The 144179-nt window shown below is 38.9% G+C and overlaps 1 protein-coding gene and 2 long non-coding RNA genes across 20 annotated transcripts; 1 reads left to right on the forward strand and 2 right to left on the reverse strand.

Annotated features, from left to right (window-relative positions):
* Positions 1–17373: 17373 nt before the first annotated feature.
* LOC118897355 lies at positions 17374–22313 on the forward strand. The gene is made up of 2 exons (XR_005020407.1): positions 17374–18315; positions 18632–22313. It is a non-coding gene; the product is annotated as an uncharacterized LOC118897355 (long non-coding RNA).
* Positions 22314–27647: 5334 nt separating this feature from the next.
* On the reverse strand, positions 27648–93342 carry SPTLC1 (serine palmitoyltransferase long chain base subunit 1). Of its 18 annotated transcripts, none has more exons than XM_036856027.1 (15): positions 93207–93322; positions 90054–90161; positions 86983–87077; positions 79716–79809; positions 79059–79131; positions 70453–70585; positions 62334–62463; positions 58696–58785; positions 52961–53068; positions 50715–50810; positions 50261–50357; positions 49105–49159; positions 44836–44953; positions 41479–41552; positions 27648–28138 (listed from the first exon to the last, which is right to left on the reverse strand). In XM_036856027.1, the coding sequence occupies exons 1-15, from the start codon at positions 93261–93263 to the stop codon at positions 28093–28095; spliced, it is 1374 nt and encodes a 457-aa protein (XP_036711922.1). In that variant the 5' UTR covers positions 93264–93322; the 3' UTR covers positions 27648–28092. The 18 variants fall into 18 exon arrangements, 15 of the variants coding, with proteins under 15 accessions (XP_036711922.1, XP_036711924.1, XP_036711923.1 ...); XM_036856029.1 differs by lacking the exon at positions 27648–28138 and adding an exon at positions 31514–32942; XM_036856028.1 differs by lacking the exon at positions 27648–28138 and adding an exon at positions 33156–35575.
* Positions 93343–114089: 20747 nt separating this feature from the next.
* LOC118897145 lies at positions 114090–115447 on the reverse strand. Its single transcript, XR_005020353.1, has 2 exons — positions 114792–115447; positions 114090–114431 (listed from the first exon to the last, which is right to left on the reverse strand). It is a non-coding gene; the product is annotated as an uncharacterized LOC118897145 (long non-coding RNA).
* Positions 115448–144179: the final 28732 nt, after the last annotated feature.

A 144179-nucleotide genomic window follows, 5' to 3' on the forward strand; every position in this document is an offset into this window, starting at 1 on the left:
GAAGATTAAACTTGTATCTTTATTGTCTTTGCTCCATTCAGAAATATGACTCACTCTTGGAGCATGAAAGCATATTATGGGAAGCACCCAGAAACATTTTTCTTTAATTCCAGAGTGACAAATCAGAAAAAAAAAGAAACAAATTTCAAAAAAAATTAAAATTTTTTATTTGGAAATTGAAGTTAAATACAAAACAGTTGCCATAAGAAAGTCTTATAAGAAAAATATAAATGTATTTAAAGTAATAAATGCTCACTGTAAAAAACTTGTATTATCAAAAAAAAAGGGTAAAAAGTAGAAAATAAAGATCACTTCAAACACTGCTATCATGGAAAGCTAACAACTCTTTCTTTCCAGCATGTGACTTTTAAGAGTCTTTGAAATCCTCTCTTTTAATTCGATGGATACAAAGGAAGACAAAATCAGAGAAAAGAACACAGAGTCATCTGAGGTAAATATGCAAGAAGTTAAATTTGAGTTGGAGGGAAATAACTCACTGAAATTTTTTTAAATTAACTAATTAATTAATTTTATTTTTGGCTGCGTTGGGTCTTCGTTGTTGCACACAGGCTTTCTCTAGTTGTGGCGAGCGGTGGCTACTCTTTGTTGCAGTGCGCGGGCTTCTCATTGCGGTGGCCTCTCTTGTTGCAGAGCACGGGCTCTAGGTGCATGGGCTTCAGTAGTTGCAGCACACAGGCTCAGTAGTTGTGGCACACGGGCCTAGCTGCTCTGTGGCATGTGGTATCTTCCCCGACCAGGGATCCAACCTGTGTCCCTTGCATTGGCAGGCAGATTCTTAACCACTGCGCCACCAGGGAAGTCTCTCACTGAAATACTTTTAAAAATAGCTTTATTAGGATATAATTTGCACACCATACAATTCAGCCATTTATAGTGTACAACTCAGTGATTTTTAGTTTATTCAGAGTTATAAATGTATTATCATCACAATATAATTTTAAACATTTGTCTCCCCTAAAAGAAAGATTTCCCAGCCCCATTTTCCTTGAAACCTCCCAGCCTTAGGCAGTTGTTAATCTACTTTCTATCTCCATGGAATTGTCTATTCTAGAACTTTAAATAAATGGAATACAATATATGGTCTTTATGACTAGCTTCTTTTGCTCAGCAAAATATTTTCAAGGTCCATATATGAGCATATATCAGTACTTCACTTCTTTTTATTGTTGAATAAATTTCCATTCAATGAATACACCACATTTTGTTTACCCATTCATCAGTTGACAGACTTTTGGGTACTTGCTAAAATTTTCAAATTAATTTCTAGGCTACCTTTCAAATATTTTGATCAGCAAGCCATATTCTCAATTACTTTTTAAAAATCCTTAAGTCATTTTGAATACCACAGAAGTAATATGGACTCATGAAAAATTAAAACACTTGAGAACTGTTGACGAGAAAAATGGTAACTCCCTCTCTGTTCCCCAATTCGCCTTTCTTTCCCAGAAGTAAACCTTTTATTTCTAGTGTTTTTGTCTAAAATATTTTCCTCTATGTTTGCAAACATATACAGTCAATCCTCATTATTCATGGATTCTGTATTTACAAATTTATCTACTCACTAAATTTTATTTGTAACCTCAAAATCAATACTCGTGGTACTTTCAAGGTCATTTTTGCACATTCAAGGAACTGCAAAAATGTGAGTTGCCTGAATCCATGTTCTCAGCTGAGGTCAACAACGTGACATTCTGTCATCTTGTTTCAGCTCACGCTGTACAGAAGTGTCCTTTTCGTGGTCTACTCAGCATATTTTTCTCATTTTTGTGCATTTGGTGGTGATTTCAGCGTGGTGTTGAAGTGCTACCTGGTGTCCTAAGCATAGGAAGGCTGTGATGTGTCTTATGGAGAAATCATGTGTCAGATAAGCTTCCTCTACCCATGAGATACAGTGCTGCTGGCTGTGAGTTCAATGTTCATGAATCAACAATATGTATTATGTAAATAAGGTGTCCTTAAGTAGAAACACACATAAAACAAGGTTATGTATATATTAAGCAGTTGGTGAAAATATTGTGACCAGCAGCTCACAGAAACCTAACTTTGTATTTCCCTTAGGAGCAAATGGTTCAGTATTGGATAATTCACTGTAGGAAGTCACTTTATAGAACACGACTGTCACGAATAATGAGAATTGACTGTATATGTAAATGCACATGTAATTTTCAAAATTGCACCATATAGTACATTGTTTTCCAACTTGATTCTCTAAACTAATGCATGATAGAAACATTTTCTTATCAGTACATTAGATCAAATGAAATCCTTTAAATGAATGGCAGGCAATCTGTGGTCAAATCCGACCCGTTGCTTCTTTGTATAAATGAGGTTTTATTGAAGCACTGCCTTGCTCATTCATTTTAGTATTGCCTAGGGCTGCTTTTGCATTCCAGTGGCAGAACTGAGCAGTTGAAGAAGAGACCATAAAGCACCCAAAACCTACAACATTTACTATCTGTCCCTTTACAGAAAAAACTTAACCAAACTCTGCTTCAAACTATTGCAGAAGATTCTGTGGTATGGATATTCAACAATTCAGTCGTTCCTTTATTAGAGGGCTTATAGGTCATTTTTTTAATTTTAGGTAATACTCCATGGATCATTGTCAACATTTATTTGTATGAACAAGTGCAAATATTTCCTAAAGTTTCTTAGAAGGGGAATTGCTTGTTAAAAGTGTATATGTGTTTGAATGTTTGAGAGATATTAGTAAATCCCCTTCCAGACGGCTTATACATTTATACTTCTACAAGAGTATATTTCCCTTTGCCCCTACCAAAACTCAAGTTTATAAAAACAAGTGTTTACCAAAATGATGGATGGACTTCCCTGGTGGTGCAGTGGTTAAGAATCTTCCTGTCAATGCAGGGGAAACGGGTTCAATCCCTGGTCCAGGAAGATCCCACATGCTGCGGAGCAACTAAGCCAGTGCGCCACAATTACTGAGCCTGTGCTCTAGAGCCCTTGAGCCACAAATACTGAGCCCACACGCCACAACTACTGAAGCCCGCACACAACAATGAAGACCCAACGCAGCCAAAAATAAAAAAGAAAAGAAAAGAAATTGTTTTTCCTTGTTGTTTTATTATGCTTTTCCCTAATGTTTAATAAGAAAGAATCTGTTATTTTTCTATATTCATAATTTCACCACTACCACTTGGACAAATATATATATATATATATATTTTATAATTTTGAGAATAAATATGTTTATGTTACTCTCCTACCTTTCAAGACAAACTCTCTGGTGTTTTTGTTGACTTAGTCTTTTAACTGCTTCTTTCTCCTGTATTTTGCTGAAATAATTGGGAATTGTGATTCCAGATTACCTTATTTTAGAAAAACAATGTTTGCTTCTAATTTTTAAGGAATGCTTATGCAAAAGCTGAGTTCCACTTTATAGCCATATCATTGACAACTATCAGATATATCTCTACGTTTCTTTGCTCACCATTCTTCTTTAGGTGTCATCCTTTTTCCTGAAGGTCTTTTCTATTTTATTGGAGTATATCCTTAAATCATTTTTTTGGAAGGGATACAAGAGTGTGTAGTGTATTGTTATTTGGCAATCCAGTACCCATTTTCCTTCTTTCTTTCCAAGAAAACCCTTTTGAGGTATTTACCCCTCTCCCACTTCAACCACATGACTGAGTTTGTGGATTAATTTAAGATAATCAGCACATGTTATGTTGTGCAGGGCACACACGGCTTGAGTCAGTTTCATCAGATTGAAGGGAAGGAAGTAGAGTTTCCACTCCTTCTCTCCTGATGCATGTAAATTAGGAAACTTGACACCCTAATGGGAGCGAGTCTTAGAATGAAGCGGATGCTAGAAATGGTAGAATGGGGAGATGGACAGACAGGAACAGGGTCTCTAGAGCCATCATTAATCCCTGAAGCAACCCCATGTGACCGCTGCCTTACCTCAGGGCTCCTGCTGCCTGCAATCAAAAGCTTACCTTTCCAAGTCCAACATAGTCCTTGTCTCTGCTCAGATTTCATCGATATTTTGGCTGTGTACAGGAATCTAAGTTCAAAATAATTTCCCCTAAGAGGGAAAGCACTGCTTCCTTATCTTCCAGTGTTAAAAAAAGCATTAGATAGAGACCTCAGTCTAATTCTTGTTGTTCATGAAATAAACTGTTTATCTTCTTTGAAAGTTTTAGGATTTCCTCCTTATCCTTGATGTTAGGAGTTCCTCCAAATTGTACCTAGGTGTGTGTCTTGTAAATTTTTCTGTTTGGTACTTGGTGGATTCTTTAAATCTCAAAACTTGTTCATCTCTAAGAAATATTCTTACATTAATTATTTCTTTTATTGTCCCTTATCTGCCTATTGACTTTATTCTCTTCTTCAAAGAATCTAACCAATTTGTTTGACTTACATATACATATTTTGATGTCTCAAGTTTTCTCTCACCTCTAATTTCCTTGATTTTACCTTATAGACCACAAATAATTCCATCTTTATCTACTTTGTATCAATAATTTGAAATTTCAGATGAAATCCCAAGTTATAATAATCATACATTTACACAATTTTATATATATAATATATAAAATTTTAAAGTTCTAACAACTTTTGCCCTAGTTGCTCCTTTTTCCTAGCAGCTCATTCTTGTTTTGTGCTTTTTTTAAATAAATTTATTTATTTTATTTTATTTATTTTTGGCTGCACCGGGTCTTCATTGCTGCGTGTGGGCTTTCTCTAGTTGCGGTGAGCGGGGGCTACTCTTCATTGTGGTGAGCGGGCTTCTCGTTGCGGTGGCTTCTCTTGTTGCAGAGCATGGGCTCTAGGTGCACGGACTTCAGTAGTTGCAGCATGTGGGCTCAGTAGTTGTCGCTCATGGGCTCTGGAGCACAGGTTCAGCAGTTGTGGCGCACAGGCTTAGTTGCTCTGAGGCATGTGGGATCCTCCCAGACCAGGGATCAAGCCTATGTCCCCTGCATTGGTGGGAGGATTCTTAACCACTGCGTCACCAAGGAAGTCCCCCATTCTTGTTTTATTGATGCAGTATATGCACTTGAATCTAAGGATCATGATTGCAATTCACATTGGGCAGGGTTTTCTCAGGTATAAAAAAAAAAAGTCATGTATGTTGTCCAGGTATTAAGGCTTTTAATACGAAGATTTAGGGGTTCACATAACTATTTAAAGGTGGGGGGATAAAGCTAAGTGAAGCAGCCATTAAAAATTTTAGCTTGGCTCCTCAGAAGCTGGTGATTCTCAGGAGATTCCCAGGATGCTGCTGCAATTCTCATAAACCTTCGGAAGCTCCCACCAAATTTCACTCCGCAAAAGTGAGATGGGTAGTTCTGTAGGGCAATCCAGGGAGATGCTCTGAGTTCAACATCTGTTCACATGTTCTATTATAACTGCCACCTCTAAATAATGGTCTCTCGTCTTCTGTCCTCCTAATCTCTTGCACGTGTCTTTCATGGGCAGACACTGTCTCAGAACCAACCAAGGAAAGAGATTCTGGGAATGTGGTTCCTGGCTCTATTGCAATGTGGAGACCATAGATGGAAGTGTTGTTGATGCCTTGTTTACTTACAATAGACTGTCAAGCACATACTGCTCTCTTTATTGTCTCTGTTTTCTTCCAAGTCTGTTGAGTTTGCTCATCTTGGTCCTTCTCTCATGGATGTTCCACGTATTTTAATGACAGAAGGCATCCAAGTGAGCCTTCTTGTGTGTTTCCTTAAGGACTTCCCATCAGTCCCCTTTCCTGAAGGTGTGCTGGGGAGAAGGTAGGCATGGCAGGGAGCTGCATAACTGTCAATGGATGCTCTTATTCAGGGGGTGGTGTAAGTTCATATATTTCTTACCCTTGGGGTGAGATATCTTTATTTTTCCTTCCAATTTCCTGTTAGTCCAAAATGACCTCATTCTCTCCCATGCTTCTCTAAGAGAAAAATACCCATGCTGTCAGATCTCTGCATTGTTTAGACCCTTGAGAAATGAACTAGGAACTTTAGTTTTGGGACAAACATCTCTGTTGCCACCTAATTTTTTACGATTAGGCAAAATGTTTGATTCCCTGATAAGCCCTTTTGCTGTTTTTCAACAAGCTGATGGATTTGTCATTTAAAAGTAAGTTTTCTCCCATTTCATGGGCTTTCTAAGGGAAGAAATACTATGCTTAGGACCCCATCTTGCACTGGGGACCCTGAAGTACCTTTACCAACACATGGTTTCTTTAAGTCCTTCCTGTGCTTGGCACACCGAGCTAAGGGGAAAATGTGAGTGTGGGGAAGGGTCAACTGGTTTAACAATGAACTTATTATTAGAGTTTCCTCAGGAAAAAAATAAGAAAAGGCTCTTGTTTATATTTTTATTGTCATATCTAGAGAACATCTGGAAAACATCGTTGTCACTAACTCACTCCATTTGTATTGTTTCCCCAAGAAGTAAAAACTAAGAGGAAATCCCAAATAACAATGTTTTCTTTACCAGGGCCAAACATCTCTCTGTATTATAGACATGTTTGATTATAGCTACTGATACAGCTCTCAACATTTGGTAAGCCAGGATTATAGTGAGTATACACTGTAACAGATTGTTGAATATAATAATTGCTACTGTTGTTAATAAGAAGTGTTCAGCGAGTACCTCTTATGTATACAGCATGATGCTTCAGAATGCAGCATTTAAATGTGGCTCCTGCCTGCAAAGAACATATGTCTCGGTTGGAGGGATAGTATTAATGGTCCTGGTGTAGTTTGAGTCATGAATTGTGTGGTTCTGACAATGAAGGATCAATAGGGACTCAGAACATTAGGGTACTAAGGATACTAAAGTATTTAGGCTGGTCCTTGAAGACTAATTGGCTTGAAATATGGAATTGTGGTATGTGGGTTGTAGTCATTATCTATTGCTATTTAATATATTATTCCAAAACGTATCAGTTTAAAACAATATACGTTTATTATCTCATAGTTTCTGTGGGTAGGGAATCCCTGTGCAGCTTAGCTAAGTGATCTGGCTCAGGTATCCCCTGAGGCTACCCTCAAAGTGTTAGCCAGGGCTGGTGTCTCATCTGAAACTCAAATGGGGAAGGAATCAATTCCGGGCTCTCATTGTTCTTGACAGGCTTCAGGTCCTTGAGGGCTGTTTAACTGAGGGGCTCATTCCTAGCTGGGAGTTGGTGGAGGCTGTGCTCAGTTCTTTGCCACATCAACTTCTCCAACATGACAGTTTGCTTCATCAAAGTCAGCAAGAGAGAGAATCTGCTGGCCAGATGGAAGTTTCTCTTGTATGCAACCTAATTAGGGGAGTGACCTTCCTTCACCTGTGCTGTATTTTACTGATCAGAAGCAAGTGCCAGATCCTTTCCACACACAGGGGCCATGTTCACTGTGCTTACGACTATGGACTACAGGAGAAAAATGATCTTTGTATAGAGCCCAGCACACACAGAGGCATGGAGGTGACCGCAAGATGCATCAGACAAAGCACAGTGACAGTGTGCAGCTCTGGACAAGGAGTGGAGTCACAAGACCGATGGCTGAGAAGCTTGCCTGGGAGTAGAAGGTGGCACACGGATCTGTGTGACGAGAAGAAACTGTGAAAAATATCCACATGTCTCTCCTATTGTGTTCTGGCTAAAAACATTTTAACTCAAATCTCACCAAACTTTTAGACATAACTCCAGTTATAGGAAATACAGGGACAGAGCAACAATAAAATTACACCAACAGGGACTTCCCTGGTGGTGCAGTGGTTGAGAATCTGCCTGTCAATGCAGGGAACACAGGTTTGAGCCCTGGTCTGGGAAGATCCCACATGCTGCAGGGCAAATAAGCCCATGTGCCACAACTACTGAGCCTGTGCTCTAGAGCCCACGAGCCACAACTACTGAGCCAACGTGCTGCAACTACTGAAGCCGGTGCACCTAGAGCCCGTGCTCTGCAACAAGAGAAGCCACCGCAATGAGAAGCCCATGCACCACAACGAAGAGTAGTCTCTGCTCGCCACAACTAGAGAAAGCCTGCGCGCAGCAGTGAAGACCCAATGCAGCCAAAAAAAAAAAAAAAAGTAAAAAAATAAAATAAAACAACACCAACAGGAAACAATCTGAAAAAATCCTTAAAGTGAGCCGCTTTTCATGACAACTGGCCTGGTCTCTCCAACAAGCCAATATCATGCACATATAAGGGGTTGGGAGGGCTAGTTTAGATAAAAACAGAATGCAATGCTTGGATTGTGGTTCTAAAAACCAACTAGAGCAGAGGTCCCCAACCCCCGGGCCGCAGACAGGTAGTGGTCCACAGCAGGAACCAGTTAGGAACCAGGCTGCACAGCAGGAGGTGAGCGGTTGGCAAGTGAGAGAAGCTTCATCTGCTTCTCCCCATCACTCGCGTTACCGCCTGAACCCCACCCACTGTCCGTGGAAAAATTGTCTTCCACGGAACCTGTCCCTGGGGCCTAAAAGGTTGGGGACGGCTGAACTATAGGACATGTTTGGGGTGGACAACTGGGGAAATTTGAATATGGACTGAGCATTAGATTACATCTGGAAATGATTCCTTATGAAGTATTCAGGGGTAAAGTGTCATGAAAGTTACAACCTATTTTATAATTGTTCAGAAAAAATACATACATAGCCTTATATTGGGGAGTCATAGCAGAAAAAACAAAATATTATAAGACTTGGGAACATGACAACACTCTCAAATAGGCTTTGCTATAAATTCCAAAAAGCCTCTTCCTTGATGCTTTGTCTTAGTCAAACTATGTCTTTCCCCTCAAACTAGCACAGTGCTCTGCTCGGAGCAATTGCTCCACTATTTTTTGTTGAATTGAAAATATTCAAAGACATTAGGCCACCTTTGGGCTAAATATGGCTTCAAAAAAAGAAGGGCTTCTTTTTCTTATAGAACAGGAAGTCTGGGGATAATAGTTGCCGATGTAGGTTCAGCTGCTCTGTGATGTACCCCAAGATCCCGGATCTTTCTGTCTCCCTACTCCTCCATCCTTGGTGTGATGGATTTCAGATTCACATTTGCTGCCCCCTGTTTGGAGGTGGCTGCGGTGACCTTCAGTGCAAGAAGAAGGGGAAGCCTCCCATGGGACCTTCACTGACATATCTTTGGCCATAACTGCTCCCATGGCACACTCAACTGCAAGGGAGTCTGGGAAACAAGTATTAAGCCATTCTTTTTAAATTTTTTATTGAAGTATAGTTGAATTACAGTGTTGTGTTAACTACTGCTGTACAGCAAAGTGACTCAGTTTTATAGATATATACATTCTTTTTCATATTCTTTACTGTTATGGTTTATCACAGGATATTGAATATACTTCCCTATGTTATATAGTAGGACCTTGTTGTTTATCCAAGTATTAAGCCATTCTAAACTCTCTTAGGGGCAAGCAAAGGAGTTGACTTTATGAATTGGGTTCTGGAGGAGCTAACAAACAAGTTTGCCCTCCAACTGTTTCCTACCCTATCGAAATGTATCTTCTAAGTAGATTTCTTTAGTAGGTATCCATACAGAAATTAAAGGAAAACAAAAATGGAAAAAAACCTAACTTGGAAAAATTACTGCATTTAGTATGGATGGAGCATTAATCCATTCCATAAACATTTCACAAGACCCTGACTACGTACCAAGCACTGGGCTGAAATCCCTGGAGACAAGGATGACTGAGGGATGTCCCATATCCTTAGGAAGTTTACAGTACAACTGTGGAAACAGGCCTATAAATAGATAGTTACAATATAATGTGGGAAAGGTCCTGTAAAAGAAACACTAAACAGACAGTGACAAACTAACACGGGGACTCAGAAACGTTTCAGAGAAAATATGGCACAAATGAAGGCCTGGTGGTGAGGATAGCTTGGCACCCCGAGGAGCTGTGAGCAGCTTTATGGACCAGTCTTGTGAAGGCTTGTGTGTGTTCTTCTAAGAACTTTCATTTCTTAGCTTTGCAGAAGATGTGCAAGACGTGGAGTCAAGAGTCTCCTTCTGGTTCTGCTGCTGACTAGCTGTGGGAGATCAAGTTTGAAATTTAACTCAGGGAGCCCCTTTATTTAGCACTGCAATCTTAGAACGGTTCCCATCCTGTAAGAACACTCGTGCTTTGTGTGCTGGTTCTTAACTGCGGAGCTGCCAATGGTGGTTGCAATTGCAGCCATCTGCTAGCACTTGGTAAATTTTTTTTGCAGAACAAGCCAGACATAACTCACTATGGCAAATTTGTACCTGGAAATCACGGAGATGTGATGGCAGACAAGCGCTGTGGTCTTGGAGGAGTCTCGCCAAACTGTGAAGTGAAACCTGCAGAATTTCCTGTGACAGCACTGACTTCCCAATGCCTAGCAGCACCAAAACCAACATCACCAGGAGGAAAACACTTTAAATCAGGAGATACTGAAATGACTTTGTATCTGCCAAATTCGGAGAGAGAGATTGCACGCTGCCATGGGTGCTCTAATTTCATTTAATTTTTTTTTGTAATAGAAAGCCTTCACCTCTCCTTTTTTGGTCACTTAAGCTTTTCTTGCTGGTGGTTTAAAAATGTCTTTTATTCCATGACATTATAGGAAAGGCTCTTTTGGAGCCATAGTTTAGTTATAAATGACTCTTGCACAACTGTTTTTTATTTCCATTTTGTTTCACTGACTGAGAATGTAAATTGAACTTTAGTGCTATTGTGCTTTGTTCTGCCTCTCTTTGTGGAAATGTGTTCTGAATTAAAGCCCACGAATAAACCAGAGCCGTCCCAAATATTGCCCTTCAGCTTTTGACTAGCCTGAGAGCCAAGAAAAGATAGAGAATGTGGTTTTATGAGCCCCAGATGGCGTAGTGGGTGTCATGATGTCTTTATGCGGAGAGGTCATGGGTTCAGTCTCCATCTGGAGCCGTCTCAGAGCCACTTTGTATCCAGAGGAGTCAAGATGGGATCTTGGGAAGGGCACGCAGTGCCCCCTCTACCTCCCCATGAGACCTTGATCAGGGTCCATCATCTGTGCCTTTGATGTAGAACAAAACGCTATCCTGAATGACTTCCCCACAATCACTGTCTCCACTGACTTTATCTTTGCTAGGACCCCATGTTAGCTTCTTCCCTGTTCATCACTGGGAAACTCACGGCATCCTCTCACTCACTCACTCCTGAAGCAAGTACAAAGGCTTAGAGAAATATTTTTCTGGTCATCCCTATGCTGTGGTCCTTGGAGAAAGAATAATTAAAAGAAAGTTTCTGAGATCATTTTCTGCTTCTCTCCAGAGCAGGCATAAATCCAGACATAGTGATGGCATTTCATTTTGCTTTTGAATAATACTGGTACAGTAAAGTCATAATTGATTTGTGGCCATGTTATTAATTCATGTACCTCTTTTTTCATTTTCAATTTAAAAATTTAAAAATTGTGGAAAGTACACATAACATAAAATTTACTATCTTAACCATTTTTTAAGTATATGGTTCTGTGGCATTAAGTACATTCACATTGTTATGTTACTACCATCCCTCCACAGAACTCTTTTTATCTTGCAAAACTGCAACTCTGTCCCCATCAAACACTAACTCTGCATTCATCCCTCTCCCCCAGCCCCTGGCAACCTTAATTCATGTAGTTTTGCTAGACTTTTAGATATAAGCTGTAGGGAAATCATCCTCCCTTTTTCTCCCCCCAGCATTCTGAGCTTAGCCCAGGAGCAAGGAATCTCTTCTCCTTCACTCCAGTCAGCACAAGGGAAGAGGGGAATTTCTCTGATGGGTGTTTGGGGGAAGCCGAGGGTTTCTGGATCATCCATGACTTTTGGAGGTAACAGACTCTCCAGATCTGGTCATTGGGCTCTTCTGCCTTCTCAGGGGCTGTGGTGGCTCAGATCTGCCTGTGACTGGATGGGGCTGGGGGAGGATATTAAGAGAAAAAAGCCCTTAGAAAGTAAAGGAAAAACTCTTTTCTCCAATCCACTTTAACTGGTATCCTGGTCACTGACTGTCTTACTTGTCAATTAGTTCAGAATTCAGGAGAAGAGAAGAGGGGTATTATTTGCTGCCCCCCAGCAATCTCAACACAAGCTTGAGAACATCATGCATGCCTTCCATTTTAAATTATGAACACATTTTAGTCAATTTGTTGGCATATCTTTGAAGATTCCTTAATTCGACTTTCTGCTCAAGTCATACGCCAGTCTTGGTGATCAAGAGCCAGTTCTCTTATTACTAATAACTGGCACCTTTCCATTTTTCATGAGACTAAATAAATCTTGCCCTTGATTCTCCTGGGACTGTTCCAGTTGCCCATGAGAGATTCAGCCAGATCACTGATCACAAATCCATGCCAGCCACGGAAAGCAACCACCCGTGGGACTCGTGATTTGGTGCTCAAGTGGGAGGAAACCATTCTCTCTGTTGCCATTGTTTCTTTTCTTTATATTTTTTATTTTGACATAATTTTAGTCTTGCAGAGAAGTTGTATAATAGGGCTGCGAGTTCCTGCATACCATCACCCAGGTTCCTGTAACATCTTCCAAACCATGGTGATCAAATCCAGGAAATTAGCGTTGAAAGGTTGCTACTACACAAATTACAGACCTTATTCAAGTCTCACCAGTTTTCCCACTACGTCCCTTCTTTGTTCCAGGATCCCACCTTGCATCTAGTTATCATGGCTCCTTAGTCTCCACGGTTCTGGGACAGTTCCTCAGTCATCTTTGTCCTTCATGGCCTTAACATAGTCTTGAAGAGCACTGGTCAGTTATTTCTATAGAATGCCTCTTGATTTGGGTCTGATGCTTTTTCATGATTAGGTTGAGGTTACACATTTTCAGCAGGAAAACCACCCAAGCGGTGTTGCACCTTTCTTAGTGCAAGGTGCCCTCTCCGTGTTCCTCATGTGGGTCTGTCTGATCCTTGGTGAGGTCACCCTCAGTCCCCTGGGGAAGGTTGTCTGTTGGGGTCCCCACTATGCAGTGTCATTATTGGAGGGGGGGGATATTTTGAGACAATGCAACTATCCTATTTCTTCTCAAACGTTTCCTCACTAATTTTCACACCCATCGGCGGATCTTGCCTACAACGATTATTATGTCTGTATCCACCTAATGTTGATTTTCTATTATTTCCCTCGTTCCTTATACCATTGTTCACTGGGATTCACCTGTAAGAAAGAGCTGTTGCTACTTCCCCATTTATTTACTTATTCAAGTTTTTATTTGCACCAGTATGGACTTGCAGATATTTATTTATTCAAAGGGTTAGACTCCATTATGTACGTGACTGCTCCATTCGTCATCCCTTGGGTCCAAAATCCGGTGCCTCCCTCCTGGTGTGTGTAACTGATGCAAAACAGTTCTAAAGTCAGAGGTAGCCTTTGTTTTACGCTAGTTACCATTTCAACGGGTGCTCCATGCCAAAGGCACTGGATTTTTTCTAATATCTTAATATAATATCCTGCTAATTAATCTTGACCTAACGATTAAATTTTTAGTCATAAAAAGTTTGTTATTCGTGAGAGGTTTTGCCTGGTTTTTGAGGCAAAATCAAAATAAGTGCTTGACAAAAAAAATCAAAAAATCAAATAAGTGCTTGACAAAGTGTAGGGCTCATTAAATGCTAATCATTAATTATGGTTATTGCTCCAATCACTCAGGAACAGTATCATTATAAATAGGACAATTCATAAAGATGCCAGCAGAAATTCATTCAGAAAAACATTTCTCATTTATACAATGGGGTGAATACCTACTCCACGGAATTAATATATATTTAAAATATATATATATATATATATATATATATATAACTATTATTATTATTATTTTGATTTTATGTGTTATGTGGACCATCTTCAAGCATTTCTTCTTTAAATGTTACTCCCCTACCCCCTAAACTAACTCTATCACTAATCAAGTTACTCATTGCAAGTATTAATAATAATTGGTTTGTTACCTTTGTGGGGAAGGATCAAGGGTGATTTTTGCCCTTGATGCTTTCCTGAACAATTTAAAGTTTTTATACAATGAACATATATTTATTTCTATCATAATAAAATGTTATTTAAAAGATTTTATAGTGTAACCCTTAAACCCTGCTCAAAATGAACTAGAAATCTCCCTTTGTTGAAGAGACAGGATGTCTTTTCCGTTTTGTTCCTCATATTGAAATGCACAGTTGTTTCCCCCTTGGGCACCCACACTTGTTTGTTTATACATCAGAACGGTGTTAGGGAGATTATTATGTTAGCTTGTAAAATACACACAATTGGATTCATCGTTCTCCTTTTGAAAATAGTACCACCAGGAAAATGTGATCTGTTCAAATTTCCCCAATACAGTAAAGAATTTTAATTTACTTATGTTTCGGCTTTGAGAAATAGGATTGCTTAAACAAACTCCCTCCAGACCTTGGAGTGCTGTGGGCCAAGTATTGGATTAAATTCAACAAGCCCGAGTTTCCTTACCTAAGTGTAACCGTATAGGCGAATTAGCATTTGTTCACCAAGCTCTGCTAAAACCTTGAATGGATTTTAACCTAGATGGGTTTAATTCAGAAAACTCTTTCTATAGCAATAAACCTCGAAAGCATTGAAGAAAGCATTTGGAATATAGCTGCCCAGCCTGAATTCCAGTTGAGATGGAATGAACTAAGTGGCTGTAAACAGTGCCCCTGATGGTTCAGGGAAAGGGGGGGGGGGCAGCGGAGGCCTTGACACTGGGAAGGTCCCCCCAGGGGCCCAAATCCCAGGGCCTCACAACTTCTGGTCATTGAGCAGAGCTCATCCAAGTCCCCAGAGCATTTGTTTGCATAGAATATCCATTCTGGTTAAAAATCTCCAGGCTGTTTACCTGCTTAATGAAAGTGAATGACCCTGTCCTGGGAGAAGGCTGGTGGGATGGGGCAGGTGGGGAGGGGAGTGATGGAGACACCCCTCACTGAAAAATCAGAATATGCCACCGCAAAAATGCCACTTTGGCATATTGATTATTTTGAGCTGCAAACACTTGAGAAACAGCAGGTGCAGAAAGGGCTCTGGCCTCCTCCTTCTCACCTAAAAGCAGGTCATCAATTTCCAGTGATAAAGTGCTCTCTCCATACTAAGCAGAGAACATTCTTATCACAGAGTCAATACCGAGATGGATCCCCACCAACAAACCTTACTAAAACAACCCTTATCTTCCGTTAGTTTCCCCCATATATTTATCTTCCCTCAATTTACTGCCCCTAGAAACATAAACCCCCTTTCCTTTGTCCTGTTTCCACAATCTTTCACTCATTTTTTCATTTCATTTCTGTGAGGCTCCCTCATTTGTATATGACATAAACTTTTTCTCACCTTAATCTGTTTTTTTTTTTTTTTGTCAGTTTAATTTGCAGGATCCCAGGAACAGAACATAAGAGTGTGAAAAAATGGATTTTTTTCCCCTCTCATTACACCACCACTTGACTCTCCTTTATCCACATGAGTAAATCTTGCTCAAGGAGCCCCTGCAGCTCAGGGAAACTGGAGCTCTTTTCATTGTAAGAGTAAAAAGAAGAAAGTTCTGTCTCTTAGGTTTTTGGGGGGAGCTTAAGATTTAGACTGGTAGCTTGTTTAGTAAATTAACCTTGTTTGGGATGATAAGCCCCTCTGAGAATCTGATGGAAGCTACAGACTCTCTTCCCAGAAGAGCACAGTTGTGTATAATGAGGGTGGGTGGTCCCTCCTTACAGCATCCAAAGGCATTTCTTGCAAACTTATGGGAAATGATCAGGGAACACTGCCTGGGGCTCTGTGGGCTTGGGAGGAGGACTGTAGCTGACACTTCAGGTCTGGGTCCATGGCTCCTCGCACCCTGGTGTAGGTCCCAACCAGTAGTTCTTTAGAAACTTGAGATGTCTTTGCAATAGCTAAGGAGTGGTTATCAGTCCTTTTCAAATGATCTCCTGTTTAAACAACATTCTTTTTTTTTTTTTTTAACTGAATTGTTGCGAGCACTCCTCCCAGTTGATGAAAGAGCAGAAATTGTATCAATAGCTTTATCTTGCTTACCCACTCCAAGATGTCTTGGGCAAGTGTCCTAGTCTCTTTGTTTCTCAGTTTTCTCATACTAAAATTGGGGTAATAATAGTATCTATCGAATAGCGTGGTTGTGAGGATTAGACAGGCTAATATGTGTAAAACTCTCAAAACTGCCCCTGGTACCTGGTAAGTGTTGTCTAAATAGCATTGATTTGATGATCAATGGACTCAATGATTTCTAAGGTTCTTTCTTGCTCTAAAAATCACAAAAGCTACTTCCATATATTAATCTACTACCCTGTTGACATACTTTATTTCACTTAATGCCCCAAACAATCCTGTGAGTTGGGTTATATCACCTGGTTAGAAAAGAGGAGGCTGAAGTTGAGTAATTTGCCTAAGATCACAAAGGAGTTGGTTCAGTCTCAAAGATGACACAACCAATCTAAAAGGGAAAAGAATCTGAAAGGGAATATATATATATATACATATATATATGTGTGTATGTATATATGACATATATATATAACTGAATCATTGTGCTATATACCTGAAACTAACACAATATTGTAAATCAACTATACTTCAATTAAAAAAAGGAAGAAATAACTCAATCTAGAAATGCCTACATACTGGATGATTCTGACTATACCACATTCTGTAAAAGGCAAAACAATGGAGACATTAAAAACATTAGTGGTTGTCATTGAAGGGGGAGAGAGCAAGGGATGAAGAGGCAGAGCTTAGAAGATTTTTAGGGCAGTGAAACTATTCTGTATAATACTATCATGATGAACATATATCATAATACATTTATCCAAACCCATAAAATGTACAATTATCAAGAGTGTACTCTCTCTCTCTCTCTCTCTCTCTCTCTATATATATAATGGAATACTACTCAGCCATAAAAAAGGACAAAAAATGCCATTTGCAGCAACATGTATGCAACTAGAGATTATCATATTAAGTGAAGTAAGTCAGAAACAGAAAGACAAATACTATATGATATTACTTATATGTGGAATCTAAAATGTGGCACAAATGAACCTATCTATGAAACAGAAACAGACTGACAGACATAGAGAACAGACTTGTGGTTGCTAAGAGGGAGGGGGCGTGGGGGAGGGATGGATTGGGAGTTTGGGGTTAGTAGATGCAAACTATTATATATAGAATGGATAAACAACAAGGTCCTACTGTATAGCACAGGGAACTATATTTAATAGCCTGGGAAGAGAATATAAAAAAGAATGTATATATGGGTATAACTGAGTCACTTTCCTGTACAGCAGAAATTAACACAATGTTGTAAATCAACTATACTTCGATAAAAAAGATAAATGAAATAAATGAAAAAAAGAATGTACCTTAAGGTAAACTATGGATTTGGGGGTGATTATAATGTGTCAATGTCGGTTCATCCTCAGTAACAAATGTACCATTATGGTGAGTGATGTTGATAAGGGGAAAGGCTATGCATGTGAGGAGGTAGAGGATATATGGGAAATCTCTGTACCTTCTCAATTATGTTATGAACCTAAAACTGCTTTAAAAAATAAAGTCTTTTAAAAAAAAAGATGACACAGCCAGAATGCAAGCCCTAATCTCCCCAAATTACAGACTGAGAAGTTATTTTCAACATAGAGAATAAGGGATTAGTACCAGAAGACAAAAGGAAATTTACACATCAGTAAGGAAAGAGCAAGGAATTCAAAGTGTATAAAATGAGTGGACAGTTCCTAGAAGAAGAAATCTACATGGCCAATAAATCTGGGATAAATGCTCAGTCTCACTGGCTATCAGCAAATGTAAATTAAAATGACAATGAGAAACCATGGGGTACCCACTGGAAGTGCTGGTGAGGACAGAGGGAAATGCGCACTCTCTGCTAATCTCTTACTCTTTTAACTTCTCATATTGCTGCTGAAAAGTTCCATGCTACTATTATTTCTGATTCTTTGTATGTGTATTAATTAAGCTGCCTTGGGTAGCAAGGAGCTGTAGGGGAGGCAAAACTTTTCCTCTACCCTCTTAGTTTCTGTAGCTGCATTTGCAAATGAAACTGGCAAAAGACAGATTAACAGGAGAAAACGCACACAAATTTTATTTGATGTTCATTTTAATTTTTATGTGTACATGGAGACCTCTACAGAAAAAAAGTAAAGGCCCCAAGGAGTGGTTAGACCTGGGGACTTCTATGTCATTTTAACAAAGTGATAAATTGTGGAGATGCAATTAGATAAAGGAGAGGGGTTTAGGCTTCTAGAGGCAGTAAATTCTGGGGAGGTAAATATACGGGAGAAAGTAGTGAAAGATAAGGATTATTTAGTAAGGTTTTTTTGTTTTTTGTTTTTAATTTTTATTTATTTTATTTATTTATGGCTGTCTTGGGTCTTCGTTTCTGTGCCAGGGCTTTCTCTAGTTACGGCGAGCGGGGGCCACTCTTCATCGCGGTGCGCGGGCCTCTCACTATCGCGGCCTCTCTTGTTGCGGAGCACAGGCTCCAGACGCGCAGGCTCAGTAATTGTGGCTCACGGGCCCAGTTGCTCCGCGGCATGTGGGATCTTCCCAGACCAGGGTTCGAACCCTTGTCCCCTGCATTGGCAGGCAGATTCTCAACCACTGCGCCACCAGGGAAGCCCTAGTAAGGTTTTTTAATGCAGACTTATCACCTCCATCTCCAGCGATAAAGGTGGTTCTTCCCTTCCTGGTAGGGGAGAGGGGTACAGCTTCACGAAGGGAAACTTATGCCCTGTTTTTAGGCAGATAGGGGGAGGCTAGAGAGCCTTTCCTATATCTGCTGCTTCTCAACTGCTTTCAGCTCAAAATAATCCTTATGCCAAAGTGGCATATTTTGGGGTGCATGGTTCTGATTCTTCCCAGAACATAACATCTGTCTAAAAGTAGCATGAGTACACTGATTGCTCCCTTAAGGAGAGGTCTAGAAAGAAGCAATCCCAAGGTTGGATTGGCACCTTCCCATGCTCTTCAAGGCTCCAGGTTCATTCCAGCTCTGCTCCTCCCTCCTCAGTGTGTCAGCAATGGTGCTCCTCATTGGGATAAGACGGCTGCACCAGCTCCACACATCACAGCCCGAGTAACAAGGAGAGTAGCAGTAAGAGTAAACAGTCCCAGTAGATGTCTCCCTGCATTTCCTTGGTTAGGGCTGTGCCACAACACACCCTGTCCAGTAACTGGCCAAGGGGCCCTGGCTGACCATGCCTGGCCTGGATATGATTATTCCCCCAGGAGGGTCCATACTGCAGGCTTCTGATCTGGGGACATCCACAGTGTCTGTCACAATAGAAGATCTGTATTTTTTTCTCTATGGAAGTTTAGAATTATCGATTCTCCCTGGTGTTTTGGGCGGAAGTAGATAACTCTAAGCCCCATATTCTTTAATTCAGCTTCGGCTAGAATATTTGGCTGAAGCGGAAGCATTTAATTTAAAAAACCCAAGTGAATGTGAATCCGCTAACATTTAACATTTTATTTTCCTGTTCGTTCTTTCTATACCTTTGGTAATTCGATATTGTTCCTCCTAGAATGATTCTCTAATTTTCTTATATTTTCCATTTTTTCCATCCTTCTTACCTTGATATTCCCTTAATTTTATCTTCCATGCCACCTACTGAACTTAAAAAAAAATTAATTTAGGCTGTTTTTTTTGGGTCTCTGATAATTCTTCTCAATTCACAAATGCAGAATTTTCTCTTCTATTTCTGATGATATCCAACCACGGGAATGTGTGTGTAAATAATTCTTTACCTGATTATGTTTGATTTGTCCATTTGTATTGGTCCCGCCTACGACGGTGACCCTCATCCATCTGCCCGTGTTGAAGAGTCAGGTGCTGAGAAGCCGACTGAGGGAGTTTGGGGCTAGTGGCCTCCTAGGAGTGAGCCAGTTCTTTCACTCCACATGTCAGTGCTTGGAGGTTTTTTTCTCCAAAGAAGGACCCTCAGAGGGGGTGGCCCTGGGCAGCTGAGAGCCTGCCTGCCAGAATTCTAGAACGTACTGGACAGACACGCCATCCAGTTACTCCTTGAAGGAAGGGCTTGTTGCCCCTAGCTGTCAGCTCCTTCAGGGTCTGTCTCAGTTGTAGCGAGCTCCTTTCCTTGGGAGCGCAACTCGCCCAATGACTGATTGGGGTGAAGGCCTGCTGTCGTTGCCTGGAGTTGAACTTGAGCATCAGGCCAGGCCTGCTCACCGTGCAGAGAACAGGGAGAGGCCGCACACCAGGCAGGGCGCTTCCAGGTCCTCCGAAGTCCTAGGTTTAACCCTCTGCTGAAAGTGACCACTGTCCCCTTGGAGACTCGCTAAATGCTGAGTCCTCTTTTGCAAAACCTGTAATAGCAGTCGTAGCAGACGCTGTGGATGCCACATCCCCTCAGAGCTCATGTCTGCCCATCTGTGACACCTACAGCCAGCGCCTGTGGCTGCAGGAGCTTGTGCAGAGTGGGCAAGAATGTGCTGAGCAGCCCTCAGTCAGAGGGGCAGGAGTAGGGCCACTAACCAGCCTTCTGACTCTCCAAGCAGTCAACTGAGAGGTTCCCAGCAGGACTGAGCCCCTGATGTCCACAGCGTGACCGTCTCACTGATATCCGTCCCTGGAGAGATGTCAGTGCCTCCCGCTCCCCTGCAGGTGCTTCCCGGGATCACCTCCCAGATACACTGCTGTCACTTTAATCTTCATTTCAGGGTCTGCTTCTGAGTGAGCCCAAGCTCAGCCACAGCCAGTCAGTAGACATTCAATCAGCACCAGGCTGGATGCCCTGCATGACCCGCTTAGTCAGAGCTGAGTTTGAGGCTGGCTGTGGGCGCCCATTCTGATTGGCCGTCAGTTGTGTGCTTCCATTCTGATTGGCCATCGCTGGAATCAGGGCTCTGCCCTAAGTGGGTCGGGTATCTGATTACCTCTGCCTTGTGGAATTGCCCCACACCTCTGGGAAGCAGCTTGTCCCACCTCATTTCATCGAAAGGGAAACTGAGGCTCAAAACGTTGCCTGAGGTCATAGAGCTAAGAAACTGGGAGACCCTTATTGAAATTCTATCTTCCTGAAAAACTCCAGAGTCCTCTGTTCTTAACGTGGAAGAGTCTGCCCTGCCTGTCCAGAAACAGATGAAAAGGGATTTGGAAACAATAGCCCAGGAATATCAATAATGTTCCCAAGACTCTAAACAGCTATTCTCTAACAAATAAATGCGTTTCTCTCATTTTGTGATTTATAAGTTATTTTTGGATACACACACACACACACAAAAACCCACAAAAAAACCCCAAACACCATCATTTGAAGGGAAAAAAAATCCCAAATTTAAAAGTAAGTGAGTGGGACACAAAGAATGTTACAGTTCAGTGGATCAAAGGAAAGTCACGTTGGTTAGAAATTAAGGGAGATCCGAGGGCCCTTTTGGAAATTATTGTTTTCCCAGGATTTTATCTTCCAGGGCTATTTTTAGCCCATTTTGGACTGCTGTGTGATAGAGAGAAAAGTAAAGCAAATGGAGTGAATAGGAGTCAAGAACAGGTCTTGGTGACATCCTGGCTGTAGGATGAGAGGCAAGTTAGTTTCCCTGTCTCTTTTCTCATCTGTAAGTGGGTTTTGGGTGGGTTTAAATGAGTTCAGTTTCTTGGAGAGCTTTGAGATATAATATGACAGATGCTAATAGTCTACACCCTTGGGTGCTTTTAAGCTAAGTCTTGGGGAGAAGAATAAGTGGGATCCAATTGTGTCACCCTGACGTGTGGGTACAAATGAAGATCCGCATTCCATATCTTCTTGGTGCACAATCTCTTCCCAAAATATTTGTTATAAAGCCCTTTCAAATTTGAAAGCTCATCAAAATAACCCATTCATCTTTGAAACATAAACACACTTGGAATTTGGTTTCTATGAAATTATTTAAGAAATGTCTGTGTGACTATTTCTGAAACAACATAAAAGAGGAAATACAGTTGGTAAACTCTTTAGATGTTAAAGTGTATTTTTTTCTTTCTTTTTTAACCAGACTCTGATTCTGAAGAATCAACTTTCAAATATAAACATTCCTGAAATCAGAAAACTGTACATATTAGCTGCCGAAAACTGGGTTTAAACCCAATTTTACACCCTCTTGTTTGACTGCAGTCAGGGTGGAGTGAAGGAGACAGTTGGGTTTTGAATTCCTGAACACTGGAGATGGAAAGGGAATGAAGCCCGTGGGACAAAGTGTGCAGGTAACCACAAAGCTGCCCACGGACCTCCCGGAGCACAACTGCGTGTTCTTAATGGTAGATTACCTTAGGGTAATTTTCCATTCGTTTAATAAATATTTGCTGAAGAACCTATTTAGTGTCACTTATGCTTCTGAAGGAAGAAGTTAAATATTAATAAAATGCTCCAGGTTTAATTTATCTTTGGCATGAAAGCCATCATTACTAATGAAAGATAATAGGTGACATTCTAAAAGCTTATAAAAACAGGGTACTGAAACAACAAAGTTGAGAATTAATATAAAAGTTTATTTCTAAGTATTCAGAACTCATCTAATCTGTCATATCATCTCGGGGAACAAGGGCTGTCTGCAGTAGCAGTTTTGCAGAGGGGTGGATGCCAGCACCCCACAACCTAATTTAAAATAATCGAGTCCAGATGCCGTTGCCAAAAAAGAGGTTTGCACCATTCACCACTGTGACCTAGATCATATTTCAAAAGTGTCAAATCAAAGCTGTCCCACCAAAGCCTGATTTCTTAATGAATTCCTTATGTATTTCATCTATTGAATACAAAAAGTGGGGTATCCATTGGGGAGTAAAATTCAGATTTACAAAAACAAAACCTGCGAGTGTGATCCTTTGTGAAACACACCCCTCACAGCTGATCCCCTCACTGTAGAATTATTTACTGCTTCATTAAGATGTTTTTATTTAAAAAGCCACATCTGAGAGGCAGCATAATATTCACAGAGAAAAGGAAATATGAGCTGAAGGCAATCTCATTGAAATCTCAACATTAACATCTTTAAAAAATGCTGACATTCTGTCATGTTAATCTGGTGTTACTAAGAGTAAAATTTCAAAAACTTTATCATTTCTGTATCTTAAATACTGGCCTTTTTCTTGAAGAAAGTTTCTAGCTAAGGGGGTGTTTTCGAGTCCTGACTTATTATGCTAAGTATGTCTGAATACTTAAGAGCAAGTTTTCTTCTTTTTGGAAAAGAGAAAAGAATAATGATCCTCGAGGTGATTATATATATACAGAGAGATGGATGGATGGATGGACGGACGGATGGATGGATAGACAGACATAAGGACATAGTAGTGTCATCCGCTTTTGAACAATAGCAATCTCCTACCTTCAGGCCACCAGTTCATTGTGGTCTTTTCTCAGAAAGATGAAGCCTAAAAGCCCTGAGAAGTACTTGTCCAAGAATTCAGGAAAACGGGGCTCTGTCTTACACATGCCTCCAGGACACTGAAATTAAAGTATGAAAACTCCATTTTTTTCATTCATTCAACCAATAATGATGACAGAGTGCCCACTCTGTACCCAAGCCCAGAAATGGCTCTTGCAGCCATGCAATTTAAATGGTTCATTCCTCTTTCCATATGCAAAATCTTTAATAGCATTTCCAGTTCCAGAACAAGAAAGTGTAGGCTCATTTATCCCTCCTCCACCCACCCCACTCCCCAAAAAAAGCAACTAAATAGCCTGGAAATAATCCAACAGACAAGAATAAAGGATTCTGAAAGCTGGAAAGAAGAGGTGGACTAGTTAGAGACCTCAGGACTTCAGGACTGATGATGTGGTGAGTTCTTTTATCTCCTATATGCCTCATATGGGTGCCAGAGAGGCCTGAAACCTGGAATCACCAATGTGCATAGACAAGCAAACAAACAAACAAACAGACAGACAAGAAAGGCATTGGCCAAAGAACCCAGAAAGGAGAAACCCAACAGAGCCAAAATGGTGGGGGGTGGGGTGGAATGCTAACTCCCACTTCACAAGGGGGCACATCAGAGGGTTCCACTTGCCTTCAAAGTCACACTGGGCTGACCCAACCCCTTCTCGACCCCTTCTTCTGGGCACTGGTGGGTAGACTGGTCCACCGCGGGGCAGCATCAGCACAGCCTGGCATGGCTCCACTCTCCACCCAATGGCATGAGAAGATCCAGGCCCTGTGGCTTCAGTCCCTCCACCTCCCTTGGCTGAACGTGGCCTTGCACTCTAGGTGACCCAGGAAAGCAACTTCCACCCCTTCAGGCAACACCTGCAGGGACTGAGCAAGAGCCCCAGAAATGCCAAAGAATGAAGCAGACCAGAATAGAATGTCAAGGGCTCTGAAAACTAAACTGTCACTGGAACTACAGCTCACAAAAATAGGCCAGAACCTAGACATTAAACTTAAACAGGGTGAGTGTCTAATAAAATAGATTTAAATAGCATTTAAAAGTCTCCTAATAACCAAACTGTGTAGGATACAATAAAAGTTCACTCATCTCCTAATATAATAACCAAAATGTGTAGGATACAATAAAATTTCACTCATTATACCAATAACCAGGAAAACCACACTTTTAATGAGGAAAAAAAAATCCAATACTAAAATTTAAAAAATGCCAGTACTGAAATGACTATGATGCTGAATTTATTTGATAAGGATTGAAAAATCCTTGTATTTAATAAGAATGCTTCAACAAGCAATTATAAATTCTCTTGAAACAAATGAAAAAATAGAAAATCTCAGCAAAAAATAGAAATTATCAATACAAAAGACAGCCATATGGAAATTATAGAACTGAAAAATATAACAAATATTAAAAAAAAACCTCACGTGGTAGACTCAATAGTAGAGTAAAGATGACAGTGGATAAAATCCATGAACCTGAAGATAGATCAACTGAGTCTATACAATATGAAAAAAACAAAAATATAGACTGAAAAAAAATGAACAGAACCTCAGGGATCTATGAAACAGATATGTAACTAAATATTTAAAATATATAACATTTTATCATCAGGGTCCCAGAAGGGAATGAGAAAGAGAGTGTGGCTGAAAAAATACTCAAATAGTTCTTTCATTATATCAAAGAAATAATGTTTAATTACTTCATAAATTTGGCAAGAGACATAAAACTTCAGAGTCAAGAAGCTAAGTGAAACCCAAATAGGATAAACCCAAACAAGTCCAAACAAAGACACATCATCATTAAACTTCTGAAAAACTAAAGACAAAAAACAAAAATCTAAAACAATCAGAGAGGAATGATGCATTAACTATACAGGAAGACCAAATTAATGACACCGTATTTCTCATCTGAAACCATCAAGCCAGAACTTAGCAGCACAACACCTTTCAAGTGATAAAAGAACTGTCAACCTTGAATTCTATATCTGGCAAAATTATCCTTCAGAAATGAATGGAAAATAAGACTTCTCAGATGAAAGAAAATTAGGAGAATCTGTTGCTATCTGATCTACATCTAAAGATTGGTTAAAGGAAGCTCTCCAAACATAAAAAAAAAATGTTATGGATTGAATTGTGTCCCCCAAAATTAATGTGTTGAAACCCCAATCCTCAATGAGACTGTATTTGGAGATAAGATATTTAAAGATATAATTAAGGTTAAGTGAGGTCATAAGGGTGGGGTGCTAATTCGATAGGGCTAATGTCTTTACCGGAAGAAGAGACACAGGGGCACATGAACATAGAAAAGTCTATGTGAGGACATAGCATAAAGATAGCCATCTATGAGTCAAGGAGAGAGGCTTCAGAAGAAACTAAACCTGACAACACCTTGATCTTGAACTTCCAGGCTCCAGAACTGTGAGAAATAAATTTCTGTGGTTTAAGCCGCCCCACTCTGTGGTATTTGTTATGGCAGTCTGAGCAGACTAATACAGAAAATGACAGCAGACAAATGATGGGACCTTCAGAGAGGGAAAGAACCCTGGAATGAAGAAATATAGAGGTGAACCCAACAGACTATTCTACACCTCTGAGTTTCTTTCATTATACTTTAAGTTTGAAGCTAAAATCATAGTACCATTTGATATGGTGCTCAATGTATATAGTGGAAAACACTTAAGACAATTATATTTAACAAGTGGGTAGGGTAAAGGGATCTAAATGGAAATAGGGTTTTTATACCTCACTCAAAAGGGTAAAAACCCTGACACCATAGGTGGTGATAAATTACATAGGTAATTTACCTAAAGCAACAACCAATAAAGTTATACAAAGTGGTATATGAAAAAATATTACAAATAAAGAAGAATCTAATGTTAAAAAACGTTCAAGTAACTCACAAGAAAGCAAGAAAAAAATAGAGGAGTGAGAAACAAAGGGACAAATAGAAAACAAATACCAAATGGCAGAACTTAAGCTCTAACACATCAATGATTAATTTAAATAAACCAATTAAAAGAGATCAATTATTCTTCAGTAAAGTTGGAAAAAAATTAAAAATAGATAGATAGAGTGAATAATACACATTTATCAATTATATACAGACTAAGAAAATGACTTCACAGATAGCATAGATAAGTAGGAAGTAAAAGGATAGAAAAAGATGTATCATGTAAATAGGAATTAGAAAATAGTAAGAGTGACCATAATAATATCAAATAAAGTAAACTTCAGAGCAAGGAAAATTATTAGGAACAAAAATGGGCATTGCATAATGATAAAGGATTAATCAACCCACCAGGATGTAGCAATCCTGAGTATGTGTGCAGCACCTAGCAGTGTTTCAAAATACATGAAGCAAAAACTGATAGAGATGAAAAGAGAAATAGACAAATTCACAGTTGTAGTTGGGTATTTCAGTACCCAACTTGCAGTATTTGGTAGCACTACCAGAGATAAAATCATGAAGAATACAGATGAGTGAACAATACTATCAGCCTAGTAGATCTAACTGACATTTATAGAACACTCCACCCAACAATAGCAGAATAGTCATTCTATTTAAGTGTTCATGGAACATTCACCATGATGACTATGTCCTAGGTCATATAACAAACCTTAATGAATTTAAAAGAATTGAAATCATAGAGAGTATGTTTTCTGTCCATAACAAAATCAAATCAAGAAGTCAGTAGCTGAACAGGGGAGATCAGCTCAATGCTTTGTGACGACCTAGAGGGGTGGGATAGGGAGGGTGGGAGGGAGGCTCAAGAGGGAGGGGATATGGGGATATATGTATACATATAGCCAATTCACTTTGTTGTACAGCAGAAACTAACACAACACTGTAAAGCAATTATACTCCACTAAAGATATTAAAAAAAAAAAAAAGTCAGTAGATGAAAGACAACAGAAAACTTTCCAAATTCTTGCAAATTAAACAATACACTTCTAAATAATCCATGGGTCAAAGAGGAAGTCTCAAAAGAAATTTAAAAATAAAAATAAAAAAATTGCATAAATGAAATAAAAAATACAACATATCAAAGTTGGTGGGATTCATCTAAAGCTGGGATGAGAGGGGAGATTTATAGCACTAAATCCTTACATTAGAAAAGAGAAAATATATCAGTAGTCTAAATTCCTAACTCAAAAGACTGGAAATAGAAAAGTAAGGGGAAAACAACAACAAAAAGCAAACAGAAGGAACAAAACAAACAGCAACAACAAAAAAGCAGAAGTCAATGAAAATAAAAACAAGAGAGAAAATTAATGAAAACAAAAACTCATTTGTCAAAAAAAAAATCAATAAAATCGGCAAACCTCTTGACAAAAAGAGAGATGACACAAATCACCAATGTCACAAAGGATCCTGCAGCCATTAAAATAGTAAGAAACAAATACTACAAGAAACTCAATGCTCATAAATTTGATAACGTAGAAGAAATGGACCAATTCCTTAAAAACCACAAACTACCAAAATTCAGCAATATAAAATAGATACATGAATAGTTCTATAATCATTAAAGAAATAGAATTTGTAATAAAAGCTCCTGAAAAAGAAACCCCCAGGTTTCAGATGTTTTCAAATAGGCAATTTCTCCAAACATTTAAAGAATTAATACCAATTTTTACAAATTGCTCCTCTTCCAGTAAAGAGAAGAGGAGAGAACACTTCCCAAATTATTTTATGGTTAATTACAAGATAAACGTGCCCACTACCACTGCCACCATTTAATCTTGTTCTGGAGATCGTGGACAATGCTACAATGAAAGAAAAAGAAATAAGAGGTATAATGAACATCTAACTAGAAAAAAACAAAAGAATCAGCAAATGATTCAGTAAGTTTTCAAAATCAACTTATAAAAATCAGTGCTGGAGTCATGCTGGTCATCATGTGGTTCAGAGTGTGCTTGGAACTTTGAATTATAATGCCAAGACAGTTTCTGAATATGTTTCTGCTCTCAACTGCTCATAACTTCTTAATTATCTACTGAACGCATAAAGGAATAAGCCAGAGATAAATTAAAGGGAAGCCCAGAGCCTCAAGCTTCTCCAACATCCATCAAGGAAGCTCAAGAATGTCAACTGAATACAAAATTTCATCTTTCTTCCCTTCAAATGTCCAGCTGCAGTCTTAACCAGTGGTGTCTAATACAAATATGATGTGTATATCATATATATAATGAATTGTTTTCAGTACCTACAAGAAATGAAAATGGAAAAAAGTGTCCTTTCTAAGGACCATTTCTGCCTTCCTGAGGAAAAGACAGAGGCAGAAAGGATGATGACTGAGTGTCTGAGAAATTGTTCTTGGGACTCAGTGACCTTCGCTGATGTGGCTGTGGACTTCCTAACCCAGGAAGAGTGGACTTTACTGGACTGTTTTCAGAGATGTAATGCTGGAGAACTACAAGAAACTGACCACAGCAGGGTATCAGTCATTGAAACCCACTCTGATCTCTTGGTTAGAACAAGAAGAAGATTTGAGGACAGTGGAGAGAAGAGGAGTCCGCCAAGACCCAGCAATTCAGCAGGACAATCCTGGGGGAAAAACATCTGTTGGAATTGAAGCAGTAACATCGAATTGAAAAATGCAGCGAGGAACTTGGAAAGACAAGCTCATCTCTCCCATTGAGACAACAAGCAGACTTGGTTCCTACTTCAAAGAAACTGAAATAAATCCCACAACCTCAGCATTCCTCTCCTGTGAGACAACCAAGTGTATGTGCAGACTTCACGTGGGCCCTCTGGGTCACCCCTGAGAGACTCAGGAACAAAGGGAACCAAGACAAACAGGCTAACTTTCCTTGGAAGAAGGGAATAATCAAGTCACAAGTCCAACAGTTTTGGTGATGGAGACGTGGCTTCCTGGAAGAGGCAGAACTGTAGTGGCCAGTCTGGGTGGAAAGACAGAAAAGCATCTGGAATCCAGTTATGAAAACTCTTCCCCTAGACATCTGCCCGTGTTTGGGGCAAGAAGAGGGAACAAGGATCCCTGCTGTCCTACTTCTTAATGATGCTCATCAGTAAGTATATCAGTAGTTATATCAGTTTGCTTTCCCTTAATTGCTCAATCTTATACTACCTTACTTTTTTTTTTTAATTATTAGCACCTTTAATTATTATTTATTTATTTATTTATTTATTTATTTATGGCTGTGTTGGGTCTTCGTTTCTGTGCGAGGGCTTCCTCCAGCTGCGGCAAGCGGGGGCCACTCCTCATCGCGGTGCGCGGGCCTCTCACCGTCGTGACCTCCCTTACTGCGGAGCACAGGCTCCAGACGCGCAGGCTCAGCAGTTGTGGCTCACGGGCCCAGTTGCCCCGTGGCATGTGGGATCTTCCCAGACCAGGGCTCGAACCCGTGCCCCCTGCATTAGCAGGCAGATTCTCAACCACTGCGCCACCAGGGAAGCCCTACCTTACTTTTTTAATGTCACTTTACACACAGTGGACATTATGTGGAGTTTTAATATACCTAAGTTTTTGCTATCCAATCTTAAAATTCTTTCCTTTTACTTGGAGCATTTACTCTATAATAAATTACTAATAAATTTGAAAAAAAAGTCAATGCTTTCCTACACCAGCAAAACTGGCCAGTAAATACTATAAAAGTAAAATACAAATTACAATAACTAAAAGTATAAAATATCTAGAAATTATCCAAGAATCCAAAAATCCCTCTATGGGAAAACTTAGCTCTAATAAAGGAGATTGAAGATCTGAATAAATATTTACAAAGATATCCCATTCTCTTAGATTGGACAATTTAATATTATAAGATGTTGATTCTTCCTAAATTAATCTATGAGTGAAATGCAATATCAGACAATTCCACTTGGATATTTTTTGAGGAACTCAACTAAATTTATTTTAAAACGTATATGAAGGAATAAAAATCTATGAATAGTGAAGTCAATTTTAGAGAAAACAAAGGGTGAGTGTGCCCTGCCAAATATTAAGAAATGTTGAAAGATGATAATTTAATAAAGACAGTGAAATTGGCACGAGAACAGATGAACAGACCAAGGGAACATAATAACTTAAAGACTGATCCTTGTTTGTATGAGACTTAATGTAAGATAAACTATAAGAATAAATTAATGGAGAAACAACAGTTTGCTTAGTGAATGATTTGGGAAAACAATCTCACCATGTGAAGAAGAATAAAAATGAAATTTGACCCTTACCTAATCCTGATACAGGGATAGACTTTAGCTGGATTAAAGACCTAAATGTGAAAATAAAGATCTGAAATCAGTGGAGAGCTAAGAGTGTTGAAAAGTCCTTAAACTAAACTTCAAAAGCAAAAACTGTAAGGAAAAAAAGTTGATAGCTTTCGTTACATCAAAATGCACGCTTCTGCTCAATGAGACAGCTAAGATATAGAGGACAGATAGTAATGCAATTGCATGAAACTATAAGGGGTTATTACCTGGCATAAACCAGGAACTCCTAGAAGAATGAACAGATGAAAGGTAGTAATTCAAATAGAGAAATGGGGAAAAGATATGTACAAAATATTTTCGAAATAGGAGATCCTAATTAAGGCTGATAAATGAGGAAATAGAGACATAACATTATTTAGATAAATGTTTGGTTCTCCAGAAGAAATAAAGAGAAAAAGGTTTAAGTGGTTGCCTCGTGAGAGTGTGGCTGAAGATGGGAACATTTGGGGTAGAAATCCTTCAATATAATTTGATTTTTAAATTTAAAAGAAAAAGAACTAATGTCAAATAGCCTCATTCATATCTTTCAAAAAATTAAAGGAAATATCTCACCTCACTTAGAGTCATCTAGTCAGTAGTAATTGCACTGAAAATGTTGCATAAGAATAAAAATTTTAAGATATAATTTCAAAAATGATGGCAACATACTATTCACAAAATGGAAGGATTCAAATAGGTACGCATAAGTGACAAATAAAAAACAGATCTAATAAATCTTATACAGGAATTAAATATATCATATTTTATAAGACTTTTTAGCAGATTACAAGAACACAAAAATACATTGAACAGAAAAAATTATATTGAAAATGAAATAGATATGAAATACAAATGTGAGAGTACATAAAAATATAAACCAAGAAATCATTTTTTTGGGGGGGGGGATAGGTAATAAAACAACAGTAATTTATTCTCTCACAGTTCTGAAGGCCAGAGTCCAAAATCAAGATGTTGGCAGGTCTGCACTCCCTCCAGAGGCTCTGGGGTAAGATGACCAGCTTGTGACGGCTGTTGGTAATCCTTGGCTTTCCTTGGCTTGTAGCTACATCTCTCTGATCTCTACCTCTGTCTTCACGTCTTCTCATCTCCCCTGTGTCTCTCTTCTGAAGATACTTATCATTGGACTTAGGTACCCCCCGCCAATTCTCAGTACTCCAGAATGATCTCTTCATTTCAAGAACCTTAAATTAGTTACATCTGCAAAGACCCTTTTTCTAAATAAGGTAGCATTCACAGATTCCTGGAATTAGGATGCAGAAGTCTTTTTTTTTTTTAACTAATGAATTTTTAAAATTGAAATTTAGTTGATTTACAATACTGTATTTGTTTCAGGTATACAGCACAGTGATTCGTAAACCAAATAAATCTTTTATGTTTAAAGTACGCTATAGTTTCCAAAGCATTTTCGTTTTGAATATGAATTAACATTAACATTAGCTGAACATCACTCCAAACACCTTACTTTGGAGGTAAGTATCAATATATACCTCTTAGATGGATATCTAAGATTCTTAGGATCCTCAGATACATGTAACCAACAGAGAGAGAAGGCACATTGAAAATGTGATTTTGCATAAGAAGCAGTGTGATTTGGTGGATGGGCACATAGTCGCTGGAGCCCAACTACCTGGGTTCTATGTAGATTCTACCTCTTATTGGTTGTGTGATGATGGGCAAGTCACTCCACCTCTCTGTGCCTCAATTTCCTCTACCATAAAATGTGGATGTCAATAATCCCCAACTCACAGGGTTTCCTTGAGGATGAAAACGTGCTTAGAACACCATCTGGTACATTGTAAGCTTTCAGTTAAGGACCATCGTTTTCCTCGGTCTGATTTCCAACAGACAGAAGGCCAAGGAGGAGCAGAGACAGGTAAGGATAAGGAGAGAAGGAGTCATTGCTGGGTCTGGGCTCTGTACACTCTTCTGCAATTCTGTCAGATGTTTTAAGCAGAAGTTCATCCATCATTTTTGGAGGTGTTTTACTCCCCCAGGTCCCAGGCAGCTCCCTAAGACTTCCAGGGATCCTGAGAACAGGATGTCTTTTGTCTCTTCTAGAGCCTTCTGTGGGTGGTTGGGGGATGGGTAGCAAACAGTCCAAGGAGAACATTTGCTTTCTTGTCTAGCTTTTACCTGTCTTTCCACCTCGTCCCCTTTTCATTTCATTAGACAGGGAGTTTCACCTTAGCTCATTCTCTTTGTGCTCTGACACTGCATGGCACACATTTGGTTCGAGAATCACTGAGAGGTAGGCAGGACTTGTAAGACTGTGACCATATTACTGATGAGAAAGCCAACTGTCATAAAGTAAAGCTATTTGCTCAGGGTTGTACAAGGCTGTAAGGAAGAGCCAACGCCGTGAGTCTATAACAAGAGCTCATTGCTCTTGTCCTAGAATCTATTCACTCAATGTTTACCGGGTCAATGAGGGTCAGGTTGCACTGATGCAGCTGGCAGAGGGGACAAAGATTAATAAATATAGATCTTCTTTTTAAAAAAAATTTTGTTCTTTGGCTGCACTGTGGAGCATGTGGGATCTTAGTTCCCCGACCAGGGACTGAACCTGTGCCCCCTGCATTGGGAGCGTGGAGTCTTAACCACTGGACCGCCAGGGAAGTCCCTCCCTGTGGATCTTCTAGCATGTTCAGAAGAGGTTTCCATCAGCACAGCTGGTTGGAGCATTTGATCTCATCAGGTAGTTTGTGCCTGAGAGAATTAAGGTCTCCATCAACATGTTTGAAGGCTGTATGGTGCAGATACAACCGTGCTGATTTTAAAATATGATAAGTTGATTCTAACGTTCTTCCAGAAGAGAAAAAGTGTGAGAATGTCAAAGAATATTTCGAACAAGAGAAAGATAGGAGACTTGTCCTACCAGATACAAAAACATATTAGAAATCAACAATAGTTGGAAAGTTCTGACATTAGTCAAGGCAAGACAAACGGCTCACCAAGTGGCTATGGATCCATACGAAGAAGTATTTGAAGGAGAAAGGATGGCCTTTTTATAATTGTGAGGTGGGGACACTTTTTTAGCAAGGCAAAATTTCCAGGCCATAATGGAAGAGACTGGCGGACTTGATAGCATTAAAATTTGAAATAGTTGTAGAGAGAAAGATAACAAAGTCAAGAAAAGAAATTAAAAAAACTTGTCATATAGATATCTGATAAAACTATTTGTTGGTACCTATCCAAAGAAAGACTTTGCAAACTCTTGGACTCAAGATTTCAATTCTAAAATCCACATCGTAGAAATTCCCACAGAGGCACATATAGTTACATGTTCCAGGATGTTCATTTCAGCATTGTTTGTTGTAGGAAAAAAATAAGAAACTTAAATGTCTACGAAAAGAAAATTAGTCAAATAAATTGTAACCCATCCAAACTACAGAATACTCTTCATAAAGTAAAAGGAATGAAGGCCTGGTATAGAAAAATTCCTAGGTTAAGTCAGAACAAGGAACAAGAACAAGGCTGTTGTTCTGCATTTTAAAAAATCTATTTGAATATAGGTATATATGTAAATAGAAACCGGTCCTGGAGGATCTCCAATGAACTGTGAATAAGAGTTACCCCTGGGAAGGGGAGTGGAATGGGTGGAAATAGGATTTTCAAGTTTTATTCTTCATGCCTCCTTATTGTTCGGATGTTTAATTTGAACATGTAATCACTGTGTAATTTTAAAAATGTAAACAACGAGGAAGCAAGGCTCCTCATCCCCAGGGACGAAGAATAAGGACTTTGCACATCCATCTAAGCTGGGGAGTCAGACGAGCCGGGAGGCCACCCAGCCACTAAGGGACAGAAAACAGATGTGGAGGAACCGTGGGCCACGTGCACTCACCAATCCCCTGGTGCTCAGCTCCAAGCAGAGACTGTGGGTCGATTGCACAGGGCAAATGAGGGTTTTCTCTTCACTTGAACAAAAGAAATCAAGAATGTGGAAGAGGCAGATGTGACAGCCATAAAATGATGTATCACCCACAGATCTGAAGCCGTGGAAATGGCAACTCAGCCCTGTTCTAACTCAACTCAGCTCAGCAGCAGCAGCAGTGTTAAGATGCGCAGATAGAGAGACATCTCTGCTATCCCGGTAGGGGACTCAGGCCTGCCTGCATGGAGGCAGCCTGTTGGGAGGCCTGGCCTCCAGACCTCTACTAGTTCTGAGCTTGTGAGCTGAGAAAGGGCCAAGCTGCAAATACAAGTCTTTCTTACCTGCAATGAGCTGGGAAACCCGACAACACACCACACTTTAACTGCCTCTTTCACTTTCACTGGCATCAGAGCCTAAACACGCTGGGAATTTGAACAGAGGTCTCTCTCTTCAGCTCCAGCCCCCAGGGTGGGTGGGACACTCAGTTTCTCAGCTATCAGCCCCCGTGTGGGAGATGGAGGGGTGGGCTTGGAATTAACTGCCAGGAGATCTGGATTGTCAACAGAACATGCAGGAAGCTGGTTCTAAGCCGTGCATGTGAATTAAGGGGACAGAAATACTCCTTCAGTCTTCAGTATTTGGGGTGGCTTCCATAAAGCAGTTGCAGGAAAAATCACGGACCTGGATGTCATGTAAGTCCTAAGCCCTCCTGGAGTGATTTCCTACTGGATCATGTAAGAGGTAAGAGATCTGCACTCCTGTATCGAGTTCTTTTTGCCAATTTGTCTCATTCACATTATTATCATTAATAATAATAATAACACATATTTTGTACTTACTACACATCAGGTGCAATTTAAAGTATTTGCATGTATCGTCTCACCTAATTCTCACAACGGCTCTGTGGGCTGGGGCACGATTACTCTCATTTCACAGATGGAGAAACTGAGGCACAGTCAGTTTAAGCCACTCTCCAGGTTCACACGGATGGCAGGTGGTGATGCTGGTTCTCCTCTAGATGACCTGACTCCAGGGCTTCCTCTGCACTGTGCATGGAACCCGTGGCAGCCTCCTCAGATGTCACGGGGTCTGTGGACTAAATGAGGGTGAGAGGACAAAGGGGCCCATGGTGACGAGCAGCATGGAGGGTGCCTCCAAGGAAGTTCTTGGAAGCCATTAAGCAGGGGAGGGATGGCGTGGGGCTCAGGGGACAGTCACTCTGAGGGTAAGTACCAACAATCGGGGGAATGGAACCCAAGATTTGCAGTTTTCTGGCTTGTGCGTTGTCATCAAAATAGGACATTGGTTGGTGTGAGGCCGAACAAAGGGGCCTCCACATCCCCTGTGGGAAAGGTGTGTATGGGTAGTTCTTTCTCAGTGACAGAGGTCTGTCTGGAGACAAGGAGAATTTTCCAACTTGGCCTGGGAAACACTAAGACAGCAGGAGGATTTAAGATAATTCAAATATAGTCCTTCAGCCCAACTCTATTTCACAGAAAGAACTTGTTCAGTGAGGAGTAGGGTCTTGTCCAAGGACTCATGGCTATTGAGTAAATGAGCTACGACCAGACCCTGTTCTGTTTTCGAATTTGCCTTGGGCTGCCTCCTGTTCTGTTCTGGCATACTGTCCTCTGTGCTGACGCCTGCCACCCCCTCCAAGTCATAGACTTCCAAATGTTCATCATGGACAACACAGATAAGAAAGTATTTGATGTAATGACTGGAAGAAAGTCAGTTCATTAGTAGTTATGTTCATTATCAGAGATTCGTACTTGATTCAACGGTTTCTAGTATATTCAGAGAGTTGTGCACTCATCACCACAATCCGGTTTTAGAACACCTCCTGGAAAGGTCCCCGGTGCTGACAGTCTTCATCAGTCAATCTCATTCTCACCCCCAGCCGCAGGCAACCACTAACTTATCTTCTTTTTAGATTGGCTTTCTCTGGACATTGAATATACATGGAATCACATAATTTCGTGGTTGTTTTCATCTGGTTTCTTCACTTACCAAAATGTGTTTTTTTTTTTGAGACTTATTTATCCATTTCTTTTTTATTGCTGAATTGTATTCCATTGTATGAATATACCACTTTTTGTTTACTCATTCATCAGTTGGCAGACATTTGACTATCATGAATAATCCTGCTATGAACAGGGCTTCCCTGGTTGCACAGTGGTTAAGAATCTGCCTGCCAATGCAGGGGACACGGGTTCGAGCCCTGGTCGGGGAAGATCCCACATGCCGCGGAGCAACTAAGACCATGCGCCACAACTGCTGAACCTGTGCTCTAGAGCCCGCGAGCCACAACTACTGAGCCCACGTGTTACAACTACTGAAGCCCGTGCGCCTAGAGCCCGTGCTCCACAAGAGAAGCCACTGCAATGAGAAGCCTGTGCACTGCAACGAAGAGTAGCCCTCGCTCGCCGCAACTGGAGAAAGCCCGCGCGCAGCAACAAAGGCCCAATGCAGCCAAAAATAAATAAATAAAGTAAATTAAAAAAAAAATCCTGCTATGAATACTTGTGTACAATTTTTTGCACAAACGTTTGTTATTATTTCTCTTGGAAGTGGATTTGCTGGCCCACATGACAAATTTGTATTAACTTAAGAAACTGCCAAACTTTTCCAAAGTAGTTGTACCATTTTACCTTTCCACCACCAATGTAGTTTCCAATTTTTTCCGTATCTTGCCAATATTTGGTGTTATCTTTTTGATTATAGTCATTCTAGTGTGTAATAGTATCTCTTTGTAGTTTTAACTTGCCATTTCTCTGATGACTAATGAGGTCAAATACGTTTTCATGAGTTTAGATATTTGAATGTCTCTCTTGATGCAATGTCAAGTCTTTCACCATTTTAAAATTATGCTTTTGGATTTCTTATTTTGGGGTTGTGTTCTTTATACTTATGGATACACATCTTTTATTATATATGATTGGCAAATATTTTCTCACAGTCTGTGACTTGTCTTCATTTCTTTCAAGCTGTCTTTTGAAGAACAAATTAAACAATGAGTTAATGAAGCTTAATTTACCAATTTTTCCTTTTATGGCTTACGCTTTTGGTATTGTTATCTATGTTTGCCTAACCAAAGATTTAAAATATCTCCTCCTGTGCTTTCTCTTAGAAGTTTTGTAGTTTTAAGCTTTATATTTAGGCCTGTGGTCCACATGTCCTAACCTGACTCAAAGCCCCACTTTTCCTGAGCTACAGCCTCCTGTGGACAACAGAAAGGGAACCATTGTGGGTGGCTTCTTTCTCCCCTGGGGACAACTGTTGAGTGGAAACCAGCTCAAAAGGTTTCCATGCTGCTCACCCAGCCACTGCCTTTCTAAACAGGGGTCCATTGATAGAGCACTTCAGAACCCTCTCTCTCACACTGTCTCTAAAACAGCAATTTGTAACCTGCTTGAGGTTTGAGATGACTGTTGTTTCTCAACATTTTGCTTGCTTCATACAAATTTACTGCTTCCAGTAGATATTTTCTGTGGTGTATATTACCAGATTGTGGTCACTCTACAGCTTTAATATAAAGACTCTAGTTTTGGTTCGTGTTGATGTGTTTCAAGGATTGAAGTTAAATAATGTGTGAGCATTAAATAATGTTAATAAAGTTAAATAATGTCCACCATCTTTTCCAGGAACGTCCAATCATTTTTTAAACGTAGCAATAAACAACTAGATTATTGCAATTTTGACTTATAGAGTATTATAAAAGTAGCTGAAAAGTTACAATCCTAATCTGTTTATAAAAATAATAGGTCTGGTATTTTTGTAGTCATAAGTGGCCAAGGGTTAAATCAGTAGGAACCAAGGAAATTTCAGATACTGTACATTGAAGAAAGGCACTAAGAAATTAAATTAATATTTTCCAAAAACCCCCAAGACACAAACACACACACACACACAGAATACTACCCTAGGTCTGCAGAATTTAAAATCAAGAGACTATTCTGTTGAATAGATTACATATGCAAAAGACTGATTATCAGGAATGTAGGTTTATTTCATTAAAAAACAAAACAGATTCATCCCCCAAAGAGTACTGTATCCTTTAAAGCAGCAGCAATCACAAGGCACATATGTACAAAATACCTCAAGCAAAATAGAAACTAAACATTAAAAAAATGTTATTTAAAAAGATGTTGAAGACCATTTGTTAATATGAACATATATTATAAAATGACATTTTTAATATAATTTTATTCCTTTCCCTTTAATAAGAGATGGAGTAATAGTGTAATATTTATGTACTACCTTGTGGCACATATCACAAACATTTATACCACCCAACTTGGTTTGCTAAAGAAAAAACAGATAGCTAAAGCACAGCTTAAAAATTTTAATTTTAGTGCTTTCACATCTTTTTTAGATATTTGGAATTCATAAGCTGAAAAGAAATAAAGGTCTCATTTTCTTTAGCTTAGAAAAAAAGCTTGTAGTTATACGTCCCTATACAAAAAAGAATACATTCTAGATATTCTAAAATATCAAGGACATGATTTCTATTTTGGGATCATCACAATAATCCTCTTCTGAAAAGATTAGAAGTCAACACATAACGAATGTAAAGGTCAATTATACTAAAATAAAATAGTATTTGATTTAAATTATTGCTCACTTAGGAAGTATAGTGACTATTCTCTGGTTAGGGATGCTAAGATTCACTGTTAGAAATGGTGCAACATCAGTATTTAGCATATATAAAAATTCTAGGATTCAAATATATTATAATGAAAAATTTATAATAATCACACATAAAGTATTCCTTTATATAGTAGCCAATATATACATTGAGCTCCACATGACAAAGACTGAAAAAGATGTGTTTGAATTAGATCTTCAATACATTTTGTATCATATATGCTGAAGTGCCTCTAAGCTTCAATGTTGCAGACAATTTTCTATGAGATATTAAGGAGTGCTCACAATCTTTATCATTAGAAGGGAAAGAAGATACACTGAAGCTCCATTTTTAAACAATGACAACAAAAAAAAGAATATAAAATACTAGTATTAATAAAACGTTTAAATAGCACAATTTAAATATCAGTTATATGCTGTCATTAGTTTTTCTCTTAAGAAAATCAGTTCTTGGGCTTTTGGATTTGTTTTCTTTCAAGTACCCAGCATCCTTCTCGTGGTCATACACTGAGTCGATACCCACACCATCTAGTGACGCCCCGTCTGGTACCCGCAGGCCCCCTGTGGCTCACTGTGCAGTGACTCAGGCCTGTCTGCGTGTTGCGTGGTGAGAGGCCACCAGGCCCCAGACTAAAGCAGCACGGTCTGGGCCACCTTGCTGATCGTGGTCGCAGCTTTCTCCAGTTCCTCTTCTGTTTGTTCCACTGTGACCACAACCCTAATGCTGAGAAATAATAAGGGACACAAAAGATAGTCAAATGAGAGTCTATACCAAGGGTCAGCCTGCCACCTGTTTTCGTGAATGAAGCTCTTCTACTGGAACATGGCCTACTGTCCCTAGCCACTTTCTCACTGCCCCGGCAGGGCTGCGTAGTTGTGGCAGGGACCTGTGTCCTGCAAGCTGAAAGCATTTTACTACCTGCTATTGACAGGAGTTTGCCGTTCCCTGCCTGCACTAGTAGCGATCTAGTCCAGGTAACCTTGCAGTAGGGCTCTGCCCAGGCCGGCAGGGAACTCTGTCCTTTAAATCTACCGCTGCAAGCAGTATCAGGCCCAAAGCAGGAAGTCAACGTTTCCCATATTAATGAGCGTGTGGTTGTTCACAAGTGTAATTCAGTAAGTCATACAGAAGTCCTACAATACTTTGATGCGGGGCAGAAATTTTCAAGTTTTCAGGAAACTGAAGACAAGAAATATCAGCCTGACAGGGCACTTCTACCCGGGTCCCTCTCACTCCCCTCTGCAAACATCTGCATCAGCCACTGGACACATACACACTGAGTTGGGCTGGGCCCAGAGTCCTGAGGGCACGAGGGTGGCCCCCGTCCTCATGAAACACAGGATCACAACTTTGGATGGTGTAATTGGAACGGAGAGAGCAGGATCTTTAGGGTGCTTTCGAGCTGCTGCCAGAACAGCCTTCCAGAACCCAGCCCAGGGCCCCACGCCTGCACAGCGCTGACTCTGTGTGCTCTCGTGGGTCTCTCCCAGACTCCTCCAGGCTCCCTCTCCATGGTGCCTCTCAATCAAACCCGTGCTCTGGGCTCCCCAGATGCACCTGTAGGTCTCCACACCACTGCAGACCCTGCTGGAAGGCCCGATGCCCACCCCAGCTTGTTTGATATGCTTGATTCTGCAGGCTCGGCTTAAGCGTCTCCTGCTCTAGGAAGCCTCAGTCCCTCCCAGGCCAGAACTAACCATGCCCTCCTCCTCTGTGACCTCCCTGACCTGTTTCATGACCCTGAAACCCTCAAGCTCTGGGTGTCTACCTTCTTGGACTACACTGTTTAAGTGCTTAGGGGACAGAATCAGGTGTTGAATGAACGCCAATTTTAAATCATGAGTCGAGGTGCCTTCCCACTGAGGGCCGCTTGAACCTCTGTAGAGGTTTTCCCCACTGTCACTTTGCTTTTCCTTGGGTGTTTAATACGTGTTTGTCAGATGAAGTAACACACAGCACTTGGGCCAGAGGTGGGATGAGCAGCACCCCCCAGACTGTGCCACCCCCCCACCCCCCCCGTAAGGACTATCCTGGTGGTGGAAACAGCTGGCCCAGCACATGCTACCGCAGTACAGTGGCAGTTCGTCGCCAGTGCGAACCTGGGCTGTCCCAGTTCGTTCTTGGGATCGCAGATGTTTCATTAAGTTAATTACAGAGTCCTGAGGGGATTTTCAATTAATATGGGAAAACATCTAGTTTAAGAACAGAAACAGGTGATGTTCTATCTTTTAACTATACACATTCTTCCTTATCCTGTGACAGTCTTTCAAAAAATTTCAAAACATAATACATTTCATACAAAGTTTAAAGTAGAAAACAATGACTCAGGTCATAATTTTAGGTATACCAACCTCGGAGGAGGGAGATACTTCTCTTCTTTCTCCAGGTAGCGCGCCAGAGTTAACGCGATGCCTCTGTCCATGCACTGTATGAGGAAAAGGAATACATTTGCAGCCTGGACTGCAGACACTGGTCATTAAAACAGGAAGGTGCACTGAAATGCTCCTCTCAAGAGTAGTTTTAATTCACCTTTCCAACTATAACTGCTAGAAGACAAAACAAAACACCACAGAATCATCTTATCATCTTGAGAGCACTGCTCTACAGAACTTCCTGCAATGATGGAGGTGTCCGTCCTGTGCTGTCCACGACGGCAGCCAGGGGCCCACGTGGCTCTCGGGCACTTGGAGATATGGCTAGTGCAACTGTAACACTGAACTTTGAATCTGACTTAATTTAAACAGCCATAGGTAACTAGTGGTTACCACTTTAGGCAAAGCAGAGTTAGGACAAGGGGAAACAGGACCAGCAAAGCCCCGGAGGCTAACCAAGAGCTGGACTTAATAACGCCAGCAGAATCATTTCAGAGAGGAATTGCTCACACGTCAAATATCAACAACACCTCTGATTCCCATGTGCTACACTTGGACACAGTGCTACCAAGCACAGAAGAGTCTGGTGTCACATTCTGCACAGCTTTCCAATACATCAGCTACCTGCCAACATTTTTTAAAAAATTAAATAATCACTATCAAAATAAAGCATAAAGTCAGACGAGGGTAATGGTTTATAAGGGTTTCTTCCTTGGGGTGATGAAATGTTTTGAAATCAGATAGTGATGGCTGCACAACCCTGTGAGGATACTAAAAACCACTCAACTGTATACTTTAAAGAGTGAATTTTATGGAACGTGAATCGTATTTTTAAACAAACAAACAAACGAACAACCAGCTAGAGCAAGGGGTGCTGTAAAGGAAAGAACAATCACTGCCAGCGTGTGGCAGTGCAGGTATTTGCCTGAAGAGGGGCCATTCTGTAAGCTGTGAGGCAAGGTTTTCCTCTGCTAGGAAAAGATGGAAAACAACGGCAGGCAATGTCTTTTGCTGATTCTACATTCTGGAAGTGTACTTGGAAAAGTTAACTCCTTCTGCAAACATCTGGACTGGCTCCGTTTCTAGTCCTGTCTAGTTAAGAAACAGTATAAACCATAGCTCAGTTTGTAAAAACTGTTTTATCAAGCAAGTCAACAAAAATTTGGCAGAACTGCTCAGTTCTGCAAAGCTTAAACAAGAACTACGGTGTCATGATCCTTTTTTCTCTTTCAAATATTGAAAAGAAAAAGCAAAGAGGAACAGGACAAAAGACTTATTAAGATGGACGCTGCGATGATGCAAACAAACTCTAAGAGTTTTCCTCCTCCTTCCTACAAATGCAGTTTCCAGATAGTATTCTGTTCCCTTCCCCAGAGCCTGTTCTCTCCTCATTCAACTCTCAAGGTGATTTCCTGAAGACAGCCAATACCCAGTGGGAGCCCACAGATGTAACTTTGGGATCTGTGAATTGTCCAGACTCACTTTTTCTTTTTGTTATGAGGATAACCTATGTAAGAGAAGTATCGAGTCACTTGATTCACATGCCCTTTCTGAGTCTCCCTCTGGAACAGAGTAGCAGTAAGACCTTAGCTGTTGCTACCCAGTGAGAAAAGAACTGAGGTGGATCTGACTGGAACTGACACCCTGGCACCTAGAGAAGGGCCACGTCCCGTGACACAAAGTGTGTAGAGAAGCACCCTGAGGGGGTTCGAGGGGAGGCTCTGGGATAATAACGGCGTCACCACAGACTCCAACACAGGACATGCAGCTTCACAAGGCTGCTCTGGCGGCGGTCAGCATCAGTCACACCACCCGGCAACTCAGTTAGAAAACAAACTCAGCTGTCACATGAAGGTAATGTCATAATTTGACTCTTACTAGGCTTGTCTGTTCTGCTTATATTTAATTTATAAATTTGTTTTGGTATTACATTTGTACAGGAGCTCTAATTAAAAGGATGTTGTACTTCCTTTTATAGCTTATACATTTAAGTAATATGACAATAAAAACACCGCGGCAGTAAAAAAGGTCTGTGGGGTGCTTTTCCCCTTTAAAGAGTTTTTTTTCAAGTCTGCAGAGCTGCACCTGAGGAGACATCTGTGACATTTCCTCACTCAGCAAGGCGAGAGCCACTCCAGCCAGTTCATTCACAATCTGACACGTTTCCTTAATTAGGAATCTCATATTCTGGGTTTGGTTTTATTTTGTTTTTTTAGGACAACTGATTCTGGAAGGCCACAAGTTGCAAGAAGCTCTCCACGAATCAATGATCCACAAGTTGCAAGAAGCTCTCCATGAATCAATGACTGCAGGTACTGTGGTTCACACATCGTCGGGTACAGGTCAGCTGAAGCCAGCGGTGAAGCCAGAGGCTGGCTTAGCACCACAGTCTCCATACTGAGCAGCCACGTGACTGCCTGCTGTGCCACAGCCGGGCAGGGGCACACGGCAGACTTGACCAGCACCACTACCCTGACGCCTGGCAGCACGGACTCGGGGAAGGAGCCTCTGAAAGGAACCATCAGGACAAGCAGGACAGGGAAGCAGGGTGAAGCCTGTCTTCATTCTCAAATACGTACGCCATGTATTTCAGATTCAAGTACAAGGCAGCACCACCCTCGGTGCTCAGTGCTGCAGGGCCACTTGACCGTTCTTCAGAAGGAGGAAAGTGAGGAGAGAGGACTTGGGTGAACGCAGCTCTACTGAACAGTAAAGGCCAAGGGATCTTCCCTAGTGATGCATTTCTTAGTTAATAACTAAGGTACACTTAGTAGTAAGACTTTCAGAAGTCAGACATTTAAATCAAGCTCCCAAGTTAGGCATGGTAAAGAAGTGGCTCGTCTTCCTTCCTTTTTGCTTACAGGATTATTTCGACCTGTTTCTGAGCTATGCTGGGTGTTCAGCCCCAGACAGTCAGCTGTCCGGTGTTGTGCGCCATCACCATACAGAATGCCATCCCCACCTACATGTGCGAAAGCCTGGCTTTGTAAATAGTAAGCAACTGGGTTTTCTGGAAGACTAATTATTCAGAGTGGAAGCAAAGCGTATTTTAATACAATGTGGCAAAGAACACAACTTCAACGTGAGCTGAAAATTGACCCAATGGAATAACCTGTAGCCTGTCAGTAGAGACGTGCTACAGACTCCACTGGGCAGGGACAGACGTCGGGAAGGCTGGGCATCAGAACAATTCCATGTCACCAGAGGGGTAACCACAACTTCTGTTGTACCCAATCTCTTAGGGCAAAGAGAGCATTCTTAAAAATGACCTTAAAAATTGCTTGGGTTCAGGGTAGAAGGGCACGAAGAGATTCACCCGAATAACTGGATACTCACTTGAGTTACTATTTCCTGAAGTAGTTTAACGTCTCTTTCTCGACACCCAGTGCTCTCTTCCAGCTGGAGGTGAAATGCTGGAGAAATGGACTCACCCACCACTTTTAATCCAGAAATGCTGAGGAAGGGAAACACACACACAAGCATAAATCCTCTTCCGAGCTCAGATTTCTCACATATAAATAATTTTACAAAGTCTGCATTAATGAATGTGACAGAAACTTGGGACTTCCATGGGAAACATCATGTGGTGGGATTCCAGATCTGACAAAGGGAGGTAAAAACGCACGCTCTGGGCAGTGCTTCCTAGTCTAGGACACCCTGCAGCACGGCTGGGAAGAGGATTCCCGGTCCCGCAGGACCCTCCGGCTCACATTTCACAGAGAACACGTGCGTCATCCCCAGCCTCCCACCAGACGGTCTACATGCCTCACCCACCTTGGCTGGGGCCACCCCCTCCTCAAGGGGCCCCTTGCAGGCCCACTCAGCCCTGGGCCTCTGCCCTGTCGCTTCCTCTCCTCACCTGCTCTCTCCTGTTCTTGCACGGCTAGCGCCAGACACGCCCGGTCCCAGGTCCAGGGTCACTCCTCTGAGGGCCTCCCTCATCACCCACTTTAGGGAAGTGTCTGCACCATCATTTTCTATTATTTCTGTTTCCTCCATGGATAACATATTATAATTGATAATGCTGCTTCCTTATTTGCTAAATCTTTAGTTTGTATCTTGTCTTTTATAAACTACAGGGATGATTTCTGACACTAAAATTTTATATTTTGGTCACCAACAATATATTTAGGTTGTAAAGCTGTCTTCTTGTGTACATGTTTAATTTTAAATTTTTCTTGAATTACGATTATTTTCTTCTCTCTTAGGATTAACAGCACAGAAATCTGCTGTTTCTCAGGAAGGAAGAGGGATTTCTTTAGGGGTGAAAGCCTGTATTTTCAAATGATTATTGCAGTGTTATGAGAACTGTAGGCCATATAATTTAGCCAGGTATGGTTTGATTTCTGACCTATCTCCTAGGACAAAAATAGTGATACATGTCTATTTGAAATTGGGCTAAACATTTTAAATGGCTTTCATTTAGTCTGCTTTACCTGGAAAGATCTGCTTTTCCCTTAGAATGAAATGAGCACAAAAAGCACTTGTTAGCATATTCGATTCTTCAAATATGTTTAGGACTCAACAAGCTTTTACTGAATGACTACCTGTGCCGAGTATCACATGAAGTGAGGAAGCTAAGCTCACCTGCCTTTCGAACCATCCTTGAACATCATTAATTTGTGTCTACTTTCTTTAAATGTAATGCATCACACTAGGATCTCTCAATAAATCAGGCTGCAGATTTGAATCATGGAATCTCAGACTCTAGGGCTTCTGGAATATGGGGAAACCTTATAGATCAGTTGTTTTACTACTGTAGAAACTAAGAAATATGCTTTCAAAACCCATTTCCTAGGTGAATTCTGAATGTGTTAAACTTGTACACAAAGAAGTATTAATTGTTTTAGGTCATGTACTCTCAGGGAGAACTTAAAAAATTACTTTTCAAATTGCATTTCATATGAATTAAATGGCCTGGATTTTCCTTGATACAAACAAGGCACCTACAAGCCCAATTGAGCTTATTATTCGATCAAATGAGCTCATCTCACATGTTAGGTGGAGCAAGTTGGTGAGAGAAGGAATGAAACAAAATGCTCTCTTTCTGGCTGCCTGGATGCTGAATGTCGCATTAAAGTTTAACTAAAACCAAACAGACAGAGAATTATAACTTGAGTTCAGAAAGTTAGAAGCTGTGTTTCAGAGCCTGTTATACTTAAAAAAACGTTTCTGGAGAGCACATTATTTACCATATTACTTTACCCATTTTACCAAATGGAAATACTAAACACTGGTCTAGGTCCTAGGGATAGAACAATCAACAATTCAGACGTGGTCTCCATCATGTGCTTAGTGTGGGGAAAGCGCTGGACATGAATAATTATCTGTTAGAATTTAGGGGCTCTTCAAGATTCCAGCAAGGACCCAAAGTAGCATAGGCCGCTGACTTCCTCTCCCAAATGCAACCTCAGAGATGAGAGAAGCAAATCACTGATTAGAGGAGACTAAAAAAAATTACTTAGAACTGAACACTGAAAATACTTACTGCCTTTGAAATGTTTATCTTTAAGCTATTTATTGGAAAATAATAACACCAATAACCTAAATGTAAAAAGCTAAAAAAGAGTAAAAAAACACAATTCAATGAAACAAGAAAGCAGAAAAATAAGGGAAAAAAATCAATCAAAGAAAACAAAATATGAGTAAGAAACAAAATCAAACTTAAAAAAACGTGCTGGGCAAAATCCTGGAAAGATTATCATAAGAATGAAAACGACAGAAACAGAAAATAAAAAGGGGAAATAATACAGACACAAGAGAGAGAATCACAGACTACACCCAGCCCAAAGGCCCCAAGTCTAGAGAGTCTTACAGAGGAGTCCTGCTCAACTTTGAAGAAACAAATAATCAAGCCTGGTCTTATACAGTGGCTCCATAATGCAGGGAAGTGGAAAAACTGCTCAATACTTTATTGAGGCTACGACAACATTGATTCCTAGGTTATATTAGGTTGCTGTAACAAAAGATTATAGGCCCATTTAAATTATAAATATGGATATAAAAATTCAAAATCCTAACTAACAGTGCAGAAAAATATACTGTAATCAAGGAGGGGTTTACTCAGGAATGCAAGGATGTTTTAACATCAGAAAATACAGTCATCCCTCGGTAGTCACAGGAACACTGGGTAAAGTGCAGGAGTAGAGGTGGGTTTCAGTAGTTTCAAGTGTACATGAGAGGTGAGGATGTGGAGAGGGCATAAACAACTCTGGAAAAAGACTGGCTACAAAGAGAAGCAGAGCAATGGGCTAGTTGCTAGAGGGGAGTATGGGGTCACGGGAAAGAAGAATTTAAGACAAGATAGGGCAGAGTGTACTTGAATGCTAATCAAATGACTCAGGAAAGGGGAGAGACTGAAGAGAAAGGAGAGGAGACAACCAAAGGCACTCGGTCCTTAAGAAAGGAGAGCTGTGATGGATGGAGGAACGTTTCTTTGGCTATAACACGAGGGAAGACTGGTTCGGATACCCGCAGGTGTACAGGTTTGTGAGGGAAAATGAGGGAGTTCCCAAGTGACAGCATGAGGCAAGGCTGTCAGCTAAAAGTGGGTGGAGTGAGACAGAGGGTTAGGGATTTTGGAGAGAAGAAAAAGTGTGAGAGAGCTGGGAAAAGTAGAGGATTGGACTTAAAAAATAAACACATTAACACTCATAGAATAAAGGGCATCTGAGGTAGGTGTTCATGAATTGACAGTGACTCCAATGTGCTAGGCTGAGCTGGTTTATTAATATTTCATAAGCCAATGTAACTGGAAACAATAATATCTCTCTACCACAAATCATGCAAGAACTTTTGTTAGGATCATAAGTCAGACCCAGACTTCAATTATTTCTCCCCCTACTTTATCTGGAACATCTGTGACCTGCTTATTTATTAACTGTCCTTTTTAGAAAAGTTTCTAGTTTCCATATCTGGCAATAGGGATAGGACTTCCACGACTGAGAAGGCAGGTTTCAACTTGGAAAGGCAAAAAGAAACCACAGGCAAGGTGAGATCATTTTCTGTAAGATAAGAAATCTGCCTGAAGATGTCACTAGCCTCAATGTTTTTCTCAATTCTAGAGGAATCTTAAAGAACTACTCTTGTGTAGTTAAAACAAAAGTAAACAGAACACTCATAAGGTTCACTTTGATTTCACTTGTTTCTTTTTCTTGAAGTAACTTAAAAAAATGAGTAATTTTCTAAAAAGCAGCATGGACAGTATGAACCCACTGTCATCTAATTACATCCTTTTACCCGTACAGATGTGTGGGAATTCTCCAGTGTTTATGCTGGTTATTTCTGGTGGCAGCATGTTGTTATTTCTTTTCATCTTTGTTATCTTCTGTACTACTGTAATATTTTACCAATGAGCTTGTATCATTTTTAGAAAAACAAAGTTATGATTTTTTAAAACAATGACAAAATGGATGCTCTGGTTTCACACACAGAGACAAATTTGAATGAACTGTGTTTTTGGTTTCTTAGTTGCAATTTAGACAAACTGACTCAAGCCGATTAAATGCACTGAAAACCAAAGAGGTGACACTCAAAATTTTTCACAAGTTGTTTAAATGTTGTGCAGATTAACTTTTGAGTTGGTTGAAAATATATAAAACTCACCCTTGTAAAGCTTTATGAATTCGTTTGCACTTTTCCTTCAACACTGCAAAAATACCTGAAGGAGACAAATACATTTGATAGTACATTTGGAAGATTGGATATACTAATCTAAAAATGTTTTTCAAGATCCAGTTCATCAATTTAAAACGCAGCAAATCCTTCTGCCCACTAATAACACATAAATAGACAGCCAGTAACTCCTCTGAAGGTCCCCAACTTTCATCTGTGGCATATACTAGCTGGCACCTGCTCACCCAACTTTCAGCAAAATCTGGGATAAAGTTTTCCACAACAAAACAATGGCTCTGTTCTTATTAAGATACTATAAATTATCTGGCCAAGAACAAAAGGGTACAAATATATTAAATATTTCTGGACCCTAAACAATTTGGGAAAAAAACAGACACTGCAGTAATGTTTATGATCTCTTCTTGATATTTTCACTTTCTTTTAAGGAAAATCCACAAACTGAAATATCTGAGGAGACAGGAGTGGCAGGGTATCTGACAAGTATATGAATGTGCACACAGAAACACTCACTTTTACTGATTCTCTGAATTAAAACCAATGCTGAATCTTTAGAAATTTATAAAATTTAAAATTACAAATACCAGGCCTGCTTTTCCATTTTCCTTTTAGTCTTTGGTGAGGAGGCGCTATCACAGCCCAGAACCACATTTTAAATTGAGTCGACTGCCCATTAAGCAAGTTTTAATAGTTGGTAAACCTGTATGGCCTCAGCACCAACTCATGAATCAAAGGCTGATGGGGAAAACTAGACAACAGTTATAAAAGTATAAGTACCAAAAATTAGCATACTTCAGCTAATTTCTCAAAAAACCCCGATAAACTAAATGATGACTGGCCCAGAGCTAATCCCTCCTTTTTCTGGCATCTCTGCCCACCAAGGGAGCGAGCTTTGCTTTGGCTCTGGCTTCATCTCCAGAAACATGAGAGAAGCTCTAACCCGGAAACCCTGAGGCAGGGACAACTTCTTCACCATCATTTTTCCCATAAATTGCCAGATAATGTAATTCAGAGCCAGAACTTTGTCTGGGAAATCATTTCCTCCAGCTAATTTCTCCAAAAAGGCAAACCAGCAGCATGGCTAACATGACTTGAAATATCTTTGATTTCCTGGGTTTAAAGGTTATACCTGGATTTTCTTCCATGATGTTGAGGGCCTCAATTGCAGCAGCAGCTAAGAGGGGAGGTAATGAAGCTGAAAAGCAGTATCCCTGGCCGGAAAGTCGCTGAGAAGAAACAAACAAGTTATAAAACATAAACACTTTTTTTGTCTCTGTTTTTCTTTGGCTAAAAAATCTAAAGGCACCAAATCTCTGCACTCCCTACCAAATAGCACGTACAAATGGTGAGGTGGTAAGACCCAGGCATGTACAGAAGTTATGTAACAAAACCAAAACTTTTTTAGAAAAGGAGATAATTTCTAAATGTAAATATTTTGAATGATTCTTTAACAAATCTACTTCTAAATAAAAATTGTGTGAAAAACTAAGTTAGAATGAAATTTTGTAATAGCGGTTACATTTTTAGTTGACCAGTGGAGCAACGGTTTTCAGTTTTTGCTTTTGTTTTTAAAAAGAACCCACCTGATGGTCAATTACGAAAGACCTGCCACAGCAGAAACCCCCAATAGAAGCAAGTGAATTCTCCATGTTGGCACTGATAAGATCAATATCATCAATCTGTCAGAAAAGAGGGACAGTGGGAGTTATTTCTCAATTTAAAGAAAAGGAGGGGGAAAAAAAAAGGCCAATGTCAATCCTAGAGACAAAATTTCAGCACTAATGTCAACATCTGGATTCAAACTACCTCCTTGAAAATAAAGGGTCATACAAAATCAATTGTTAAAAGGACGGATGTTTCATAGCCCACCTCTGAAGATGTCTCACTTTATACGTTTTTGCCATTCCATCATTCATCAACAATTTATTCACAGTAGAAGAGCTAGATAAAAGATGAAATCTAAAGTTGTTTGATACTAAACATATTCAGAGGTACAAGATAAGATCATTTCCTTGCTAAAACAGTGGTCTCAGCTGTCCTTCTCCATAGAAGGTACTTGAGATAAATAAAAAGAAATCTATCAGGGTTTTGAGCACTTTGGAACAAGTACTACATTCCATTTACCTTTTCCACCTTTTCAAAAATGAAATCAATTTATCCAAACATGATGGCAATGGGCCATCATGGGCTCTGACCAAAGTGGACCAACTGGGCAGTGGATGAACCTAATGTGCCCACTGGGCTCCTGAGTACCCACGACCTTCTCAACGGCTCAGCACTCCTTTGGTCCTCACCGTCTGCTCCAGCCCCCAGCACCAAGTTCCATCCTGCATACAGTAGCCATTCTGTAATTACTCAATGATGGCCATAATAATGACTGGTCAGATCACATCTGGTGTTTTTCCAAGTGTTCCACAGATCCAACAAGGAAACCTGCGCACTCTTCTTCTTTTTTTCTAACCTTTCATTATGAAAAATTTCAAACATATACAAAAGTATAAAGAATCCCCATCACCAGATTCAATAATTATCAACTTACGGACAATCCTGTGCCACGTATAAGCCCCCTACTGCCCTCTTCATTTCTTTGGAGCAAATCTCAGACTTTACATGTTTTCATCTATAAATATTTCAGTGTGCATTTCTAAAAGATATGCCCTCTTTCAAAAACATTACCACACTTAAAAAATGAAAAATTTCTTAATATCAAACACTGAGTGTTCAAGTATCTCTGTCTCACAAAGCTTGTTTTTCACAGTATTTGTTTGAATTAGGGTCCAAATAAGGTCCATACATTCTGCACTCTTACTCAAGCCATTATAAATACTACCTCTGAGACAACTGCTGGAAGCAGTGAGAAAACTAGAACAGTGAAATTAGATAGTGCTTTTTCCTTCTTTAAAATTTTCATGCCTTAAAAATTGCTCTGGTGTAAATTTTACTTGAATTAATTTCCATTTATCTTAAATTCTTCAGTGCATTTCATTGCCAAATGTCAGTTTGTCTTTGAAGAGTATGCTTCAGTCAACTTGGTGTGATAGTCATTCTGCTCTACATTTTTCTCTAGGTCTGTATGGGTAGAGGGATGCAAATAATCTAAGGCGAGTTTATGTTTTATAGTTCAACATTTTAACACAAGCTGCAAAACTTTTATGCACAAGATTTGGAGAAAAGCTTCCTTCACATCAACCACACAGCGGTGGGTAAGGGCAGGTTACACAGTGGTCGGTGAGGACAGGTTCTGCAGATGGGCCCACACTGTTCCTCTCCGAGGCTCTAGGAGCAAAACCCACTAAGAGTAGGGCTAGTTGAGGCTCATTTCCTTTCAGCAAGAGAAAACATAAAAAACTCACTCCAGTTGTCTGGGACCTTGAGCGGCTTTGTGAATCCATGCTGGTGGTATTTCTAATATATATATATAAATCACCCCCATACACACAAATAACAATACAGAATTTTAAATATTAGAAAGAACATCTTTTCACTGCTATGATACTTTCTAAAGGACAACTTAGAGAATTCTTACTGATTTTAAAGAAAAAATGGAAGGCAAATTTAACTGTTTCTAGAGAAGAAACACTGAAAGCTGGGATCAAATGTTACCGTGTAAACAGAACACAAATTCTATGATTAGCCACTGAGTTCCAAGGGAAGATGGGGACCCTGGTCTGGCTGACCCAATCCTCTGTGGGCTCAGTGAAGTGACAGACACCAAAGCTGCATCCTGCACATCGATGAGGAACACTGTCTTGTGCCCATGAAACCTGCCCAGCAGGATAGAACTGCATGGTTACTATATGAAGGAATGTTCCAAAAAAGCAGAGCTTACATCGATTCCAAAATGTTCAGTGACTCCTCGGCCATGCTCCCCCAGGACTCCAAACGAAAGGCTTTCCTCCAGAAAGATCCTTGCTTTATATCTGTATTTTAACTTAACCTAAGTGGTAAATAAACACAACTTTAAAATACTGAAAATTCATAAAATTCATATTTGTGAATCTGCCTACTTGCTAAAATTTATTTGTAACCTCCAAATCAATACTTAGGGCATATTTGCAGGGTGGTGAAAAACTTTGAGTCACCTGAAATGCACCTTCCCAGCTGAGTTAACAGGCTACTGCTTCAGTTTATACTGCAAACAAGTGTCCTTTTCACATTCTGTTTACTGCCACATTTTTCGCATTTTGTGCTTTTCGTTGTGATTTTGTTGTTTAAAATGGCCCCCAAGCACAGTGCTGAAGTTCGGCCTAGAGTGCCTAAGTGCAAGAAGGCTGTGATGTGCCTTATGGAAAAAATGTGTGTGTTACATAAACTTCATTCAGGCCTGAGTTATAGTACTGTTGGCTGTGAGTTCAATATGGATAAATCAACGATATATATTAAATAAGATGTCTTTAAACAGAAACACATATAAAACAAGGTTATGTATTGAGTAACTGATGAAAATGTTGTGACTAGAGGGTTGCAGAAAACTAACTCTGCATTTGCCCTAGGAGCAAAAGTTCAGTATTTGGTAATTCAGTATTTGCAGCAGGTTTATAGAACATAAATATATATATATATATATACACACACACACACACATACACACACACATATACACACACACTTTATAGAACATAACTACCATGAATAATGAAAATTAACTGTACTTTAGATGCTCTAAAATGATTCAATTTAACTCAGTAATATAGACAGCACAATGCCAATTTTTAAAGAAGGAACTGTTAAGACACTATGAGTATAGACATGTAATCTATCTGTTAAATACTGGTCTGATTATACATAAAAACTCCTAGGGAAATGTTGTAAATATTCTTCCCTCAGAGGCACTATTCCAATTTAGATTCATTTTTTTAATCCAGAAAAAGTTTTCATTAATATGTTTTTTAATCTTTTTTTTCCCCTTTGTTTTCCGGCTTATAAGAAAGTCCTTTCCCATCTAAGGTTTAGATGCATATTTATCTATATGTTCTTCTAATTATTTCATAAATTTTTTGGTTTATACATTGGGAGGCTGAACATATGTACAGATTTTTTCCCCCTAGTGTTTAATTGATTTACCCCTTTATGATATGTATGTGATAAGTTTCACAGTTGAATTAAAATACAGTGATTATCAACCACTAAATTTTTATATATATAACATGAGAAGTTGGGCTCTTAAATCTTTCCATGACTCATGTAATCTTCTCTTGTGCCAGAATCATAATTTTTTTTTAAAGTTTTATTTATTTATTTATTTATTTATTTATTTATTTATTTATTTATTTATTTATTTATAGCTGTGTTGGGTCTTCGTTTCTGTGCGAGGGCTTTCTCTAGTTGTGGCAAGTGGGGGCCACTCTTCATCGCAGTGCGTGGGTCTCTCATCATTGCGGCCTCTCTTGTTGCAGAGCACAGGCTCCAGACGCGCAGGCTCAGTAATTGTGGCTCACAGACCTAGTTGCTCCGCGGCATGTGGGATCCTCCCAGACCAGGGCTCGAACCCGTGTCCCCTGCATTGGCAGGCAGATTCCCAACCACTGTGCCACCAGGGAAGCCCCAGAATCATAATTTTAATTACTAAATGTTTAATTACTATGATTTTTTCCACTGAAACTATAGAAATAATGCACAGAAATATATAAGATGGGTTGATGTCTCATATCATGCGTCTGATAATTTATTTTTTAACCATCAAGATTTTACAGGCTAGGGCTTCCCTGGTGGCGCAGTGGTTGAGAATCTGCCTGCCAATGCAGGGGACACGGGTTTGAGCCCTGGTTTGGGAAGATCCCAAATGCCGCGGAGCAACTGGGCCTGTGAGCCACAACTACTGAGCCTGCGCGTCTGGAGCCTGTGCTCCGCAGCAAGAGAGGCCTCAACAGTGAGAGGCCCGCGCACCGCGATGAAGAGTGGTCCCCGCTCGCCGCAACTAGAGAAAGCCCTGGCACAGAAATGAAGACCCAACACAGCCAAAAATAAATAAATAAATAAATAAATAAAGAAGCTTTCATTAAAAAAAAAAAAAAAAAAGATTTTACAGGCTAATCTTGTGAATCAACATCAAATTGGGAGAGGGGTCCTCACTGGGCTTTACCTGAATTCTCATTAACAATGAACAAACTAATTTGGGGAGAATTACATCTTTTCAATACTAATTCTTTCCCATCCATTAATAAGAGGTATTATATGAGTGAGATAGTTTCTAAAAACCATGTTTTAGAAAATATTTAATAATATTATCACAGTACTGGAACACAAACAGACAAGTAAAACAAAACAGGAATCCTTTTGTCAAACCCTAATTTGTATACTGTAATTTTACATACTCAGTACTTTAGGTACTTGATCTGTTCCTACACTTTACATTTTGTTTCACTGGCTGTATATTTGCCCATCAGTACTGATTTATTATTGTACCCCTGTAACATACAGTTCTAACATCTTGTGGCCGACTATCTCTCCTACATTATTCTATCAGTCTTTGACACTCACAAAAGGAAGGAGAGGAAAACAAATCTCTTTTATTGACATTTAGGATGTATCTAGATTTCCTCAAGAAATAGTGAAAAACTTAAAAAATAAGATATGAAACCTTTATTTTGAATCCCTATTCAATTGATGGACTCATAGATTCAGATTTTAATGGTCAAATGCAATGGTGGTTTATTACAGGAAAATCAGTGTAATACACCATACTAATAGAATGAAGGATAACCACATGATTAACTCAACTGATGCAGAAAAACATCTGACAAACCCCAAACCTCTCATGAGAGAAGCATTCAAGAAGCATTCCTAAGAAATAGGAGGGAACTTCCTCAACTTGATAAAGGGCATTTACGGAAAACCCGCAGCTAAAATCATACTCAATGGTGATGGCCTGAAAGCTTTCCCTTCAAAGAGCAGGAAGGACACTCACTCTTGTCACTTCTAGTCAACACTGTACTGGAAGTTCTAGCCAGAGCAAACAGGCAAGAAAAAAAAAGAAAAGCATCCATCCTTGGAAAGGAAGAAGCAAAACTAGCTCTATTCACAGATGACATGATCTTATATACAGAATAAGATCCACAAAAATACTGTTTCAGCTAATAAGCAAGTTCAGCAAAAGTTGAATGATGCAAGATCAATACACAAAAGTCATCTGTATTTCTATAATTAGTAGTGAACAATCCAAAAAGGAAATTAAGAAAACAATTCCATCTATAATAGCATCAAAAAGAATAAAATACTTAGGAATAAATTTAACCAAAGAGGTACCAGACTTTACAGTAAAAGCCACAAACAATACTGAAAGAAATTGAAGAAAACTGAAATAAATGGAAATACATTCCATGTTCATCAATGAGAAGACTCAGTATCATGAAGATGGCAATACTTCCCAGAGCAATCTAAATATTCACTACAATCCCTATAAAAAATCTCAATGCCATTTTTTACAGAAATGGAAAAGCTGATCCTAACATTCAAATGGAATTTCAAGGGACGCCAAATAACCAAAACAATCTTGAAAAAGAACAAAAATGGAGAACTCACGTCTTGATTTCAAAGTTTACCACAAAGTTACATGAATTAAGTAATTAAGTATGGTACTGGCATAAGGCTAGACATATAGACAAATGGAATAGAACTGAGAGTCCAGAAATAAACCCATATACCTACAGTCAACTGATTTCAACAAGGGTGCCAAGACCATTCAATGGGAAAACAATAGTTTCTTCAACAAATGGTACAGGGACAAATGGATAACCACATGCAAAAGAATGAAGTTGAATCCCTCTCTCACAGAATATACAAAAATTAAGTCAAAATGGATCAAGGACCTAAAATAAGAGCTAAAACTATAAAAATCTCAGAAGAAAACATAGGGGTGTATCTTCATACCCTGGATTTGGCAATGTATTTCTTAGATATGACACTAAAAGCACAAGCAACAACAAAAAACTAGATAAATTGGACTTTGCCAAAATTAAAAACTTTTGTGCATCAAAGGACACTATCAAAGAAATGAAAAGACAACCTATAGAATGAGAGAAAATATTTGCAAATCACATACCTGATAAGGGTCTAGTACCCAGAATACATAAAGAACTTTACAAAAAGACAACCCAGTTTAAAAATGGGCAAAGGACTTCTAGAGGCATTTCTCCAAAGATATACAAATGGCCAACACAAGAAAAGTGGCTCAACATCATTAGTCATTCAAGAAATGCAAATCAGAAATGCAAATATACTTCACACCTACTAGAATGGCAAAAATTAAAAAAAAAAAAAAGTATACATTGATAAGGATGTGGAGAAACTGAAACCCTCCTCCATTGCTGGTGGGAATGTAAAATGGTACAAGCCACTGTGGAAAACAGTATGGCAGTTCCTCAATAAGTTAAAAATAGAATTACCACATGATCCAGCAATTACATTGCTAGGCACATACATGAAAGAGTTGAAAACAGGGATTCAAACAAATACTTGTACATGAATGTTCATAGCAGCACTATTCACAAATGCCAAAAGGTGAAGCAATCCAAATATCTGTTAACAAAAAAACCAAAATGTGATACACCCACACAATGGAATATTACTTAGCTTTAAAAAGGAATGAAGCGAAGAGTAGCCCCTGCTTGCCAAAACTAGAGAAAGCCCGCGCACAGCAACGAAGACCCAACGCAGCCAAAAATAAATAAATTTTAAAAAAAAGAAGAAAAAAGGAATGAAGTACAGATAAATGATGCCACAAATTGGATAAACAATGAAAACATTATAAGTGAGTGAAGCCATAGTCATATATTATATGATTCCATTTATCAGAAATATCCAGAATAGGTAAATCCATATAGACAGAAAGCAGACTGGTGGGGGCTAGGGGCAAGGAAAAATGCGGAGTGATTGCTTAATGGGTACTGGGTCTTATTTGGGAGTGACAAAAAGGTTTTACAACTAGCTAGTTGATGAGTGCACAACACTGTGCACGTACTAAATGCCACTGAACTCTACACTCTAAAATGGCTAGTTTTATGTTATGTGAATTTCACCTAAAAAAAAAAAATCTCAATAGTCATGGTTTCTAAAGACAGTGTATTGTATCCCCTTTTAAAAAGCTGACTTTTACAAAATACATATTGTATGATTTCATTTATATGAAATTCTACAAAAAGCAAAACTACAGGAACAGAAAGCAGATCAACGGTGGCTTGCGGCCAGGAATGGGGTACTGATTACAAAGGGGCATGAGGGACTTCTGGAGTGACAGAAATGTTCTATATCTTGACTGTGGTGATGGTGATAGGGGAGTATACATCTGTCAAAACTTATCAAACTGTACTCTTAAAGTGAGTATATTTTATTATGTGTCAATTATACCTCAATAAAGTTGGTTTTATAAAACTCAGTCTTGATTACTCTTTAAAGGTCAGGGTTGGCATTTAATGTTAATCTACTTCCCTAGTATGATCAGAATGTGCTTATGATACATATTAAGCAAAGCAATGCAGACATTATACATTAAAAATGGTCATAAACAAAAGGCCTAACTGCCAAATAGCCTGAATACTAAAATAATAAATAAACATGGTTGCTCACCAATTCTGGAAGAGGGCAAATAGTTCCAGTATTCATATATAACCCCTCGACTACAATGAAACGTCGAGTTACACGAGCCTTGCGAGGATTCTTTAAAAGAAAAAAAAATAGATGTTTTAAATGTCAGTAACTCCAAATACAAAATCTGTTATGTGCTCTCTAGCACTTTCACCCTACAAGATTTATTCACCAAGATAAATCAACAAATAGATAGACTAAATTAATTTCAAGCTCAAGGTTTGAGATCCTGTTATTTTGAGATGAAAAACAGTGCTTTCTTCTCTCAGACATGTTTTCAGGTCACACAGTCAACTAGGAGGCCTCACACACAAACACAAACTGTTTAGACACTGAGAATACTAAAACACAAACAAAACCCTCCAAGCCCAGAATGACTGGGAAGGGACCCAAGGGAACTTTCTGGGGGAGATGGGGACGTTTTATGTCATGATGGGGGCCATGATACCTGGGCTACACGGGTATAACCACTGGTCAAAACTGTATAACTGGGACTAATGTATTTCAATGTAAATTATACCTAAAATAAAAAGAACTCTAATGATGATGATGATAATCATCATCATCACAGAGACTGAGTGGGGAGTTAGGTGAAGGTTCAGATGATACAAGAGTGGCAGAATATTGAAAACAAAGCCGGGAGAAGGGTACAGGGGGCTTCACTATACTAGTTTCCTTTGAATGTGCCAGAAGTTTTCCTAATAAAAAGTTAAAAAACAGACAAACCCTGACCTCCCTTACTTACCAAAAACCAGATGAAACCCTTCTCCTTCCTTCCTCCTCACTACTGGTTCAAGTAAAACTGGACTATGACCTCACCCAGTCATGTTCGGAGGTGGTGCAGTGGAGGGACTCTTTCAAGTAACACACACCTTCCCACACCCCACTGACGTCAAATCACTAATAAACCACTCCCACTGCTGAATTTGTAGATGTTTCAGGTATGCTGCACTGAAAAAATTCCACAGAGTTTGCCACCACCTTTCTACTCAAAGGTTTCTTGCCTCTAAGCTTCTAATGAACAACTAGAAACTCAAATATCAGAGCTATTATTTAAGGGGTATTTTAGAACCCACAGCTGTATGTAATACTGAAAAAAGTGTCGGCTGAAGCATGCAAAAGTTTACATCATTCTTGGTCATCTTCACTCTGTCACTAACTCAAACCTGAAGGCTGTGGGTCTGCTGGGAGGTCACAGCTGAGGACATGGGGGCATCCCGCCTCTCCCTGCCTTTAAAAAACAAAGTATCTTTCTTATGATCTTAAAATACTCAATGAAGGAATATTTTATTTTTGGAATATTCTTGGGAAATGGAAAAGTACAAAAAAGAATTTAACAAATGAGCTTGTTACACCACACACTGGTAACTTTTTCTTGTAAATACGTATCTTTGTAAATTACCTTGTTCAAATCAGGATTTTACTGCAATCGTTCTAGGACCTGAGTTTTTAAAATATTATGTTGTGAACATTCTCACATTATTTAATATTATTTAAACCATGATTTTAATGGAGATTTAATATTCCACCTTGTAGATACACCGTAAATTATTTAACTATTCCCACAGTGCTGGATTTAGGTTGTTTCCTTCATTTTGTTTTTTTACATCACGTGAATACCCTTCGATCTCTGACACCATTTCTGATTCTCTTCTAAAGATAGCACTCCAGAGGGTATAGATATTTAAGAATCCCAGAATATACCTGCCCATTTACCCTCTAGAAAGGCTGTGCCAACTGAAGCTCTCCTCAGAGTTTCTGGAAGGCCCTTTGTACATCAGTGTGGCACTGATTATTACCATAAAAAGTTTTCCCTAATTGGACAGGCAAAAACTCTTACCCTAATTTCTGTAACTGTTAGTGAGGTCAGACTATTTTCTATTTGCTCAGTTATCTGCATTTCTTCTATGAACTGCTGTTTTTACCTATTATCTTTTTTTTTTTTAAGAAGGATTAATATGGGATAAGAGAACTCTATAAGAAAAGGAATGAAAAAACATATGAACTCCATTAGTTGGGAAACTGACAAAAAGAGTTTGATCCAAACTCAGATTATTTAACTTACTTTCATAGGAAATATAAGCATCTAAGTACAAAATATTTAAAAATTTAACATTTATTATTTTTGTGAAAACAAAATTAAAAAAGAATTATTTCCAAAAACCAAAATGTAAAGTAATTTAGAAAGCCTACTCTTGGCAGGAATATGTGGTATAAATTAATTAGTAAAAAGGTAAAAACTATAAAATGGAAATAAATTTTAAGATAACTTTATTTCTTGTTATTCATTAAAAAAAATGTTCCACAGATTATAAATCTTATACAACACACACACAGAACTTGAATATGTTGTCTTCCAAATTTGTACAATGCTAACTTGGCGAAATAACTCTACAGCAGACTGGTTCATTGGTCACACTTTCTAAGGCAGTGTTTTTCAATACGGTAGCATTCTATTACTGAATCAGAAAAGGGACATCTTTTTACAATCTGTAGAAAGAATTCATTGGTGGAACGGTCTCAATTTTAAGATTTTCCCTATAGATTCTTCTAAATTGTATACTTATAAAACACTGTCTGTAGCACACCTAGCATAAAATAGCAGAAGTCTATGCGTATTCATCACAAGAATGTGTATAATCATGAAGTGCTGCTCTTAGGCTATCACCTAAACAAAGATGACAGAATCCAAAAGGAATAATTCAAATATCTGGAAAAATGGAAATTAACACAAAATTAAGGATGTGATGAGCATTTTTATCGGTTACTCTAATAACGGACCAGTTACACTGGGAAAGTCCACTTGAAAGTGGTGTTTGAGACAAAGGATGTGGTGACCAGGTTCCCAGTACAATTCACACACAGTGGTTACTGCTGCAGAACCACAGACCACAGAACTACCTTCTCTGTTCATGTTGTCAGGGGCAAATAAATTCTAATTCTAACAGTGATGCTTTGAACACGCTTCCTCCGTTCCACTCTCTATCAGAACAACAAGGAGCAAGTTCCACCTGCCTAATTCCCTCCCTGTCCCAAGGGACTACACAGGTGCTTGAGAAGAAGTGTAAATAGGTTGCAACGTAGAAGGAAACCATGCTTGAGGCAGCTGCTTCCCACAGGGAGCAGCTGCTCAGAGATCTGGGATGAGGTTGGGGTAGGGAGAAAGAGTCTTCACTTTGTTCATAAATTCATTAATTAAGATCTGCCGCCATGGTTTCTTCTGGTGAATTGATACATGATTTATTTTGATATGAATAAGCCTATTTTGAATTCACTAGATACATCTTGTCAATGCCCTAATGAGTTCTGTTGTTACTTCTGTAGAGTTGAGTGTACATCCCTCCACCCCCAAAATGCATGCTGTTTTTCTTTCTCTCTTTTAGAAAGCTGCCTAGATAACCTTCCCCCAAATTTGCCATATATAATTATGGCAATGATGAGGCAATTACTATCAGGCTTGACTCTCTAATCTGAGGTACATTTAATAAGCAGAAACACCCTTATTTAATGTCCACATGTGATCCACAGGCAAGTTTTCATGAGAAATTACCATTTCATTTATAATATAGCTGGTTAGAAAGTACAAAAGAACTGTGTAATTTTCTTCAAAAGAATCATACCTTTTGATCTTCAATCTCTTGTTCTTTCAATAGTCGCTGCAGGTCATCCATATCATTATGGTTAAATAGCTTAATGTCACTACGTGATGCCTGTAATCCCTTCTGAATAGCAAAGCAGGCAGCTTTATCTCTGCAAGGAAGAAAGACCCACCAAATTGGGGTTTAAAGGGTCTTGTCAACATTCTCAGAAAAGAAATGCTTGCTTTTGTAAGTTGACCAACATCCACCTGTTAAACTGAACATGGCAAATAAATAAAACATGTTTGAACATTAATATATTATTGTTTGCACTTCACTCTGCAAGCCTTTCCACATAACTACCATACTGATTCTGTTCCACGAAGCAAACTCTTGCCATATTTTGACCTCTGAGAAATCAGCATGCATCTTACTATACAGATGGCATATTAGTTTATTCAAAGTACTTTTCTCTTTCTGAAAAATAAATGAAATATTCGTGCATCTCACCATCAGTGGCATCTCTGATTTGACTGGCCACCACTCTGCCATTACTTTGCCATCAAAAGGAACACTGGATTACTGACTCTACATAACCCAGGGGAGAACTCTGAGTCATGCAGATTAATCTTCAGTAAGATCTCCTAAATTGAGTTAATGGGGGGCAGGATATATTTCTTAAATTAAGTGTATTATTTAAAAGTACATGCAACACTTCTACTTCTGAGAAAATAGACATATTTTCCCTATTTTTCTCACTGGGTACAACCAAAAATCCTGGACATCATGTATAAGACAAACATAAGATGATGCTGAAAAATGGAGAGAAAAGGCAGACCAGCGAGGGATCTGAGAAATGACATGCAACAAGTTCCTGGATTTTCCTAACTTGGAACTGATGCAGCTGGCAAACTGGAAATGCCAACAGGCGAGACATAAAAGCTCTGACAAAAGTCTGCTCTCTGTAGCCAAAGGGACAGGAAAGGGGGCAGCCCAGCAAAGGTCTCTACTGCAGCCAAACCACAGAAAAACCTGGGCCTGTCCCCTCCACACTAGCAAAGGCTGAGAGGGGGGACCCAGACTCTAGCCTTCACGAGGCCATAACAAGGCTCCCCAATATCCCTGTGGGAGCTGTCAGAGAAGGGAGCCAGAACTTGTATCTCTGTTGGGTAGTAACAAGTGGCTCCCACTGTGGTGTTAGTGAAGACCATGTGGAGAGACCTAACTTCCAATCTCCTGCAGGGAGAGACACTCTCCCCTGCCTATGCTTAGGCTGTGTTAGGGGAGGCTCAGACAAGAGTAGGACTCTCACCAACAACCAGAAGAAATGAAAATAACCCCACCTCAGTGTCAGTGGAGGCCCCGTGGGGACCCTGGACTTGTACTTCCACCTGACAGTAATGAGGCAGCAGTGCCCTGTTGGAAGACTGTCAGAGAAAGCCAATTAAAACAGAAAGTTTAAATAAAGCATAAACTATAACAGCATAATATGAAACTGTTCATGTTTCACTTGCCATACCAATAACCAGAAAATATCAAACATTGAAAAAAAAAAGAAAAAAAACAATCAACAAATGCCAGTACTAAGATGACAGAGCTGTCAGGATGATCTGATAATGACTTTAAAACAGTCATGATAAAAATGTTTCATGAGTAATTATGAACATGCTTGAAACAAATGAAAAAACAGGAAGCTGCAGCAGAGAAAAGGAAAATACAAAGAAGAATCCTGTGGGGATATTAGAACTAAAAAGCAAAATAGTCAAAAGAAAAAGCATAGTGGATGAATTCAGCAGCAGAATGGAGAGAGGAAAGAATCAGTGAGCTGAAAGATGTAACAGTAGAAATCAAGTCAATGTAAATCGCAGAGAGAAAGTAGACTAGAAAGAAAAGAACAGTCTCAGGGACCTGTGAGACTACAATAAAATATGCAACATTCAAGTCTGTAGAGTTCTAAAGAACGGAATGAGGGTGGGACTAAAAAGGTACTTAAAGAAATAATGGCTGAAAACCTATAGATTAAAGAAGAGGCTTAAAACTATATATTAAAGAAGCTAAGCAAAATTCTTGCAGGTAAACCCAAACAAATAAATGCCAATACAATTATAGTCAAACTTCTGAAAACTAATGACAAAGAAAAAAATCTTGAAATCAGCACAAGAAAAATGACACCTTACATGTAAGAGAAAAGCAATTTGAGTGACAGTAGATTTCTCATCAGAAACCATGAACACCAGAAAAAAGTGTCCCAATGTATTTCAAATGCTGAAAAAAAAAGACCTGGCAACCAAGAATCCAAAACTAGCAAAAATATCCTTTAGGAATGAGGGGGAGAAGACATTCTCAGTTGAAAAAAAACTAAGAGACTCTGTCCCAAGCTGACTTCCCCTAAAGGAATGGCTAGAGAAAGCTCTCCACATAGAAAAAATAAATAAATAAAAGAATCTTAGATTATCAGGAAGGAAGAAAGAACACTGTAAAAAGTATGAACAAACACACTAGGCTTTTCTTCCCCTCTTGAGTTTTCTAAGTCATTGTGGATGGTTAAAGTAAAAATTATAACACTATCTGATGTGGTTCTCAAAGTGTTTACAGGAAATACTTAAAACAACTGTATTATAAATAAGGAGAGTAAGGGGATGTAAAGGAAGATAAAGGATTCTATAACTGAACTGGTAAAATAACATCAGTAGAATGTGATAACTTATGCGTACATATAACATCATACTTACAGCAATGACTAAAAAACTATACAAAGGGAAACACTCGAACACAAATAAATAAAATAAATAAGATAAATAAAAATGGAACTCCAAAACTCATTCAATTAACCCTGAGAAAGACAGGAAAAAGAAAAAAGAAAACAAAAAGCAGAGAGAACAAATAAGAAACAAAAAATAAAAATTGGGAGATTAAGATCCCATATATCAATAATTACATTAAATGTAAATGGCTAAAATATACAATTTAAAGACAGAGTGGCAGAGTGGATTAAACATGCTGCCTATAAGAAATTCACTTCAAATGTAATGAGATGGGTAGTAAGGGAATGTGTGTGTGTGTGTATACATGTAGTTATATATATATATAGTTATATGCTATATATATGTATGTATGTTATATACAATAATATAGGTAGTAAGGGTATACATATATATTACATACAATAAACACATGCAAACATTCAAAAGGGAAAGCAGAGTGCCTATGTTAATATCTGATAAAGTAGACTTTGGAACAAAGAAAATTACCAGAGACAGAGAAGGATGTTATATAATGATAAAAAGACTCAATTAACCAGGAAAACTTATCCTAAATATGCACCAAATAACAGAGCTACAAAAGACACAAAAACTGATAAAAGTGAAAGAAGAAACTGACAAATTACAACAACTGACAGAACTACCAAACAGAAAATCAGCAAGGATATAGAAGAACTGAATAACACCATCAACTAGGAAGATCTAATTGTCATTTATAGAACACTCCATTCAGCAGAATACTTTTTTTTTCTATGTAATGATAATGACAAAAAAAAAATTTCTCTCAAAAGGTAAATAAAGTTTCATATGTAAATTGCTTTTTGTCTCACTAAAACTTTTATATAAGTATACCTTAGGAAGTTGACATGCAAAACTAGCGCTCTCTCTTACTGGATTAAAGGATAGAAGTGGCAAATGAACATTTTGTATGTTTTTTCTGGTTTTTAATTTGCGTATCAGTGACTTTTAAAAAATAATGATCAGTGTAACATTTGATCATTGAATATTATTATATGAAAGACAGAAATGTATAAATAAGGAAATTAATCACATGTGTCCTATCATGGAGTGATACCTTCTCACTGGTGTCCTCACGTGGTCTTTTCTCTGTATTTGCCAGAATATTCTTTTTTAAGTGACTATGGAACATATTCCAAGATAGACCACATCATAAGCCATAAAACAAACTGTAACAAATTAAAATTTTCCAAACGCTTGGAAACTAAACAACACACTTCTACATAACTCATAGGTCAAAGAGAAAGTCTAAAGAGAAATAAAACACAAAAATGAACTAAACGAAAATGAAAATAAATGCATCAAAATTCGTGGAACACAACTATAGCAGTGATGACAGGGAAATTCATAGCACTAATACATTAGAAATGAGGAAAAGTCTCAAATCAGTAATTGAAGTTCTCACCTCAAGAACCTAGAAAGAGCAAACTAAACTGCAAATGAGCAGAAGGCAGGAAATAATACCAGAAATCAGTAGAAATGAAAACAAAAATACAACGTAGAAAAATCTATGAAACAAGGAGCTGATTCTTTGAAAAGATCAATAAAATTGACAAATCTCTAGCAAAAATGACAAAAAAGAGAGTAGACAGAAATTACCAGTTAGGAAGGAAACAGGGATCTGCAGACATTAGAAGGATAGTAAGGGAATATCACAAACAATGCTACACATACAAATTTGACGATTTAGAAGAAATGGACCAACTCCTTGAAAAACACAAACTACTTCAACTCACTCAATATTTGAATAGTCTTACAAGTACTAAGGAAATTAAATTCATAGTAAAAATACTTCCAAAAAAAAAAAATCTCGAGGTCCAGCTGTTTTTACTGGAGAACTCTACCAAACATTTAAAGAATTAACAACAGCTTTATACAGTTTCTCCAGAAAATAAAAGAGGGAACACTTTCAAATTGACTTTATGAAGTATTACCCTGATGCCAAGACCAAAGCCTAAAAACAGTCAGTATGGTAGCATCAGGGAAATATAGACTAAAACTACAATGAGATATCTGTACACACCTATGAGAATGGCTAAAAAAAAAAAAAAAAGCGACAACACCAAATGCTCCTGAGGATGTTGGAGAAACTAGATCACTTATACACTGTTCATGGAAATGTAAAATAATACAGCCACTCTGGGAAAGTTTGGCAATTTCTTTAAAAACTTAACGCACAATACTTTATGACCAGCAACTGCATTCCTTGGCATATACCTCAAAGAAATGAAATCTTATGTTCACAGAAAAAGCTATACATGAATATTTACAGCACCTTTATTTGTAATAGCCCCAAACTAGAAACAACTCTGATATCCTTAATAGGTGAATGGTTCAACAAACTGTGGTGTAACCATACCATGGAATATGACTCAGCAATCAAAAGGCACAAACTCTTGATTCACATAACAACCCTGGAGAATCTCCAAATAATTAATGCTGAATGAGAAAAGCCAATCCTCAAATGTTTTACCTACTGTATGACTACATTTGTACAACAATCTTTATTTTTTTTTAAATTTATTTATTTATTTATTTATTTTTGGCTGTGTTGGGTCTTTGTTGCTGCGCACAGGCTTTCTCTAGTTGCGGCGAGCGGGGGCTACTCTTTGTTGCGGTGCGCGGGCTTCTCATTGTGGTGGCTTCTCTTGTTGCAGAGCACGGGCTCTAGGCATGCGGGCTTCAGTAGTTGTGGCTCGCGGGCTCAGTAGTTGTAGCTCGCGGGCTCTAGAGCGCAGGCTCAGTAGTTGTGGCACACGGGCTTAGTTGCTCCGTGGTATGTGGGATCTTCCGGGACCAGGGCTCGAACCCGTGTCCCCTGCATTGGCAGGTGGATTCATAACCACTGCGCCAACAGGGAAGTCCCTGTACAACAATCTTGAAATCATGAGATTATAGAAATGGAGAACAGATTAGTGGTTGCCAGGGGCTAAAGAGTGGGTAGGGTAGAAGGGATATGGGTGTGGCAACAAGAGGGATTATCTTGACTCTATCAATGTCAACATCCCGCTTTTCAAACTGTATTACAGTTTTGCAAGAGGTGACATTGGGGAAGACTGGGTAAAGGGCACATAAAATCTCTGTATTATTTCTTACAAGTGTATGTGAATCCACAATTATCTCAATATAAAACATTTCATTAGAAAAGGGTACACAAAGTAATATAAAGACAGAGTGACAAAGAAAGACTTACATATATAAACAACCATTGTTCTGAGACCTACTGGCAAAGCATTATCACTGTTTACTACAAAAGAAAGAAAATAAAACATCGAACATATTGTCTATGCCTAATGAAATTATCAAAAACAATTTATCAAATAATTTACTAAACACCATTTTTACCTCTAGTGTTCCTACTTTCAAATGAATTTCAGGTGGAATATTTAAAATTATGTATAAGGGAATAATTAAGTTGTCTAGTGACTCATTAGAAACTGAAATTCTAAGACACCAGGCATAAGATTTGAAAGTGAGTTTAGACTAGGTTTCCTAGCAGTGAAAACCAAAAGGACAATATAGTATTTATTATCTGACAAAGGAAGCATACAAGTTCAACTGTAACTGTAAACTTCTTCTGGACTTTAAACTCAAAAAGGAATTTATGGTGGGGGCTTGTATAAAGCGATATTGGCTGACACTGTATTGTAGTTGTCTGCAACTATGCTTTATTAAAAACCTAGAATCATTGTTTAAATCACTGGCTCTCAAATTTGTGATGAGTCTTTATTATTATTGATTTTTTAAACTATGTGCAAGAAATTAATAGAAACATTCATTTTCATGGTCACATTGGGAAACAATGCTACTCAGGCCCAGGCCATGTGCTGGAGTGCTCCCAGGTAACTGTCACAGGGCTGTGGGGAAGAATGGTACACAAGCATGCTGAAAACCCCCAGGAAGAGCCAGCCCTGCAGTGTGTGCTTGAGCTTGTTGCACTACAGGTGCTCTCACTCACTAGTGAGAAGCAGCAGGATGGTACAGGGACTGAGGTAAGCAGGGCTCTGAAGTCCAGTCACTTGGACCCCTCTTTTGAGCTCCAGCCTCCATTCATTCTCTTACTGAAGGTATTTACTGAGCACCACTAAATGGCACATGCTATCCTAGGCAACGGGCTGGTATGAACTGTTGACAGTGGTATAAGGTATAAAAGAGTACAGTGAGCATGAGGCAAGCTGAGCCAAGAGCAGACGGTGTGGGCGCACATGAGCACACACGCACACACCTGCATATGTAAGTTAAGGGAGGCTTGAGAAACAGTGATTTTGACAGGCACGTAAATGCCTGCATGGTCATGGATTCACAAGGATACCAAACTCCTCTGGCTGTAAAATTTTCTCCACATGCAGCAAGGGGTCTTGACCTGGTCTGAGAGCTTGGGGAAGGCTTTCCTGCAGAGGTGGTATATGTGCAGGATGAGAGGAATTAAGTAGGAGATGAGAGGAGGAACAACGTTCTAGGCGTAGGGACTTAGGGTCTTAGCACGTGCAAAGGCCTTGAGGGGAAACTAGCATATAAGGCTGGTAAGGCTACACAGCATGACCACCTAAGGGGAAATGGTAGAAAATGGGCCTAAAACAGTAGTCTAGAATGTACAAGATCATAATAAGAACTTGGATATTTATTTTAGGAACAATGGAAGCTCTTAAATGGAGTGTCTGGCTATGGTGTCAAAAAGGAAAAGAGGAAACAAAAGTCACTCTGAGACCTAAATTAAGAGAGTCATTTAATAGTCCACTCAAAAGATAACAGAGGCTCGGGCTAGTGGCAGGTGCTCCTGACGGGTATAACCAGCTGCCTGGGCTATGCCAGCCCTCACTCTACTCCTCTCTGCTCTTCCCCTCCACAGTAAAAAGCAACACCATACATCTAGTGCACATGTATGCAAGTGTGTAGATTTGTTCCTGGAAAGTTAAGGAAGTCTGCAACTCATGACTTCTATATTAACAAGCCATGAAGCAAGATCAGCAGAGACCAAGAGTTGCAGCAAGGGTGCTGAGAAGTGGAGTGACTTTATCAGGTAGTATGAGTGGCTATGTGGGCTACGACCATGGACTCACAAGGACACCACACTGTCACAGAGCTGCACAGGGAAAACAGAGGGCTGGTCCCCTCCTACATAAGTTTGGCCTTCTCAACATCAATAAATAAAATCATAATGGCAGATAACAAAGTACCGACACCTTAAGGCATCCTTCCAGTGGAGGTCTCACTAATTCTGCAGAACTACTTGGCTGGGTGACTATATATTTCTTTAAAAATGAAAAAAAAAAAAATCAATATTATTTTAGGCAGATGACCTCTAACAAAGGAATTCTCTAGGAGGGCCAATATTATTTCCAAAGGAATTCTGATAAGAAGTGTCAGTAAAGATTACTTACACAAACACAATGTCCCCTCTCTTAGAGTAAGCAGGAATAGCACTGGCTATGGTGGCAAATCCATATGAGTATATAATGGCTTCTTCTGTCTTCATAAATTTTGCCAGGCGGTCTTCCAAATCCAAGTGCACATCTAGTTCAAGAGTAAAAAGTTAAATGGTTAAACTGTCTCATAATTCTTTTTCTTTGACTAAAGAATAAATAAAATAACATAAGCAGTTTAGTTATTAATACTGTCACCTTGTGGTCAAAATGTAATTGTTCTTAAGTTACAAGTCATACAATATCTACTAAGATAATTCTGGGCCAAAACTGTTTCTATACTCTGTGAGCTGAATCAGCTACTCATTTGTCTATAAATATGTGACTGGGACAGCTCTGACTCTAGGTTTTGCTTTTATATCACTCTAGCAATAAGAATTCAAGGTCCAGTGACCTTGCCTGCTTTAACTTCCCTCAACCAACAATGCCAAGACTTTACCAATGTACGACATTAACTTATTAACGCCGTTTTGCATTTTAGTAGAAGTGACCAAACCAGGCATTAAGACAACTGTCAACCAGCTTTTAAAAGGAAAAGAAAGAAAAAAGAAAAGTAGTTAAGTTAAAAAGAACCCCACATACTCTGCATCAAGAGACAGGAACTTTTTCAGTTGTGGTGGTCACTCCTCTAACAGTTTGTGTCAGCACTTAGTTGTGGCACCTGCCATCACTCTGCAGTACTGAGTTTCTGTCTAAATTTCTTTTGAAGTGTACTGGTGAATTCAAACGTATAGTACAAAGAGAAATATGGTCCTTTTATGGAAGCAGCTTAAGAAGAATGTTGATGTAATTATAGGGATAAACTGTAATTACTAAACTGGTATTTTTTTTTCTCTCTTACATCATCGTTCCATATAGCCTTTCACCTTCCCAGGCTAAGCCATGAGGCTTCACACCCTGGGATGGAGGGACCAGCGATGTCTAAAATAAATAGTGTACCAGCTGGCTGTGAACTGGAAAACTTCCAAGTGTCTTAAAATGAGGCAGAGAAAATTTTTTCAAACTTTCTTTAGCTCTTTTAACTACAGCAGGACCCAAGTCTGGAGAACAAGATCAGAGTTTTACCACATGCTCTGTGCAAAGAGAACTCATAAGTTGATGCAGGAAGGATGCAGCCAGGCCCCTCCAGCCTTGGAGCTTCATGGGAGAAACGAGGAACTCTGAGGAGTAAAGGCAGACTTTCAGAGCCGTGGCATGTCCACTGAGGGGAACTCAGAAGTGTAGGCAGTGGCAGGGGGACCCAGACGTTCCCCAGTGAGGGGCGGTGGAGAGGGCTGATGGCCTGGCAGAGCCCTCCGGCTCAGATGTCGAGGACCTGTGGCTGGGAGCCTTGCTCCAGGAGACCCCTTCAGCATCAGCCTTCCCTCCAAGTATGCCCCTCCCTACCAGAGACATTCCTGGTGAGAAGGGGGAGAGGGAAAAGACCTGCAGGACTGAGATATACAAAAGAAACAACTTAACCCAGCTGGATACAAGGCTGGACACTGAGTGGACTAAATATTTCCAACAGAGACCTGGTTAGCTGTTAAGTGTGAGATTTCCACCAACTTCCAGGGAGGAACAAGTGAGTAAGGTCAGCTCAGCAACAGGAATAAAAAACTTTTTAGAACATTTGAATAAAGTGTCTAAAATCTGTAAACCCACTCACTGATTTATCAGAGGCAAGTTAATCTTACTGTGATGCTTTTTAACTAGTAAAAGACAAAATTAAGAATTATAAAAGATACAACTTCACAAAGGACTAAATTTTAATAAGTAGTTAAATGAGGGCTGTCCAACAATCTCATTCAATTGTTAATCAAACATTTAGTAAGTATCACATAAAAATACTCTGATAAGCACTGGATCAAAGAGAAATATAGGGTTTCTGCCACTTGACAAAGTGAGACAGCTAAGAGAAGCATCTGGCAGCTGTCAATGGAGAACTCGGAGCCCAGAGGGCAGATACAAGGCTAAGCTGTGCCTTCACTCCCCTGGTCTGAAGCACTTGGGTCCCTTCTACACTCAGAACTACAACACATTCACAGTGACTTCTGACTAAAGGCACAGAGGTCCCTCGATTGTGAACCAAAGGCTGCTTGGGTGGGCGCCAGCTATTGAGTGAGAGATGAGACGACACAGAGGGTCCGAACTAAATCTCAATTTGATGGCAAGAGAGGTATAGTGAGGAATTAGAAAATTTAGCAGCAATATCCAAATAATAAAATAAATTGAAGACCACTTCATTTGTAGACTTCTTAAAGGATGATATAGAATTGTGAAAATGAACTATTTATCCCATTCCAATTTATCCCATCAAGTAATGATAAACAACTAGCCATGCTTCTTCCCATTTATAAGTTAAAATGTATACCAACATAGTTTATTACATAAAAAACACATGAAATACCATTTGATTTCCATTACCAATCAGGTAGTCATTTTTATAGAAGTGACACTTTCATTAGAGCAACACTAAATAAATATGAGATTTCACAGTAACGTGTAGAAGAATGCATCCCGGTTGATCAAAATGGCACCAAAAGAGTGCTTAGCTCTTCAAGCATCAAATCTGTGACATCAACACCACCAAGTCTGAAGATTTGATCCTGCTCCTGACTGCCCGCCCTTCCACGAGATATGCTGCCAGGGAAGTGTTGCAGGCAAAGTCTGGCAAGAACGAGGAAAGCAGCAAAGCACCAGAGAACCAGCTACGTCCATGCAGCTGAGCACGGGCGTGTCTCAGGCATGTCTTCCTTTCCTCTCTGTTAGTGCTCTCTGAGCACCCTGCCCACAGATAGGTCCCCACCACTCTGCTGCCTCTCACTTCTGATGAGACAGGAGGGCAGGTCCCCCATAGGAGGCCTCCTTCAAATTACAATGCTGCCTCTGAACTGGGAATTATCTATCCCAAATCTCAACAATTTAGCTAGCAGATGGACAACCCAAGCCACAGTGAATTGCTCTCATTCAGTATCTCCATTTTAAAAAGAAAAAACATGCTATGGATACAGACAAACTGTTTTTGCCAACTACAAAAAAGGATTTTAAATCATTCTGTAGCTCTAAATGACTCTCTTCATTGATTAGCAATAAAACAGTAAAACAATCTTGGCTTTGTTTTAGGGCTTTAGAGTTAGCTACCCAGTTGATAAAAATTATGTTAGTATTCTCATTATACATACTCATAGCCATTTTTATGTCATTGCCATAAAGTGGTAAGAAGAATCCCTCTACAATACATCAATGACTTACTGGTTCTTGCCTAGTCCCAAAAGTTTAAAAAAGATGGGCCTTTCCTCCTCCTATCTAAAGACACTGGGTTTTAGCTGATGTCAGCCTTGCAAAGCAGGTTTTGTGACAGGTAAACACGGACAGTTGCATAACTTCTTTTGATGTCTGATAGCTACCCTGCAAGGAAGAAACTCTTAACCCAAGGGCGGGGGAGGCAGCAAACAGAAAAACTACCAGGGCATGTTCTTTAACTTTGGATGCCTATCTTCTGTGTGTATGATCCATTTCAACAATTAGTGCCACAGATTTGCATGCGTCATTCTCTCATTCACTATTAGGAACCAATATGGTAGGCAAGAGGCCATGGAGGAAGGTGACCAGAAAGCCTCTGTGTCTTCTCAGCACTTGCTGCCCTTTCTGGCACCTGCTCCCTCACCAGAACGTAACAGATGGGAGGCAAGGCCAGGGCAGGATGCCCCACACCAAACACAAGGCCTGGCCATGGCAGTCATCACATGGGGGTTCAGATCTGGGCTCCCTCATTGCCAGGTGTGAACCATGGACAGGCCCAAAACTGCTCTGTGCCTCTCAGGTCCTTCCCCTGTCAAATGGTTAACAGTTCTACCTGCCTCAAAGGATTGTTAGGAGAACCGCAAGAGAATGCTTATAAAACACTCAGAACAATGTCTGGCATCGAAAAAGCAACATGCTGGTGTTTGTTCAATTAACTCAATATTTGTAGAATAAAAAAAAGTAATCTTTTAGAAGGAAAAAAGGTACGCTATCTGCTAATTAAGTTATCCAAATCCTGGATATTTAAGGACTATCTTATATTAAAGCCACTTGTTCAAGTTCCTATTTATCAGAATAAAAGGAGGTATTATGGCCTTCTTGATTGTTTTTCAGAGGAAAGACTATGAAATACCCAACTTTAGAACAGTTTAAAAACAACCAACTATATTTTCTCTTAAAATCTCCATATTTTTGTGTTACATACTTTTTTTTAAATCCCTTGAGACTTGGACAATTTTCTTAAAAGTACAAATATCACCTATGTACTCATTAGAACATTAAAAACAGTGCTGAATGTTTTCCAGAATGTTTTCACATACGGTATCTTATGTGATTCTTACCAAAATGTTCTAAGTTGTGCAACTAAGATCATTCCCTGCCTACACTGCGAAAACTACAATTCCATGACTGGTAGGAAGAAGTGGCAGATCTAGGAATTTTATGACCAAATGCCCTTCCTACTAAAACATGCAGTCATGGTCCAACAGAGAGAAAATATTTTTTAAAATAAACAAATGAACAATTGTTTACTATTGGCTCTAGAACACAATTACATGCCACTATCTCTCACCATGAAACTCTGCCACTAATTGTCTTTTGATTTAGTTTAAGACCAAAGAGTCAAGTAGGCATCATGTATGCAAAGCAGATCCCAGGCACAGGGATAAACCACATGTAAATGAGATCTGAATGCATTACAAACAAAACAATCAGAGAGGTTCAACAAGAGAAACTATCAAAGTGCACAGGGGCCCCATTAGCCTTAGAGGAAAGGAAGGCTCCACAACCTGATAAAATCACTTGACTGATTCTAAACTACACATCAAAACAATAAGATGAGAAGGTGGAAAACTTCGGATCCACACAGTCCTCACAAGAGTATTTTAAGAACCTGCTGGGCCTTCAGGAGGCAGGAGAACATTTAGCCTAAGAAACTAGAAGAATTTTAATTCAACTGTCAATTTTCTTTTTCTGTGTTAATCATCTAGTATCATCTAATATGTTACTATGAAATAATAAACAGAAAATGTTTTAATAAGGAAATTTACTTTTCCAATAAGTGATTTTCATTCACTATCTGAAAAGTTGAGAAAAGAGCTAAAAGAGGGAGCATTTTCATCACTGAAAACAGATGCCTGAGTGATATTAGTACTTCCAGGAAAAGAAAAAGCCAAAATCAAAAGCAACCTTTTGGTGGGCCTGGGAAAGAGACCCTAGCCTCACATGTAAGCTACTAAAATGAGAGGAAAGGGAAGTTCACTTCTGCTTTAATGCTCAGTACAAAGGGCAAATGTACCCTAAATATTCAGAATAATTTAATTATAGAGGGTATTTTATTTTTTTTATTTTTAAAATAAATTTATTTATTTATTTTTGGCTGCGTTGGGTCTTCGTTGCTGTGCGCACGCTTTCTCTAGTTGTGGCGAGTGGGGGCTACTCTTTGTTGCAGAGCACAGGCTCTAGGCATGCGGGCTTCAGGAGTTGTGGTGCACGGGCTTCAGTAGTCATGGCACACAGGCTTAGTTGCTCTGTGGCATGTGGGATCTTCCTGGACCAGGGCTCGAACCTGTGTCCCCTGCATGGGCAGGCGGATTCTTAACCACTGCGCCACCAGGGAAGTCCCAAGGGTATTTTAGAGATTTAAAATATAGCCTTAGCTGACCTCAAGTAGCTTCTTGAACTTATCTAACACTGAAATTTCAAGGTAATTTAACACAACTACAGTAATTTAAGTGATTAGTTCCAGAATAAGGAAAAACACAGAAAATACCCTGTTGGAAAACCAAGTAAAAATACATACGATATACACATAAAGAAAGGAAAAAAGATGATAAGCAAGCATGGGCAACTGCTGAAAAGGAACAAAACAAGTTTACAGGAAGGACAATGTACTCAAAAAACAATACACATTACTCCAAGCTGTAGGTTTGGTGTCTTATTACAAAACCATCACACTGCCAATTAACCTTCAACCTTTGTCCAGATACCACAGTCTGTTTGAACCTTCAACTACATTAGGATAAGGATGACACAGTGACCAATAATGTAGTTCAGAGTAGCTAATACACAATTACGTGTTCATTATATTGACTCTGGTGGCCCATTCAGACACTTGAAAGACGAAATCCAATTTAAATTTAAAACGCACTTGAACAGCACACCACATGTATGTGGTATGCTACCATTTTTGTAAAACGGGGGGGAAAATGTATGGAAGTGGTTTGCACACACTGAAAAAAGCCTGGAAGAATGAACAAGAAACTACTGATAGCAGCTGGCTTTTTTGGGGGCGGAATGGCAGTGGGGAGAAGACTTCACTATCTCTTTAAATCTTTGAGGTTTATATCATGGATTGAATTATTCCATCAAGAAAATTAATTTAGGATGGATCAAGAGGGTTTTATGAAAAGTGAAATAAGTTGGACAGAGAAAGACAAATAGCATATGATCTCACTAATATGTGGAATCTAAAAAACAAAACAAACAAAATAAAACAAAATGAAAACAGACTCATAGATACACAGAACAAAGGGGTGGTTGCCAGAGGGAAAGGGGATCAGGGGTGGGGAAAATTAGGTGTAGGGGATTAAGAGGTACAAAGCTCCAGTTATAAAATAAATAAGCAATGGTGATGTAACATACAGCATAAGGAATATGGCCAAAAATATTGTAATAACTTTGGGGACAGACAGTTACTAGACTTACCATGGTGATCATTTCATAATGTATGCATGTCAAATCACTATATAGTATACCTGAAACTAACATAATATTGTATGTCAACTATATTTAAATTAAAAAATTTTTAAATCATTAATTTAACGACCCCCCCCAAGTTTAGAGGCACACAGCATCCTATTACACATATTTCAGGTGATCCAAATGAAAAACTGACTGGGCAATTAAAACAACATATTTCCATAGCTCTGGGAAAACTGGTCTTGAAGATTTGAAACTTTTTTTCCACTAAATTCAGCAATAAATCTCTTATCGGTCTTCTCAGATTTAACTCCCGAGCAAGAGCCAAGGCCACACATGCAAATAAAATCTACTAGAAAGAGAGGCTTTTAAGAAAAAATTTATTTACCCCGCAAGCAGATCATGGAAAGAAAGCCTTGTTGATCAGATTACAACAAACAACCCTGTAAAAAAAATGCCTTTTCTAGTCTTCTAATTCTTATGAAGGAAATAATACCCTACCAATAAAAAGCAGGCAAACAAATCATGTTTGCACTAGGCTAGAGGAAAGAGGGAGCCTCTGATCTGAGCTCTTTTAAGTCTTTGATCTTGCCATTAATATTGCAAATCAGAATACTTATTTTCTAGTTTTAGGGCTGAAATTAATTAGCTATGTGACCATGAGGAAGTCACTTAACCTCTCTGAGCTTTCTATTCTTCTGAATAGCTGGGATGCTGGAATACAAGATTTTAAAGATCCTTTCCAGCTGTAGGATTCTTGGACGCCAACTCCCATCATCTGTTTCCAATAAAAATAATTTAACCACTAAATTAGCTACGGGATAAAGAAAGGTGCTCCCTTAAATAAAAACATCTTAACTGTTAAAAGTGAAAAAAACAAAGACCCAGAAATGAAAATGAGTAGAGAAGACAAAAGAGACTTCCCTGGCCCCATTGTCCCTACCCTCTGACATTTTGTAAACCAGAATGTTATTTCCAGTAATACACTCATTTGGAAAATTATTTAACAACATTTTTGAAATTTTCAGAAGCAAAGAACAATATACATTTAATAAAAAACCACCATAAAATTCCAGGGTCTTCTTTGATGACTCTGATTTAGGAAGTTCATAGTGTTTGAAATCACACTCTCATCCTAATATGTAGTTAGCCCATCTCCAGGTCATTCACACCCAAGGAAGTCAATGATCCTTTGTCTTCATTCCAGAAAGAAAAGGGCTACACAGTGTATGACCTGCCGCATCCCCCAAATCTGTTCTCACTTTCCTCCCGGCACGTGGTGGCCGCCCAGCTAGAGCAACTTTCCAGTCCCTCTGCTGGGAGACGTGACCTGCGTTATGTTCTCACCAACAGAATGTGGGCAGAATGATGAGCAACCCCACCCGCCCACCTAAACAGGTACCCATGCCCTGCACGCCTGCTCCCCCATACTCATCACCTGGCTTCGGCCACACAGACAAAGATGGTGCCCTCAGGCCTAGAGCAACGAGACAGGGAAAATCTGGGTTCCTGAACGACTACCAAGAGCAGAGCCACTCACAGCCGGACGCCTCCCCTTACAACTGTCATGCCCGGCAGAAACAGTTTCCTCACACCACTGTCTCCTGGGGCAAATGCAACAAGAGCTCGGGCTTCGCCCTACTGAGACAGTGTGCCTTAGGTACCTATGGCTCTTCTCCACAGGGACAGTCAGCCCCAGACCAGTGCATCTCCTACCAATGATCTCAAACACAAAATCTAGAAAGTTCGCCAGCTTATTACCACAACTCATTAAGGATACCTTTTCCAAGGAGTTCTGAAATCAAACTGAATCTTAATTCTTGAAAGCAGTAGTCTGAAAAATATGACAGAAAACATACCAAATGTGCCATAAAATCCTCTAGGTCCACAAGTTCCCACACCATACTTCTTTAGAGATGCCAAAGCTGCTGCCTTTGTGAAAGTAAAAAAAAAAAAAAAAAAAAAAAAATTAGACTGTAATAATATATCTTTAACAGTTTAAAAATGACATTTCCTATTCTTTAACCCACATAGCTCCCCAGTACCCTGGCTTTTCCTTTCTTAGTACTAAGACAATTCTAACAGGATATAAAGAAAAGAGGGATGGGAAGACTTAGGTATACGACTTAAAACATGGAAAAGTTATATTAGCTTGATCATTAAAACCTGGTTAACTCAATGCATTCGCACTTTCTGGCATTTGTGGGCATAGGTCTTTCCTCAAAAAATGTTTACTGGCCCACAGTCCCAACAGGAGATGAAGCAATTTCCTAGATACATCTCCAACTATTACCTGGGTCTGGTTCATATAGTTCTCTGGTTGTCACCCAACACTAAGCCACATTAGGACACCCTTGCCTCCCTTTGTTGAAAACTAGGTTACAGCTCTGTCACTAAAGAGTAAAGAGTAAGTACTTACACAGCCCTTTCTGATATTCTGCATTTGTCTCTTATTTTATGTCCAGATGCTTATGTCAGTCATGTTATCTGTCCACTTCAGCATATGTGCTACTTACCTTGAGCCTCGGGTTATCCAACAATCCAAGAAAATTGAATGAGGCAAAGTTTATACATTCTTTTCCATTCACCACAATGTTATGGCTTGGAGGGCTGGGGAAAGAGACAAGAGTGGTATACTTCAGCAGTCATTCTTGTTACAGGACACACATTATCAGCTGTCCAGAAGAGGGAAGGCGACAGGACACACAAGTGTTGCCATTCTACTCTATTTGCATTCTAGCCTCCTATCTCTCTTTTTATTCTTAAAAAGTAAAATTAGACAATAGTATATTAAAAATCAGATACTCGGTCATTAATTCTACTCTTAATAGGTCACCCTGTACTACTTAAATAAAAAAAGTGAGCTAGAATTCTAAGATGAATAGATTAATGGCACACCGTTGCTTTAGTTTTAAAACTCACTTAAGAAAGAAGTTGCTAAATAAAGTACCTGGAATGAGACAAACAGGGAGGAAATATAAAAAGATCAAGATCAAAGGTATGAAGAGGCAGAGCAAGTAACAATCTTACAGTTAAGTGGTTTAAAAATACATGTTACTAGGACTTCCCCGGTGGTCCAGTGGGTAAGACTCTGCGTTCACAATGCAGGGGGCCTGGGTTTGATCCCTGGTGGGGAACTAGATCACGCATGCACGCTGCAACTAAGAAGTCTGCATGCAGCAACTAAGAAGTCCGCATGCAGCAACTAAGACCCGGCGTAGCCAAAATAAATACATAAATAAAAATAAATAAATATTAAAAAAAAAATTACATGTTACCTACAGGAAGCCACCAAAAGAATAAGTAAGCGCTGCTCCCAATTTCTAAAGTTAATGCTGGAATACCATTTAAAAGGAATCCCCCTCATCCAAAAAGGGGGGAAAATAGAGTGGCCAGTTGCACAGGAGAAGCATGGATTGAGTTCAGCTGAGACAAGAGATGGGCTCTTGAGGAGACAACCTATTATGTCCTCTGCTGACAAATACTCTAGCTTTAAGTCATGCTTCAAAAACACTGGCCAAACTATGGGACATGAGCTATTAAAGGGTTGTGAGATCAGTTTACTTAGTCACAGCCAGCCTATTTCACCTAAAGTAAGCCATAAGAATAGAATGGAATGGAAATGCACCAACAGGGCCAGGGAAAGGACGGTGGCACGGAACTGTTCTACACATGCATTGCTCTGTGCACTGGGCTGCTCTGTAAAATGCACTGTGGTCAGAAAAGACGGGGGAACACCACTCTCACTGGTATGTTTTAACAGAACTGGTTTTCTATGAGAAAAATAACGAAAGATGCTGGGAAACCAGGGAAGGAAAAGAATGACTACTTGAAGTAAATTCACAAAAGCAGATGAACTCACACAAGACTCAGTGAAAAGAACATGGTTGTGGAGTCAGGCAGATCCCGTCAGTATTATGGCTACTGACCACTTCAGAAACTCAGGGATGTTACCTGGCCTGCATAAGCCTCAATTTCTTCATCTCTCAACTTGTCATTATAAGAGGTGTTCATTACATATTTTCTTCTTTTTTCCTATTGCTTCAAGAGCTTCTTCTCTTTCAAATAATCCACCGTTATTTAGTTTCCCACTTCCCAGGACTTCTTTAGTTTCGTAAGTCCTCCCTGATGTGGAGGTGTTGGCACCCACAAAAAGATGAAAAAACAAAATATCCACATAGACAAGTCTGTACTAACAGTTGCTGCTGTGAAAGTTGAAGCCATTCTACAAAAACTGTGACACACAGAGAAATCAAACTATCAGGAATAAGTACACCCAAAGCCCCTGACCAGAGTCGATAAGCTGCCAGCATGACGTAGGGATGTAGACATCTTGCTTCTGCCTAGCACATGGGGCAGGAAAGGAAAACAGTTTCCATGAGAAGTGGAAGGCTAACACCTGTGCCCCATGCAGGCTTGCAGTAGTAAGCCAGACAGGGCACTTAACACAGGAATACTGGAGCTGAAGACACTTCAAAGTTCCTCACAGAAGCAAATAAAACCGATACAGAAAGACATCTCCACAACAAGGCTTCAGAAGAGTCAAAGGAGGGAAAATAAAACCCTTCCCAGCCAAAACCCACAATCACACTATTAGTGAGAGTCAGTAATTACATAAGTGAACTTAGAAATAGGACAATGGTGCTTTACCAGAAAGGAACAAATACTACAGACCCCCATTAACAACAGGTTTGGCACTTGAGGGAGAACAGACAACTGGACGAATGAAAGAATCCAGAACTCAAGAAAACTGTGTATACAGGAACACCTCAGAGATACTGCGGGGTCGGTTCCAGACCACCGCAATGAAGCAAGTATAGCAATCAAGAGAACCACATGAATTTTTTGGTTTCCCAGTGCATGTAAAAGTTATGTTTACTCCATACTGTAGTCTATTAAGTGTACAGCAGCATTATGTCTAAAAAACAATGTACACACCTTAATTAAAAAATAATTTATTGGGACTTCTCTGGTGGCGTAGTGGTTAAGAATGCACCTGCCGATGCAGAGGACACAGGTTTGATCCCTGGTCGGGGAAGATCCCACATGCCACAGAACAACTAAGCCCGTGCTCCACAACTACTGAGCCTGCACTCTAGAGCCTTTGAGCCACAACTACTGAGCCCACGCACCGCAACTACTGAAGCTGCACGCTCTAGGGCCCGTGTGCTGCAACTACTGAGCCCACATGCTGCAACTACTGAAGCCTGTGCGCCTAGAGCCCTCAACAAGAGAAGCCACCACAGCAAGAAGCCTGTGCACCACAACGAAGAGTAGTCCCTACTTGCCACAACTAGAGAAAGCCCACGTGCACCAACGAAGGCCCAACGCAGCCAAAAATAAATAAATAAATAATAATTTATTGCATTGGGAGTGGCCAAGATGGCAGACTAGGAAGACCCTGAGCTCACCTCCTCCCATGGGCACACCAAAATTACAACTATTTACAGAGCAGCTATCAATGAGAATGACCTGAAGACTAGCAGACAAGATCTTCCACAACTAAAGATATAAAGAAGGAATCACAATGAGATGGGTAGGTGAGGTGCAGACATGGTATAGTCAAGACCGATACCCGCAGGTAGGTGATCCACAAATGGGAGAATAATTACAATTGCAGAAGCCCTTCCCAAGGAGTGAGGGGTCTGAGCCCGACAAGAGGTTCCCCAGCCTGGATGTCCTGCACCAGGAAGATGAACCCCCACAACATTTGCGTTTTTTTTTTTTAATTTATTATTTATTTACTTATTTTATTTATTTTTGGCTGCACCGGGTCTTAGTTGAGGCATGCGGGATCTTCATTGAGGCATGCGGGATTTTTCGTTGTGGCACGTGGGCTTCTCTCTAGTTGTGGTGTGCAGGTTTTCTCTTCTCTAGTTGTGGCGCGCAGGCTCTGGGGTGTGTGGGCTCTGTAGTTGTGGCGCAGGGGTTCCAGAGCGCATGGGCTCTGTAGTTGGCAGCACGTGGGCTCTCTAGTTGAGGCGCGTGGGCTCGGTGTAGTTGTGGTGCATGGGCTTAGTTGCAACACTGCATGTGGGATCTTAGTTCCCTGACCAGAGATTGAACCCGGGTCCCCTGCACTGTAAGGTGGATTCGTACTGGACCACCAGGGAAGTCCCAAACATTTGGTTTTGAAGGTCAGTGGAGCTTCCTCTAGGGAGAGCCAGAGTGCTGTGGGAAACAGAGACTGTACACAAAATCTCAAACACTCCAGGACCCAGGGCAGAAGAAGTAATATGAAAGGAGCTACTATGAACTACTTCATGAACTACTTCTATGAACTACTTCATGAACTACTTCTATGAACTACTTCATGCCAATGCATTTGAAAACAAAAGAAGAAATGAACAATTACTAAATGGCAGTAACCAAAACTTACTCAAAAAGGAAATATGAACAGCTTTAAAAACTCACTGAAGACATTAAATTCATGATTAAAAATCTATGCTCAACAGAACAAACACAAATAGTGTTGCCAGGAAAACTATAAGACTAATATACCTCTGATACCAAAGCTGGGCCAGCACAGTAAGGGAAAAGAAAAAGACTAAACTCATTTTTCAATACTGATGCTAAAAATACCAAATATTAGCAAAAAAAAAAAAAAAAAATCCAACAATTAATAAAAATTAACCAAATAGTCACGCTTAAATAGGGTTTATCACTGAGTTGTAAGAGTTCTTTTTATATATTTAATATTTTGGATACTAGCCCCTTAACAAATATATGACTTGAAAATATTTTCTTCCATTTTGTGGGGTTTTGTGTCATTTCTCTAGTAGTGGACTTTGAAGCACAAATGTTTTTAATTTTAATGAAGTCCAGTTTGTCTATTTTTTCTTTTGCTGCTTGTGCTTTTGTGTCATATCTAAAAATCTCTGGCCAATCCAAGATTATGAAGACTTACTCTTTTGTTTTCTTTCTTCTAAACTAAGAACTTATAGTTTTTGCTCTTAAATTTAAGCCCATGATTAATTTTGAGCTAATTTTTACACATGGTGTGAGGTCAGGGTCCATCATCATTCTTTTACATGTGTATATCCCGTTGTCCCATCACAATCTGTTAAAAAGAGTATTCTTTCCCTACTGAATTGTCTCAGCATTCTGTTGAAAATCAATGGACCATAATTTAAGGTTGTCCACACATTTTTAAGAATAAGACACTGAAATGCTAATTGCAAGCACTGTGTAAATGGGCTTGGCTTCTTTGTAAATGGTGGGCTTCACGCTATGATAATGAGACACAGACTTGTTTATTCATCTGTGGAGACCCCAAACTCAAAATTTTCTGTTTTTATTCTCTTGACTTTGAGTTTCACCAGAGAGGAATCCTCCAGTGAGGTGTATATGAGGATATAAATCTGGTTTCCAACTTTCTGAAAGCTGAGTTGGAGGAAACGGGATTAGCATCCCATTATTCATTATATACTTGCTTTCTGTTTTTAGAATGGCACCCGCCTCCTCACACATTCTTAGGACTTTCAATTTATATTTAGCCTTTCCGGAGAGTAAATCTCCCATCTTTCTGCAAGTCTACAGAGCTGAAATCTGGGGTGAGGATGAGTGGCATGGTTGCTTGCAATTTTTCTCATAAAAATTTATGTATATGCTTAATTAATGTAAAAAAAATCGATCAGTACAATTTAATATAGCAATGGATTACAGGAGAAAAGTCACAACCATCTCAATAGATAAAAAAAAAAATTTAATAAAATTTAACACTGACTTTAAAGCTAACAAAAAGTTCCCTTAGCAAACTAGGAAGAGAAAGGAAGGCCTATAACACCATACAGGTTATCCCTTAAAAGCCATCCGGAACAGGATACAGAGGCCCTTGTTATCACTCCTATTCAACACTGCATGGTAGGTATCCTAGCCAATGCAATAACACAGAAACAAGAAGAAAATGATGCCTCATGACAGAAGTGAAAACTCTCTGGAACCCAGAGACGAAGCTATTAAAAGATATGCAATGTTAATTTCCTGGTTGTGATACTGTACTATAGTTAACCAAGATGTTACCACTGGGGGAAACTGATGAAGGGTATATGAAATCTCTCTGTATTATTTCTTACAACTGCATGTGAATCTACTATTATTTCCAAATAAAAAGTAGGAAAAAAAAAGTTAAGCAAAATCTTTATGAAGAACGTTATGTAACTTCTCTCAGAGACATAAAAGACCTAAGTATACAAGTGACACACAAGGTACGTGGTGAAGAGATTCAGTATTAGCAATATACCAATTCTCTCCAAATTAATCCATAAATTCAATGCATTACTAGTCACAAACCCAAACCCACTTTCTGGTCAAATCTGAGCAGCTAAACCTAAACTCATAGTGAAGAGTCAAGGATAGCCTAGACAACTGTGAAGAACAAGGAGGTGAAGGACTCACTCTAGTCAAGGCCTATTATTAAGCTGTGGTATAAGCGAGGTTCTGGCACAGGGAGAGATAAATATACCAAAAGAATAGAAATAAAGCCAGAAACAGATCCTTTATAAGGGAACTTGACATATGAAAGAAGGGAAATTTCCAATTAGTAGGTAAAAAATGGACTATTCAACTAATAATGTTGGGACAACTAACTGTCATATGGAAAACAGGCAAATTAGACCTTTGTGGTAGGAAGGATTTTATAACCATAACATTAATGATTGGTAAGTCTGATTTCAGGACAAGTAAAACTTTCATGAGACCAAAGAAATTCACGAAAGTGAAGAATACAAGCCTCTATCAGATCAGACCAGAAGTAGAAGGACATACTCAGGAGAATATCCTACATCATATTTTTAAATAGAACACTAAACACTTTCATGGCAACAGGCATGCTGTGGCAAAAGTATAAATATAAGCAAAGGAAAAACATCTACCAACTTCAAGATGGTGGTTATCTTGCCTGGGAGGCAAGAGTAAGTGATAGATGAGAAGGGATTTCTTTAGTGATACACTTGACCCCTGAACAACATGGGTTTGAACTGTGCAGGTCCACTTATACACAGATTTTTTTCAACAGTAGATACTACTGTACTACATGATCCACAGTTGATTGAATCCATGGATGTAGAACCACATATCTGGAGGAACTGGGTATCTGGAGGGCTGACTCTAATTTATATGCAGGTTTTTGACTGCCCAGAGGGTCAGGGCCCCTAACCCCCATACTGTTCAAGGGTCAACTGCATTTCTAATGTTTTATTTCTTTTAAAAAATAGATTTAAAGTAAAGAGAGCAAAATGTTAATACCTATTACTTCTGGGTGGCAGATACATATGTGCCTGATATTTTCTGTATACTTAAATTTAAGAAATAAAAATAAAAATAAATAAAACATTGGAAGCCAGGAGGTAGGTAGCATAAGTGAGCTGAAGTTTCATAATTCATATTGTGAAAGTCAACAGGCACTGCCTATCATTAATCAATCAAGAAACAGTAGTGTAAGCATACTGCTAATATCTAGTTATGAAGGTAACCTTCAACAGATCTAAAATCAGAAACAATCCAGGTGGGAAAAAGTAGGAATGCTGTTTTTCATTTTAACTGTCTTCCCATTTGAAATATTACATGTGTGTATTACTTTAAAAAATATATATATATATTTTTTAAAAGGGACAAACTCAGAAACCCAAATTGGAGACTATTAAAAAGCAGTTTCTGATCTCCAGAAATTTCTAAAAATCTTATTTCAGTTAAAAAAGGAATACTATATAAACCACTGTATACTTTGTTGAGTTTACCTACAGGAAACCAAATATAAGCCCTTGACTAGCAAAAACAATTTACCCTGAAACGATGTTGTAGTTGAGAGCAGGATGGTCTTTTGAGACAGGAGGAACAAGAGGTTCTGGTTGCCACTCTTCAATCAATTCTTCCTTTTCCTACAGGAGAAAAGCAGTTAAAATACAGTGCAGTGCTAATTACTGGACAGCAACTCTAGCAGTATCTAAGCTGTTTGTTGTAATGGAACCATCATAATGAACACACTGCTAGACACAGACGTCCAGCTGCTGTGCCTGGAAATGACACAGAATCACTATTGAGTTTTGTGCACTTAACCCCTCACCTCTTTCCTTATCTCAGGCTAAAGGCTCTTTTTCCATGAAGCTTTGTGGCTGACTGGAAATTTCTTAAAAACTGTATTTCTATGTTCAGGATTTTTCACTGTGGGAAGTAGGAAGTATAACTGCTACTGATGATAAAACAAAAAGTCTATAACACAAAGGTGAGAGGCATGACTGCAGGTAAGGGAGCTCAGCCTCTACTGCAAGATATGACAGACAGCCATGCCTTAAGTTCTTACAGGCATGACTGTCACAGGAAGGGATCAACTAGACTACAAAGCACTGTTTCTACAAGCCATTGGCAAGGATTCAGAAGTAACTGAAATATACCAAAAGACTCTCTTATAATAATTATTGTAATAGGATTTAGTTGTTTGGAAATTTCTCATAAAAAACCACTTTATTCTTTCTACCTGTTATTTCATGCATTCCAAGTATTTAGACTATTTTGAGTTTCTTATCCTTTCTTGAACTAGAAAACAATGTAATTTTGAAAATGTAGTCTGGATGTACAGGATGAGATGAGGCACCTGATGAACATGACAGCCACAGCAATTCTTGCCTTACATAGGCCCACTCTCAATACTTCTATTTTCACACTCCTGTTAAATGCTTCTGTGCACTTTTCTCCTAATAGGCAATTCTAGGGCATGGCTAGGAGCATAGTCACCTGATGCTCAGGCACTCAAAAATGCTGGCTGAGTAAATCAGCCAATAAATCCCTCATCTATTTCTGCCAATGACTGCACAGAACAGCAGCCTGAACAAGCCTGAAGTATGTATCATGCACACTGTCCACTTGCTACCACAGAGACAGACTTGAGAATCAACTCAAGATTGCCTGGTATTCAAGAGTCTCTGCAGGGGACTTCCTTGGTGGTGCCGTGGTTAAGAATCCGCTTGCCAATGCAGGGGATATGGGTTCAAGCCCTGGTCCGGGAAGATTCCACATGCTGCAGAGCAACTAAGCCCGTGCACCACAACTACTGAGGCTGTACCCTATAGCGCGCGAGCCACAGCTACTGAGCCTGCCTGCCACAACTACTGAAGCCCGCACACCTAGAGCCCGTGCTCCGCAGCAACGGAAGCCACCATAATGAGAAGCCTGCGCACCTCAACGAAGAGTAGCCCCCGCTCGCTGCAACTAGAGCAAGCCCACGCGCAGCAACGAAGACCCAACGCAGCCAAAAATAAAATTAATTAATTAATTAATAATAAAAAAAGAGACTCTGCAGACCTATAAAACTGAGAAGGGCATTTCTTCTTTGCTGCCATAAGTTAAGCTTTAGAAACACTCATATAGTTTTTTTTTCTTCCACAGCTTTTAGAGTAAGATGTCAGTGATTACTGAATCTTGCTCTAGGTAAGTTCTGCTTTTAGAGGGTTATCCTAAAATTATGTTTCAGTATCCTTCTTTTAAAATGCATATTTGTGTGGATTGACTTGTTTAAACTTAAACTAAGAATATTAGGAATGATCAACCCCTTAAAAAGTTGGGCTAGAAATCTATTCCATGGCCTCATAATCATTCACATGGAGTTCCTAAATACCAAGGGAAAAAGTAGAGACAGGATTTCTGGCCCAGATAGCCCAATCTTACTGCAATACTATCAAAAGTGTGTTCTATGGCACACTAATCTCACAAGGTATTCATAAAAAAAAGGCGGGGGTGGGGATCTATGGTCAAGTTTAGGGCAGTTCTCCAAACAGCAGTTCAAATATCCACTGTCATATTAAAGGTTACAAGAAATCATGCAATGAGACACCTCTTTAGTCTTCTTTACCCAGGTTTCCAAAACTTATTTGCCCTAAGAACCATTTGCTGCATATCCCTTATCCCCTAGGGGGGATACTGCCTGACCATCTCATGACAAATATGAATGATGAGGACAGCAGGGGCAGCCAGTGAAACCAGGGAAACAATCGCCACACTGCTGTAATTCCATTCCACTTGCACTTCCTTCTGTGAATGCTCCAGAAAAGAGCAGTGCTCCATCATTGTGCCGCACTCAATGCTGCCTTGTGAACCAAAGTTTCAGGCATTTTTGTGGGAAAACATCTCTCACCGTCTCTGTATCCCTAAGTAGTATTCTGGCACACTGCTACAGAGGCTGGATAAGGAAACAATCCAAGCTACAGAAACCACACTGCAGTCAAAACTGCTCTTCCTCTCACACCTGGGGCACAGTTACTAAGCGTTCCTACCTGCGTGAGAAGGTAGGGGATTCCACAAACCCCTTGGTCCCTCATACTAACAGACTCGAAGTGGGCAGGACTGCAAGTCCTCTCGACACTTCTGCTTCCTAAGGTTTGCCTAGCTTGGGCTGGAGCTGGGTCCCTTACCATACAGAACACATCAAAATTTGATTTGGGGTGGGAAGGTGGAGAGCAGTGGGATGGGGAGGATTCTTTCTAACTCTGAATTTCCTTTGTAAAGACCACAGGGAAAACTTTCATTCAGGCTTCAGAAATAGTGGTGCTTTTCCAGAGCAACTCATGCAATCTTTCTTGTATACGGACATTTGAAATGCAGCACGCATCCATGCTTCCCATCCAGCATCTAGTACGTTCCTAGGCTGCTGTTTACTCCTAGCAAAGTATAAAGGCCTGTAACATGGTACTCCTTTGTGTATTCACTTTATTCCTGGCTTCCCCATATTTTGCTTACCCTGATTTCCTTACATTCCAGAAAATATTTTAACATTTACAGTTGAACCACCACAAGTCCTTTTTCAAAAGATGTAGCAACTATAATCATACACCAAATAATAAAATAGAGATTTAACTTCTTACCTTGACTGTAAGATCAGATCGTTCTTGTAACTTGTAAGTTTTAGAGAAAAGAAGTCTGATTATCCAGAGTATTAAAATTCCTTCCAAAATAAGATGATAAGCAGGAGCCTAGGAGTCAGTCAAAAACAGAAGCAAAACAAGAAGTGAAATAAACATTTCCAAAACTTGCACATAAAATTTAATTCACTTGCATATACTGCTCCCATGACCTTTAACCTATTTATTACTTCTTAAAATTTACTTTCAAAGCGCACTTCATTTCTACTCATTCCTTTTCCCATTTCTAACAGAAGGCAATTTCTCCTACATGAAAAATCTCTAAAACTGCAGCGTTAGGAATAAAAACATCTTTAGGAATAAAATTAAATTTTTTTTTTTTTTATGAAATGGTATTACTTTTTTTTTTTTTTAATTTTATTTATTTATTTATTTATGGCTGTGTTGGGTCCTCGTCTCTGTGCGAGGGCTCTCTCCAGCCACGGCAAGTGGGGGCCACTCTTCATCACGGTGCGCGGGCCTCTCACCATCGCGGCCTCTCCCGTTGCAGAGCACAGGCTCCAGACGCGCAGGCTCAGCAATTGTGGCTCATGGGCCTAGTCGCTCCGTGGCATGTGGGATCCTCCCAGACCAGGGCCCGAACCCACGTTCCCCACATTGGCAGGCGGACTCCCAACCACTGCGCCACCAGGGAAGCCCCAAAATTAATTTTTTTTTTTCCAAAATTAATTTTTAAAATTAAATCTGACACAGAATTCCAATAGTCAAACAATATCAACTATCAGATCCTTCAGGTAATTTATATTTTTACTGGTGGGAAATGACTGTAACAAACATTTCACAGCTTCACAAGCCTTCTACAACCCCCACATACCATGGATAAATTGAGAATTATTTGGACACCAGTTTCCATAATTCTCAAAGACTTTTGCACAACTTACTATATTTCCTGTATCCCCAATAGGCCTCTTTAAATTCTCCTTGGAACGTGGCAGAGAAAAAAAGACTTTATAAGTGCTTAAAGAAATAGCAGGTCTCTTTTCTACCACAGTTCCCCAAAAGTATCTAGTGTGTTCCATGTCAACATCCACAAAGGTACCTTAATGAAATTATCCACATCAGGTCTTCTTTTCAACTGAACATTTCCAGGATAAAAGCCAGGCTGACTTTTATGTCTTACACAACTAGATACAGTAAGTGCATATAAAAGATTCCAGATATCAACTAAACCTCCATAAGTCAGTTATCGGGTGCTACATTCCAATAGGTTGTCATTGAAAAGTCATTTAAAAGAGGTATTTATGCAAGAGGGAAGAGATATGGGGATATATGTACATGTACAGCTGATTCACTTTGTTATAAAGCAGAAACTAACACACGATTGTAAAGCAATTATACTCCAATAAAGATGTTAAAAAAAAAGAGGTATTTAGAAACGTAAATACAAATTATTTTCAAACATTAGACAAAAAAAAAGCAATGATGATTCACAATAGTTAAAAAAGTTCAGAAGCGGGGACCAGGGAAACTGACTATTTCATAAATAAACTTTCAGGTCATTGGACAAATAACTTTAAAACTACATACATGTTACATATGTATGGGTACACAGCAAGACTCCTCAAATTCTGCATACACTGTGCACAGAAATTAGAAGCAAAACCAGAAATCTAAGACTATTTTTAAAATTTACTGATCCCTCTTGACTATAATTCATTTAAGAATGAGGACTCGACTAAAAAAATCCTTTTGGTTTTATCAATAATTGGATTATAGTTGACAAACATAAGTCCAAGTCACTAAACATTCCACTCCACAAAGAAATCCTAAGAAAAGTTGAAATGTCTACTGAATTAATAAAAATCACAAATGTGGCTTCTTTTCTTCCCTAGGAAATGTTACATCAAGGAGACCTTCTCTCAAGTCTCACTCATGGTCAATACCAGGGTATGAGAAGTTACATAGTCAAAGGGCAGTCTTCAAAAAGGCAGCAACAACATATAGTAGAAATTATTCATTTCTAAAAAAGAAATCTTAGATTTTAGTGGTTCTTCTTAGTCACTATAATCTACCTAAGGTTGGACATCACCTAAGCTCTATTTGCTCTCTTAACTGTTTTTTTTTTTCAAAAAGTCCTGATGGGTTTTGCAATAATACATCTTGCATCATCACCCTTACCAGTAAACGCTATATTAAGTTTTAAGAAAATTATCAAAAGAAAACAGATTCACTTTAAGTGAATGTAAGCTCTGTAAGCACAGGGACTTCTGTTTCCTCATTGCACTATTCCTAGCATCTAGATCTCTGCTGTCCAATACTGTAGTCACTAGCATCATTCAACTATTTAAATACACATCTAAATTAAATTAAATGAAAATTTCAGCCCCTCAGTTGCACTAGCCACGTTTCAAGTGCTTAACAGCCACATGTGGTTAGTGGGCTACTGTACTGAACAGCTCAGAGAACACGCAGAAAGTTCCATTGCACAGTGCATGGAAACTCACTAAATGTCAAATGAATGAACATTCTCCAAGACTGACATTTAAATTTCATATTATTTTACCTACTTGAAACAGCTGGCCTTTCAAAAAAGCTCCTAACTGGTCTTTCTTTAAATTTTTACTAAAATAATTTTATCTTTACAAGACAGAAGATGGGACGTAGGCGGGAAGAATGACAAACTATTTCACATACCTAAATCATTCGGCTTCCTTTCTAACCCCACGTCCCAACAAAAACAAAGTCCAACTTATTACAATTCTTTCCCCTATTCCCTGCTCCACAGTTCCGAGAACCTGTCTTCCCTGGGACCTCTCCAGACTGAGATTTTCCACTCTACTTTCATCACTCCGTTTTACCATCAGTCCCAACTCTTGTTTTTGACTAGCCTCTCTCCTGTATTCGGGCAGGACCTGGAGAGGGCTCCGCGCTCGCAGCAGCGCAATACGAGACCCCCGGCTCCGGCTCCCGCCCGTGCCTCCCTACATTTCGCCTCTGGGAAATGTGTGCGCCTATGAGCCTTTCCAGCGAGGTACGCCGGGGGTCCGGGCGTAACCGGGCCAGGCCTGCCCAGGCCTCAGACCAAAAATCCACACAAAACGTTCCACCTCCCCAGGGCTGGGTGTGGTCGTGGACCCCTGGGGCCGCCAAGCTCACCTCGTAGAGCGCCTGTACCATCTCCACCAGCACCCACTGCTCCGCCACCGTCGCCATAGTTAGCCGCCAGGGTTTCCTTCCGGAAGGCGGGCCGCAGGCACGTCAGATATTGCGCGGCGCGGTCCAGTGACGTCTACACGCCCGGAAGGCGGGGCTGCCGTGAGTTGGGCCCCGCCTTCTCGCGCCTGCGTACTGGGCGGCCGGTGGCTGCGCTGGCTGAGGAAGGTTTCGGGGTGGAAGGTCAACTTGAGGTCTCGCTTGGGTGCGGGGAGGGGTGGGAAGCGACAGGCTGGTCCCCGCAACAGGTATTCACAACGTGGCCATTATGTGCCAGACCCTGTGATAGGCTCTCAGGATGGAGAGATTTTAATAAATGGCCCTCGTGCTTGTTAGGCAGTTGGGTGCAGGGAGTTATTAATGCAATCGCAAACATATTCTTTACTTTTAAATTACATAAGTAATGCAGGAATGCATTATCGTAAAAAAAAATAGACAACTCTTATATAGCACTTACTGTGTATAAAGCCTAGCCTAAGGATTTGCAGGTATTAAGCCATATAGGAGTTTGGTGTGGAACCTTCAAGAGCCTCTGTATCCCAACGTGGTGTGCACACACACTTCGGTTGGATTTCTTAAATATAACCGGTAGCATAGGGACAATATTGTTCTACAATTGCTTTTCTTCCATTCTTTTTTTGGCTATAAATCTTGTGTTTTTAATCAACGAAGAAGCCTATTTATTGGAATAATTTGTTATGTGTATTTCTCTTTCCATTTTATTTAAACATTTTCCTATTGGTGAACACTTAGGTTTTTTCTACTTTTTCACCTATTACAAACAATGCTACAGTAAACATTGATGTGCCCTATTGTCTTTCTGTGCGTGTTGGGGTATATCTGACAAGTTTCCTCAAAGTCGAATTTTACTCAATATGCATGCTAATGTCGATAAATACTGCCATACTGCTCTCCAGAATGGCTCAACCAATTTTAAATGTTTGAAAGTGTATTCACACTCTATCTCATGATGGATATTATCAATCTTTTAAAATTTTTGGCCAATTTAATGGAGATAAAATGTCTCCACTGAATTTTACTTTCCATGCTGCTGGTTATTCATGGTTATTCTTATATGTTTATTGGCATTTGTAGTCCGTTTGTGAATCATCAATTCATATTCTTTGCCCAGTTTTCTATTAGTTATTTTTCACTTTCTAATGGATGTATGGAAGTTCTTTATGCATTCTGAATATCTTATATTTTCCTATTTCATATGTGACAATTATTTTTGCCCAATTTCTGTCTAGTTGTTTACATTGTCTTTTGTCATACCTATATTTTAATTTTTATGTAATGTGTCAGTCTGTTCCTTTATTGCCTGTGGGTTTGTATCTTGCTTAGAAAGACCATCTTCACCACACTTAGGTTTTCCTCCCATGCTTCAGTTTGTTGTTTATATTTAGCTCTTTAATTATTCTGGAAATTATATTTTTGTATGATGAGAGGTATGGGCCTTTATTTTTTCCTAAAGGAATAACAATTTTTCTCAGTGCCATTTATTTGAGTAATCCTGATTTTCCCAAATTCTGTGAAATGGCACCAGCACTATGCACTGCACATGAAGTTGCCACTATGTACCCGATGGTGTTGGTGCCCTGGGATCCAGTACCATGCTTGCGCACGCTGCCTCGCCCAGGTGCATTCACTCCCAACCTGCCAGCTCCTGCAATTTTCAGAGGCCTACCTTCAGGCTGCCAGAACCCATGTTTCCTACTCTCATGGAGAACTGGAAGGATCTGAGAACATGTTTTCTCAGGCAGCCCTTTACTGGGTGGGTGACTGATGGTTGCTGGGGTGTAAAATATTGGAGCTTCCTGGCCGCACAGAGCAAGACAATTCTAAGGGGTGAACCTCACCATCTCCTCTAGATTGAGTCAAGGGTACTGTGTGCAAATTCTTTGACACACCCATCAAGAGGTAGAGTCTATGTTCTCTTTGCTTGAATCTGGGTGTACCTTGTGACAACTTCTACAGTAGATTGCTGCTGCCATGTGGAGAGATCATGTGGGTACCTCATACACAGGAAAAGAGATGGCAAAGTGACCCCACCTGCTCCAGCCCCCTGCTGTTTGAGTCTTACCAGTCCAGGTGCCAGACATGTAAGGGAAGTTGCCTTCAAGATGACCCTGGCTCTAATCACCCTCTGGTTCAACCACCTGAGAGACTTTGAGTGAAAAATGTCTAGCTAAGCTCAGACAACCCCAAAATTTGTGAGCAAAACAAATGATTGTTATTGTCCTAAGCCACTGCTTTGGGATTGGTTGCTATGTAGAAGTTATCTGCTACAATAGATCACTGGAATGGGTACCCTGTGGAACCTTGCAGGCTTTTGCACTCTTGCATGGTCCCTGTATTATTTTCCTAAGGTTGCCATAACAAATTATCAGAAACTGGGTGGCTTGAAACAACAAAAATTTATTCTCTCACAGTTCTGGAGGCCAGAAGTCCAAAATCAAGTTGTCGACAGGGCTGCACTCCCTCCAAAGACTCTGGGGAATAATCCTTCCTTGTCTCTTCCAGCTTCTGGTGGCTCCTGGCATTCTTTAGCTTGTGACTGCTCAACTACAATCTCTGCCTCTGTATTCACATGATCTTCTCTGTCCTATATGTGTCTCTTTACACACACTTGTCATTGGATTTAGGACCCATCCTGATAATCCAGGCTGATGTCATCTCAAGAGCCTTAATTTAATTACATCTGCAAAGAAACTTTTTCCAAATAAGACCATATTCACAGGTTCCAGAGATTATGACATGGACATGTACTTTGGGGGCCCACCATTCAACTCAGCTACAGTCCAATCTCTGGCCCACAATTCACATCTGTCCCACATGCAAAATACATTTGCTCCGTTCCAACATTTCCAAAAGTTTCAACCCTCATCTAAATCAGTTCAAAAAGTCCAAAATCTCATCATCTAAGTCATCTAAATCAGATATGAATGAATCTCTAGGTATAACCCATCCAACGGCAAAATTCTCCATCTATTGACCTGTAAAGCCAGAAGATCACATACAAAATACAAGGGTGGGACAGGAATAGGATAGACATTTCCATTCCAAAAGGGAGAAAATGCAAGGAATAAAGGAGTCATCAGTCCCAAGAAAGTTAGCAATCCAGCAGGGCCAGTTTCATTTTGTTTCAAGACCTGAGAATAATTCTCTGTGTTATGAAGCTACATCATCTGGGCACACAACTCCATAGGCCTCTGCACCTATGGTAGATTGGTAGGTCTCTGCTCCTACACCTCCAGCTTCTACCTCTTGAGTCCATGGCTCTGCCCTTATAGTCATTCTTCATTTTTCTTGAAGGGGAGCATATGCTTATAGCTAAGAAGCTTTAACAGCCCTGTAGAATTCTGGAAATTCAACAGAATTCTGGAAATTCAACAGCACTCTTTCACTTTGTCCTGTCTCTGTCCCTTCAGGCCAAGCTGACCGTGTTTCTGCTGATACAACATTCTCAGAAACCTTGTGGGTCTCCCATGTATGTCATGAGACTGTGCCATAAACAGAGAGTCCTCCAGAGATCTTTTCTGAATAACCCCGTCTCTACTTCTGGCTCTGCTGAGATGACTGAGTGGATCCATCAGTCACATTTAATCTCTTTACAAAAAGTTTGTCCAGCTGCATCCTTGGCCCTCTCTCCAGAGCATACTTTCCCAACAGTGACTCTACTAATTTTTTCATCCTTAGCAATATGGATAACCCAAGAACCTCCCAAGTCATCAAGTGCTGTGTTCTTTTTTGCCTGACAGTTCCTTCCTCAATTTACCTCTTTCCTCTCATATTTTTGAAGAAACAGCATGAAGGAACCAGACCACACTTTCAACACTTTGCTTAGAAATTTCCTCAGCTAATTATCCAAGTTCATTACTTAAAAGTTCTGCTTTCCACCGTAGCTACAGGACACAATTCAGTTAGGTTCTTTGCCACTGTATCACCACGATTGCCTTTCCTCTAGTTTCTAATAACATGTTCCACGTTTCCTTCTGAGCCCTCAACAGAAAGGACTTTAACATCCATTTTTACTAACATTCTGGTCATGATGGGATCCCCATTCTCTAAGATGACAGACATTTTCTCTACCATGCTCTTCACTTTCTTCTGAGATCTCACCAGGATTATCCTTAAAGCCCATATTTCTACTTGCAGACTCTTCAAATCTTTTTCTCTCATGCACCTCAAAATTCTTCCAACCTCTATCCATTACCTAATTCCAAAGCCACTTCCATAGTTTTAGGTATTTGTTACAGCAGCACTTCACTTCCTAGTACCAAAATCTGTATTAGTTTCCTAGGGCTGTCATAACAAATTACCACGAATGGGGTGGGAGAAAAAAAAAGAGAAATTTATTTTCTTATATTCTGAGAGGTCAAAAACCCAAAATCAAGCTGTTTGCAGGGCTGTACTCACTTTGAAGGCTTTAGGGGAGAATGTGTCCTTTCTTCTTCCAGGTTCTGGTGGCTCCATTCATTCCCTGGCTTGTGGCTGCATCACTCTAATTTCTATCTCCATCTTCACATGGTCTTCTCCTCTTTCTCTGTGTATGTCTCCTCTGTGTTTCTTATAAAGATACTGTCACTGGATTTAGGACCCATCTGGATAATCTAGGATGATCTCATCTTAGAATCCTTAATTACAACTGTTACAGCCCTTTTTCCAAATAAGGTGACATTTACAATGTAGGATTAGGATTGGGATAAGACCATGTCTTTGGGGGCCACTATTCAACTTACTACAGCCTCCTTTCTTTTCTGATCCTACTACCAATCTCTCTCACCAGTTTTTCCCGAGAATGCTTCTTAACAAATCATTTTCACACATATCCTTGCCTCGTAGTCTGCTTCTGGAAAACCAAACTTGATAGAGTTTGTATCTGGAGCATCTATTTGATTCCATTAATCTATTTTATTTGTGCCCATTCTGATACAATATTACTTAAAAAAATAAATTACTTATTTTGAAATATTTTCAGGTCCATATGGCATTGTAAGAAATAAATCAGTGAGATCTCATGTCCCCTTTACCCAGTTTTCTTCAATCATAACATCTTGCAAAACTATGGTACAACACTAAAACCAGAATACTGACATTGATACAGTCAGGATACAGAAGCATTCCCTTGCCACAAGGATCCCTCATTTTGCCTTTTTATGGCTACACCCACTTCCCCTTCTCCCTCCTCAGTCTCTGTCCCCTGACACCCCCTAATCTGTTCTCCATTTCTATAATTTTGCATTTTTAGAATTTTATATAAATGGAATCATACCATAGGGGAAATTTTAAGATTGGCATTTAAATTTCAGCGTAATTCCCTAAGATTCATCCAGGAAGTTGCATGTATCAATAGTGTTTCCCTTTTCATTACTGAGTGGTATTCTGTGATATGGATGTTAGGTCATTGTTAGGCCATTGTTAGCTCTGCTCATTGTTAGGCCATTCACACGTTGAAGGACACTTGAGTAGTTTCCAATTTTAGAGCTCCTCTTAAGATTTGTGTACAGATTTTTGTGTGAACGTCAACTTTCATTTCTCTGGGATTCATACCCAGGAGTGAAATTGGTGGGTCATATGGTAATTTTATGTTTAGTTTTACAAAACCTGCCAAACTATTTTGCAGAGTGCCTGTACCATTTTGCTTTCCCATCAGCAACGTATCAGTGATCTAGTTTCTCTACATCCTCGCCAGGTGTTGTCACAATTTTTTACTTTGGCCTTTCTGATAGGTATGTGATTATATCTCACTGTAGTTTTAATTTGAATTTTCCAATTTTCATATGTTTATTTGTTATTAAATAAGGATGAGAGAGGTCTGTATATCAACCTTGGTAAAATGTCTATTTATGTCTTTTGCCCATTTTCCAACTGGATTTTATGTTAACTGTTCAGTTTTTAGAGTTCTTTGTGTAATCTAGATACTATTCCTTTGCCATTAAGTGGTTTGCACCATGTTTTTTTTAATTCACTGTAGTTTTGTGGTATTTTGTTCTGGTGAATGTAGCAATTCAGTTGGCTCATTATTTCTTATTCATAACAGTCAGTTCTTCTTTCATGAGGTTACGTTTCCTTTTCATTTACTCTTTCAACTGATATTTAACCAGTACCCACTATAAGCCTAAGGTGATAGGGACAAAGAAGTGAACAAAATCTTCAAAGATCTTTTTCTTCCTGGAGCTTATATCCTACTAAGGGAACCAGAAAGAAACAAGACAGACAAGGAAAATATATAGTGTCTTAGATAGTGATAAATGCTAGAGAGAAAGTAATAAAGCAGGGAAGGGGGTTATAAATTGTTTGCGAGGTTGATATTTTAGATCGGATGACCAGGCAAGGCTTACTGAGAAGTTAACTTTTGACTTAAATACTAGTTGCAAATGAAAGAGCTAGCCATGCAGATACCTAGTCAATACTATTGTCTTTTGTGCTACACACTACAAAAATTTCTCAGCTCCTATGAACTTTGCAGGTAGAGAGACTAACAGGTGCAAGGCCCTAAGGTTGGAGCATTCTCAGAATGCTCAAGGCAGAATAAGGGGCCAATCTGGCTGGATTGGATTGAGCCAGAGGACAGAAGAGTAGGAGGTGAGGTTAGGAGTGAGGAAGAAGCCTGGTCTTATGGGGATTGTAGGTCGCTCTCAGGACTCTGCCATTTCCCAGATGACATGGGGGCTGTTGGAGGGTTCTGAACAGAAGAGAGACATGCTCTGGCTTGCATTTGCCAGGATTTCTCTTGCAGCTCTTTGAAAATTGATTGATGGGATCATTTTAGAAGCAATGTATCAGCTAGGGTCTAACAAGGAAAAATAAACCACTTGAGTGGTGAGAAAGCAAACCTGACACTTTGCTCTGAGTCAAGTTTGCCCTGCCTGAAGTTCTTTAGCACTTTTAATGGCAGCTGCCACCTAAGTAAATAGCTCTGCTCAGGGGCAACCTCACAACAACCTACGTCTAACAAATATTGCTAGAGGCAGAATAAAGAAGAATCAAAAAAGGAAGAATCATGGGATTCATCACAGAGGAATGAAAATCTTTTGATAATTATTAAGAAGTGGGATATATAAAACAAACACTGATGTGGTTACTTACTCCCCTACTCATCCCCCCAACATTAAAGGGCCCCAAACAAGTCTGCTCTATTTACCTCAGTTTGGAGAAAATGGGAATATTTGAATGGGCTTTATTTAAAATGGTTGTGTCTCTTTTGCCTGATTGTTTTGTGGGAGTGAACTTTGTGTCTCACTGTGGAATGCTTCCCCTGCCTGGTATTGTAAGACAGGCCATATAAATCCACCTTTTGGGTAACGTCATACGTGAATTGAACATACTAAAAGAAGTCAATAGGGTTGCCTGATCCCACGTAGTGTAAGGTGGAAACTGGGGGTTGACAGGAGTAGTAGCGGAGGATTTTTTTCCCTAGGGTGAACTGGTTTAGGGTTGACTTATGCACTCAGATAGAGGGCCTTTGTTGAATGCCTTGTGCAGATTTTTTAAAGATGTGGTACATAAACCCCGAAATTCTAGAACATAGAAATATTTTGATTTCCATTTTAGTTGTTGGAAATCTCCTTGATATAAAGAAGCAAGTAAAAGAAAATGTAATTGGACCAGCAAGTCAGCCTTTTCATATCATTTAGGCGGCAACCCAGTTCTTTGGGGAAATTGAAAACATTGTCTTGTAATCTCTACCTAATCAGAAATTTAAACACAGCTCACTATTGCCTAAGACTGGGCCCTGTGACCTCAGTCAGGTAGTACCTGAAACCAAAGGGGGAAAAAAGAGGGAAAGAGAGCTTTAAAAAAGTACAACCTGCTGGAAAGACTTCCTTGACCCAAAATCTAATTCATACTCTCTGTAAAGATTTTTCAAGGACAAATGCAAATCTTAAAAGTCTCTTCCACAAATAGTAAAAAACCTTAGTCTTCTGAGCAGATAAACAACTTATTCCAACTGTTATTTATAAACTAGTGAGTTTTATATTGTAATACCTGATTCATGACTAAAGTTTTAAAATGAAGCTATGAGATCACTGGTTGTGTCTGTATGTCTGTGGTGTATGTTGGAGATAACGGTATTTTTTCTACCTCTGATGGTATTATTGAAATTAATTTGTAAAAGATTCATGACTAAAGTTTTAAAATGAAGCTATGAGATCACTGGTTGTGTCTGTATGTCTGTGGTGTATGTTGGAGATACGGTATTTTTTTCTACCTCTGATAGTATTATTGAAATTAATTTGTAAAAGAGCTCTGTTTACTTTGCTTAAAAGTGCTTACAAATTAAATATTTTTAAATGTAATAGAAACAAACCCAAGTATTTTTCAAGTTCATGTGATCCAGGATTAATCTTTAACAAATAAAAGTAAATTTAAGGTTATCAGTTCAATTAAAATAGGCATGTGTTTAGAGTTGTCAGCATTAAATGTAAAACTTTTATTAAACCTAGGTTTATTAAAAGTCACGGGGAATTCCCTGGTGGCGCAGTGGTTGAGAGTCTGCCTGCCAATGCAGGGGACACGGTTCGAGCCCTGGTCTGGGAAGATCCCACATGCCGCGGAGCAGCTGGGCCCGTGAGCCACAACTACTGAGCCTGCGCATCTGGAGCCTGTGCTCTGCAACAAGAGAGGCCGCGATAGTGAGAGGCCCGCGCACTGCGATGAAGAGTGGCCCACACTTGCCGCAACTAGAGAAAGCCCTCGCACAAAAACGAAGACCCAACACAGCCATAAATAAATAATTCCCCCCAAAAATGTATTAAAAGTCAAATAAGTTTATGTTATCTCTGATACAAAATTTGCCAGCAAGAAAAATAGCTTGGGATGTTGATCGACTTTGTCTAATGTCTCCTGAAGTTTTCAAGGGTGATCTAAACATGATTTTTGGGAACAAGTGATGTAGATAAATGTAAGTAAGCTAAATCTTAAAAACAGCTTCCAAAATAATTTGGTAACAAAACTGTACAGTTTTGCTAAGTTAAATTAAATGATGAAAATTCATCGAATGTCTAGATCATTTCCAAATATGATAAATTGCTGAAATATTAATTGCTAAACAAGTATAAATATACCTACTTTTTGTCTTCTTATTACAGAAAAACTAAATATGTTTAGATTTATTAGAAACATGTCATGTACCACACTGAAAAAAAATTATTATGTTATGAGGAAATGTATGTTTCTAGAAATTATGAAATGTATTCACATGTTTGACAACCAAAAAATACTGGTATAACAAGCAGGTCACAATTGCTTACTCCTTAGTTTTCACTAGAAATTAAGGTTTCTAAGGGTTAAGAACTCTAATTAATATAAATAATTAAAATTATTAAAATTAATAAGGAAAACATCTTTATATGTAAGGGGAAAAAAGTATAAGGAATGGAAATGCATTTTGTTAAGGGGAAAACAAGTAATTTTGTCCTAAAAAGAAGTTAAAAAAAAAAGGAGAGAGAGAGAGAAAGGGAAAGCATAGGACAAAATTTGAATATACAAAAGAAAGGTGTTATAGAGGTTTATGGAAAAGAAACCCTGAGAAAAATTTTTGTGCGTGGTTAGGACTGGCTAAGAATAAAATAGAATAAATTTAGAATAAATATAATAAATTTAATTGAGTGAATGAATTTTAATATTAAAACTAAGCTGTTGCAAAACTAGAATTTGAATTTTTCTCTCTGTTAAGTGGGCAAAGTTATCTTGCAACATTGATCTGTTTTTGATAGCAGATTGTAAAATTTCTTTACCTTTTAAATAATCTGTTGTAAGTTTCTGTATTTGCCTTTGAAATATCTTATTGTCACTTTGGTTAAGTGAATAAATATTCTTTCACAGAGACCTATGATCCTATTTGACCAAGTCTTTTAAACCTTTTGATATCTTTGACAAATTTCCCCAAATCAAATTCTAGATGAAGTCTTTTTGACCTCTAGCTAACTTTGAGGTTTTCAGAGGGCCCCTGAAAAATCTCAAAGAGAGATATTAAACTTATTAGGCTTATTTGGTATGTTAAATTACATGGAAAGCATTGTCAAATGAGTGATAATTTGAGATAAACCTTAGGTTATATTGTATGAATGAATGTTACTAATATAAATGTTATAGAAATTATATAAAATTCTTAAAACTCAGATATGTCCTGGTATAATATCAATCACAATTCTAGTTACTATTTTATAATGTTGTATGTCACAGAAATAACCAAATTTCCTTGTCAATTGCATTATAATAAGATCTTAAACCATACCAATTTAAGTATTTTGTCATTTATAGACAGTTACTGTTTTACTCTGATGCTTTTACAAAAATGCTTCATGTTCAAGAAGATTTATAGAAAGAATTTTTTGACATACATACCTTTCTGATAACTTTCAAATCATATACTTAACTAAGTAAGAAATTACAGAACTCTAATGAAAACCCTGATGGCTTCATAAAACTGCTAACAAAGATCAAGATCAATAAGAATTAATTATACCAAACTGAATGAACTGATGAACATGATCATAAGTTTTATGATTTTTCATCTGAACTATTACAGGCTTTTTAATCTTTGCTTTCCAGATATAAGGAAATCTTTCCTCTTAAGCTGACAATATTATAGCTACTTGGTAAATTATACATTTGTAAGTAGAATTGAAACATTTATCTTTTTTTCTCCCTACCTAATTGCTCCAGAATTTGGAGACTCTTAGTGAGTATTCTTATTTTCATGGCAATATAGTTATTTGTATAAGTTCACTAAGAATATGTTCCCCTTATAACAGGACCCAGTTGGAAACTTTGGCTATGGCTTTGGCTGGAAAGTCATATTTGAGAATGTGCATAGAATCAGATACAACCAGACAGCCTTAAGGAACTGAGGCTGACTTTAGGGAGCCATAAAATCCCTTGGAAAGTTAGCCTGGTACCCTGCTAACAGGTTCTCAGTGGCCTTACCAGGTGAGTAAGGAAGGTCACTTCCTGGCAGGCACAAGAATCTCAGAATATTTTGGGGACCTCAAGAAGAGAGGAATTCACCCAAATATATAGGTATTACAGGCAAGTCAGATGGCAAGTCCTTGGTGTGGCTTCATGGCTTCCTGGCCTCCATAGGCTAATAAAAATTTAATCTGGGATTCCTTGTGAAAAGTTCCAGCGAAGCAAATTTAAAATAGTCTTTATGGTCAATCACTATTCTTTCTGGATTTAAGTAATCAGGCTAGGTTTAATGAAACTAAATTTATTTGGCAAACAAATTAAATGTTAATTCAGCTATCTTTGTTAGAAATGAGGATGACTTTAGAGAAAAAAGTTGTTTTTCAGTAGAACTTTAATACACAGTCATGGGTATTAGATTCTAGTTCTGTTAATTGTCTTCAAGGTTTTGCTTTTCTACTCATTAGCTGGTCTGGATCCTGAATTCTTCTAGTTTACTCAAATCTTTTACTACAACTTTTCAAACTAATGTTTCCAATTTTTCTCCCACTTTGGACTTGGAATCGTTGAGAACTAAAACTGCCCTTTTCCTGAAGCCCTGTGAACTGAAACTGAACAACTTGATATAAACTTAAGAGAGGTTACCTCAATAGCCCATGTTTAGACCATCTCTGTGCTTATTGCTGTGTAAGGCACTCAGAAAGTTTACCTGAACACCTGATGACATCCTCAGAGACATTTCAAACTGCAAAAGATGCTTCAATCCTGACATCGAGAAATCTTCTGCACTGGCAGCAATCAGAACTCACTCAGACAGTGAGTTTATAACTTGCTCCAATCATTAACCATTGTTTTTCTTTTGTCTCCGTAGAAATGCCTCTTATTAAATACCCAACTTCTCACACCCTATAGGCCTAGCTTTGGGAGCCCACCTGCACCTCTGCTTCCTGAAATGAGTAACTGAACTGATCAGGACTAAGATACTGGTTCAGTGAGATATAAAGCAATCTATCAACTTAACTTCTGGACTGTGAAACTTAAGTTTCAAAAGTGGGACGACAGAGGAGCAAAATTTCTCACCCCAAAATGTTTCTTTGGCATGCAGATTATTTTGAGCTGAAAAAAATCAAAGCCCAAAAAGACTCAGGAAGAACCTTTGACCTTCCTCCTAACTGCCTAAAGAATGTAGATAGAGGACCTGTTTCAGGAAGGGAGCTATCACCATAGATAACTATGGTATGAACTGGGTGTGTACACAGGGAGGAACCTAGCAGTGTGTTTTTTAAAAATTCCTCTCTGTCTCACTGTCTCTGCATGGCCAGCAAACATTTGTTTACCAAACAGTTACTTTTCCATCTCCATGTAAATTGCCTTCCCCCTCTTTGAAGTCCCAAACTGCTATCCCCAACATCCTATTTTGTCTTTAGCTGAAGATGATATGTAAGGTGAGGTTTCCTGCCATTTTGGTGAGTTATCCGGTTTTCCTGGGTCTCTCCAATGTATACATGTTATTAAAATTTTGTGTGATTTTCTCCTGTTAATCTGTTTCATGTCAATTTAATTCTTAGACCAGCCAGAAGAACCTAGAAGGGTAGAGAATAATTTCTTCCTCCTGACAGAGTGAACCTGCAAAACCCTACACACCCCAACCTTGGACCCTAACAAAGGCAGAGCCCCTGATTCTTGCTAGGTTCTCTCTCTCTCTCTCTCTCTCCTCCCTCCCTCTCCATGACCTCACAGTGTGGCCCTGGAGCTTGCCGTGTACCCTCCAAGACCTGTGAGTAATAAACCTTGTTCCTTAAAGTTCCCTGATGGTTTTTGCTGAAGTGCATCCTGCAATCATAATAAGTACTGCAAGGACCAGACCAGCCACAACAGTGGCTCAGGTCAGGGAAATGTCTGTGGGGACTGGCTGCTTGTAATATAGGCCCTGGGCAAGTGTCTCAGGCATTCCTAACCATAAGCATCACTATCAAGAGTCTGAGACTAACACAACACACACACACACACAAGTATTATATGTAGTAATGTTAAACATTTTTCATTTATTTTACTGGGTACTAGGTAGTTTCTTTCAAGCTGAAGCATTATGTCTTTCTTCAGTTCTAGAACAATTTTTTTGACTATATCTACCTTATTATTTATGTTACCTTTAAAACAGTTTTTTATTTATGGGAGAAGATATTTGCAAACTACATAAGTGATAAGAGATTAATATCCAGAATGTATAAAGAACTCCTGCAACTGAACAAAAACAACAAAACAAACAAACAAGTTAAAAAATGGGCAAAGGATTTGAACAGATATTTCACCAAAGAAGGTATACAAATAGTCACTAAGCACATAAAAGGATGCTTAATGGTGCTGAATTATACACTTAAAAGTGGTTAAAATGGTAAATTTTGTTATGTATGTATGTTTTACCACAATAAAGAACTCCTTTTTCTTTATATGTATGTATTTAAATTTTATATAGATTAACTTTTTTTCCAAAATTTCCAATTTTTGTCCTTTTAAGCTTCATTTTGGTAAAATTCCTGGTGTCAATATTCTAGTCCACCATTTTGTCTTTAGTTGTGCCTATTCAGCCCATCAGGTCATTGATTTAAAATCTAATTTCAGTGATCATTTTTAATTTCTAGAGAAGTAAATTATTTAAAATTCTAGATGTGGAATTCATCAACATTTATTTATTGAGCACTTACTTCTTAAGGCACTGGAGCATAGAAATGCACAAAAAATGTCACATCCCTGCCCTCCTGGTGCTTACGCTCTAGTGGGTAGACAGGTAATAAACAGATAAACAACAAAATATACGGCTTAATGTCATGAAATGCTATGAAGAAAGGGAAAGTATGTATAGAGATAAAGAATTACAGAAAGTGGACAGAGAAGGCTCTCTAAAGAGTTGTTGTTTGGGCAGAACTTTTAATAAAGGAATGAAATTTATGAATGTTTGGTGAAAGAGTGTTATAGGTAGGGGAAAGACCAAGCGATGAGAAAATATTTTGGGAGTTCAAGAAATACCAAAGACGAGAGTGTGGCTGGTGTAGGGTGAGGGGAGCTACTGCAAAGGTCCTGACTTAGTTAGACGCTGGTGGTAGAGTTGGATGAGGTGAGAAGTCATCATACCAGAGACAGTTTCAAGATAGAACTGATAAGATTTGCCACTGTGGGATGGGAGAGAAAGGTAGATCAAGGATTCTCCAAGGTCTTTAGCCTGAATCACTGAGTGAATGGCATTACCTGAGAATGGCATTTCTGAGATAGGGAAGACTGAAGGTAAGCAAGTTTGAAAGCAGATGTTAGACATCTACATGGAGATGTCCCATAGGCAGGTGGATGTTTGGATCTGAAGTTCAGAGGAGAGGTAAGGAATAGAAATGGAAATGAGTGTAGATACAGGAGAAAAGAGGTATAAAGGCTCTGCCTTAAAGCACCACTTTCTGGGTATATTAACTACATTTACTTTAAGACGGCCTCCTGTTTTCCCTATTAACCATATTTCCTCAGATATTACTTCTATTTGGTCATATTAGGTATTAGTTTCCAGTACATTTGAAAAATTTTCTAAAATTTAAAAAATTTTTCTAAAATTTTAATTTTTTCCTACCTTGGACTGCTGCCCACTCAGACACTGAATAAAGTGAATGTTAATATAGTGACAGACTTTACCATAGTCACTGAAAAGACTTTTTTATTAAAGCCCAGTAAAATCCCATTTACTTTATATATCAGGATTTTCCTAACTCTTAAATATTAATGGTCATCCAAGAGTCACCGCAGAGTTGAAAAAATAATTTAACATGAAAGAAAAACACCAAAACAAAGAATAAAAAGAGCTTGGCACAACTGGCTTTGCAGTTGTGACAAATGCACCATACTAGTATAAGCTGTTTAATTATAGGGGAACTAGTTGTGAGTTATATAGGAACTCTACTATCGTCACAATTTTTTCTGTAAATCTAAAACTATTGTAAAATAAAAAGCTTATTTTACAAAAAAGGAACTTGGGGAAACAGGGTTAATGTGAAATGAAGAAGGAAAAAATATAGTTTCATGGAAAGAAGAATATAATGCAACCATGAGGCAAGAGCCATATGTCATAAAAAGGAACATGTAGGTAATAAAGAAGAGCTCTTGGGAATTAAAAACATGGAAGCAGAAATGAAAGAATGTGTTAAAAGTATTGAAAGATAAAGTTAAAGAAATGTCCCAGAAAATATAACAAAAAAACAAAGAGATAGAAATTAGGGACAAAAGACACACAGATGAGAGAAACAGTTTAGGAATTGCAAGATTCATATACTTGAATTCCAGAAAGACAGCACATAGGAAAAGATGGAGAGGAAACAATCTAAGACATAATAGAAGAAAATTCCCCAAAGGACATGAGTTTCCAGATTGAAAGGCTCCCTCAAGTGCCCAACATACTGATTATAAGAAGTCCCACAACTACTTATACCATTGTAAAGTTAAAGAAAAATGAAAATAAAGAAAGCTCCTAAATCTTCTAAAAGGGGGGATAGGAGGACAGGTCATATAAAAAGGATCAAGTGTAAATATAGGGTCAGACTTCTCATTAGCAATATTAGAAGCCAGACAGCATAGACCAATGTCTTCAAACTTTTTTTTTTAATTAATTAATTTTATTTATTTTTGGCTGTGTTGGGTCTTCACTGCTGCGAGCAGGGGCTACTCTTCCTTGCGGTGCGCAGGCTTCTTATTTCAGTGGCTTCCCTTGTTGCGGAGCACCAGCTCCGGGCATGCAGGCTTCAGTAGTGTTGGCACGCGGTCTCAGTAGCTGTGGCTCATGGGCTCTAGAGCGCAGGCTCAATAGTTGGGCACATGCGCTTAGTTGCTCCACAGCATGTGGGATCCTCCCGGACCAGGGATTGGACGCCTGTCCCCTGCATTGGCAGGCGAATTCTTAACCACTGCGCCACCAGGGAAGTCCTCAATGCCTTCAAACTTCTGAAGGAAATGATTTCCAACAAAGGAGTCTATCATTAACTATTACTCAATAATAAAAGTAGAATGAAGACATACAGTGTATATCAATTAGGATCAGTTAGGTGATGCTACAGTAACAACCATCCCCCAAATCTTTGTGGCTTATTATAACAAGTTTATTTCTTGCTTATGCTACACCCCTTTGTAAATCTGAGAGTAGGGGAGATTCTGCAACACTGCCCTTTTTCATGATCCAGGCCAACACAACAGCCACCATCCTGGACATCACCTATCATTGTGTTACTGCCAGTTTCACACTAGCAATTAGTGCTGTGGCATGAAGGTGACATGCCACTTCTACTCATGTGGCGAGGAGGTGTGATGTTACTCCATGTCTGGAAAACAGAACAGCACTGATGCCTGCACACAAGTTCTTAATAACCGATCCACCTTGGTACTCTTTCTCAAGAAACTCCTGGGTGATATGCCACTCCCAAATGAGTAGCAAAACAAGAAAGAAGATGGCATGGGACACCTCACACAGAAAAGAAGGGAAGGAGATTCCAGGATGACAGCTGTGGGCAGGCCTAAGTGTGACTAGGCCAAATTGGATTAACGGGATGGAGGACAGAAGGAATGGATCTAAGTGGGTCCAACATCAAGAAAATTAACAAAAAGAGGCAATTAAACCCAGAAGAAAAATGTTACAGAGAGGAATCACTATTTGGCTTGACAGTGAACAACGTTTAAAGTCATTTAATAATAGAAACACTGTGAATGAACTTAACTGAAAAATGGGTTCAACTATATTGAGAAGACGGGAGTTGGTGAAATGTTGAAATGTGTGTGAGGGATAATGTTAAGACACCTGAATCTTCATCTTCTATAACATGTTGTTAATGAATAACAGCAAAATGAAAATATCATAAATACAAGAAGAGCAAGCTGCTTAAAAATATAAAGAAATTTTTAGAAGTAACTAAAAGAAGTCGTTGCCTTTTGGAAATGGGAATCTGGGGTGGGGAAGGGTGGGCCAGGACAGATTTTTATTTTTATAAACCTCGTGCTTTTATCTGAATTCTTAAGCTATAATATACGTAAGTATATATGTATATGTGTATATAGTATATGTGTTAAATGGGAAAAAAATCAAAATTAAGCAAAGTTGTATCTTTAATTGTTCTTTTTAATATTTTACCTAACGTATTTAGCATTATGTGTCAGTCACTGTTATCAGTGATTTATGTGTATTGAACAGTGGAAAAATATCTTATTGTGGGATGTAGAAAAATTTCTGTTTGGATCTAAAATCAAATAGATTTGTTGGCATAATATTAAAATTAACTGAAAATCCCTTAAATCTCCCATTACCCTGCAGTATATCAAACAGGTAGTTTTGTATACACACCCTTGAATCCATTCCTGCAACCCTTTCTTAGATAATACTTCTTAAGGGCTCTCAATTCATTATTATTATTTTTATTATTGTAGGGGTATAAAGTTGAGTTATTCAGACTGCTAAGTTTATAAATCACTTGTAGTCTCTTTATTCATCCATCCATTCGTTTCCCCCCACTTTGTCTCCAGTCCCCACTCCCATTCTCATCCCTTGTCCTTCTGGACACCTGCTCTAATGTCTTTAATTATACCTGTAGCCTTGCAAAATATGCAGTGATAATCAATCAATCAAATAATTTGTGAAAAATTTAAAAAGTGAGGTTCAGGTCATCCCTGGATAACTCCAGTCCTGTGGCTCAACAAAGCTATTGAAGCCTCTGGTTCTTCTGAGATCTTTGTTCCACTACCCACAGTATCAACTTCTTTGTAAGACCAATATCAAGATAATTTTAAGACCAGTACTCCTCACTGGCTATAAGACAGCAGCTGATGGTAATCAGTTCTGCATGATTCCATGTTCACGTCCAGGCAAAGAGAGAGACTGGTTTCAAGAGGTTTTTTCTTAAGAGCAAGGAACGAATTTTCTAAGAGACCCTGAGAGTTCTGCTCAAGTCTCCTTGGTCTACATGACTTGGATCTGTCCACACCTGAATCAGTCAGTGTAAAGGAGAGAAGGGATGATTTGCTGATACACAATGGGAGGAACAGAATGGATATTGGAGTCAATCACAATCCTCGAAAGCCACTTCACTGGTCTCCCTATTTTATCTTCCTTTCCACTGATCCATTCGATACAGCAAACATCTGACTACATCACTCATCACTTAAAATCCTTCAACAGTATGGCACCTAGTCTTCAAAGATGACCCTCCCACTGAGTTACACCTCCTGGTATTCACATCTTGAATCTGGGTTGGCTCTGCAATTTGCTTTTGACCAGTGATGCCATGTGGCTTCTGAAAGTGGGTCATAAAAAATTTTACTGTTTCTGCTAGAACACTGTTTTTTAGAATACTCCCTCTAGGAAACCAGCCACCATACTGTGAGCTGCTAAAGCTGCGTGAAAAAGCCATGAATAGGCACAATGGTTGACAGCCCCAGCTGAGCACCCAGCCAACAGCCACGTCAGTGAGCCACCTTGGGCATCCAACCTGGTTGAGTTTTCACGTGACTGCAGCTTTTGTATGACGGCAACCACCTGTAAGACCTCAAGTGAGAACTGCCCAGCTGGGCACAGTCAACCTACAGAACTGTGAGAGATAATAATAAATGGGTGCTTTATGCCATCAAGTTCTGAGGTGGTTCATGACTTAACAATAGACCACTGAAACAAATGTCTTCTCCCACATATCAGTTTTGGTTGCATCTGGCTGTGAATAAGAGGACCTGAGCAATAATGACTTTAAACAAAGACCTTCCATGATCCTACATATCAAGGAGCCTGGGGGAGGCAGTTCCAGGGTTTGCTCAGAGGCTTGGAAATGTCAAGGACCCAGATGCTACTTTTCCACTCTGCCATCCTCCACCCGGTGGCTTTGTGTTGTTAAGATTGTCATGCATTCCAGATGACCACAGTGCCGCACTGTCACATACAGTCAGGACAAGAGGGGCAAGGCAAAAAGGATGTCTTCTCTTGATCTCTGAGGTTTTATTTGGAAATCTAATTTTTCCCAAGAACCCTCCAGCATTCTTGCATTTTTCCTTTATTGGTCAGAACTGGCCACTTGCCAACCCCTCTCCGGTCACTGGGAAAGGAGGCAAAAAATTAGCCAAACGGTTATGACTTATCTTTTGAGTCTGGGGACTGGGCCTGCCTTCACTGAGATCAAGGGGTCTCTGCCCACTGCCTCAATAAAGTGGGGTTCTGTTTTCGGGAAAGAGGGAGTAGAATTGGATGTGCCACTGTGCCAGCCACACCATTACCTAAAGCCCCATCCTTAACCATCCTTCCTTCTGTGTCCCATCACCACTAGCCCTTCCTTTCCTCTTCTGTGCATCTTGGCACATGTACCTGGAATGCACACTCTGTACCTAGAATGCTCTCATCTCTCAACCAAGATCTGAGATATATATCCTTCAGATCTCAGCTCAAACATTACTTTCTCAGGGAGCTCTCCCCTCCCTGAGTTATAAGCTCTCTTAGGACTCTGCACTTCTTTTTTTTTCAGGACTCTGCACTTCTTGGTTTCACGTAATAAAACCTAAGTATGTAGTTGTGTATGTATGAATTAATGTCTGCCTTCTCCATTGACCAAAGATAGGAGTTGTGACAATATTTTCATCACTGTATTCACAAGTATCTAGTGCATACTCAATAAATAATTATAAAATATATGAGCACTGTGTTTTGCTCTCTCACCTTCACCCACATCTCCCTGTGCTGGTGTTGTATAAACACTGAGTCATTTAAAAATGTTATTTTGAATCCTAAATCCTGAAAAACTTCAAAAGGGTGATCTTAGATTGTCCAAGCAATGATTGTCCAGCATTTTACTTAAACAAGAGCTTATTTTATGCTTGGTGAAATTATTAAGTTTCAGTTCAGGATACTACAAATAAACAATTTATAATGTTATAGAATCCTATTCATCTTTCAAGTTTTGGATAACTAGGTTACACTTTTTTTTTAAAGTGCAGATTAACATAATTAGGAGAGCCCTCTTAAAGAAGGATAAATTAATTGTTCTAGAAACGAATGTATTTTATAGTATACCCAACCTGAGGGTCCTGGGGTGACGCTGTGACTAGGTTTCTTGGGGAACAGAATCTTAGTATTGGAGGAAGTTTTGAAAGGTAGATGATTTGGTATTGGAAAAATTTCTGTGCCAATATTCTACAGATAGATGTAAAAAAATAGTATTTCCATACTTTATTTTAAAGGAGAAACCCAGTTCTAAGTTATCGTTTGTGCTTATGAATATCCCTCCTATACATACCAGCTCTGTGACCTTGGGCAAGTTGTTTAATCTCTCTGTGCCCCAGTTTCCTCAATTGTGAAATGGCATGAGACCAGTTGTGAGGATTAGGCGAATTAGTATATGCAAAGTGCTTAGAACTGTGTCTGGCTCCTGGTAAGTGCTGTGTACCTGGGGTTGTTACTCCAATGTCTAGCATAGTGGCAGGATCTCAACGCAGAGTCGCCAAAAGCATGGGTTTTCAAGGTTTGAATCCAGGCTCTACCACTTAACCAGCTCTAGGAACCTTGGTAAATCATTTATTCTCTCTAAACCTCTGTATTCCCATCTGTAATGGGGATATTACTATCTACCTCATGAAATACAGTTTAAATTAAATCAAGTTGTGGCTGCAAGTACCTGGTACACCATGCTGCTCTCACTTGATGCCTCAGCTGCCAAGAAGCCATCATCCCCGCATGGCAGCCCAGAGTGCCCGGGACTGCGGGGCATGAAGGGCATGCAGGAACCATCAAGTTCAAATTCAGTCATTTTTCAGAGGGAACAACTCAGGGGCGGAAGGACAGGGGACAAAGTGACTTGTTCAAAGTCACCTAGCTAGTTAGAGACAGAGACACGTTGTAAAAGAAAAACAGTTGTGCGCCTCTCTGTTTCAGGATAACATTTTACTTTATTATATTTACATTGTGTTAATTTGTAATCCCCTTCTTTTCTAGGAGTTGCAAATACTTCCTGTGGTCCGGCCATTACCCATCAAGGTACAGAGAGGCAGGAATAAGTTAGTTGCATGAGCTGGGACCCCTTAACCCCTCACTGTCTTTTAGGAGACCTGTTATAGACAGGTTTTCTCCGCTTCTCTGAATAGGAGGAGTCGATGGATGGGAGCAGCTCTGGGAAACACTGTGGCAGAGGCCATCCTGGTTCTGAAGCCACTGAGAGGACCCAGGGCCAGGAGTCCTTGGTCCTTAGCAAACTCTATCTCTGTTCCCTATAATGAGCAAAATATAAACATTCTTTCCAATGACTATATTAGTTTTTAATTAAAATGTCTTCTCTTAATTGGTGATCTTTAATACTACTACTATGCACCTGTAGAGAATATCTTTATAAAGGGCTCAAAGGTCATATCAGATAAATATCTGGAATGTAGAAAATGATTCTAGTGGCCTACCTTCTCTTGAAGGTTCTTCGAGCCAAATGGGGGAGCCCTGAATGGCCCCTGCGTGATCCCGGAGTGAGCTGGCCGTGTCTGAACTGGAGGCAGCTCCAGGGCCCACTGCAGGGCAGTGCTTCTGCCAGGAGTGAGCGCTGGGCCCTGAAATGCATCTGGGCCACCAAGGAGACTCACCCCAGCAGCAGCTGAGGGATTTTCATCTCTCAGATGGACGGTTGCCCAGTGCGGTTGCCCCTGAATCAGGCACTGCAGCTAACCCAACGCCAGCCTGGAATCAGCCCAGATCTTCCCTGGGTTCTGCCGGTGAACTTTTCTCCACTTCCTGAGAAGAATAGAATTTTACCTGCTTAAAAGGGTTTTATTCTTTTCACTGCTTTCTTCTTTCAAAGGAAACAAAATTTAATCAAAATCCTGTTTCCAAAACAAAACAAAACAAATCTAATTTACCAGGGAAGGAAAAAAGAGTGAAGAGTTCACGTGAGTTCTGAGGAGTCCAATTTAATAGAGAAACTGCTTATAGGAAACTTGAAAAATGAACTTGAACTGCTAAAATGAATACACTCAAGAGAAAAAATGCTGTTGATAATGTTTGTTGTTCTCCTGTGTTGTGCTTTTGTACTAGGCAGTGGGAAGCATGCTGTTTAAAGGGAAGTCCCAGGCACACTGCAATTCTCAACTCTGCTGGTCATACAAACAGAACCGTGAACTTAAAGTCACCAGGGGCTTTGGGCTTGGACAAAAGGAAATGCTATTTTAGATGCAAACTATTATATATAGGATAAGCAATAAGGTCCTACTGTATAGCACAGGGAACTATATTTAATATCCTGTGATAAACCATAATGGAAAAGAATATGAAAAAGGATATGTATATATATAACTGAGTCACTTTTCTGTGCAGCAGAAACTAACACAACATTGTAAATCAACTATACTTCAATAAAGTTAAAAAAAATTTTTTTAAAAAGGAAATGCTATTTTGAAGGTGAACCTTCTGACCTTACAAGATCTGTGCTTCATGTTGGGGAGAGCAAGGGGGTGCAGAGTGGTCTGGAGGATGGGTTAAGCCCCATACACCCTCTTCCTAGTTGTGTGCCTCGTTCCCTCATCTGTCAAGCAAGGATGATGGTGGAACTCATTTCCAAGGATGACCGTGGGGGAATAAACAAGACAGAACAAGACAGCACATGCTAAGTGCTCAGAACTGTGCCTAGCACGTAACCTACATTCACCTAGACCCTTACTACTATTGTGTGGGAAAAAAAAATCCAGATGTTTTAAAATGAAACATTTCTACAAGAAACTTACATTTTTGTTTTTATTTTGCTTCCTGTTCTATGTTATTTCCAGCATAGTCATAGCAGTCTTCACTGTTGAGTACCTATCATATTTTAGACTTAGTGCTGGGAGCTTTTATGTCACTTATCTCCCTAACTCCTCATGACAATCTCAACAATAAATAACAGTAAAGAAGAACTCATTGTATAGGGTTTCAGACAAGAAAAGGGTTGTGAGCTTGTGTTGATCAGGAAAAAATTTCCTGGAATAGGAAGACTTAAGTTGGGCCGTTTAAGGAGGAGGAGGATGAACTGAGGGGTTGAGTAGGGAGTTGGGAATGAGGTTTTCAGGAGACAGGAACAGCATGGGCAAAGGCACAGAGGCAGGGGCGGGGCACTTTCCACCCAGCACAGTTAACAACCTTCCCCAGTGACAGGGAAAAAGAGAAGTCGGAGCTATTCAGATCCCACCAGGTGATCGTGGGATGCCCAAGTGTCCCCTCTTCCTGTTCCACTGGTTGAGACGGATGACTTGCATTTGTCATTCAGGAAGCATCTTTTCACATGCATTTAGCATTTCCATCTCAATGACTCACAATCATGTACAACCAATCCTTACTAGTTTTATACATTAGAGTCAAATATATACATTACATATATATTCATGTCTACACACTCCTGCATATATACATGCATTCGTGTGTTTGTATGTGCATGCATGTGTGTATGTGTATGTATGCATGTATGTATTGATGCACTGCTTTGCACTACTATGAATACCCCCAGGGTAGTGAGATAAGCCAGTATAGGGAGGTTTGCTTTAGTATCTGTCTCTCTCCCTTCCTCACTTCTCCTTTCTTCTCTCTATTTTTCCATCTATTACATTTCTTTATTAGATGAAGACCCTGAAACAAAGTAATCATATCAATCTTCTTTATTAGATAGTCAAGGAGCCCCAGGCTCTGGGTCTAGCTTGGGTTCCAGGTGTGATGTGTTCATGGAATAAAAAAAAGATTTAAGTTTGATTCTTTTGGGAAGGCTGCAGGCCCATGTCTGGGAGCTGGAGTGGGGACAGAAGGCCACAGTCCCCAGAGCGGGGGAATGAGAGTAGTCCAGGCCCAGCTGAATGGGTCTGGTCTCCTGTCCTAGCTTTAACCTTCTCAGCACATTTAAAAGAATCCCTCTGCTTTCTTAGTTTTCTCATCTGTACCATGGAAATGGTAATTCCCTCTTGGATTATCATGAAGATAAAATGGTTTAATAAATATGAAGCACCTAGCACAGTAATAGACAGTAATAACTGGCAGTTATTGTAATCATTGGAGAAGTTCCAGTTTCAGTGGTGACAGAAGGGCAAGAACCCATTACCTGGAAGTTGGAGGATGTGTTCAGAGACAATTTAGGGAGTTACTAGGTGACTTGCCAGGATCCCCAACAGAGGTGGACCAGACATGCACACCTGTGGCTTCATCTGGGTCATCTAGGTTGAAGAAAGCATTCATATGTACCCTGAACAAAAATATGATCAGAGAATAAGGCAAAAGGACTCTCTGTGTCATGTTTATATTTCACGCCCTTTCTTCCTCCCACCTCAATCAGCAAGGTTTAAAGGAAGGAGTCAGAGAGTTGGCACAATTCATCTGGGCACAGTGAACAAGGGTAACCTATTGGTGACTGACCTCCCTTCTGTGCTTGCTGCTTATTTTCTTGGTGTCCTCAGGTGAGTCATTCCACCTTTCTTAACCTCAGTTTCCTGATCTGTAGATGAAGGGGTTTGACAGGGTGCTCGCTAAGATTGCTGATGTCACTGGAAACACTGAATAAACCAATCTATAGTAAGAATAGAGGAGAGTTTTATTCAAGCCAAACTGGGGACTATAGCCCAGAAGACAGCTTCTCAGATAGCTCTGAGGAAACGCTCCAGAGAAGCATGGTTTTCAGGACAGTTTTATATTTTGTCGGAACAAAACATCAAACCTGATGGGGGTACATTTCTTCAAGGTTTCAAAAAAGACAGATTGGCACATCCACAGCGAGTCAGTTTCGCCTTAGCTCGTAGGAAGGCAGCCTTATCATCAAAGGAGTCCCAGGAAGGGAGGCATTTATCTCTGTCTTCCAGATGGACACTCTTTACTCCTGGACAATGCACCCTTTTCTTTAATGGTTAAAGCAGATGTACAATGTATGTTTCATAGACCACAAGACGGGTTGTTCTAGTTAGCATAAAGTTCAAGCCAAATTATGTATAGGGCAACATAAAAGCCCATCATGAGCTGCCATGTTGGTCCAAGTGGTAGGGACTCAGAGAGGCGCTCAAAAAGGAGGTGGTGGAATCAGGGCAGTGCCAAGCGGAGGCCAAGGGGGGCTCTAAACTCCTTATAGTCCCTATTCTCCTCGTTTCTCATAATTACTTGATTTGAAAGTCAGCTTGTTCTCCATCTTGAGCAAAGTGCCCTCCAAATGCAGGGTCCAGACCCTCCTAGGTGGAGCCCCGAAATCTTTCCTTCTCCCAAATTCTGGACCGAGTTGTGTTCAAGCAGATTTTTAAAATGAAATCCTATTGTGCTTTTTGTCTGCAACCTTGAGCTCTCAAACTGAGTTTGTTTGTTTGTTTGTTTGTTTTTTATGTCACAGACTGGAGGAAATTAATAACCACTCCTTCTTCATTCCAAACATATGAGTGTTCGGGTGTGTGGCAATGCTAGTCCTGAGCCCAGAGCACATCTTATTTGTGTTGGAAATGGGGAAGGAGCCAAGGAAAGTAGGAATGTCCTGTGTCTTCTTGAAAATCTTGATTAAAATTAAGTGCCAGGTTTCTGGAGTCAAACATTCAGGATCCACAGGGAGTAGGACGAGTTTGACAACATGCCAGTCCCCTTTGCTGGATTTCTTTGAGCTGGATTTCTCAATGGCAGGTTTGCACAATAGTGTTTAAGACGTTTGCAAGGCTACCCACTTAACACTGTGTTCCTTTTTATTTCCGTGATTAAATGTGGATTTAAATCCTAAAGCTGCATTTCTATGGAGAGTAAGTGGTTTTCCCAATGAGTTCTAAAACCTCTTAGAATTCCCAAGGGAATGAGCAGGTGGTTAGAAATTTACTAATATAGCTAAAACACTTCCTCACTTCCTGTAAGGAAAATTAGCAATGTAATCACCATAAAAATAACAACAGAACAATATTGTTATGTCTTTGCTACCTGTGGTTATTTTTTTTTTTTTAATGAATAAGTTCTTTTTTAGAGCAGTTTTAGGTTCACAGCAAAACTGAGCAGAAAGCACAGAAATTTCCCATTTACTCCCTGTCCCTACAAGGCACAGTCTATTCCACTATCAATATCCACTATTAACGTCCCCGACCAGAGAGGTCTGTTTGTTGCAATTGATGAACCTACACTGATACATCATTATCACCCAAAGTCCATAGGCTATATTAGGGTTCACTTTTGATGTTATACATTCTACTGGCTTTGACAAATTTATAATGACAGGTATCTACAATTATAGTATGATACAGAAGTTTTACTGCCCTAAAAATCTTTTGTGCTCCAGCTATTCATCCCTTGTTCTCTTCTAACCTTTGGCAACCGCTAGTCTTTTCACTGTCCCCATAGTTTTTAGTATTTCCAGAATGTCATATACAGTAGTTGGAATCATATGGTTTGTAGCCTTTTCAGGTTGGCTCCTTTCACTTAGAGATATGCATTTAAGGTTCCTCCATGTCTTTTCATGGCTTCATAGCTCATTTGTATTTAGTGCTGAATAGTATTCCATTGTGGATGTATCACAGTTTATTTGTCCATTCTCCTACTTAAGGATGTCTTGGTTGCTTCCAAGTTTTGGTAATTATGAATGAATAAAGCTGCTGTACACATTTATGTGCAGATTTCTGCATAGTCATACATTTTCAGTTCATTTGAGTAAATACCAAAAAGTGCTATTGTTGGATTTTTTGGTAAGAGTATGTTTACTATATACACACACATACACACATAAGCATACATAACTGAATACCTTGCTGCTAATATTATTTTGAACAAAAGAATAAGAAAAATATGTTTTTATTTCACCTTCAACTTATTCATTCTCTGATACTCTTTATTATGTAGATTTGAGTTTCTGACCTGTATTATTTTCCTTCTCCCTGAAGAACTTCTTTTTAAAAAAATTTTTTTTTAACATCTTTATTGGAGTATAATTGCTTTACAATAGTGTGTTAGTTTCTGCTTTATAACAAAGTGAATCAGTTATACGTATACATATGTTCCCATATTTCTTCCCTCTTGCATCTCCCTCCCTCCCACCCTCCCTATCCCACCCCTCTAGATGGTCACAAAGCACCAAGCTGATCTCCCTGTGCTATGCGGCTGCTTCCCACTAGCTATCTATTTTACGTTTGGTAGTGTATATATATGTCCATGTCACTCTCTCACTTTGTCCCAGCTTACCCTTCCCCCTCCCCATATCCTCAAGTCCATTCTCTAGTAGGTCTGTGTCTTTATTCCCGTCTTGCCCCTAGGTTCTTCATGACCTTTTTTTTTTTTTTTTTTTATTCCATATATATGTGTTAGCATATGGTATTTCTTTTTCTCTTTCTGACTTACTTCACTCTGTATGACAGACTCTAGGTCCATCCACCTCACTACAAATAACTCAATTTCGTTTCTTTTTATGGCTGAGTAATATTCCACTGTATATATGTGCCACATCTTCTTTATCCATTCATCTGTTGATGTCCTGGCTATTGTAAATAGAGCTGCAATGAACATTTTGGTACATGACTCTTTTGGAATTCTGGTTTTCTCAGGGTATATGCCCAGTAGTGGGATTGCTGGATCGTATGGTATTTCTATTTTTAGTTTTTGAAGGAACCTCCATACTGTTCTCCTTAGTGGCTGTATCAATTTACATTCCCACCAACAGTGCAAGAGTTTTCCCTTTCTCCACAGCCTCTCCAGCATTTATTGTTTCTAGTCTGATCTTTAAAATGAGGAAGTAAGGGTCTGCCTTCTGCACAGATGACTGTGAGGTCCAAGGAAAATCATCAACATGAAAGCACAGGGAAGACTACACTCCAGAGCTCATACTTCCAAGCTCTGAAGGCTTGAGCAGTCCCCTCACCCACACACCTGTTTTCAGGAACTCAGCCACTCCCTTGCTCTTTTTTATTATGGTAAAATACATGTAACATAGTTTTTGCCATCTTAACCATTTTCAAGTGTACTGTTCAGTGACATTAAATAGATTCATATTGTTGTGCAACCATTCCCACCATCCATCTCCAGAATTCTTTTCATCTTGCAAAACTGAAAGTCTCTACCCATTAAACAATAACTCCTCATTCCTCCTTTCCCCCAGGCCCCCAGCATTCTACTGTCTGTTTCTATGAATTTGACTACCCCAGGCACTTCATATGAGTGGAGTCACACAGAATTTGTCTTTTTGTGACTGGCTTATTTCACTTAGCATAATGTCCTCAGTGTTCATCTATGTTGTAGCCTGTGTCAGCATTTCCTTCCTTTTTAAGGCTGAAAGATGTTCCATTGTATTCATACACCATATTTTGTTTATCCATTCATCTATCAATGGACACTTGGGTTGCTTTCATGTTTTAACTATTTTATTTGTGGTTACCTTGGGGATTACATTTAACATCCTCATGTTAAATCATTCTAATTTGAATTTATAACAGCTTAAATTCAATAACATAAAGCAACTCTGCTCCTTTTCAGCTCTGTCCCCACTCCTTTCAGTTACTGATGTCATGAAATTACATCTACACATTGTGTGTCCAAAAACATGAACTAATAATTTTTTAAAATGCATTTATCTCTTAAATTATGTAGAAAACAAAATGTGGAGTTACAAACTAAAGTTAGAATAATATTAGCATTTAGACTAATAACTTTTTATGTACTGGTTTCTTAAATCATGGAGGAAACAGAAAGTGGAGTTACAAACTGTTGTTAGAATAATACTAGCTTTTATAATTGCCCATATATTTACATTTCTTGAGGATTATTTCTTCATTCAGCTTTAAACTACTGTCTTGTGTCCTTCCATTTCAACCTGTAGGACTCCCTTTAGAATTTCTTGCAAGGCAGGTCTAGTGTCACAAACTACATTATTTTTTGTTTACCTGAAATGTCTTAATTACTTTCTCACTTTTGAAAGACAGTTTTGTTGGTTATAGGATTGTTAGCTGTTATTTTTTTTTTCTTTTAGCACTTAGGAATGTATCAGCCCACTGTTTGTGGCCTCCAAAGTTTCTGATGAAAAAAATCTACTGATAATCTTAGTTAGGATCCTTTGTATGTGACAAGTTGCTTCATTCTTGCTGCTTTCAAGATTCTCTCTTTGTCTTTTGAAAGTTTAATTATAACGTGTCTTGGTGTGGATTTCTTTGAGCTCATCCTAGTTTGAGTTTGTTGAGCTTTTGGGATGTTTGTATTCATATCTTTCATCAACCTTGGTAAGTTTTCAGCCATTATTTCTTAAGATAATTTCTCTGTCTCTTTATTTTCCTCCTAGGACTCCCAACTATGGGTATGTTGATCTGTTTGATAGTACCCCATAAGTCCCATCGGCATTTTTCACTTTTCTTCAGTCTTTTTCTGTTCATCAGCTTCAATAATTTCTTTTCTTCAAGTTCACAAATTCCTTATTCTGCCTGCTTAAATCTGCCTTTGAATTCCTTTAGTGATTTTTTTTTGCCAGTTGTTGTAATTTTCAGCTCTATGATTTCTTTTTGATTTTTTTTATGTTTTCTATCTCTTTATTGACATTTTCCATTTTGTTTGTACATTGTTTTCTTGACTTTAGCCACATCTTCCTTGAGTTCTTTGAACATCCTTAAGACAGTTATTTCAAAGACAGTTGTCTTTGTCTAGTAGATCCACCATCTGGTGGATCATATGGTATTTCTAAGTTTAACCTTTTGAGGAACTGCCAGATTTTTTTCCTGTTTCTTAAAAATTGTGTTAAAATACACATAACGTAAAATTTACCTTCTTAACTACGTTTAAGTGTAATGGTATTAAATACTTTCACATTGCTATATAACCATCACCATCATCCCCTCCAACAAATCTTGCAAATCTGAAACTCTATTACCTATTAAATAATAACTCCCCTTTCTCCCTTCCCTCTAGCCCCTGGCAACCACTATCCTACTTTCTCTCTTTATGATTTTGACTACTCTAAGTACCTCATATAGGTGGAACCATATAATATTTGTTTTACTGTGACTGGCTTATTTCACTTAGTATAATGTCTTTAGGGCTCATCCATGTTGTAGGATATTGCAGAATTTCCTTCCTTTTTTTTTTTTTTAAACATCTTTATTGAAGTATAATTGCCTTACAATGGTGTGTTAGCTTCTGCTTTATAACAAAGTGAATCAGTTATACATATACAATATGTTCCCATTTCTCTTCCCTCTTGCATCTCCCTCCCTCCCACCCTCCCCATCCCACCCCTCTAGGTGGTCACAAAGCACCAAGCTGATCTCCCTGTGCTATGCGGCTGCTTCCCACTAGTTATCTATTTTACATTTGGTAGTGTATATATGTCCATGACACTCTCTTACCCTGTCACATCTCACCCCACCCCCTCCCCATATCCTCAAGTCCATTCTCTAGTAGGTCTGTGTCTTTATTCCGTCTTGCCACTAGGTTCTTCATGGCCTTTTTTTTTTTCCCCTTAGATTCCGTATATATGTGTTAGCATACTGTATTTGTTTTTCTCTTTCTGACTTACTTCACTCTGTATGACAGACTCTAACTCCATCCACCTCATTACAAATACCTCCATTTCATTTCTTTTTATGGCTGAGTAATATTCCATTGTATATATGTGCCACATCTTCTTTATCCATTCATCTGTCGATGGACATTTAGGTTGCTTCCATGTCCTGGCTATTGTAAATAGAGCTGCAATGAACATTTTGGTACATGACTCTTTTTGACCTATGGTTTTCTCAGGGTATATGCCCAGTATTGGGATTGCTGGGTCATATGGTAGTTCTATTTTCAGTTTTTTAAGGAACCTCCATACTGTTCTCCATAGTGGCTGTATCAATTTACATTCCCACCAACAGTGCAAGAGTGTTCCCTTTCCTCCACATCCTCTCCAGCATTTATTGTTTCTAGATTTTTTTGATGATGGCCATTCTGACCGGTGTGAGATGATATCTCATTGTAGTTTTGATTTGCATTTCTCTAATGATTAATGATGTTGAGCATTCTTTCATGTGTCTGTAGACCATCTGTATATCTTCTTTGGAGAAATGTCTATTTAGGTCTTCTGCCCATTTTTGGATTGGGTTGTTCGTTTTTTTGTTATTGAGCTGCATGAGCTGCTTGTAAATCTTGGAGATTAATCCTTTGTCAGTTGCTTCATTTGCAAATATTTTCTCCCATTCTGATGGTTGTCTTTTGGTCTTGTTTATGGTTTCCTTTGCTGTGCAAAAGCTTTTAAGTTTCATTAGGTCCCATTTGTTTATTTGTGTTCTTATTTCCATTTCTCTGGGAGCTGGTCAAAAAGAATCTTGCTGTGATGTATGTCATAGAGTGTTCTGCCTATGTTTTCCTCTAAGAGTTTGATAGTGTCTGGCCTTACACTTAGGTCTTTAATCCATTTTGAGTTTATTTTTGTGCATGGTGTCAGGGAGTGTTCTAATTTCATACTTTTACATGTACCTGTCCAATTTTCCCAGCACCACTTATTGAAGAGGCTATCTTTTCCCCACTGTATATGCTTGCCTCCTTTATCAAAGATAAGGTGACCATATGTGTGTGGGTTTATCTCTGGGCTTTCTATCCTGTTCCATTGATCTATATTTCTGTTTTTGTGCCAGTACCAAACTGTCTTGATTACTGAAGCTTTGTAATATAGTCTGAAGTCAGGGAGCCTGATTCCCCCAGCTCCATTTTTCATTCTCAAGATTGCTTTGGCTATTCGGGGTCTTTTGTGTTTCCATACAAATTGTGAAATTTTTTGTTCTAGTTCTGTGAAAAATGCCAGTGGTAGTTTGATAGGGATTGCATTGAATCTGTAGATTGCTTTGGGTAGTAGAGTCATTTTCACAATGTTGATTCTTCCTTCCTTTTTAAGGCTGAAAAATCTTCCACTGTATGTATGTACCACATTTTGCTTACCTATTCATTGGTGATGGACATTTGGGTTGCTTCCATATTTTAGCTGTAGTGAATAATGCTTCTATGTACATGGGTGTGAAGATATTCCTTGAGACCCTGCTTTCATTTCATTTGGATATATACCCAAACATGGAATTGCTGGATCATATGCTAATTCTATTTTTAATTTTTCAAGGAACCTCATGGTGTTTTCCACAGTGACTATACCATATTGCATTCCCACCAACACTGCACTGGGTTCCAATCTCTCCACTTCACCACCAACACATTGTTTTGTTGTTGTTGTTTTAGATTGTAGCCATCTAAATGGGTGTAGGGTCGTATCTCATTGCAGTTTTCATTTGCGTTTCCTGAAGGATTAGTGAAGTTGATCATCTTTTCATGTGCTTATTGGCCTTTTGTATAGCTTCTTTAGAGAAATATCTATTAAAGTCCTTTACCCATTTTTGAATCAGGTTGTTTGCTTTTGTTGTTGAGTTTTAGGAGTTCTCTGTGTATTCTGGATAATTATCCCTTATCAGACATATGATTTGCAAATATTTTTTTTCAATCTGTGGGTTGCCTTCTTACTCTGTGAATAATGTCTTGACAAAAAATTTAAAATTTTCAGGAAGTTCAATTTGTCTACTTTTACTTTTGTTGCCTGTGCCTTTGGTGTCATATCCAAGAAATCACTGGCAAATCTAAAGTTGTGAAGCTTTTGTTCCATGTTTTGTTTTTGTTTTTCTCAGCGTTTTACTGTTTTAGGTCTTACATTAAATCTTTGATCGATTTGGAGCTCATTTTTATATACGGTGTTAAGTAAGGGTCCAACATTCCAACTTTATTCTTTTGCATGTGGATATCCAGTTTTCCCAGTACCTTTTGTTGAAAAGACTGTCCTTTATTGAATGGTCTTGGCACCTTGTCAAAAATCATTTCACCATATAATAAAGAGCTTATTTCTGGCTCATTATTCTATTCCTTTGATCGATATGTCTGTCTTCATGCCAATGTTGCACTTGTTGCACTGTTTTGATTATGATAGCTTTGTAGTAGGTTTTGAAATTAGGAAGGGTGAGTCCTCCAGTTTTGTTCTTTTTTTTTCAATATTGTTTCAGTTATTTGGGGTCCCTTGAAATTCTATATGAATTTTAGGATGGATTTTTCTATTTCTGCAAAAAGTATCTTTGGAATTTTAATAAGGATTGCATTGAATCTGTAGATCGCTTTGCATAATACTGACATTTTAACAATATTAACTCTTCGAAAGTCCTTGAATGTGGAATGTGTTTCCACTTATTTTGTCATCTTTCATTTTTATCACCAATATTTTGTCATTTTCATTGTATAAGTCTTCCATTTCCTTGGTTAAGGTTAACATAATTCCTAAGTATCAATATTTAATTCTTTTTGATGTTATTGTAAATTGAATTGTCTTTGTAATTTCCTTTTCAGGTTGTTCATTTTTTGTGTACTGAAATGCAAGTAATTTTGTGTGTTGATTTTGTATCACTTGGTTGAATTCATTTATTAGTTCTAACAGCTTTTTATGGAGTCGTCAGGATTTTCTACATGTAAGATTGTATCATCTGCAAACAGAGATAATTTTACTTTTTCCCTTCCAATTTGGATGTCTTTTTTTTCTTTTTCTTGCCTAATTGTTCTGGCTAGAACTTCCAGTACTATGTTGAATAGAAGTAGTGAAAGTGGGCATCCTTGTCTTGTTTCTGATCTTAGAGAAAAAGCTTTCCATCTTTCATCACATGTTTACTATGGGTTTTTCATATATGGCTTTTATTATGCGGAAGTAGTTTCCTTCTATTCTTATTTTGTTGACGGTTTTTATCGTAAAAAGATGTTCAATTTTTTTCAAATAATTTTTCTGCATCAATTTAGATGATCATGTGGTTTTTTTCCTTCATTTTCTTGATGTGGCATATTACATTGATTGATTTTCATATTTTGAACCGTCCTTTCATTCCGGGAATAAATCTTGCTCGGTCAAGGTGCGTAATCCTTTTAACATGCTGCTGAATTTTGTTTGGTACTACTTTGTTGAGGATTTTTGCATCAAGGTTCATAAGAGATATTGGTCTGTAGTTTTCTTGTAGTATCTTTGTCTGGCTTTGGTGTCAGGGTTATGCTGGCTTCATAGAATGAGTTAGGAACTGTTCCTTCCTCTTTAATATTTTGAAAAATTTGAGAAGGATTGGTATTAGTGCATTTTAAAATGTTTGGTAGAATTCACAGTGAAGCCAACAGATCCAGGGTTTTTATTTTTTGGGAGATTTTTGATTACTGATTCAATTTCCTTACCAGTTACAGGTCTATACTCTTCCTATTTCTTTGTGATTTAGTCTTGGTGGGTTTTGTGTTTCTAGGAATTTGTCCACTTAATTTAAGTTATTCAATTTTTTTGAGTACAAAGATTCACAGTACTTCCCTTTTTATTTCTGTGGAATTGATAGTAATGCCCCCACTTTCACTTCTGGTGTTAGTAATTTGAGTTTTCTCTCTTTTTTTTCCTTGGTCCATCTAGCTAAAGTATTGCCAATTTTGTTCCTCTTTTGAAAGAAACACTTTTTGGTTTTATTGATTTTCTTTATTGTTTATGTATACTGTATTTCATTTATCTCTGGCTTAATCTTTATTTCCTTCCTTCTGCTAGATTGGTTTCAGTTTGTTCTTCTTTTTAAGTTCCTAAAGTTGTAAAGTTAGGTTGTTGATATGAGATCTTTCTTGTTTTTTAAATGTAAGCTGTTATAGCTATAAATTTCCTCCTTAACACCACTTTCATTGAGAGCCATAAGTTTTGGTATGTTTTTGTTTTCATTCATCTCTATTTTTGAATTTCCCTAGTGATTTCTTCTTTTACCCATTTGTTGTTTAAAAGTGTGTTGTTTAATTTCCACCATTTTGTGAATTTTTCAGTTTCCTTTATGTTATTGATTTCTAAATCTATCCCACTGTATTTGTCTCTTAAAATATACAGAAAACAAAAAGTATAGTTACAAACCATTGTCACAGTAATACAAGCTTTTATATTTGTCCATGTATCTATCTTTATTAAGATCTTTATTTCTCCACACACCTTTGAGTTACCATCTTTGTCCTTTCATTTCACTTCATAGGACTTTAATGATCATTTCTTGCAGGGAAGGTCTGGTGGTCAGAAACTCCCTTAACATTTGTTTCTCTGGGAATGTCTTGATTTTCCTCTCACTTATGAATAACAGTTTGCCAGATATAGATTCTTGCTTGAGAGTTTTTTTTCCTTTTAGCACTTTGAATAAATCAGCTCACTGTCTTCTGGCCTCCAAAGTTTCTGATGAGAAATCTGCTTATAATCTTAGTGAGGATCACTTGTAAGTGATGATTAATTTCTCTTTTGCTGCTTCCAAGATTGCTCTTTAACTCTTGAAAGTTTGATTCTAATGTGTCTTGGTGTGGGTTTTTTGTGATCATCTCAGTTGGAGTTTATCAAGTTTCTTGTATGTTTATTTTCATGTCTTTCTTCAAATTTGAGAAGTTTCCAGTCATCATTTCTTCGAGTATCCTCTCTGCCCATTTATCTTTCTTCTACTTCTTCTAGGACTCCCATGATGCATATGTTAGTTCTTTTGATGGTGTCCTTATTTCTCTTAGGCTATGTTCACTTTTCTTCATTCTTTTTTTTCTTTTTGTTCCTCAACCTTGATAATTTCCATTGTCCTGTATTTAAGTTTACGGATTCTTTCTTCTGCCTGCTCAAAACTGTCTTTGAATCCTTCTAGTAAATTTTTAAATTTCAGTTTTTGTAATTTTCAGCTCCAGAATTTCATTTTGATTTCTTTTAAGGTTTTCTATCTCTTTATCGATATTTCCATTTTGTTCATACATCGTTTTCTTGATTTTTTCCACATCTTCCTTTAATTCTTCAAGCATCTTTAAGACTGTTATTCTGAGGACTTTGTCTAATGTGTCTTATGTTAAGTCTTTTTCAGGGACAAATTTTGTTGAATTATTATTTTCTTTTGGATGAGGCATACTTTATTGTGTGTAATATTTTATTTATTTATTTATTTTTATTTATTTATTTCGGCTGTGCTGGGTCTTAGCTGTGGCATGTGGGATCTTTAGTTGTGGCATGCGGGATCTTTTTTTTTAATATCCATTTATTTTTTTAAATTAATTAACTAATTTATTTTTGGTTGCATTGGGTCTTCATTGCTGTGTGTGGGCTTTCTCTAGGTGCGGCGAGCGGGGGCTACTCTTTGTTGCGGTGCACGGGATTCTCACTGTGGTGGCTTCTCTTGTTGCGGAGCACGGGCTCTAGGCACACGGTCTTCAGTAGTTGTGGGACACGGGCTTAGTTGCTCTGCGGCATGTGGGATCTTACCGGACCAGGGCTCGAACCCGTGTGCCCTGCATTGTCAGGTGGATTCTTAACCACTGTGCCACCAGGGAAGTCCAGCATGCACGATCTTCTGGTTGCATCATGCGGACTTCCTAGTTGCGGCATGCGGACTTCTCTTACTTGTGGCATGCATGTGGGATCTAGTCCCCTGACCAGGGGTTGAACCCAGGCCCTTTGCATTGGGAGCATGGAATCTTACCCAATGGACCACCAGGGAAGTCCCTGGGCCATACTTTCTTGTTTCTTTGTATGCCTTGTGGTTTTTTTGAACACTGGACACTTGAATTTAATAATTCAGTAACTCTGGAAATCAGGGTTTCTAGCCTTCCCCAGGGCTTGTTATTTTTTGTCATTGTTTTTGTCTATTGGTTTTGTTTTTGTTGACTATTGCAGCCTCTCTGTGCTGAGCATCAGCCTGTGATATAAACTTAATGTCTTCTTCTGTCTTTTCTGATACTTTAGGCATGCCCAGCAACTTTCTAAATTTTTCCTGTATGTGCGCTTGTTTTTGGATGTCCTAGTCTTTAATGTCTGGCTTCTGAATGAGGAAAAGCAAAACATGTAGTGGGATAAAATGGCACCAGCCCTTGAAATTTCCTGGAAATCACATTAGCCGAAATAGGAGGGGCTTGCAACAGTGGGCAAAGGTGCAGCAACAATGATTGCATGCCTCTTCATCTGTGCCTCTGTGACCAGAAGCAGCAATCAACAATTAGAGCACACTAATTACAATAGCCAGGACATGGAAGCAACCTAAGTGTCCATCAACGGATGAGTGGATAAAGAAGATGTGGCACATATATACAGTGGAATATTACTCAGCCATAAAAAGAAACGAAATTGAGTTATTTGTAGTGAGGTGGATGGACCTAGAGTCTGTCATACAGAGTGAAGTAAGTCAGAAAGAGAAATACAAATACTGTATGCTAACACATATATATGGAATCTAAAAAAAAAATGGTTCTGAAGAAACTAGGAGTAGGACAGGAATAAAGACACAGACATAGAGAATGGACCTGAGGACACGGGGAGGGGGAAGGATAAGCTGGGACAAAGTGAGAGAGTGACATGGACATATATACACTACCAACCGTAAAATAGATAGCTAGTGGGAAACAGCTTCATAGAACAGGGAGATCAGCTCGGTGTTTTGTGTCCACCTAGACGGGTGGGATAGGGAGGGTGGGAGGGAGACGCAAGAGGGAGGAGATATGGGGATATATGTATATGTATGGCTGATTCACTTTGTTATACAGCAGAAGCTAACACACCATTGTAAAGCAATTATACTTCAATAAAGATGTTAAAAAAATACATTACAAAAAAAACCCAAAAACAATTAGAGCACAGATTCCCCCATATTTGGAGGATAGACTCCTTTTTCCTCATCCCATCTCCTACAAGCTCTGTTCAAGTTGCTCATAGAACACATGCACAGCTGCCTGCCACATGGCTGTAGTTGGGGGATGGGTAGCTGCTACTGTGGTAAGAGCTGAAATTGCCCCAAATTGACTGCAATTTACCATCCAAGACTTCCCTGGAAGTTGCAAGCCTTCAATAGGCTCCAGATTTCCAATATAGTTACATCAGACAGATTCTGTCAGTGCAATTTTTGTCTAGATGGAGAGACAGATTCCTGGCACATCCTACTTCACATGTTCTGTGAATTCCCTCCTGACAGACTTTATTCTCTAACAATTGCACCATTGCATATTCTCACCGGCATTGTATGAGGGTTCCAATTTCTTCACATCCTTGCCAAAACTTTTTATTATCGCTCTCAAAAAATGTCTTTTGATCAATGACCAAGTGACCGGGAGGGACTAGAAAAACAGAAAAGAACTGTTGAGAAGAAAAGGGATTGAGTGAAAATCCTGAAATAAGTGAGCAGGGGGGATGGGGAGAAGTGGTGGGGACTGGGTAGGAAAAGGCTGGAGGAAACAAGGGTATGAACAGGGGCAAATATGAAGTCAGGGGAAAGACAGAAGCAAATGTGTGGGCTGGGAAAAGGCCACAAAAGTGGTAACAATTAGACAGATGTGAGTGTCTGGGGTACATGCTGGATGTTGGGGGACTATGACAGAGGCCAAGGCTGTAGCTGAGTTTGGCTGTAGCTGCACTGACAATGGTTTGGGACTTTATTAAGGAAACTCAAGCCTGCCTGGTGTTCAGTGGCCCCTTGGAAAATACCACTTTGCAGGACAAGATTTTTGGCCATTTGTGCTGTAACAATTCTTTTTCATTTCAGAAAAGATAGATATGCCAAGCTGTCACTTGAGAATACCATGAGGCGGGACCATTGTCTTCCCAAAAGGCCATTTACCTAAGTTACAAGAGAGGGAATAAAAACATGAGAGACCTGGTGAAGTCTGTGTGTCTGTTCTTTGCCAAGGGAACTTTTATATGCTTCCTACTTGGTGATATTTCTCTTAAAGGTGGCCCACTTCCCTGAGTCCCAAATGAGAAAGAAGGAGTTAGAATCAGATAGCATTACTGTCAGTCATCTCAGACATGAGTGAGTGAGGCAGGGGTCTGACCTCCATGTCATGTTTATGGAGTTGTGTGTACACAAGTCTGTCTCTTTTTCTGCCTGTCTCAGGAAGGGTAGGTGATGGTTTTTTCCATAAACCATTCAAGGAAGGAAATATCACCCACAGAATATCTGATTATTACTAATGTTGAGTAGAAAATTAAAGAAAGTTTGCTGAAAAATTCTTCTGGCCGTACCTGTCCCTTGCTGTACTTCATCTTTCACTTGCTACCTTACCACAAGAATTAAACCTCTATTACATATAGTCAGTTCACCTCAAACCTTCTGGTGCAGCTGGGCCATAGCAGAAGGCTCTGGGAGACCTTAGCACCTTAGCTGTGGAACTGGCCCTCCTGTAGATTGATGATAGTTGTATAAAATATGGTAAGTGCACAGGTTAATATGTTTCTCCTTTCTCCTTTTCCTTTCTTGTATTTAGTAATCTTTTAGTGCAGTCAAAATGTAGGACACTTGGACAAGGCTAAAGGGAAAGCCCAAATGAGAATTTTCCATTCTCAAGTGGCCAATTATGAGACTGATTCATTGAACCACAAATAAGCCAAATGGGGAATGATTCCTAGCTCACCCACAACTGTAGGGAAACTTTTTTTTAAATTTAATTTTATTTTTTATACAGCAGCTTCTTATTAGTTATCTATTTTATACATATTAGTGTATAAATGTCAATCCCAATCTCCCAATTCATCCCACCACCACCACCACCCCTTCCCTGCTTTCCCACCTTGGTGTCCATACGTTTGTTCTCTACATCTGTGTCTCTATTTCTGCCTTGCAAACTGGTTAATCTGTAGCATTTTTCTAGATTCCACATATATGTGTTAATATACAATATTTGTTTTTCTCTTTCTGACTTACTTCACTCTGTATGACAGACTCTAGGTGCATCCACCTCTCTACAAATGACCCAATTTCTTTCCTTTTTATGGCTGAGTAATATTCCATTGTATATATGTACCACATCTTCTTTATCCATTCATCTGTCGATGGGCATTTAGGTTGCTTCCATGTCCTGGCTATTGTAAATAGTGCTGCAGTGAACATTGGAGTACATGACTCTTTTTGAATTATGGTTTTCTCAGGGTATATGCCCAGTAGTGGGATTGATGGATCGTATGGTAGTTCTATTTTTAGTTTTTGAAGGAACCTCCATACTGTTCTCCATAGTGGCTGTATCAATTTACATTCCCACCAGCAGTGCAAGAGGGTTCCCTTTTCTCCACACCCTCTCCAGCATTTGCTGTTTGCAGATAGGAAAAAAAATTTTTAAAGAATTTAGAGAAGCACCAGGACAAAACACACACTATCAACTAAAAAGTCTTTGAGGAATCCTGTGCTTCTTGCCTACAGCTTCATTTGCATTGTTTATTTTAATTTATATTATTTAAAAATTTTACATATAGTAAGTCGGCTTTCATTTGTGTACAGTTGTATATGAGTTTGAACACGTGTATAGAGTACTGTATAAATGGAATCATAGAGTATATAATTTTTTGAGGTTGGATTTTTGCACTCAGTGTAAAGTCCTTAAGTTTTATCAAAGTTGTGTATTGTAATAGTTTAGGTTTTTTTTATTGTTCAGTAATATTCCATTGTATGGATGTATCAGAATTTACTGAATAACCTATTAAAAGACATTTCTCTAGTTGGCAGCTTTTGATGATTTATAAAGAGTGCTGTTATAGACATTTGTGTATAGATTTTCTGTCAACATGTTTTTATTTATCAAGAGTGAATACATAGGATTAGGATTTTTGGGTCATATAGTGTTTGTATATTTAACTTCTTGAACTTACCAAGCTCTTTTCCACAGTGGTTGTATCATTTTGCATTCTTACTAACAATGTATGAGAATTCAAGTTACCCTGTGTTCTTGCCAGACATGGCATTGACATTTTAAAAAATTTAAGCTATTCTAATAGGTGTGAAACTATAACTCATTATGATTTTAATTTGCATTTCCCAAATAGATAATGACTAATTATACTGAGCATCTTCTGATGAGCCAACAATACATCTTCTTTGGTGAAATGTCTGTTCAAATGTTTTGCCATTTAAAAAAGTTGGTTTGTTTTATTACTGTTGCGATTTGGGAATTTTAAAAAATATATATATATTCTGGATATAAGTTCTTTGTCAGATAAGTGTTTTGTAAATGTTTTCTCCCAGTCTATACCTTGTTTCTTCATTCTCTTAATAATATATTTTACAGAGCAAGAGTTTTTAATTTTGATGAAGTTCAATTTATTATTTTTTTTCTTTTAAAACATGCCAAGAACACTTTGCCCAACCAAGGTAATTAAGATTGTCTCCTATGTTTTCTTCTAAAAGTTTTATAGTTTTACATTTTACACTTAGATCTGTGATACACTTTTGAGTTACTATTTGTATAAGGTGTGAAGTTTAGTTTGAGGTTTTTTTTCTTTTGCATACAATAACTAATTGTTCTGGCACCATTTATTTATGAAGATTTATTTCTTCATTAAAGATTTGATAGTATTTTCCAGTGAAACTATTGGGGCCTATAGTCTTTTGTGAAGGGGTATTTTTAAATGATGAGTTTAATTTCCTTGTTAGATATAGTACTCTTTGGCTTGTCTAGTCTTTCTTGGGTGAGCTTTAGTATAGTTTATGGATTTCAAGGAACTTGTCTATTTTATCTAAGTCTAATTTATGTGCCTAGAATTGTTATATTGCTCTCTTATTATCCTTTTAATATCTGTGAGGTCTGGGGTGATATCTTTTTTTTTTCACTCCTGTTATTGATAATTTGTGTCTTCTCTTTCTTTTTCGTTGTTATTCTGGCTAGAGGTTAATCAAAGTCATTAATTTTTTAAAAAGAATCAGTTTTAGGTTTTATTCATTTTCATTACTGTTTTTCTGTCTTCAGTTTCACTGACCTTTGTTCTTATGTGTACTAATTCTTTTTTTTCCACTAGTTTTGCATTTTTTCCTTCTTTTTCTAGTTTTTAAGTTGGAAATTTAAGATTACTGAGTTGAATTTTTTCTTCTTTTCTAAATAAACAGTTAAATCTATAAATTTCTCTCTAGTGCTTTAGCTACATTCCACAAATTTTGATGAGCTATATTTTCATTTTCATTCAGTTCAAAATATTTTCTAATTTCCCTTGAAACTTTCTCTTTGCACATAGATTTTTTAAAAGTGTGTTTTTTGTTTCTAAATATTTGGAGAATTTTCAGTTATCTTTTTATAATTGATTTCTAGATAGTTTAATTATGGTCAGAGAACACATTCTGTCTGATTGTTGAGGTTTGTTTTATGACCTAGGATATGATCTCTCTTGATGAAAATTCTGCTCCTGTTGGATGAAGTGTTCTATAAATGTTAGATCAAGTTGTTAGATGATGTTGTTCAGTTCTTCTATATTCATGCTGATTTACTCTCTGATTGTTGTATTGATTACTGAGAACGGAATACTGAAGTCTTCAACGGTAACTGTAGATCTGCCCATTCTTTCAGTTTTTGCTTCATGCAGTTTGAATCTCTGTTGTTTGATGCATACACATTAAGACTGTTATGTATTCTTTGTTATTTGACACTTTTGTCATTGTTTAATGTTCTTCTTTATTCATGCTGTTTTTCCTTGCTCAGAAATCTACTTTGTCTGATATTAGTGTAACCACTCCTGCTTTCACCAGTGTTTGCGTGGTTTATCCATTTTTCAACCTTTCCCATTTAACCTGTGTGTATCATTTATTTAAACTGCATTTCTTCCAAGCAGCATACAGTCAGTTCTAAATCCATTCCAACAATCTCTGTCTTTTAATTTGTGTGTTTATACCATTAACATATAACATAATATTGATATGTGTGCATTTAGGTCTACTCTCCTATTACTTGTTTTCTGTTTATTCCCTCTGTTTTCTGTTCCTGGTTACTCTTTCTTGACTTCTTTTGAAGTATTTGAATTGTTTTTAGGTTTCCATTTAAAATTATCTATTGAATTTTAAAAATAATATTTCTGTAATTTTCTATTGATTGCTCTAGGTATTAAAATATACATATTTAACATTTCTTATTATACTAAGAATTTTACATTTTACCACTTCAAGTTGAATATAGAAACTTTACCACAACATAAGTCCATTAACTTTCCCCCATTTATGTTGTAGACATATATTCAAAATCCTATAAGACAATGTTATAATTTCTGATTTTAGTTGTCACACATATTTAAAAGAACTTAAGCAGAGAAAATTTTAAAATATTTAAATAGATACTATTTCTTTTTCTCTTTTCTTATTCCTGAAATTCTATATTTTCTTTGGGTGTTATTTCACAAGAACTTCTTTCAGCATTTCTTTTACAGTGGGTTTGCTGGTGACAAATTCTCTTAATTTTCCTTCATCTGAGAATATCTTTTTATTGCCTTCATTCCTGAATAATATTTTACATGCACATGGATTTTTTTCTCCTAGCATAACATGTGTTCCACTGTCTTCTGACCATTATGTTTTTTTTGTTTTTTTAACATCTTTATTGGAATATAATTGCTTTACAATGGTGTGTTAGTTTCTGCTTTATAACAAAGTGAATCAGCTATACATATACATATATCTTCATATCTCCTCCCACCTGCGTCTACCTCCCACCCTCCCTATCCTACTCCTCTAGGTGGTCACAAAGCACTGAGCTGATCTCCCTGTGCTATGCGGCTGCTTCCCACTAGCTATGTATTTTACATTTGGTAGTATTTATAAGTCCATGCCACTCTCTCACTTCATCCTAGCTTACCCTTCCCCCTCCCTGTGTCCTCAAGTCCATTCTCTACATCTGCGTCTTTATTCCTGTCCTGCCCCTAGGTTCCTCAGAACCTTTTTTTTTTTTTTTTAGATTCCATATATATGTGTTAGCATATGGTATTTGTTTTTCTCTTTCTGACTTACTTCACTCTGTATGACAGACTCTAGGTCCATCCACCTCACTACAAATAACTCAATTTCATTTCTTTTTATGGCTGAGTAATATTCCATTGTGTATATGTGCCACATCTTCTTTATCTATTCATCTGTCGATGGACACTTAGGTTGCTTCCATGTCCTGGCTATTGTAAAGAGCTGCAATGAACATTGTGGTACATAACTCTTTTTGAATTATGCCACTATGGTTTTTGATGAGAAACATGTCATCATTCAAATCACTGTTTCTCTCTGTGTTATGCATTATTTTTCTCTGGTTTTTTTTTTTAGCAGTTTGCTCATGATGTATCTGAGTAAGGATTTATTTGGATTCACTGAGTTTCTTCAATGTGGAAGTTTATGTCTTTTGCCAATGTTGGGAAGTTTTTAGTCATTTCTTAAAATATTTTTTCTGCACACATTCTCTTCTCTTCTAAGACTGCAGTGACACAAATATTAAACCCTTTGATGTTGTCTAATAAGTCTGAGGCTCTGTTCCTTTTTTGTTTTCCAATCTATTTTTCTCTCTGTGGTTCAGTGCATTTCATTCCACTATATTCAGTTTTCTATTGCTGCATAACAAATGGCCTTAAACTTAGTGGCTAAAATAGCACATACATTTATTATCTCAGAGGTTATGTGGGTCAGGAGAGTCCAGATAAAATTTAGATGAGTCTTCTGCTTAGTGTCTCATATGGCTGCAGTCAAAGTGTTGGTCAGGCTGTATTCTCATCTGGAGGCTTAATGGGAGAAGCATTTACTTCTGGTTCATTCATGTTGTTGGCAGAATGTATTTTCTTGCAGCTATATGACTTTTGCTGGCTATCAGCTGGAGGCTCTCTCAGACCTTATAGGCCATCTGCTTTTGTCATGTGAGCTTCTCCAGCATGGATACTTACTTCATCATGCTCTGAAGGAGAATCTATGCTAGCAAGATAGAATTTTATATAAGGCAATATAGTCACAGGTGTAACATGCTATCACTTTTGACATATTCTATAGGCTACAAGCAGGTCACGTGGCCCACCCACCTTCAGCAGAATGGAATTATACAAGGGCATGATAGCAGGCATAGGATAGAAGCTTTAGACATTGTGATTCAAAACGAGATAAAATGGAAGGTAAAAAAGTAGTCTCTTTACCATACATGTTCTGAACTCTAGCCAGGTAAATATTGGGGGTTCCTCAATTAGGTTTCAAGGTCTAGAAATAACTCTCCTTGGCCCTTGACTTCACCTCTTGATCTTGAGTCTCCCCCACAAGTCACCCTTCTTTATTGTTAAAGGTAGATCAGAAAGAAAAGGCTTCTCTTGGAATTCATTCTCTCTACACCTTGTGTGCAATTTCAGGTTTCAAGCTGACTTTGAATTCAGGTCAGGAGATACCAAAGGGGGGGAAAATATCTATGAACCTCACTGCTGGATTGTTCTTACTTGGATTCTGGTTTGTTTCTTCAATCTACCTTTTACCATTTACATTTCAGAGTCCTCAGATAGCTGTTCCATTTATTCTGCCCTAGGATTTTATTTGCCTTCAATAAGATGGAGCGTACTTGTTCCATCTTTACCAGAACTGGAAACTTCCAGTGTTTACTTAAAAAAAATTAATAGACAGAATAGATAATAAATTTACAAGTTACAAAAGAGCATACAGTGAAAAATCTCCCTTATTCTGCTGTTTCCCACTTAATCAATCCCATTCCCTGCTGGCAAGCAATATTATTAATTTGTAACATATTTGTTCAAAGAAAATTTATGCATACATTCAGGGAAGATACAAATACTCATATATACTTCTATACTCTCCTTTTCACAAAAGATAGCATACTGTGTATTCTGTTATATGTTTTGCTTTTTCCACTTAAGAGTATAGTGGCGATCAATCTATCAATACATGATCATTTCCTTGATATGGCCACTTAGTATTCCATTGAGTCAAAGTATGAAAATTGATTTAACCATTTACCGTCCTTAAACAAAAGCCATGGATAATAATGTTATCCGTACATTCTTGCAAACATTTGAGGGTTTATTTGTAGTATAAATTCTTATATGTGGAATAGCTGAGTGAAAGAGTATGTGAATTCGTAATTGTTACAGATAGCATCTATCATCTCATATAGCTAAAAATGTTTTTTTTTCCCATGTGATGAGAGCTCTTTAGATTTACTCTCTTAAAAACTTTCAAATATACCATACAGCCATGTAAACGATACTCATCATGTTCCATATTATATCTCCAGTATAACCACATGCTTTATTGAAGTATATTCTTTACTGGGTATAGAATTGTAAGTTGGCAGTTATTTTCATTAAGCACTTAAAAAATGTTGTTCTTTTATTGACCAAATAATGAGAGAGATACTCCCATAATTTTTCTGAAAAATGTTATTGTTTTCTGTTTGAAAGCAAAATGATTCTTTTCCCCCTCTTTGTCACTGATTATCGGCAATTTTAGTAAGATAAACTTAGATTTGGCTTATTTTTTGTTTGTCAGATTTGAGGTTTGTAGAGCTTTCTGAATTTGTCACTTGATATTAATTTTGGAAAATTCTTGGTCAGTACCTATTCTAATACTACTTTTGTCCAATTCTCCCTCTTCATTATTCTTGTACTATAAATATTTTTGTTATACATTTTCACTGCTTTTCATGTACAGTCTTCAAACTTTCTGTATTTTCCTTCTCCCTTTCCATAATTTTTCTATCGAAAAAAATTTTATTGACCCATTTTCCTGCTCACTAATATCCCATCTGTTGAATCTCTGTTTCAAGTTACATGTTTTGTGTTCTAGAATTACTATCTTTGGTGGCCATGAGAATGCACCTCTTACCTCCCAAAGTAGGGACCATATTTAATTGACCATTGGTCTCAGCAGCTGCATTCTAAATTCATCACAGTGTTTGTACTGGGGCTGTGATTCCCACAGGCTGATCCCAGACAGTGAGCTTTGTAAGAATACCAAGGTCAGGATGGTCCTGAGAGATGGAGGACTCATTTGCCAGGAAAGTTTGCCTTAAGGTGTCCCCGACATCCTTGCCAGGCATATCTTAGAACTGCACTTCAGTATAAGGTCCTTCCACACATGTTCCTTTCTTCTCTCTTTCCTTCTCCTGGGGTCATATCTGGGTTCTCCCAGGGTCCCTCTCCATTTCCTCTCTGTTATGGTGGGTAGCTTGGATTTGGTTTAATTAGGTATGGTAAGATGACAGATATGGACTGATGACTGCCTTGAAGGAGGAGTTTATTACTTAAAATTCCCAAGGGGAGGGAGCATACTGTGCCCTGCAGGGCCACATGGGGAAGCACCAGGGTCAGTCAGGAGGGAGGAGGAGAGGTGAAAGCATGAGCCAGAGAATTTATTGTGGTTTCATGGGGAGGAAAGGTAAGACAGGCTAAGCATCTGAGCAGGTCTAAGATTGGATAGTTTGAATGATTTTGGTGGACTCTGGGCTATAAAAGTCATCCCTAGTTGTCTGGTACCTGGCATGGAGGTGATGTAGGGCAGGAGGAGTACTGGCTTGGTGTGTGTGAGAATTAGATAAAGGAGGTGGTTGGGAGTATAGGCTCTGGATTAGTTGGTTTGCATATCAGAGGCATGCTTTCAGGCAAGTTGTTTGCTATCTCTAGGAGTTAGCTAACCCTGCAAGGATCAATCTCTCTCTGGGTCCATAAGGCCTCAAGATATCAAAGCATCATAAAATATAGAAAATAACAAACATGATTAATACACTCTTACAAGTGTTTCTCCTAATAAATATCTTGCACATTGAATCTTGTCTTGGCTTCTGTTTTTTCGTAGGTCTCAATAACACGACATCTTTTTAAAATCCCAGTTTAGTTTTATCTATCTTTCATCTTTTATACATCCTCTTGAACATGTGATGTGTACCCACATTCCCTCTTCACTGAAACGTTTTTTGGCTCCACTGCTCGGAGTTCTGTCAGCAGACAGCTTTCAGCTCTCAGTAACTCCAGGGATTGCCTCAGCTGTAGATGCAGAACCACTTTGCCAAGGTCTTACCACCCTAGGGGAGCCCACATCCATTGACTGATGAGGAACATAAATGCCTGCCTATCTTTGCACAAGTTGACACAACTCAGAAAGCCCATTCTTGGTCTAGAGTTCTCCATGGAGTCAGTTTAGACTATAATTGGGTCTTCATGATGACTCAACTTCTCTCTCTTCCCAGTACTGCCCCTGTACCCTCCCTTCCATAATTATTGCTCACGAGTGCATTTCTGAATAAACTCTGACTCACAGTTGGCCTCTGCGGGATTGGAGACATGACAAGATATGGTTTACCTGTGGGTTTTCTCTATTGTCTGTTTTTACTTTTGTATTTTTGTTTACCTGATCATGTTTCTGGAATTCTTAGTGCACTGCATTTTCATTAAATAACAGACATTTCATAAGCAATTATAGAGGCTCAGGATGAAGCTGTCTTTCCTTAGATTGGATTTTCTGCTGGTAGGCAGATAGAGAGTGGGTAGTTCACCTGAATCCAGTTCAGATGGTATTTCAGACATTGTTAAAGCTGGCATTTTCTAGTTTGTTCTGACTCCCATGGTGAAGACTTTCTGAGGTCTCAAATGAAAACCTTGAATGTTGACCAGGACTTCTGCTCTTTGATAGGCTCTGAACTCCAACTTCCATTTCTCCAGCACTATTAAACAGCTGAAACTCTGCTTTCATTTTATAGTCTCTTAAAACTGCTTTTTTGCTTGTCTTCTTTGATCCATACGTACAGCCTAGAATTTATCAAATGCCCTGTGCGGAAGGAAGTTGCATGCAGAATGTCAATTCCTCTTTGGTTCCCTTTCTTCTCAAATTTTGGCCATCAGCTCCTGCAGCCCCGTGAGATTGCTGTAAGCTCTGGGCTGCTATTTTTTGTTTTGTGTCTGTGCGCAGAATGGCAAACTAACAAATGCTCTGAAGGAAAGGGTTGTGGCGAATATAAGGCTCACTCTATGCATTTCCCTTTACTCTGGTATCTTGGTGGCTTTGGCTGTCCTCAAATGGCTTCAAAGACCTGGATTTTTGTTTTATGCTATTTTAGTCTTATTTTATAGTCATTCTGGGGTAAACTTAGCTGAGGGCTGAAGTTTTATCATTTTTCTTTTTGGCTTAAGATGGGGAGAAACTAGAGCTTGTTGGAAGAGGTTAGAGGAGTTTGTATACGATTTCTACACAGTTCCTCTTATTCAGATGTATTAGTGAACACAGTATTCTGGAAAGAACCATCATTGAAATTTTTTCATTAATATTGTGTGTGGTTGTGTACGTGTGTAATCCCTCACTAACAAGAACAACTTCATATGGTGGCAGATAATCATTTATCTTCCTTGAATTAATTAATTTTCTTAAACAATTTGATGTATATAGAACAGTTTCCAATTACACTTTTCAGACCAACTGGTCCTTATTTACTCTTGTCTTGGAAACCATCATCTGGAGTGTCCCTGAGCTGACCCACACTGGATGGTCTCATTGATAACATCCATCATTCAGCAAGCCTTGATACAGCATTCTTTCACACTGCCTTCCAGTCTTCTCTTAGCAGATTTCAGAAGGTCCACTAAAATGCTATGAGTGTATCAATCCTGCCCTCAAAGATTACATTATAAAAGAGATTTATAATATAGAATACTACCTATTAATTTAATATAGCTAAGAGCATTGAATGAACTGCATTTAATTCTCATTTAAATGAGAATTTCCTCATGGTCTAGAGTTGAGATTAAGGGACTAGATTGTGTCCCATGGAGTCTTGCCTTCCCTTGATCCACCACTTGCCTCTTTGTGCATCATTCAGTATGAGCCCAACCAAATGAAGGCTTTGCACTAGCAAAGTCCCCAAGGAAAACAGGTATTCATCTCTACGCTTTACAGACTAAGAGTTGTTGTTATATAGCCATACTTATTCCAACGTTAAAGTAAATGTGAATATGACCTTTGTGACTATAAGAGTAGAGATTTTGAACACAGAACATTTAAGACTCAAGGTATTGCTAAGAGATACAGCTGCCACTCTGCTTAGCATGCTTCACAGCTGCTTCTCAGGTGAACAGGTGTGGTAAGAGTCAATGACTCCTGATTCTATGAGGTTTGTTCACCATGTTGTCTAGCTCCTACTCCATTTCCTAAGAGATATGCTTCTGTGATAGTGTCAGGTTCAGGAATCAGATTTAAAATGTCTATTTTGTGTTTCATTTTATTATTTTTACAAAGCTTATATACATGTATATATGTCTGTGTCTCTGTGTCTGTGTGTGTATATACAAGTTTGTGCATGTGTGGTATGCGTACAAGCATGTGTGTGTACATGGGTATGTGTATTTGAGTGGTACGTGTACGTGTATATGTATGTTTGTATACGTACATGTGTGTGTGCGTATATGTATATGTGTGTGCATATATCTGCATGTTCACCTAGTTCTTTCTGCTGAGAGGACCGAGAGCAGGGATAAGCCAGTAGCAATGAGCAATAAGCCAGTAGCAAACAGCACATATAGTGTGCTGTTTTCTAAATATCACTCCCCATAAAAAGAAACAGGGGTCCTTGGAAAATTCTTGATTCCATATCTAGGACAATGAAAGAACAAGATGACCTTGGTACATCTTATGCCAGAAAACAATTAAGCCTTCCAATAATATTGGAGCTTGTGAAAAGGACTTAAGAGTCGGCTTGAAGTGTTTCCCTCTGACCAATAGGAGATAATTGTCCAGATGGGATCAATATATTTTCCCCTCCTAAATTCATATGTTGAAGTCCTAACTTCCAATGTGATGGGATTTGGAGGTGGGGGCTTTGGGAGGTGACTAGGTTTGATGAGGTCATGAGAGTGAGGCACTTATAAGAGTCATCAAAACCGTTCTCTCTCTCTCCAAGCGCACACGAAGAAGAGGCCATATGAGCACACAGTGAGACGGCGGCCACCTACAAGCCAAAAGAAGAAGGCTCAGGGTGACACCTACTTTTATGATGCCTTGTTCTTGGGCTTGTAGCCTCCAGAACTGTGAGAAAGACATTTCTGTTGTCTAAGCTACCCAGCCTATGGTATTTTGTTATAGTACCCTGAGCTGACTAATACAGGAGACAATTGAGCATCAAAATAAATAAGGAATAAGATGAAATCGGAGCCCATTAGTATATTCAGGTATAAATAAATTAAGGAATACATAATAAGTGAGAGAAAAGGAAAAGCTGTTTCTTATAGTGAATGCCAATTAACAAATGTAGAAGGAATGATGGCATTGGAAACCTGTCTTCAGAGCATA

Source organism: Balaenoptera musculus, chromosome 6 (assembly GCF_009873245.2).
Source record: "Balaenoptera musculus isolate JJ_BM4_2016_0621 chromosome 6, mBalMus1.pri.v3, whole genome shotgun sequence".
NCBI classification, from domain to species: Eukaryota; Metazoa; Chordata; class Mammalia; order Artiodactyla; family Balaenopteridae; genus Balaenoptera; species Balaenoptera musculus.

What these genes read in the sequence shown, in the direction of transcription:
- SPTLC1 (XM_036856024.1), bottom strand. Translation starts at nt 93,263, where the DNA reads ATGGCGACGGTGGCGGAGCAGTGGGTGCTGGTGGAGATGGTACAGGCG. An exon ending in AGGATTTTATGGCACATTTG is followed by an intron (nt 70,586 to 79,058) that starts GTATGTTTTCTG and finishes CTCTTGAACTAG; the next exon opens with ATGTGCACTTGGATTTGGAA. An exon ending in ATTCATAAAGCTTTACAAGG is followed by an intron (nt 44,954 to 49,104) that starts GTGAGTTTTATA and finishes TCCCTTCCTCAG; the next exon opens with CATTTCTGGATTAAAAGTGG.